Source organism: Staurois parvus, unplaced genomic scaffold (genome assembly GCF_062004578.1).
Source record: "Staurois parvus isolate SC_StPar_1 unplaced genomic scaffold, SC_StPar_1.0 ptg000519l, whole genome shotgun sequence".
Classification (NCBI taxonomy): domain Eukaryota; kingdom Metazoa; phylum Chordata; class Amphibia; order Anura; family Ranidae; genus Staurois; species Staurois parvus.
Window position 1 is genome coordinate 368,607 of NW_028318315.1, and position 120,095 is coordinate 488,701.

A 120,095-nucleotide genomic window follows, 5' to 3' on the forward strand; every position below is an offset into this window, starting at 1 on the left:
CATGGCCGGGAGATGAGGAAAACCTCCGAGGATTGTCTCACTTTGTCTCCAGACTGGAAAGTAGAAGATGAGGACATCACACAGTATAGTCCAGGAGAAAACCCGATCTCCAATGTCCATCCGGCACCACCCAGTGTAGATGGACCATCGGATTCCTCGTATCCTGAGGAACCTCAGACTGTGCGGTACCGGGCCGGCCTTCCAACAGGGAAGAGCTTCTCCTGTACTGAGTGCGGGAAGGGTTTCCGTTTCAAATCTGCTTTAGATATGCATAAAAGATCTCACACGGGTGAGAAGCCATTTTCCTGTTCAGAGTGCGGGAAATGTTTTTCACAGAAGTCACATCTTTACAGACATCAGAGATCTCACACGGGGGAAAAGCCGTATTCCTGTCCTGAGCGTGGGAAAAGTTTTGTAAATAAATTAAAGCTTGTCACACATCAAAGGTCTCACACGGGGGATAAGCCGTATTCCTGTTCAGAGTGTGGAAAATGTTTTGTACAAAAATCAGAACTTATTAAACATCAGAGATCTCACACGGGGGAGAGGCCATTTTCCTGTCATGAGTGTGGAAAATGTTTTTCAGTTGGGTCGAATCTTTACCGTCATCAGAGATTGCACACCGGTGAGAAGCCTTATTTCCATACGAAGTTCAGGAAAGGTCTTGTACAAAAATCAAAGCTTGTCAGACATCAGAGGTCTCACACAAACCAGAAGCTGTATTCCTGTAAGGAGTGCGGGAAATGTTTTTCAAGAAAGTCAATTCTTTACAATCATCAGCGATTGCACACAGGTGAGAAACTGTATTCCTGTCCTGAGTGTAGTAAATTTTTTATACAAAAATCAGAGCTGGTTACACATCATAGATCTCACATAGGGGGAAAGCAATATTCCTGTCCTAATTGTGGGAAATGTTTTTCATATCAGTCCAATCTTCACAAACATCAGAGATTGCACACAAGTGAGAATCCGTATTTCTGTTCTGAGTGCGGGAAATGTTTTATAGGAAAATCAAAACTTGTCAGACATCAACGATCTCACACGCAGGAAAAGCCGTATTCCTGTCCTGAGTGCGGGAAATGTTTTTCACAGAAGTCCAATCTTTACAGACATCAGAGATCTCACACAGGGGAAAAGCCACATTCCTGTCCTGAGTGCGGAAGATGTTTTTCAGATATGTCCAATCTTCATAATCATCAGAGATCTCACACAGGTGAGAAGCCACATTTCTGTTCTGAGTGCGGGAAATGTTTTATACGAAAAACAGAACTTGTCACACATCAGAGATCTCACACGAAGGAGAAGCCATTTTCCTGTCCTGAATGCGGGAAATGTTTTTCACAGAAGCCACATCTTTACACACATCTGAGACTGCACACGGGGGAGAAGCCGTATTCCTGTCCTGAGTGCGGGAAATGTTTTTCACAGAAGTCCCATCTTTACAAACATCAGAAATTGCACACGGGGGAGACACCACTTTTCTGTCCTGAGTGAGGGAAATGTTCCTCACTGAAGTCCTCTCTTCCAATACATCGGGGTCCCACACAACCTTCGAGGTGTATTAGTGCCTTGAGTGCGGGAAATGTCTTCTAGGTGAATGTTGCTGGACATCCCAGCTCTCATGTGGGGAAGAAGCACACCCTGATATACACCTCAGATATACTCCATGGCTGATCTTCATCATGGAAGAAACCGTTCATAAGGAGATCAGAGGTCACCAAAGATTGTGTGTTGGACATTGATAGCAGGAGAAAAATTAAAATGGAGTAATTTCCTCATTGGCTGAGTATATTTTTTGGTGTAAACTTTCACAAACACTTAGGTCTGTTTTTAAAAAAGAAAACATTCACCCAGCCCTAACCAATGTTGGTTTTTCTTATTTCATACAGTGATTTCCTATTACCATTGGCTCAATCTCTGTCCAAAATGTGGTATTTCTCTATTTTTCCTGATGGAGGTACACTATATTGCCAAAAGTATTGGTCTCCTGCCTTTCCATGCACATGGACTTTAATGGCCCCCCCAGTCTTAGTCCATAGGGTTCAATATTGAGTTGGCCCCGCCCTTTGCAGCTATAACAGCTTCAACTCTTCTGGGAAGGCCGTCCACAAGGTTTAGGAGGGTGTCTATGGGAAGGTTGGACCATTCTTCCAGAAGCACATTTGTGAGGTCAGGCACTGATGTCGGGGGAGGAGCCCTGGCTAGCAGTCTCCACTCTAATTCATCCCAAAGGTGTTCTATGGGGTTGAGGTCAGGACTCTGTGCAGGCCAGTCAAGTTCCTCCACCCCACACTGGCTCCTCCATGTCTTTATGGACCTTGCTTTGTGCACTGGTGTGCAGTCATGTTGGAACAGGAAGGGGCAATCCCCAAACTCTTCCCACAAAGTTGGGAGCATGAAATTGTCCAAAATGTCACCTTAAGAGTTCCCTTCACTGGAACTAGGGGGCCAAGCCCAACCCCTGAAAGACAACCCCACACCATAATCCCCCCTCCACCAAACTTTACACTTGGCACAATGGAATCAGGCAAGTACTGTTCTCCTGGCAACCGCCAAACCCAGACACGTCCATCGGATTGCCAGACAGAGAAGTGTGATTGGTCACTCCAGAGAACACGTCTCCTCTGCCCTAGAGTCCAGTGGCGGCGTGCATTACACCACGGCATCCAACGCTTTGCATTGCACCTGGTGATGTGAGGCTTGGAAGCAGCTGCTCGGCCATGGAAACCCATTCCATGAAGCTCTCTACGCACTGTTGTTGGGCTCATCTGAAGGCCACACCAAGTTTGGAGGTCTTTAGCTATTGACTCTGCAGACAGTTGGTGACTTCTGCGCACTGTGCGCTTCAGCATGTGCTGACCCCGCTCTGTCATGTGACGTGGCCTACCACTTGGTGGCTGAGTTGCTGTTGTTCCCAGTTGCTTCCACTTTGTTATAATCCCACTAACAGTTGAGCGTGGAATATTTAGTAGCCAGGAAATGTCACGGATGGACTTATTGCACAGGTGACAACCTATCACGGGACCACGCTTGGAGTCACTGAGCTCCTGAGAGCGACCCATTCTTTCACCAATGTTTGTAGAAGAAGTCTGCATGCCTAGGGGCTTGAGTGTATACACCTGTGGCCATGGAGGGGATTGGAACACCTGAATTTGGAGGGGTGTCCCAATACATATGGCAATATAGTGTAATATATATATATATCATAATATATATAATATAACTACCCCCTTGGGAGTTGCTAAAGTTATGGGTCCCCCTGTAGTCCTGCACAGCCAGGTAACACACATTTCCTTCCAGTCTTGCACTTCAGACAGTACATTTTATTATGGGATGCCCTAGGAACTGTAAAACTGAAGACAACTTCCTCCAACTATGTACAAGTAGTCAGAAAGGTTTTCTCTTCTCTTCTTGGAGAGCTAGCTAGCCTCTCCTTACGTAACTCCATAAACCCTAGATGAAATCTTCACCCAGGTTCCTGAAGGAATTCCTGGCCAGTGGTTCCAGAAGCTGCCACTTTAAATGAAAGCAGTCCCAGATGAGAGCTAGTTAGGTTTCCTGCCCGAATGCCCTTTCCCCTTATCCAGCCTAGGGGTGTGTGGTTACGTACTTGGTCTCTCCTGAAAGTGTGTGGGTTGGTGACTGCCTTCAGGCCTTACGCTGGGTGGCTCCTTCCCTGCTGCCCAGGCTGTCCTCTCTTAGGGGACAGCGAGACTGAAAGATCCTCCCTTCCTCTGCCTGCAGGTAGGCCCCTTTCCTGGACCCCTCCCAGGCTCCACACACACTCTCCTGCTCAGTCCATCTTCCACCCAAACTTTCCTCCTGCTGAGCAGGCTTTCTTACTCTTAAAGGCTGTCCTGACCCCATGCCAAGCCTCCTGCTTGGGGATTGGCCAGGACCACTTAAGAGTGTAGACCAGCCACTCCTTACTCTTGCCCAGGGGTGTATTTACAAGGCAAACAAGGCATTTGCCTAGGGTGGCATTTTTCAGGGGAGCAGCATCGCCCCCTGGAAGAAAGGACGGAAGAAGGGAAGCATGGGGACTAGGTGGAATCTGAGAGAGGTTGCGGGCTGCTTTATGTTGTATGGAGAGCCCGGGGATGTCTGGAACTGTGAAGGTGAGTGTCTTTCGCTCTCTTGCTTGGGGGGGTTGTTAGTGGAAGGCTCTCTCAGGTGGGGGGGTTGGCAGAGTTGTTGGTCAATGTCAGGCTCTCTCTGTGGGGGGGGAACCCAATTTTTGCGCTCCTTAGGGCAGCACAAAACCTAAGTACGCCACTGCTCTTGCCCACTAAATTCTAGAGACTTCTCCAAGTCTCTAGATCAGGGGGAAGTTCTAGAGAGCTGGTCTGCAGAGCCTCTCAGCCCTGACCAAAATTTGACCCCCTCTGACTACTGGTACTCAGCCTCTAACAGCACCAATTTTGTTATAATTTTGATCCCATTCTATCCAGGTGTATAGCCAGGTGTCAGCGGCAACCCATTCCTAGAATAATAGTGTATTCAGGGTAGCGCAGATGGTTCTCCATTGTTTTTGTATCAGTCTGCATACCTAGGTGATGATTGTATACACCTGTGGCCATGGAGGTGATTGGAACACCTGAATCACATGATTTGGAGGGCTGGCCCAATACTTTTGGCAATATAGTGTATTTCAGGAAATATATACCATAATGGCCACTAGATGGAGCTGACTATTATAGGAAATCACTATATTAACCACCTTCCGCCCGCCCTATAGTACAATGACGGGCTCAAGGTGGTTCTCTCATTCTGATAGGATGTCATATGACATCCTACCATTCTCACTGCGCATGCGCGGCTCAGGGAACACGCAGTGCGGCGATCGCTGGTGCGCTATGTCCCTCGGACACAGCGGATCACGGAAAGAGCCGAAGATGTCGGCTCAGTCATGTGATCAGCTGTGTCCAATCACAGCTGATCACATGTAAACACGGAAATGCCGGTTATCGGCATTTCTCTCCTCTCTAGCTGTCACGCTGACAGAGGAGAGCCGGTAATCGGCTTTCCGTGGAGGGGACATGTACACTGATCATCAGGGCACTGATGATCAGTGTGCCCTGATGATCAGTGTGGCCCCAGAAGTGCCACCTGTCAGTGCTCATCAGTGCCACGTGCCAGTGCCCATCAGTGCCTCATCAATGCCACATATCAGTGCATACCAGTGCACATCAATGCCACATATCAGGGCCCAGCTGAGCTGCCTTTCAATGTCACCCATCAGTGCCAGTCAGTGCCACCTATCAATGCCAATCAGTGCCAACTATCAGTGCTGCAAATCAGTGCCACCTATCAGTGCCAGTCAGTGCCGCCTATCAGTGCCAGTCAGTGCCGCCTATCAGTGCCGCCTATCAGTGCCATGTATCAGTGTCATGTATCAGTGCTGCCTTTCAGTGCCCATCAGTGATGCCTGTCAATGCCCATCAGTGCTACCTACCAGTGCCTCCTCATCAGTGCCTATTAGTGCCACCTATCAGTGTCCATCAGTGCAGCCTATCAGTGCCCATCACTGCAGCCTCATTAGCGCACATCAGTGAAGGAGAAAAATCACTTATTTACAAAATTGTATACCAAAAACTAAGAAAAAACTTTTTTTTTTTCAAAATTTTCAGTGGGTTTTGGTTTAAGAAAAAATAAAAATTCCAGAGGTGATTAAATACCACCAAAAGAAAGGTCTATCTGTGTCAAACAAATGATAAAAATGTCATATGAGTACAGTGTTGCATGACTGCGCAATTGTCATTCAAAGTGTGACAGCGCTGAAAGCTGGAAATTGGCCTGGGCAGGAAGGGGGTATAAGTGCCCTGTAGGCAGGAAGGGGGTAGAAGTGCCCTGTAGGCAGGAAGGGGGTAGAAGTGCCCTGTAGGCAGGAAGGGGGTAGAAGTGCCCTGTAGGCAGGAAGGGGGTAGAAGTGTCCTGTAGGCAGGAAGGGGGTAGAAGTGCCCTGTAGGCAGGAAGGGGGTAGAAGTGCCCTGTAGGCAGGAAGGGGGTAGAAGTGTCCTGTAGGCAGGAAAGGGGTAGAAGTGTCCTGTAGGCAGGAAGGGGGTAGAAGTGCCCTGTAGGCAGGAAGGGGGTAGAAGTGCCCTGTAGGCAGGAAGGGGGTAGAAGTGCCCTGTAGGCAGGAAGGGGGTAGAAGTGTCCTGTAGGCAGGAAGGGGGTAGAAGTGCCCTGTAGGCAGGAAAGGGGTAGAAGTATCCTGTAGGCAGGAAGGGGGTATAAGTGCCCGGTAGGCAGGAAGGGGGTAGAAGTGCCCTGTAGGCAGGAAGGGGGTAGAAGTGCCCTGTAGGCAGGAAGGGGGTAGAAGTGCCCTGTAGGCTAGCGGTTAATTACAGTTTGGCCTGAATTTATCACAACTTAGCAAATGCTTACCACACTTGAAAACAAATGTTCTATTTATCAACCCCTTATGCAGGCCATACATGCTTCGAATAATGAACAATTTTTCGTCCGAAAATCGAAAACATCGTTCGCTCGGTAATCCGATGGCGCCATCAATGATTTTGAAAATCGGCCGACCGAGTCATAAAGTTCACCCCATATGACAGGCGAAATTTCTGTTCCTTCCAGGTCACGGTTCATGCGCATATTCTTTTCGGAAAAACAATCGTACAATTTGACCATCGTTGAGTTGAAAATTGGTCATTTTTCATTAATTTTCCAACATGCCCGATCACTGAAAAGGGGATGAACCACGAAAATCAGCCGGTGCCATTGACCCACTAACAGAGCAAAAATCAGCCGATTATTCTTAGGTCTGATTTTTGGACAAAAAAAATCGGTCGGATTTCGACCCATGTATGGCTGGCCTACGTTTACTATGCCAGTCATGTTTTTGTAGCACCCTCCTAGTTAGCTAGTTGATTATTTATGTTAGAAGGGCTGAGTAGCAGCCTGGGTGATAGCATGTCAAATTTGGGTCAGGGCTGAGAGGCTCTGCAGATCAGCACTCTGATACCTCCTCCTGATCTAGAGACTTAGGGAAGTCTCTAGAATTCAGTGGGCAGGGGTGAGGAGCAGCTGGTCTGCATGCTTAAGGGATCCTGACCAGTCCCCAGGCAGGAGGCTTGGCATGGGGTTGGGACTGCCTTTAAGCATGGCTGAACCAGCTCAGTGGCAGAGAGAGTTCAAGTGGAAGATGGATTGCGAGGAAGAGAAAAGGAGCCTGGAGGGTGCCCAGTGGGAAGAGGCCTACCTGTAGACTGGACCCATGGGGGGAGGATCACTCAGACCTCACCGACCCCCATAGCAAGCACCACCTGTGAAGCCAGGGAAGGAGCCAGCCCAGCAGAAGGCCTGAAAGCAGCTACCGACCCACCAGCTCACCGGAAAAGGACTGAATGAGTAATCCTGCACCCCCTAGGCCAGACAAGGAGAAGGAGCATTTGGGTGGGAAACCTGACTCGCTGTATACCTGGGACTGTAAACCTGTACCGTAGCAGCCACTGGATCCCCTTGCTCAGGGATTCCTCCAGACAGCTGGATAAGAAGAGCATTATCAGAGGTCCTGAGTGGTACACCAGGAGAGGCTGTAAAAGCCATCCTATCAGCTAATTAGCCCCTGGATTGCTTTTTAAAGTGTCACCTATGGAGGTTTTCAAGTATTCTACTTTGTCGCCATTCCATAAGAGTGTACAATTTTAAAGTGTGACATGTTAGCTATCTATTTGCTCTGTTAACATCATTCTTTATATTTTCCAAAAAAAATGGAAAATATATATTGTGGGGGGGGGGGTTTGATTAGATTCTATTAAAGTGTATTTTTTCTGAAAAAAAATTGCATTTGAAAAACCTCTGCTTAAATACATAAAACAAATTGCAACACACACCATTTAATTCTCTAGGGCCTCTGTTTAACCACTTGCCTACCGGGCACTTCTACCCCCTCCCTGCCCAGGCCAATATTCAGCTTTCAGCGCTGTCGCACTTTGAATGACAATTGCACGGTCATGCAACACTGTACCCATATGAAATGTTTAGCAATTTCACTTAAATAGAGCTTTCTTTTGGTGGTATTTAATCACCGCTGGGTGTTTTATTTTGTGTGCTATAAACAAAAAAAAAACAAACAATTTGAAAAAAAAAGTTTTTCTTTGTTTCTATTATAAAATTTTGCAAACAATTTTCCTCCTTCACTGATGTGAGTTGATGAGGCTGCACTGATAGGCAGCACTGATGGGCACCGATAGGAGGCACTGATAGGCAGCATTGATAGGCAGCACTGATGAGCTGGCATTGATGATGTTGCACTGATAGATGGCACTGCTGGGGGCATTGATGGGCACAGGTGGGTGGCACTGATGGGTACAGGTTGACAACTCCTGGACACAGGTGGGTGGCACTCCTAGGCACTGATCATCAGTGCCCTGATAATTAGTTCTGATCCCTTCCCTGACAATTGCCGGTTCTCGGCAGTACTTTCCTCAGACTATGACAGCGGACAGAGGAAAGTACAGTCAATAACCCACAACTGTATTTACCATTGGACACAGCTGATAACGTGGTAAAAGGCCACCGTGATTGGCCGTTTACTATATGACGTGATCAGCTGTGTCCGTAGGACACAGTGATCACCGATGGTGCCGGGTGCGCGCCACTGGGGGCAAACGGGATGTGTTCTGGAATGATGTCCATGAACGTCGTCCCAGAACTAGACAACGCCGCTGTGGTCGCCTTTCCGCTACAGCGTGGTAGGGAAGAGGTTAACCATTAGCCGCCCGGCCAATGGCCGTTTGGCGGCTTCAAAAAGTGTTGCTGCATTCCGGGTGCACGCCATTTGGCGTGCTCCCGCACATGCGCAGTTTGCGCTAATGCAGAGCGGCGCAGCAGCGCGATCTGTCACCGGCCATGTACCTCGGACACGGCCGATGACAGATCCGAGTACCGGCCCCCGTTGCTGGTACCATGTGACCTGCTGTGACCAATCACAGCAGGTCACATGTCAGTTGTATACAATGGATGGCTTCATTCATGCCATCCATTGTATACTAGTGCCTAGCTGTGAATGGTCACAGCTAATCACATGCACAGGTCATGTGATTAGCTGTGACCAAATCACAGCTAAGCACAAAAAAAAAAAAAGCTGAATGAATCGATTTCATTCAGGTAAATGCTTGCTTATAGCAAAGTAATTCTTTGCTATAAGCAAATTGTGTAAAAAAAAAATAAAAATACTGATCACTTCCCCAAAGTAGTACAATGTTACTATGGTAACATTGTACTACTTTGGTCATAGTAAAATATGAAAAAAAAATCTTAAAAAAAAATAAAAAAAAATGTAATAAAAAATTAAAAATAATTAAAAAATTAAAAAAAATTAAAAAAAAAAATATATATATATTTTTTTCATACTGTCACCAGTCAGTGTCCCTGTTCACCGCCATGCCAGTTATATGATGACGCTGTACTGCACTGGTGACAGTATGTAAAAAAAAAAATAGTGAAAATTTTTTTAATTTTTTCATTTTCCGAAAAATTATGACAAAAAAAACTTCAAAAAACTCGCCATGCCTCTTATGAAGTACGTCGGACTGTCTACTCTGCAAAAAGGGGTCATTTGGGGGATATCTGTACTATTCTGACATTCTTGGACCTCAAGAAATTAGATTGGCTGTCAGTACTTCAGGATTGATCAATTTTCAGATCTATACCATAGTTTGTGAACTCTATAACTTTCCTACAAACTAAATAATACATCCTAATTTGGGTTATTTTCACCAAAGACATGTAGCAGAATACATCTCGGCCTAAATTTATGAAGAACAATTATTTATTTGTAAACTTTTATAACAGAAACAAAGAAAAATGTGTTTTTTTTTCAAAATGTTTGGTTTTTTTTTGTTAATTTAGCAAAAAATAAAAACCCCAGCGGTGATTAAATACCACCAAAGGAAAGCTCTAGTTGTGTGAAGAAAATGATAAAATTTTAGTTTGGGTACAGTGTTGTATGACCGCGCAATTGTCATTCAAAGTGTGAGAGCGCTGAAACCTGAAAAATGGCCTGGGCAGGAAGGTGTAAAATTGCCCGGTATTGAAGTGGTTAAGTACCGTGTGACAAAAAATATTGCAACACACCATTTCCTTCTCTAGGGCCTCTGTTTAAATATATATAATTTTCTAGCAAAAACATGATGACTTTTACATGTAGGAGAGAAATGTCAGGATTGGCCTGGGTGGGAAGTAGTTAATAATAATTAATAAATGAAGATATTAAATTATATGTGAGGACTTGGACTTTGTGATGTTCACAAGCTTTTGAAACTTTGTCCTTGCCTGGTCTGAACTTATTAAAGGAGTGTATGCAAGTAACTGGCACTCATATAGTCTACACTGTGGGTCAGTGAGCACATTGGGGTAAGAAGACAGCATCCCAAGAGTTAAGAGTACATCAAGTGGTTACCATGAGTTAACAGACGAGGAAGGCCTGGAGTAAAAAGAAAGAAGACCTGAACGAAGGGCCGGCGTGACGGGTTAAAGGAGGTTGGGAGAGGAGAGTCCCATTAGCTAAAGGGGGAGTCTAAATGGTTTTACGGAGGGAGCGGGTGGAGCCACAATGGGTGGTCTGACAGGGGGTCTTCAGTCTGAAGAGTGTTTTCACAAGGCAAACTTCCCTCCCACCTGCCCGTTGTTTTATGGTTTGTTTCTGGTGATGGTTGTGCCAATTGGTGCTGGGGGATGACCGGTGGGGTGCAAGGTCCTCCTTGGTTAATGTGGGCACAAGAAAGGCACTTTGTAGGAACCCCTTCTGAGGTACGGCTTCCAATTGTTCTGGTGGGGGTATCTCCAAGTCGGCTGGAGGCCTAGTTAAGCAGGACGCAGGTATTCGTTTTCTTGATGGCTATTGGGACCTTGAAAAATGTATGTCATACTGTGTTTCTGTTATTTATTAATGGTTGTAATAAAAGGCCATTTTTGGGCCATTAACTCCATTTTGTTATCAGTGTCATCACTTAGGTTAAGGATGGGGGGTAGGTATTGGTTCAGTGGGACTGGATCAAGCCATCTTTAGTCCTCTGGTTATGGAACAGTCAGTGTAATTAGCCTGTTGTGAAGGGTGTACCGGTGTCAGGTGGGATAGCCCTTGAAGAGGGGGAGATATTATCAGCACTCTCTCCAAGAGCGATGTGTTTCTCTTAGCAGCAGCATATCAGAGGTCTCCATCCTGAGCATTAGGCACGGGAGGGAAAGAGTTAGAGAAGGTTGTAGGTTGGGACGGTTTCCATTTTTTGTGTAGTTGGCTCATTTGGATGCAGGGACGCACTGGAGGCCTTTGCTGTCATTTTGGTATAGCTGGGTGTCACATGCGTCCCTGTATCTTTAACCTCTTCATGCCAGCGCCTCCCGGCCCTTTAAGGGGTTTCAGACTCCGGGAGGCGGGGTGGGGTTTTAAGGTCATGGGACTGCCGCGATTCGCGGTCACATGAAAAGGTCCCGATCACAAGGGGACATCGGGACCTTTCCGTGAGACACTGACATACGTACCGGTCATGCGCTCTCAGCACATATGTGTTTTTAAATGGTGCGCAAATATGCGGCCACTTGGATTCAAGGCCCAGCCACCGAGAGGCCCCATATTTGGTTACGGTCAGTGTCAAGGAGGGATAGGCTCCTCCAGGCACACCTGACTTCACCCTATCCATTTTTACATGTGCTCCTACTATGGAGGCTTTGGAAATTTTTGTACGTAGAGGACCCTTGCCGTGGGACTGTGGTTTATGCATGTATTTGCATGACCAGGGGACTAAATATTGCTTGATCCAGTTCCCCTCAACCAATACCTACCCCGCTTCTAACCTAAATAAGCACACAGACAACAAAAACTGGCGTTAATGGCCCAAAATGGCCTTTTATGACAACCATTAATAAATAACATTTAAACAATAAAAACACAGTATAACATACGTTTTCCAAGGTCCCAATAGGCACCAAGAAAACGAATACTTGCGTCCTGATTAATTAGGCCTAGAGCCGCAACATCACCGACTCGGAGACACCACCGCAGATACCCCCGCCAGAACAACTGAAAGGTGTACCTCAGATGGGTTCCTACAAAGTGCCCACAGTAACCAACAAGGAACTTGCACCCTGCCGGTTGTCCCCCATCACCAACTGGCACAACCACCACCAGAAACAAACAGGCAGGCGGGAGGGAAGTTTGCCTTGTGAAAACTCTCTTAAGACTGAAGACCCCCTGCCACACCCTGTCAGACCACCCCTTGTGGCTCCATCCGCTCCCTCCTTAAAACCATTTAGACTCCCCCTTAGCTAATGGGGACTCTCTTCTCCCAACCCCCTTTAACCCCTGTCATGCCGGCCCTTCTTTCTTTCTTTTTCCTACTCCGGGCCTCCCTGATGTGTGCAAACAAAACCCTCTGGTTTTTTTTTTAAAATTCTATTAGAAATGTTTCAGAAAACATACAAATTAGCAACAAAAAACAAGCTATGGCTATGGCCAGCAAGCCAAGTAGTCATCCAATTACACAACAAAAATGATAAATACAAAAGAGAGGATAAACATGCCCGTGTTGTATGGGGAACATCAGTATACTGTACATATACATTTGGGAGAAATAAGGCACCCCTCCTATCCAAAAACACATACATCCTGCAGGTTACAAAGAAACTCTCTCCACACCATTTCGATAAATAAAGGCATTGTTGTCGCATAGTTCAGGAACAGGAATTCACTGGCCAACAAGACCGCTAAGCAATGTACCATGAACAATCCAATTTAATTTTTATGTGAACCAAAGTGCAGTACTCCTCAATCTGCCACTGAAAGCAGTGAAGCAACCCAGCCACCTCTGATCTTATCAAATTTACAGAGTACCCCTCTATTAGCATAAGTGGCCTTATATAATGGACAAAACCCTCTGATTTGAACACAAACTGTTAGACAATTGGTTGTTTCGCAGGCTGGCTGGTAAGCGTTGCTAGGAAATCTTTTGTTTGTTAAAGAAGAGCACTCATGAAGTCAGTACAAGGTGCTTGGCGGGGTTCCATTCAGTTACTGGGGGTGAGGTAGCAGAGTTGCGCTGGACAGGTGGAGTGGGCATACGCTCAGCATGTCCCTTCTAGATGCAACTGTTACAGTAATGGTGTATATTGGCACTGGAACAGTGAGAGCTATCTGGAGAACAGTTTTATTGCTCAAGTGCACATGGTCTATGACCATGTCTAATGTTGGAGGTCCACCTTAGGGTTGAGTATTCCCTGAAAGTGGTCTTAGCCTTAGCCCAGGGCATTGTTGGAAATGGTACAAGTAAAGGTACCCCATCTTAAGGAGAGTGACCCTATCTAAGGTGCTTAGCATAGCCCAGAAGAACCCACTCTAGGAGTAGTCCTCTCATGTGACCCACCCTTGGCATCCAACAAGTTAATAAGGAAACATGGAGGAAGGTCCATCATCAGCTACCCCTTGCGTTATCTACATGTGAATCTGGCATAACTTCCCTCCAACTCAGGATCAACTAGTATCCCCCCATCTACTGCACAGCCAGATGTTCAGGGCAATACATCGCAAATAACCCTATGTAAGAGCCTGGGTCCGAACCTGGGCCTTCTGTGGTGAGTAGCAATGTTTCTTCTTACTGAGACACCTGGAATGCTGCACAGCTCTCTTGACAATTATTTGGATGATCCTACCTTGACCTTATTTATTATGAACCTTGAACCCCTTACTCCTCCCATGAACTTCCTGATATAAGCCATGGCCTTGCACTTCCTGTTTGCCAGATAATTGTGCTCTCCAGCCAGTATTGTGCTCCTTATTGTCTCTGTTATTATCCATATTTTGCTACCACTCGTTCTTGACCCTTGGCTTGTTCTCAACTACGTTTCTGCCTGATCCCAACCTGCGACTGCTCATTACCGACCTTGGCTTGTTCTCGACTACGCTTCTGCCTGATCCCAACCTGTGACTGCTCATTACCGACCTTGGCTTGTTCTCGACTACGCTTCAGCCTGATCCCAACCTGCGACTGCTCCTTACCGACCTTGGCTTCTTCTCGACTAGGCTTCTGCCTGATCCCAACCTGCGACTTCTCCTTACTGACCTTTGCTTGTTTACTGACCACGCTTCGGTTTAATCCTTACCTGCTTAATACGCTACTGGACCTCCGCTTGCTCACCTCCTGGTGAGGTGATCCTGAGGACTGTGACCTGGTACTAACATGCAGCAAAATCCATCTTCGCCATCAGGACCATCGGTTGGTACTTAGACTCTGCACCTCGGGTGATCCCACTCCTCCGCCACGGTGACCTGCCTGTGTCCCTATCCTGCTGGTTTCAGGTGAGCCTTTCCACTGCTATAGCAACTGGTCCAATCCATATTATAGCTGTCCATTTGAATGGAGATCAGTGGAAAAATTTAAATTATTTTTGGCTCTCACATTTAACATGGGACTTACAAAATACATAAATAAATTACAAGCTTACTGGTCCACTCATCCCATTCATCACATGCCACGTTATGTCAAGGTCACGCTATGAAATGATCATGCACTTACTCCATTTTAGCGACAATACACTACACCCAGGGGCGGACTGACCATTTGAGCACTCGGGTCAGTAGAGGGCCCCATGAAATGCCCCTGGTACCTTTTTTATAGGCCCCATGATCCCCTATTTGCCCGGGGCCCCATGAGTTGTCAGTCCGCCCCTGTCTACACCCCCCCCACACACACACACACACACACCCAAAATGAGCCTGGATATGATAAGCTTTGCAGAGTTCACCCACTTCTACATTTCCCCAGAAATTTGCTCAGTTGTATATCCATGAAAAACGCATCTGTTGACAAGTCCCTTGTTCATTTTGCTGGCATGCTGGGATTAAACAGTAAATCCCCAATAAATGGCCAGATATGGAGTGAAGGTATACAAGGTCAGTGAAAGGGCCACAGGGTATACATACGCCTTCCCTGAGAATAAAGGCAAAGACAATGGAAACATTGTCTGGGACCTTGCATTTCCACTAATCAAAAAGGGGTACCACCTCTATCTTAATAATTTTTACACAAGTCTGCCCCTTTTCCACCACCTTCACCTTCAGAAAACCTTGGCCTAAAGTACAACGTGACCCAATAAGAAAGGCTTCCCACAAAGGCTGGTGACCACAAGGCTACAAAGGGGGGGAATCAGTGAGTATGAGGAACAAAGAAGTGTTGGCCCTAAAGTGGAGGGATAAGTGAAATGTATACGACCTTTCGTCCATCCACAATGGCACCTCGGGGGAAATCCACTGAAGACACGGTCCAGTCCAAAAAAACCAGAGTGCATCCATAATTATAATCGTTTCATGGGAGGGGATAGATTTCAAACAATCAAATGTTACAGGCCTATTTAGCAACAAGAAGGTCCCACTACTGGTACAAAAAAAGTTAAATTTACCCTTTTTGTTTGGCAGTTTATAATTTGTATGTCACCTATTACATTTATATAGTAAGACCCACCCCCTTTCTCAAATTTCTAGAGGATATTGTCACTTCAGTTATTTACCAGCAAGGTCCTCCACCAGAAAATATTTGCTCTGATGCTGTGAGCAGGCTGAGAATATTCCACCCACAGATAGAAAAAAAATGTCAGGTATGTAGCAGAAAGGGAGTTAGGCAAGACACCAGTTTTCAATGTCCCCATGTCCCTCCAAACTGGGCCTATGCATAGGTGACTGCTTCCAACGTTACCACACTTCACTAAGATATGAATGATGGTATGGTGAACATATTTCTGACAGCCTGACATTTTCCCATTTCTAATGTCCTCTGTGCTGATTATTTGCCTATTGCGTTGACTGACCATGCCTCTGCTTGCCACCTGATCTGACCCTGGCCTGTTTATCGATGATACCTCTGCCTGCTTCCTGGATTGACCCTGGCCTGTTTATTGGTCATGCCTTTTGCCTGCCACCTGAACTGACCCTGGCCTGTTTATCGATGGTATGTCTGCCTGCCACCTGAACTGACCCTGGCCTGTTTATCGATGGTATGTCTGCCTGCCACCTGAACTGACCCTGGCCTGTTTATCGATGGTATGTCTGCCTACCACCTGGATTGACCCTGGCCTGTTTATCGATGGTATGTCTGCCTGCCACCTGGATTGACCCTGGCCTGTTTATCGACAACTCTCTGCCTGCCACCTGAACAGACCTCAGCCTGTTAATCAACGATGTTTTTCGCCTGCTGCGTGAACTGATCTTTGGCCCTGCCACCGTAGTAGTGGGATTCAGGATAACATAGGGGTCTCATGTATGTGAGGAACTTCAGAGTAATCTTCAGAGTGGAGAAAAACATTTTTTTTCAAATCCAGGATCAGGGTGTGGAGTTTGGAGGCGTTGAAGAGCTTACTCAACCGAGGCCCAAAGCCTGCTGCCGTCTGACCCTTCCTGTTTATTGACAATGCCTCTGCTGGCTGCCTGTACTGACCTTGACCTGTTTAAAACCATGTTACTGCCTGCTGCCTGGACCAATACATTGGCTGTGCTGACCATGTCTCTGTCTATTGCCTGTACTGACTCCGAATAGTTTATGGACCATGTTCCTTCCTGCTGCCTGTACCAATACTTTGGCTGTGCTGACCATGTCTCTGTCTATTGCCTGTACTGACTCTGGATATTTCATGGACCATGTTCCTGCCTGCTGCTTGGACCAATACTTTGGCTGTGCTGACCATGACTCTGCCTACTGCCTGTACTGACTCTGGATACTTTATGGACCATGTTCCTGCCTACTACCTGGACCAATACTTTGGCTATGCTGACCATGTCTCTGCCTACTGCCTGTACTGACTCCAAATAGTTTATGGACCATGTTCCTTCCTGCTGCCTGGACCAATACTTTGGCTGTGCTGACCATGTCTCTGCCTACTGCCTGTATTGACTCCGAATAGTTTATGGACCATGTTCCTTCCTGCTGCCTGTACCAATACTTTGGCTGTGCTGACCATGTCTCTGCCTACTGCCTGTACTGACTCTGGATATTTCATGGACCATGTTCCTGCCTGCTGCCTGGACCAATACTTTGGCTGTGCTGACCATGTCTCTGCCTACTACCTGTACTGACTCTGAATAATTTATGGACCATGTTCCTTCCTGCTGCCTGGACCAATACTTTGGCTGTGCTGACCATGTCTCTGCCTACTGCCTGTACTGACTCCGAATAGTTTATGGACCATGTTCCTTCCTGCTGCCTGGACCAATACTTTGGCTGTGCTGGCCATGTCTCTGCCTACTGCCTGTACTCTCCAAGGACTGTTTATGGACCATGTTACTGCCTGCTGCCTGGACCAATAGTTTGGCTGTGCTGACCATGTCTGTGCCTACTGCCTGTACTATCCCTGGTTTCTATGGATTCCTAAGGTTCCTCCAGAGAGTTCTATAGGTTCCTTCAGCAATCTGCATTTTCTGCCCCGCAGAATAGAAACCACTAACAGCAATGGTCTTCTTAGCTACCTGTAAGGGGGGGCATTCTTCCCACTGACCACCTATGTAAGGGATGTTCATCCCAGTGACCATCACGCTTAAGTACCGTGAGTTATGGCTATGGTAAATATTAGTGTTCTGTCTTGGCATCGGTTGTACTTGTGGCGAGAATCATTTAGACCCAGTCTGTCAGAATGTGTGCAGCAAGTTGAATGATCGCCTTAACAGATAGTTTACTCAATGAATAACAACTTCAGAGGTATTTTCCAATGCTTCTTTATACTTCAAGGTAACAAAGGTGTGAACATAAAGGTGTTTTCATAGGTAAATTTCCAGTAATGTACATAGCCTCCTCACTCTACAGCATCTTGATAACCACTAAACTAAAATGGTGTTACACCAGGAAATGAAGGTGGAAGCAACCAACTAGTCAGAAACAGCAGGGGTGTGTGGATGATACCAAATAACATTATAACATAACATGTAAATAACAACAGCTAAACAGTAAAGCTGCGTGGCAGCACACTCCCCGTCTGGTATCGAGAGATACCACTACACAATTATTTTCTTCCTTATAAAATACTATTAACATTGCATACAGTAAAATACTATCTAACCTTCTCAAATCTGCAAGTTAGCTATATTAGAGGTCTTAAGTGACTCCCTCACATAACACTGAATCAGAATTACTAGAAGCAGGCATAATTAGGACAATCTCAGTGACTGGTCTGAGAAAGGTTTTTGAGTCTCCGTCCTTAACGATCCTGACTTCCACACTTCGGACTCTTCCATCATCACTGGCAATTGCTTTTGTAATAAGTCCAACTGGCCACTGGATCCGGTGAGTTTGCTGGTCTTTTAGCAGGACTAGGTCCCCTTCCTTTAAGTTGGGCTTCTGGGTTTGCCACTTTTTACGTCCTTGGAGAAGAGTGAGGTATTCCTTCCTCCATCTGTCCCAGAAACGATCTGCAAGGTATTGAGCGTATCTCCACTGACGTTTATATACGTCCTTTTCATCGAAAATACCTTTTGGCGCTTGAATCTGTCCAATCTTCCTGCTCAATAATGTAGCTGGAGTTAAGATAGTCAGAAATTCTGGGTCTGTAGATACGGCAGTCAATGGTCTTGAGTTGATTATTGCTGCGACCTCAGCAAGGAATGTGGTGAGCACCTCATGGGTAAGGCGTGAAGAACTTACGTCAAGCAACATTGAGTCCAGTATGCGCCTTGCCATCCCAATCATGCGTTCCCATGCTCCGCCCATGTGCGAAGAGTGTGGTGGGTTGAATTTCCATACGCAGCCTTGATCACTCAAATAATTTCCAACTTGTTGTTGGTCTATCTGTAACTCTCTGCAAGCACCAATGAAATTAGTTCCACAATCTGATCTCAACAACTTCACAGGACCTCTTAGAGCAATAAATCTCCTTAGAGCGTTGATAAAACTTGAAGTGTCCATTGACTCAATCACTTCGATATGTACAGCTCTTACACTTAAACAAGTGAACATTACAGCCCATCTTTTGCTGTTGACTTCACCACCACGAGTTCTTCTGGCCATTACTATCCATGGTCCAAACACATCGATTCCAACATATGTAAAGGGTGCATCTTCACTCAGTCTGTCTGCAGGTAGGTCAGCCATCTGTTGATACTGCTGTCTACCTCTTAACTTCTGACATTTGACACAGTTATGAATAATCGTGGCTATTTGTCTTTTCACTCCAATTATCCAGAACCCTGCAACTCTGATGGCACCTTCGGTGTAGTGTCTTCCTTGATGTCTGACTCTCTCATGGTAATGCCGGATAATCAAGGTTGCCAAATGGTGGTTTCTTGGTACTATCAAAGGGTTCTGTTCTGTTCCCTTCTTAGCAGGCTTGACTTATTCAGTCGTCCCCCAACTCTAAGCATGTCTTCATTGTCGATTATTGGGTTCAGTTTGAACAGTGGGCTACCCTTTGAGACTGGTCTATTGCCTCTCAAACACTTAATCTCTTCTGCAAAGACTTCTTCTTGCACACGACGTATGATGAATAACTCTGCCTTTTCATACTCTAACGCATTGGGTGACTCCTTGCAGGTGTGCCATCCATGACAAGACAATGTCTGGTTGGACTTGCGGAAAATCTGTGCAATATGACTCAATCTTGCTATAGTCTTCACCAATCTTTTCCAAGAAGAGAAACGTTCAAAACGTCTTACCTCCAAATTTCTTCTTGAGCAAATGTTCGATATCTTCTTCTGAGTTTGTAGAAGACTGATCTGTTAAAAACTTGGGTCCTGTAAACCAAATGGTTTGCGTGAGGACAACTGCTGGCACTGACCTCGTGGCAATGTCGGCGGGATTCAAACCAGTCGGGACATAGTTCCATTGTTCAGGTCTACTGACTTTTCTTATTCGTTCTACCCTGTTAGCCACGTACACATAGAACCTTCTTACACTGTTGCATATGTAGCCAAGTACGACCTTGCTGTCAGTATAGTACTTAACCTGATCAATTTCAGTGTCCATTTCATTTTGCAGGAATTCTGCAACTTCGACAGCTAGGGTTGCTCCACACAATTCTAATCTTGGAATAGTGTGAGCCGGTTTTGGAGCTAACTTGGCTCTTCCTAGAAGAAACCCGACATGGGATCTCCCGGAGGGATCTATGATTTTGAGATAAGCCACGGCCGCTATAGCCTCGGTGGACGCATCACAAAAGATATGAATCTCTTTCCTCTGACTTCTTGAAGTTGAAGTAGGTGAATAGCAGCGTGGGATATTAAGTTCTTCCAATACTTTCAAGGAGTCTCTCCTAAGTGCAGCAAATCTGGCTAAAGCTTGTTCTCGATTGTTAGGGAGAGTAAGCCTTGGTACACGAAAGGGTAATGGAGCTACCCAACTGTTGGAGTTGTCCTTGAAGAACTCTTCATAAATAATCTTGATGAACTCCTTGTCTTCGACCGAAGGAGCAATCTTGTTGTCATCACAAGTAGTCTGGTACACTGCATCACCAAGATCCTTGTGAGAAGTGAGCTTGCAAGTAATGCCTTGGAGTACTTGATATGGAACTTCAGGACTGAAATCAAGTCTTTCCTTCACATAATAGTGCAATCGACATTTCATCGATCGATAGGTATATGATCCCTCCACATTAGTTTTGTAAGAAGCTACATCCAAGAGCTTGTGAGATCGATCTAAACAAACTTCTCCTATTATCACCCATCCAAGATCAAGTTTCTGGGCATAAGGAGCATCATCTGGACCGTTGCATAACTCTCTTATTTTATGAACTCTAGGAATGTCTCTCCCTAGAAGAATCAAGATCTTCGCATCCTTGCTAAGTGTAGGAATGCATTTAGCAATGTGGCTCAAATGAGGGTGATGATGTGCAACCTCAGGTGTGGGGATCTCTTCTCTGTTGTTCGGTAATTGATCACATTCGATTAGAGTAGGAAGAGGAAACTCTATGTTCTCATATTCTGATGCCACTATGAAGCCATGGGCTCTTCTTCCAGAAGTATTGACCCTTCCTGCGCATGTCTGCAAGGTATAGGACCAGGCCTCTCCACGAATGTTGAATAAGTCAAAGAATTCTGTACTTGCCAACGAGCGATTGCTCTGATCGTCGAGTATGGCATACATTTTTATGGCATTTTGTGGACATCCTTCAGGAAAAACCCTTACAAGACATATCTTGCTGCAAGACTTGCTATGAAGCCCTTCTCCACACACCTCTGTACATCTTGTGGTTACGGGGTCGGCATGTAGCTCGGTTCTCTCCCCGCCATCATCTGAGGTGGTCTTGGGGTTGCTGCCGGGTGAAGGTTTCCTTTTGAACAAGTCTGAATGAAGAGCGTCCACATGCTTGGCACTGTTACACAGGGAACATCTGATGGCGATCTTACAGTCTCTAGCGAAATGATCGGAGGATGCACAACACTTGAAACAGATATTATGTTCTTTGAGAAATGTCTTGCGTTCTTCAATAGGCTTGTCCTTAAATGCACGACATTTGGAGAGAGAATGTGGTGCATTATGAATGGGACACTGTTGATCAAGCTTGCTTGCCTTGGTATGTTGTAATTTAGTGTCTGTAGCCAAGACGTTGGACGTGATAGCGGTCTTCCTCACGGCAATAGGATGCCTTAAGTCCCTGAATTTACTGTTGGTGGCAATACCCTTTGAAGTAGTTGAAGGAAAGATGGTTGTATCTGGATACAGGAAGCTTGGGTCATTCTTGGTTCTTGCAATCTTCCTGATGAACTCTGCAAAATAGGAAAAGGGGGGAAAAGAAACATGGTGTTCATATTTATACTTTGATCCTACACTAGTCCACTTTCCCTGGAGATGACTAGGCAACTTTGCTACAATAGGATTTACACCCTGAGCAGTGTCTAAATAGCTAAGACCTGGCAAACTAGGATCTGACTTAGCAATTTCAAGTTCATGAAGGAGGTCACCTAACTCTCTAAGCCTATGATTGTCCTTAACAGAAATCTTAGGAAAGTCCTTTAGTCTCTGGAATAAGGCAGATTCAATGACTTCGGGGCTCCCATAGTCTTGTTCCAGACGTTCCCAGGCAGCATTGAGGCCTGCTTCAAAGTTATAAATGTAGACAGATTTAAGTCTCTTTACTTGTTCTGAAGATTGACGCCCCAACCACCTTATTAGTAAATCAAGTTCTGCTTGAGGTTCAATATCCAAGTTCTTGGTTACCACCTTAAATGTAGATCTCCAACTCCTATAGTTCTCTGGGTGATCGTCGAATCTAGACAGTCCAGTAGTAATTAACTCTCGCCAAATCATGTACTTGCTGAACTCTGCAATATCAACCCTTTCAGTTTTTACATCCACAGGTGATACTGATGGTGCACCATCTTGAATCATGGTTGGTATCTGATGTTGGCTGATAGGTGGAGAGAAAGGTATTGCAGATGGGTTCAATCCAGGTAAGGGTCTGGTGTCTGAAGATCTCTGTGCGTTTGAAGTTGTAGTTAACTGTATTACAGGAGGTATAGAGTTCACTCTGTAGTCTTCTGTTGTGCCCTTGTAATCTCTATTCACATATGTTTGTGGTGGCACATGAGCTGGATAGGTTGGTACACTTAATTTTGTGGCACGTGGTAGTTGTGGAGTGTCTCTGTTGGAAGGTGCGTCTGGTTGATCAGCTTGCTTTGACGACATGTTGCCTTCTGATTGACTTGCTGGATGATTATGGGAAGAATCTCCAACTGTAGGTGGAACTGTATCGTCGTGGTTCTGGGTTAAGACAAACTGTAGGGTCCTTTCAACAGGGTCTTGACAAGCAGCCAAGCTGGGACAATATGCTCCTTCTTCTTCTAAAAGGGCTTGTTCCAAGACGGATAATTCCGCTAAGGCTACTTCCTTTTCTCTATTTTTCTGAAGGATTTCTAGCTGGGCCTCTGATTCTGCTTGTATTCGTTTAGCTTCTGCCTTGAAGGCTGCTTCCTTGCATTTAGCTTCTGCTTCCTTGCATTTAGCTTCTGCCTTGAAGGCTGCTTCTCTTTCAGAACAGGTGGCTTGAACCTGGGCTACTGCAACCTTTTGGCGAGCTTTGAGTATTTGGTCGCTCAATGTTGACCTTACAGAGCAGGACCGCAATGACTTAGAAGATGATTTATGATATGAGCGGGCAGATCCATTTGATTTTCCTGAGTGTCTGGAAGAAGCAGATATACAGGATGTAGTTTCATGTAGTTGTGCTAATCTACCCTCTATCTGTGTCTTTGCTTCAAGATAAGTGGTATGTCTCTGCTTGTCAGTAGCAATAAAGTTCTTTAATTCTATTGAAGCTTCCTCTACATTGGAATGTGACAAAAGGGAAGAGTACTTTTCAGAAAGTCTTTTATAATTCTCAAATGCCTTCTTAACCCTTGAGAGGACAGTGTTCAATTGCTCAGAATTGTTGCTAGTTTCATTACTGGCTGTTATACAACTTAAAGTTTTCTCCCATAATGCAGTCAGGTTACTGTATGTCTCTTCCTTACTTGCATCATAAGCCTCCCTTGCCTTCAAAGATGGATGAGGGGCTCTAACAGGACGGGCAGAATGCAGCATGGTGTCTGTTTTATCTTGATTACATGCAGGTGACTCATAAGTGGGATCTCTGTCAGACATAATGACAAGTGCTGTAGTTTTAATGTCTTGTTGGAAATCTGCAGAAATCTGTAGTTACTTTTATTTGCAAGCAGGCTGAGCTGGGGAGCTGAATGTCTATTGCAATGAGGCAGCTAGAGCAGCAGCCTGGCTCACACTGGATGCTCCACTCAGTGCACAGACAAGATTACTGTTCTTCATACAGGAGAATGGTTACTCACAGTTCTGAAGCTGCAGAGATGGCTGTGTGATGGATTCTCATTGAGATTTATTGGAAATTTACTGTTCTGTCTTGGCATCGGTTGTACTTGTGGCGAGATTCATTTAGACCCAGTCTGTCAGAATGTGTGCAGCAAGTTGAATGATCGCCTTAACAGATAGTTTACTCAATGAATAACAACTTCAGAGGTATTTTCCAATGCTTCTTTATACTTCAAGGTAACAAAGGTGTGAACATAAAGGTGTTTTCATAGGTAAATTTCCAGTAATGTACATAGCCTCCTCATTCTACAGCATCTTGATAACCACTAAACTAAAATGGTGTTACACCAGGAAATGAAGGTGGAAGCAACCAACTAGTCAGAAACAGCAGGGGTGTGTGGATGATACCAAATAACATTATAACATAACATGTAAATAACAACAGCTAAACAGTAAAGCTGCGTGGCAGCACAATTAGCAGGGGTTCCCTGAGACCTGGAAAGTTATTTCAAGAGTTCCTCCATATTAAAAAAGGTTGACAAATGCTGTGCTAGATTGAAAACAGCCTAAATCCTTTGAAAGCAACATAAAAGGAAAACACCAAACAAATCATGGAGGACTCACACAGGACTCTACACAAATAGCTTAATATGAACAGCAAACGATCATTCGTAACAATCTGTCCAACATTCACATGTAATGCCGAATGCAGAGTCTTTAAAAAGTCTAATCAGTGTGTCTTCCTGGTGTGCAGATAATCAGTATGTTCTTGGTGGGAGTGGAGATGACCCATCTATAACCACTTCAGCTTCAAGTGGAAGTAAATTCCACTTTAGAACTTGTGTTATTATATGTTCACATAACATGCAGCTGGTGACGTCACTGGAACGTGCACTCTGAAGTGATGGCATATCATGCCGCACCGTCAGTGCTCCATGCCGTAGCTGAGGGCTCCACGCATGCTTGGGAGTGACGTCATCACGGCCCTGGCCTGTGAACCCAGAAGGAAGACCAGTGAAGATGGCACTGCCGGGGAGCCGTGACAGCACTTCTCTGAAGGGCTCCTTGTAAAGGTAAGTTTGTCATAAAGTATTAGTATGCGGTGCAGACTAGTACATTATGACCTAAAGCTGCAGGGGCCCTTTTTTTTTGTAGCGACGTACGCATACGTTGCTAGATTTGAGCTGTTATACCAGGATGATGCCTGCAGCTGCATTGTCCTGGTACCATATTTTAGAGCCGACTCTAAATAGTGAGCAGGAACACTACCTCCTCCCTTTAAACCCGAACACATATTAATTACAAAGGTTCTGGGGCTGATTAAAGCAGGCCATACATGGGTCGAATTCCAAATGATTTTTTGATCGAAAATCTAAAACATAGTTTATTCTGTAATCCGATGGTGCCACTAATGATTTCGAAAATCTGTTGTTTTTCATGAATTTTCCAGCATGCCCAATAAACGAAATGGGGAGGAACCACAAATATCAGCCGGTGCCATTGCCCTACTAACAGAGGTAAAATTGGACAATTATTCTTAGGTCTGATTTTCGAATGAAAAATCGTTCAAAAATCGACCCACGTATGGCCGGCCTAAGGTGGTAATTAAACTCACTTAGTGCCTTATCTGCATTAAATTAGCCCCAGAACCCGTGTCATTAATATGTGTACAGTTTTAAAGGGAGGAGGGGGAAACCCTAGGGGACGTCCCGCCTTTCACAGCTTTACCGGGTTCTCCTGATAGATCAGCCGGCATTTCCGCAGGCTAATCAAATAGGCAAACAAAGACCGGATTGTCTTTGTTCGGCTCTGTGATATAGTAACTCGAAAGTGATGACCTGACATAGTTACCTAGTTAGTCTGGCTGAAAAAGACAAATGTCCATCCAGTTCAACCATTATAAAAAAAAAAAGTTATAATCCTACACCCACAGTGGTTCCAGAGGAAGGCAAAAAAACCCAGCAAGCATGATCCAATTTGCTCCTGCAGGGAAAACAATTCCTTCCTGATCCCCCGATAGACAATCGGATATTCCCTGGATCAACTTTACCTATAAATGTTATATCCAGTTATATTCTGTGTATCTAAGAAACAATCCAGGACTTTCCTACAGCAATCCACTGAGCTGGACACAACCAACTCTTGAGGGAGTCTATTCCACATTTTCACAGCTCTCACTGTGAAGAAACCTTTCCATATTTGGAGATTAAATCTCTTTTACTCCAGATCAGGGGTGGACTGAGAACTCACGGGGCCCCGGGCAATAGGGGCTCATGGGGCCCCTGTGTCCTTGCCCAAACTCAAAAAAGCCTATGAAAAAGGTACCAGGGGCATCTCATGGGGCCCCCTACTGATGCTGGGCCCTCGGGCAGTGCCCGAATTTCCAAATGGTCAGTCCGCCCCTGCTCCAGACGTAAAGAATGCCTCCTTGTCCTCTGTGATGACCTCAGGGTGAATAGCTCTACACCGAGTTCACTATATGACCCACTGACATCACTTCTAGTTTACTTAGAAATAATTGGCGCTGTTTTTAAAAAAAATATTTATTCACATCGATCTTGGTGTGATTAAATGTTTTTAAGGGCAGAAGAGGGATTTGGAGTCTTATTGACCCCCAGAGCTCTCCATAAAGAGTACCTGTCACTGGCTATTACTTTAACAAAGGGATGTTTACATTCCTTGTGACAGCAATAAAAGGTGATTTTAAAAAATGTAAAGCAGCAGTGTAAAAATACAAAATAAATAAAAAATAATTAATAGTTAAAAAAATAAAGTGTCCTTGTCCCCACATAAACAGCAAACAAAAAGCAATCGTCCCACACATGCACGGTATCGCCGCGAACGTCAGATCATGGGCAGCAATTCTAGCATCAGACCTCCTCTGTAAATCTAAAGAGGTCACCTATAAAGGCTTTTAAAGTGCTGCCTATGCATAGTAAAATGTATGTTGTTTGTCGCCGTTGCACGGGCATGCGCAATTTTAAAGCATGGGATCTATTTACTTGGCATAACATCATCTTTTGTATATTACAAAACAATTGGGTTATGTTTTTTCTTTTTTACATTAACCACTTGCCGCCCTCCCACTGTAGAAATACGGCGGCAGGGTGGCATGGGCAGGCAAAACCACGTTTTAAAACTCGTGTTTTGTAAATAGGTAGGGGGCGCGCGCGAGGCGCGCCGCCGCCCTACCTGTCCCGCCGATCACAGCCGCGGATGTCAGTCGCCGGGTCACAGCTGGTCCTTACCGGCTATGTCCCAGCGATCGGCGGCAATCAGTGACAGAGAGCACAGCTGCAGTAGCTGTGCTTTCTGTCACTTCCCTGACAGCTCCAGGACACGCTGATCGGGACAGAAGAGTTTCTCCCAATCAGCGGTGTTCCCTGCAGTACACACCCCCACCCCCTAGTAAAACACTCCCCTCACATAGTTAACCCTTTCCCTGAATAATAAAGTTAACCCCTTCCTCCCCAGTGCCATTAGTACAGTGTCAATGTTTTTTTTTTTTGCACTGATCACTGTATTGGTGTCACTGGGGATGTCAGTGACCCCAAGTCAGTACCCCCCAGTGTCAGAATGTCCGCCGCAGTCCTGCTGTACCGCCATAAGTCGCTGATCGCCGCCATAAGTCACTGATCGCTGCCATAAGTCGCTGATCGCTACCATAATTTGCTGATCGCCGCCATTATTAGTATAAAAAACCCCTAAAAATCCCAGTATCTTTCCCGCCATTTGTAAACGCTATAACTTTCACGTAAACCAATTAATTTACACGTATTGGGTCTTTTTTTTAGCAAAGACATGTCGCAGAATGCATTTTGGCAGAAATTTATGACTAAATTTAATTTTTAAATTTTTTTTTTACTGGACATGTTTTATAGCAAAAAGTCCAAAATATTGTTTTTTTCCTCAAAATTGTCAGCTTTTTTTTATAGCGCAAAAAATAAAAACCGCACAGGTGATCAAATACCACCGAAAGAAAGCTCAATTTGTGGGGAAAAAAGGATGTAAATTTATTTATGTACCGTATTGCATGACCGCGCAATTGTCCGTTAAACTAGCGCAGCGCTGTATAGCAGAAAAAAGGCATAAATTGCAGTATCTATACCATAGTTTGTAGACGCTATAACTTCCACACAAAGCAATCAATATACACTTATTGGGATTTTTTTTACCAAAAACATGAAGCAGAATACATTTTGGCCTAAATTTATAACCAACTTTGAGTTTACTATATATTTTTTATAGCTGGAAGTAAAAAATATTGTTTTTCTTCAAAATTTTTGGCCTTTTTTGTTTATAGCGTGAAAAATAAAAAGCGCACGGGTGATCAAATACCACCGAAAGAAAGCTCTATTTGTGTGAAAAAAGGGACGTAAATTTTGTTTGGGTGCAGCATTGCATGACCGCGCAATTATCAGTTGAATTAGTGCAGCGCCGAACGGCAAAAACAGGCGTGGTCATTAAGGGGGGTAAATCCTCTGGAGGTCAAGTGGGTAAAATTAAAAAAAGGCGTATTTTTCCCCAAAAAATTACGTTTGAAAAAGCATTGCGCAAATACCATGTGACCGTGTGTTTGGGGGTTCTAAGAAATTTTCTAACAAAAAATACTGATTGTTACATTTCAATGAAAAGTGCCAGAAAAGGCCCGGTCTTCAAGTGTTGGATATATAGTACGTACACAGCACAAGGCTACATTGTTTCTCAGACCTGCAGTTCCTCTGAGCTCCACAAGGTGGGGATCTCACTTCTACCCAGACAGGAAGTCTCTATGGAAGACAGGAAGTGATGTCAGGTACAGACAGGAAGTAATCTAGAATAAAGACAGGAAGCTTCATGTGGTACGAAGTAGAGAAAAGACATTGGTGGAAGTGACAGCAGATGAGGTAATAAGATGTTATTTCCTATTTACACCCAGTAACCCCCCGTCATGTCCATCCTCTTCCTCCATAGTCACGTCCTTCCTCTTCCTCCATAGTCACGTCCGTCCTCTCCCCCCATAGTCACGTGCGTCCTCTCCCCCCATAGTCACGTCCGTCCTCTCCCCCCATAGTCACGTCCGTCCTCTTCCTCCATAGTCACGTCCGTCCTCTTCCTCCATAGTCACGTCCGTCCTCTTCCTCCATAGTCACTATGACATCACACTGACCTCATGGCTGCTCGTCCTAATTTTCCACCTTCGGGAGTCAGAGAATCCTATGACATCACACTGACCTCATTATTATTATACAGTATTTATATAGCGCCAACAGTTTGCTCAGCGCTGTACATTATAATGGGGGACAGTACATGAGACAATACAGTAACAATACAATACACGAGGGGATCGAGGGCCCTGCTCCTTGGAGCTTACAATCTAGGAGGGAGGGGATAGTGGTACAGGAGGAAATAGCTGTGGGGGATGGAGTGGTAGGAGGAGTGGAGGAGATCGGCAATTAGGTGAGGGTGGGGTAGGCTTCCCTGAAGAGATGGGTTTTCAGGGTGCGCCTAAAGGTGAGGAGGGTAGGTGACAGTCTGATGGATTGGGGTAGTGAGTTCCAGAGGATGGGGGAAGCCCTGGAGAAGTCCTGGAGACGGGCATGGGAGGACCAGGGAACTAGAGAGGAGGTCTTGAGAGTAGCGGAGAGTACGTTTTGGGTGGTAAATGGATATCAGGTCGGTGATGTAGTTTGGGGCAGTGTTATGAACAGCTTTGTACGTCAGTGTTAGTAATTTGAATTTTATGCATTGGGCAATCGGAAGCCAGTGGAGGGATTGGCAGAGGGGGGTGGTGGATACGGATAGTAAGGTGGATGAGTCTGGCTGCAGAATATCCTGATATCCATAGACTGAAGCAGGGATAGCCTGTGTTGGGGTAGGCCGGCGAGGAGGGAGTTACAGTAGTCAAGTCAGGAGATAAGGGAGTGAATGAGTTGCTTTGTGGTTTCCAAGGTTATGAACGTGCATATTTTGGAGATGTTGCGGAGGTGGAGTCTACATGAATTTGTCAGCGATTGGACCTAGGGCTGGAAAGATAGATTGGAGTCTAGAATGACCCCTCTGGCTTGCGGGGTGGGGCTGATGGTGGCGTTGTTGGTCGTGCTGGAGAAGTCGGGGGGCGCGGGCTGGGGGGAAAACTAGGAGCTCGGTTTTGAAAAGGTTTAATTTGAGGAAGTGGAGTGACATCCAATCTGATATGTCGTTCAGAAGGCTAGTGATTCAGGCAGAGACTGAAGGGGTGAGGCGAGGGGTGGAGAGATAAATTTGCATGTCATCGGCATAGATTTGTTAGTTGAAGCCGTGGTAGTGTATCATTAGGCCAAGGTGTAGATGGAGAAGAGAAGGGGCCCGAGGACAGAACCTTGAGGGACCCCAACAGAGAGGGGGAGTGAGGGGGAGGTAGCAGCATTATAGGTAACACTGAAGGAGCGTTGTGATAGATAGCAAGAGAGTCAGGAGAGAGCGCAGTCTCTGAGGCCGTGGGAGTGTAGTTTTTTGAGGAGGAGGGGGTGATCGACTGTGTTGAAAGCCGCGGAGAGGTCGAGGAGTAGGAGCACTGAGTAGTGGCCATTAGCTTTGGCGGTTAGCAGGTCGTTGGAGAGTTTAAGTAGGGCGGTTTCGGTGGAGTGTAGGGGATGGAAGCCAGATTGTAGGGGATCAAGGAGGTTGTTGTCGGTGAGGTTGGAACTCAGGCGATTATAGACAAAGCGCTCAAGGAGTTTGGATGTAAATGGCAGCAGGGAGATGGGTCTAAGGTTGTTTAGGTCGATGGGGTCCAGGGAGGGTTTTCTAAGTATGGGAGTGATGTGCGCGTGCTTCAGGAGGGGTGGTGAATGCACCAGTAGAGAGGGAGAGATTAAAGATGTGAGTGAGTGAGCATAGGATGGAGGAGGAGGGTGATCGTAGGAGTTGTGTGGGGACAGGGTCAAGGGGGCATGTGGTGAGGCGGGCTTCAGAGAAGACCTTAGTGACCTCTTCAGTGGTAACGAGGTCGAAGGAGTGGAGTGTTGAAAGGGTTTTAGTGTGAGGAATGTTGGGCGCGGTAGAGGTCTGGACAGTGCCGAGGTCGAAGGAGAGGAGTGTTGAGGGGGTTTTCGTGTGAGGGATGCTAGGTGAGGTGGAAGTCTGAGCAGTGGTGATGTCCCTACAAATTGCATCGATCTTGCTTTGGAAGTGGTTAGCAATCTTGTGGGCGGTACATGAGGTACTGGGTGGAGGTCGGGGTGGAGAGTGTAGAGAGTTAAAAGTAGAGAAGAGCCGGCGAGGATTGGAGGAGAGGGTATTGATGAGGGTTACAAAGTAGGCTTGCTTGGCAGTGTGAAGGGAGGAAGTGTAGGTGAGGAAGGTGGATTTATATCAGGTGAACACTTGTTGGGATCTGGTTTTGCGCCATAGTCGCTATAGCGCACGACTGCGTCGCTTGAGATTTTTGGTATGGTCATTCTGCCAGGGTTGAAGCGGTCGGGGTCTAATAGCTTCATGGCTCCTAGTCCTAATTTCCTTCCTCGGGAGTCAGAGAATCCTATGACATCACACTGACTTCATGGCCCCTCATCCTAATTTCCCTCCTTCAGGAGTCACAGAGCCCTATGACATCACACTGACCTCATAGCTGCTCGTCCTAAATTCCCTCCTTCGGGAGTCACAGAATCCTATGACATCACACTGACCTCGTGGCTCCTCATCCTAATTTCCCTCCTTCGGGAGTCAGAGAACCCTATGACATCACACTGACATCATTGCTCTTCGTCCTAATTTCCCTCCTTCAGGAGTTGGTTCAACCAACCTGCTCATTAAGTAGCAGGAGCCCAGCCCTGACACCTGGACACTGGATAAGTATCCTGATGTTTTTCATAAATTTTTATAAATGATTCCAGTTATACTGTATATCTACAACATAGTCTGGATAGACATGACATTTGGGTCATGTATGCATCCTCCTTTTTCCCTTGAATACTAAATCCTATGGCTCACCATGAGTTCCATGTGCAGTTCAGGTTGTCATAGGCCATGTGTGGTGTCATATTTTTGTGAAGGGATTTCCCAAGTGGGAGGACTGGAGAGCCTATTATTAGTCCTTGAGTTACCAAAGCTATTAACAGTTAACTGAGATATGGGGTCAAGCGTGTGTTGGCCCAGTGTATGTCTGCCGGTACCCATCTATAGTGCTATGTCTTGGATAAGTAAGGTTCTGAGACCTCTTGTTTCAAGGTACATATCTGGAGTACAATAGGATATCCATAGGCAGATACCTTTTTAGGCATGTTTGCCAGATTCCTAAGTTATATTCCCCATATGGGACACGCCCTGGCAGGTATCAAATATGGCTCCTGTGACCTCAGTGAAGTATAAAACCAACACTCTACCACCTCACCGGCCATATGACTGCCCTATTGAGCTACTTCCCGGGGCAGAAATTCCCTTTTGGCAGATCTTTCCATTACCTGAAATCAAGCTTGAGGCACTATGGGTTTACATTTACGAAAGTCTCGAAGGGATTAATTCGTCCTTCTCCAGCTGGGGCCGGAATTTCCTTTGTGGAAAAGGACCACTTGCTCAGGTCTTGTGTAGACTACCGGGGACTCAATATAAGTTACCATTAGGAACCGTTATGCACTCCTTGTTCCTGAATTCTTCCAAGGTTTTGTGCTGCCTGAATTTTCACGAAATTGGATCTTCAGGGTGCCTATAATCTAGTCTGAATGGGGACGAATGGAAAACAGCTTATCAAACCCGCTTCGGGGATTTCGAATACCTTGTTATGCCTCTCAGGTTATGCAATGCTCCTGCAACCTTTCAACACCTCGTAAATTACATTTTACAGGAATTCCTGGATCACTTTTTGATAGTCTACTTGGATGATATCCTTATCTTTTCTGCCACCTTGGAGCTCCACCGAGTGCATGTCAAGAAAGTCTCATCTATCCTGAGACAACATGGCTATGCAAAGGCAGAGAAATGTGAGTTCTAGAAATTATCAATTCAATTTCTGGGCCTGATCATATCCACAGATGGGATTTCTATGGATCCAGAAAAGGTAGCAGCCGTCATTAACTGAACTGCCCCCCACTGAAAAGAAGGGTATCCAGAGGTTTGTGGGCTTTGCCAATATCTACAGGAGGTTCATTAAGGACTCTTCTAAATTCATTGCTCCTATCACCCAGTTAACCTATCTGCATACTCAATTCAAGTGGTCTTGGAAAGCTCAAGTGGCTTTCAACAAATTAAAAACTCTGTTCCCCTCTGTTACAGTACTACAGCATCCAGATCCAGCTTTACCCCTTGTCCTTGAGGTTGACGCCTCGGAAATCGCTACAGGAGCAATCCTTTTGCAATGCTACAGTGGCTTAGTGGTTAGCACTTCTGCCTGGCAGTACTAGGGTCATTGGTTCTAATCCCAACCACGGCACCACCTGCCTAGAGTTTGCATGTTCTCCCTGTGCCTGTGTGGGTTTCCTCCGGGTACTCCGGTTTCCTTCCACAGTCCAAAGACATGCTGGTAGGTTGATTGGTTCCTGTCTAATTTGTCCATAGTATGTGTATGTATGAATGTGAGTGTCACGTACCTGATGGGAGACTGAATTGATGAGGTCGGCCTCACTTGTGTCACTAGTCCTGACCCTGCTGGAGTAGGAACAGAGGGAGTCTAGGACCCAGGGGAACAAGAGTGCCAGAGGTTGTTGTTTGCAGCTCTTGCTGGAGAAAACCTTGGAAGGCTGATGATCCTCTGATTTTGGCACAGTAGTAGTAGGCAGAGCAGGTTTTGTAGATTGCCAGGCATGCACCAGAGCAAGGCAGGTAGTGAGAGACAGGAGCAGTGTCATGGAATAGCAAGGGCCATCAACAGTCGGGCAGCGCGGTACAGAATCAGAAGGAAAAGCCAAGGTCAGGAGCAAAGCCAAAGTCAGGAACCAGGAGCAGGAGAGTAATCGGAGTCGGGTCAGGAACAAGCCGGGTCAGCAACAAAGGAACCGTACAGGAGCAAGCAGGACACAGGGGGAGCTGAAGACCAGTCAGCACTGAATCTGGGCAGAGGCGCACCTTAAATAGCCCGTTTGGCACCAATCTTCGCTGTGCGTGTGCACATGTGCACGGTCGCGCCTTTCTGCGCGCCTGCGCACAACCGGCAATTCTTCTGCGGGATCTCTTTCGCTCATGCACTGTCAGGGCAGGGCTGTGGAACGGACAGGTAGGCCTAGTGGCAGGGTAACGCACTGGCTGACGACAACCACCACCAACAGACTGAAGTCCCTCAGGGCGCGGAGTCTAAGTCCCAGGCTGCCCTTCACCAGGGCCCCTGATGGTGGGGATGGACTTGACGCAACCAGGGACCAGGTCGCGGCCCCCGAGACACCCCAGCTGCGGTAATGGCCGCCGCCAATGGCGTGTAGTTGGTGAGAATGACAATAGCGTAGTCAGACAAGCCGGGTCAATAACAACGGGACAAAACAGTACAGAACAGTAGACAGAGAATCACAGGTCACGGGCCGGGTTCAGCAACAGAGGGTCAGATCAAAGGGAAACGCAGAGAATGGTCTTAGTCACAAGCCGAGTCAGAATACCAGAAGAGTCACGAGCGTATACACAGAGCTGTAGCAAGACAAAGACACAAGACACAAGTGCAAAGAGCATGTGCAGATCCCAGGCTTATATGTACTCAGCCACACCCCTCTGGGGGATGGACCTCAGAGACCTGAAGGCATAAAAGATTCCCATCATGCTCAGCAGAAATCCAAGATGGATGCTAGCACATGGAGTAACATAACCTCTGGGAAAAGGTAGGACCTTGACATGCACATTCCCGATCGTGATTCTTCTTGCAGAAACTCTCTTATAGTGAGTTAGGGACCTTAGATTGTACACCCCTTGAGGGTTAGGGACTGATGTGAATGTACAATAAATATGTAAAGCGCTGCGTAAATTGATGGCGCTATATAAGTACCTGAAATAAATAAATAATGTCAGGGTCCCAAGGCTCTACTGCACCCAGTAGCTTTCTTTTTCCGGGAAAATGAGTCAACCAGAGAAGAATTATGATGTGGGGGTCCGCAAATTACTAGCCATTAAATCACCCTTGGAAGAGTGGCGTTACTTATTGGAAGGTGCTGCTCATCCCATCATGATATTTACTGATCATAAGAACTTAGAACCGCAAAAAGGTTAAAACCAGGACAAGCTCGATGGGCCTTGTTTTTCTCGAGATTTAATTTCCACCTTACTTCTCGCCCATGGTACAAGAATAGGAAAGCAGATGCCCTGTTTTGCATGTTTACAGAAACCCCTCAAACAGCTGCCCCCAGTACTATCCTGTCTTCACACAACTTTCTACTGATCCATCTTGATCTAAAGACGGCAATCAAGCAAGCCTCCCTTTCATATGCCGGGTCCGAAGATTCGTCATTGAGAAAGCATGAAGATTTCTGATGGCATAACAAAATTTTCATTCCCCAAGAGGTAAGACCGCAAATCTTTAAAATATGTCATGACCATCTTGCAAGTCATGTTGCAGTATGGAAAATTACTGAACTTCGGAGATCTTTTTGGTGGCCCAACCTGAGACAAGACTGTAAAGACTGTCAATTCCTGTGCAACTTGTCTTTTCAATAAAGGCAGCAACACCAGAACCTGCGGTTTACTAAGATCTCTACCGGTTCCCGAGCCACCTTGGAAGATGCTTTCCATGGATTTTATAGTGGACTTGCTTCCCTCTGACGGATTCACCACTATCCTGGTGGTAGTAGATAGGCTGTCCAAAATGGCCCATTTCCTGCCCATGGTGGGCACCCCTTCAGCTACAGAAACAGCACAATCATTCATCAAGGAAATTGTAAGACTGCACGGGATGCCTAATAATATAGTTTCTGACAGGGGGGTAACAATTTACTTCTAAGTTTTGGAGATCTCTGTGTAAAACCCTGGGCATCGAAGTGTGTCTATCTTCTGCATATCATCTGAAGATGACTGGGTATGTCTTCTTCCTTGTGCAACAACTCTGTCCATTCGTCTACTAACCAGTCTCCTTTCTGGGCAAACTATGGGTTTCACCCTTCCTTTTTTCCAGATGTTACCCCAGAAGCATCAGTACCTGCAGTCCAGGATAGATTGACTTTCATCCAATCTAATTATCAGATACTCCGGAGGACCATGTAAAAGGCTCAGGAGGATTGTAAGAGGCATTTTGGTAAAAGGAGGAGAGGTAGAAGATGACTGGGCATCTCTTCTTCCTTGTGCAACAACTCTGTCCATCCCTCTACTAACCAGTCTCCTTTCTGGGCAAACTATGGGTTTCACCCTTCCTTTTTTCCGGATGTTACCCCAGAAGCATCAGTACCTGCAGTCCAGGATAGATTGACTTTCATCCAATCTAATTATCGGATACTCCGGAAGACCATGTAAAAGGCTCAGGAGGATTGTAAGAGGCATTTTGGTAAAAGGAGGAGAGGTAATCCTGTATTGAAGGTGGGAAACAAGGTCTGGCTTTTCTACAGCAAACCTCAAACTTGCCAGCCCCTCACGGAAATTAGGACGCAGGTTCATTGGACTCTTTTGGAATTAAGAAATTAATCCTGTGGCCTTCGAGCTGAACTTGCCTGAGTCATATAGGATTCATCCGGTCTTCCACATCTCCTGCCATATTAAGTTCTGTTCCTGAAAGAGAAGAACCACCTCCGCCACCAGTCACAGTATGGGAAGACATTGAGTTTGAGGTGGAAGCCATTTTGGATGGATGAAAGAAGGGGAGACAAGTCCAGTACATTGTTAAATGGAAAGGGTATTCACCGGAGGATAGTTCCTGGGAACCAGCAAGTAATGTGCACGCTCCTAAACTACTTCAGCAATTTTTCAACAGGTTCCCCAAAAAACTAGCATGCCTGGGTATCCGAAGGCTGCCCCTCTGGGGAGGGGGGGATGTACTGTCAGGGAAGGAAACTAGGAAGCCCTGGTAAATGTGCTAATGCCCAATATGGCCACACTCATTTGCGCAAAAATATGCGCATAGGTGCACAGCACGCAATCGTGCATCCATGTGCGCATAGGCGCATCGGCACACTCGGGGCGTGATAATTGCTGGTGCCCAGTGGCCTTTGTAAGGACTGCAGCCACTCACAATAATTACTGGATTATCATCAGCCTTGTGTTCCTGTGTGTATTATCCTGCTGTTCCCGACCCTGTGTTTTATCCCAGCTCTGGCTTCTGACTTCGCTTCCTACTCTGCCCATCCGCCTGGATTCCCCTGTCCTCTGGAGAACCCACTCCTGTATCTTGTCCACCCATGGGTGTTGTCTCATTGGGCATCACCAGACAACAAGATCATTGGCAACCCTGTGTGTCAGGGCAGGGCTGTAGCACGGACAGGTAGGCCTAGTGGCAGGGTAACGCACTGACTGACGACAACCACCACCAACAGACCGAAGTCCCTCAGGGCGCGGAGCCTAAGTCCCAGGCTGCCCTTCACCAGGGCCCCTGATGGTGGGGATGGACTTGACGCAGCCAGGAACCAGGCCGCGGCCCCCGAGACACCCCGGCTGCGGTAATGGCCGCCGCCAATGGCGTGTAACTGGTAAGAATGACAATAGCATAGTCAGGCGGGCCAAGTCGACAACGGGACAAAACAGTACAGGACAGTAGACAGAGAATAACAGGTCACGGGCCGGGTTCAGCAACGGAAGGTCAGATCGAAGGAAAACACAGAGAATGGTCTAGTCACAAGCCGAGTCAGAAGAGTCACGAGAGTATACACAGAGCTGTAGCAAGACAAAGACACAAGACACAAGTGCAAAGAGCATGTGCAGATCACAGGCTTATATGTACTCGGCCACACCCCTCTGGGGGATGGACCTCAGAGACCTGAAGGCATAAAAGACTCCCACCATGCTCAGCAGAAATCCAAGATGGATGCCAGCACATGGAGTAACATAACCTCTGGGAAAAGGTAGGACCTTGACACTGTGCTTCTTTGAGCACTTCACCTTCTGTTATTACCCTCAAGGGTGCATTGCACTTAGCCATAAGGGGAGTTCTCTCATCACCTCCGGGCAGGTACGTGACAAGGCTTCAAAGAGATTTGGGTGGGAAGAAGCCTCTACCCCTGTGTCCAGGTCTTACCCTAGTCCCTAGCCCAGTGGTTCTCAACTCCAGTCCTCATGGACCCCCAACAGGTCATGTTTTCAGGATTTCCCTCAGATGAAACAGCTGTGGTAATTACTAAGGCAGTGAAACTGATCAAATCACCTGTGCAAAATAATGCAAATCCTGAAAACATGACCTGTTGGGGGTCCATGAGGACTGGAGTTGAGAAACACTGCCCTAGCCTAAAGTTTCTGCCTGCTGCCACCTGACCCTGACAAACCATGCCTCTACTTGCCACCTGAACTGACCACACCTCTGCCTGCTGCCTAGACCCTGCACCTTTTATAGATCATGTTCCTGCCTACTTCCTGCATGTCAGCATGCTGTCTGTACTATATGGACCATGTTCCTGCTTGCTGCCATGATCAGTCCTTTGTACTGACCATGCAATACACCAGTCCTCTGCTGATAATTGCACTACTAAAACCACAGGCAGGGGCGGTCTGACAACTCATGGGGCCCCCGGGCAATTGGGGCTCATGGGGCCCCTGTTTCCTCGCCCACACCCAAAAAATCCTATGAAAAAGCCAATTAAAGGTACCAGGGGCATTTCATGGGGCCCCCTACTGACCCTGGGCCCTCGGGCAGTGCACTAGTGTTTGAAAGGTCAGTCCACCCCTGACCACAGGTGGGTGGTTTCTTTCCAAAATGTGGTCGTTTTGTGGGTGTTTCCATTGTCCTGGTTCTCCAGGGCCTTAAAAAATGTGATAGGTATTTAGACAATTAGATGTGTAGTGTATGCCCCTAGAACGCCTGAAGGTGCTCCTTGGATGTTGGGGCCCTTTATGTGGCTAGGTTGTGGAAAAGTCTCACATGTGGTATCACCATACTAAGGAGGAGTAGCAGAATGTGTTTTGGGGTGTAATAGCAAGTATGTCTATGATGTGTGTGAGAAATTACTTGTTAATTTTACAATTTTGAGAACATTTTTTTTTCATTTTTCAAATAATTGTGGGGGAAAAAAATTACAACTTAAAAAAACTCACATTGCCTTTTACTAAATACCTTGTACTATCTATTTTCCAAAAAGGGGTCATTTGGGGGTATTTGTATTGTCCTGGCATTTTATGGCCTAAAGAAATGAGATAGGCAGTCAGTACATCAGGATTGCTCAATGATATGTACCATAGTTTGTAGATGACCGCGACAGAAAGTAACACAGACTGTGCTATCTGGCACTGTGAATGTGAGATAATAACAATAGGACACAGACACTTCTGTCACCAGACCTCAGATACACACAGAAGCTGCAATAGTAAAACTATTAGAACACAGGGACACTTGCCTAATAGCCTCTGCTTCTGGCCTGGATAAAATGCAGCAGCAGCTTCTGCATGGAAGGCTATCTTGCCCAATGTGTATGCGTCCTAGAAGCTCCCTATTATAAGATTCACATTCCTCCAATAACTAATTGGCTATGATGTTTAACAAGAAAGGTTTTTTTCTTCATTAATTTTATGAAAGGATTTACAGTAGTATTGTATGTTCTCATAACAAGCACACAGAACGGCAAGGAAAAGGTTGATATGACACTTCTGTCACCAGAGTTCTTCCTCTCCCCTCTCTCTCTCCCCCTCTCCCCCCCCCCTCTATCTCCCTCTATCTCTCCCCCTCCCTCTCTCTCCCCCTCCCTCTCTCTCCCCCTCCCTCTCTCTCCCCCCTCCCTCTCTCTCTCTCCCCTCTCTCTCCCCATCCCTCTCTCCCCTCCCTCCCTCTCTCCCATCTCTCTCTCTCCCTCTCCTCTCTCTCCCCTCTTTCTCTCCCCCCTCTCTCTCCCCTCTCTCTCCTCTCTCGCCCCTTGCCTAATAGTCTCTACTTCTGGTCTGGATAAAATACAGCAGCATCTCATGCATGAAAGATGATGAGGTCCAATGCTGTGTCTACCTTCCAGAAACTCCCTATTATAAGATGGCAGTCCTCCAATCTTGGATTCTGTCTATAACTATCACCTTGCCTTTCATTATGTCACAGTGGGTATCCAATCTTGTATTGCTGCTTCAATGTTAGCATGTATCAGCTTGGATTACTCTGCAAGCAACAGAATTTTTAAAAATACAAACATGAAAGGGAAGCGGCTCCCTAAACATTTGCCGATTCCTACTGGGGTTAGCCCAGTTAACCTTACATCCCCACCCTAATATACAAGCAATATAATACAGATCATTCTCTTTCTACAGAAAACCTGCATAGATCACATGACCACATCAATGAGGATGGAGGAGGGCCAAAGTCACATGACTGAGAGGATACTAAACCTCACCCTGGACATCATCTACCTGCTGACCGGAGAGGTGAGGAGGATTCTGAGAGGTCACATGACATCGCTCTTTTAATAAAACACAGACCTGACCGGAGAGGTGAGGAGGATTCTGGGATTCTAACATGATCATTCTATTGGTTTTCCAATACAGAGATTTCCTCCTGTGAAGTCAGGTGATCATATGACCATCACAGTGCCTCCATGTGACTCCCTAAAACCTGAGAGACACAACATGCAGAAGATTCTAGAAGTCACCAAGAAGATGATGGAGCTGCTGACAGGAGAGGTGAGCGGTGCCGGGAATTCTGGGACATTCTCCAGTAACAGACAAGGGATGTGTCTGGATGGTGACTGTATCATTGTGTGTGTCAGGTTCCTATAAGGTGTCAGGGTGTCACTGTCTATTTCTCCATGGAGGAGTGGGAGTATTTAGAAGGACACAAGGATCTCTACAAGGATGTCATGATGGACAATCAGCCGCCCCTCACATCACCGGGTAAGAGGAGACTTTATTGTAAAGGAGAGAGCAGTACGGAGGATCCACCTAGATCCCCCATCATCTGATAAACACATAGAAACAATGGATTCAGTCAGTGTGTGTGTTTCCTACAGATGGATCCAGTCATGGGAACCCACCAGAGAGATGTCCCCGTCCTCTGTATTCCCGGGATTCCACACAGGAAGGTCACACCATCCCTCACCATCATCAGGTAGATGGATCCAGTCATGGGAACCCACCAGAGAGATGTCCCCGTCCTCTGTATTCCACACAGGAAGATCACACCATCCCTCACCATCATCAGGTAGATGAGGAACAATCACTGATAGTATCATTAGGATCTGTACATTATCTGCATTGTTACCATTGATGTCATTTTTATTATATATTCAGAGCGGAGACCTGAGAGATTTCAAAGTTGAAAGTAAATCAGAAGAAGAAGAAGAGGCGTATGTGAGGGATGATCAGCAGTCTATGGAGGAGGATGGAATAACGGGGACATTTATAGAGGAGGACACTCCTACAGAGATCAGCACAGGTGGGTCATGAACACTAAATCCATTCCTCCACCCATACTGCTCACTGATTGGTCCAGAGTAGGGCGGGGACTGGGTGATATCAGCCTGTAATCCCCTGGTCACTTTCCTGAGCTGTGTTCCCCGTCCTGTATTCCTGGATTTCTCTCGGATAATCTTCCTTCTCTGTGCTGCAGACACAATTTATGTATCTAGACTGCATTTATGGAGATTCCGGGATTCACCTGTCAGCAAAATGTGGACTTTCACCATAGGTGTTGCTCAACCTGGGCCTTGGATCTTCTTCCTCATGCCCGGGTCTAGTAACATCTCTGACAGAACAATTCTCCCAGGGTTACTTGCTCACTGTGCCAGGTGGAAAGATATATGTCTTTATAGTCTCAGACCCGTCTCAGGACATGAGAAGCAGCGGTGTGGGACCACTGCAGATTATTTTATAAACTTTTAGGGGGAGATTTACTAAAACTGGTGCATACAGAATCTGGTGCAGATGTGTATAGTAACCAATCAGCTTTCAGGTTTTATTGTCAAAGCTCAATTGAACAAGCTGAAACTAGAAGCTGATTGGCTACCATGCACTAGATTAAGTGCTCCAATTTTAGCAAATCTCCCCGTTAGATTACTGCTGGCTTCTGAATACCAGTATTATTGGTCCCGCTCATTACACATCATTTATATTGCACAATATGCAGTCTTAAGCCCCGCACTTTATACTCTATGTTGTATGTAATGCTCACCCCCCCTTCCCCGAGAGTCCTCAGGAAATAAATGGATCTCCCTTACCTGTGCAACAGCTCTTGAGTAACACAGGCTGCCCCCCAGGACTAAATATTTATCTTCCCCCCAGCCACCTTCTGGACTCCCTCTCCAAGGGATTGGCTGCAGTGAGATAGATATTTACAACCCATTGGCTGACCACCTACTCTTTCTGGAAGCTTCTTCAAGATGCAGGTAGGAGATCTCATCCACCAGACATGGGGAGATCTGATCAGACACAGAAAATAGATTGCTGCTCTACTAGTATAGCAGAGCCAAAAAACGGAATTTATCCAGCCAGGGGCAGAACACCACATGTACATTGCATACTCCTGATACTATATAGTCTTAACTATAGTGTCTTGTACTAGTGTCTGAAGTTGTTACATACTCCTGACCCCTGCACTATATACTCTATGTTGTACATTACATACTCCTGACCCCTGCACTATATACTCTATGTTGTACATTACATACTCCTGACCCCTGCACTATATACTCTATGTTGTACATTACATACTCCTGACCCCTGCACTATATACTCTATGTTGTACATTACATACTCCTGACCCCTGCACTATATACTCTGTTGGACATTACATACTCCTGACCCCTGCACTATATACTCTGTTGTACATTACATACTCCTGTCCCCTGCACTATATACTCTATGTTGTACATTACATCATCCTGTCCCATGCACTATATACTCTATGTTGTACATTACATCCTCCTGACCCCTGCACTATATACTCTATGTTGTACATTACATACTCCTGACCCCTGCACTATATACTCTATGTTGTACATTACATACTCCTGACCCCTGCACTATATACTCTATATTGTACATTACATATTCCTGACCCCTGCACTATATACTCTATGTTGTACATTACATACTCCTGACCCCTGCACTATATACTCTGTTGTACATTACATATTCCTGACCCCTGCACTATATACTCTATGTTGTACATTACATACTCCTGGCCCCTGCACTATATACTCTATGTTGTACATTACATACTCCTGACCCCTGCACTATATACTCCATGTTGTACATTACATAGTCCTGACCCCTGCACTATATACTCTATGTTGTACATTACACACTCCTGACCCCTGCACTATATACTCTATGTATTGTAAGTTTATTAATTATTTTACTATATACTGTAGTTCTAATTGTTGTAGTCTGAATTTTGCTCTCTGCCCTCTACCCATTGCTGTGTACGAACACAATATGTATTCTCTTTTGTTACACCCATTTCCTCCCAGCTGGACATTTTATATCGGATGATGTGATTGGAGCACAGACTTTTACATGGTGATAATAATGTGATAACATCCTCCAACTTTGGACCCTTAAACAGAAAGTGATAATGAGGGAGGAGTCAATACCCCAATGATGGTGGTCTTCAGGATCAGTCCAGTCTTCATCTTGGTTGTTCTCCCCCATCCTCACTCTCTGACCTCTGGTGGGGCTCAGCCCTGCTGTTCTTCATGACTAAATCATGGAGTAAATAAGGAAGTGCAGTACTTCTTGTGTTGGGAAGATGGTGATGAGTGATAGAGGGGGTGGGGACCCTCGTTCTATAATCCCCTCATCACTGTCCCTCCTATAAAAGACAGTTCTGGTTGTTTCCTCACTCTCTGACTAAGGTCCATGAATAAAGAAATGACCTGGTAGGAGATCAGAGGAGCCATTTCCTAGTTCCCTTGAGGGTGGAATTGTAAGCTCCTCAGATACCAAGCTGCCTGATGTGGGCGGAGTCCTGGTTTGGGGGAACCAATCAGCTCCTGTCTAGTAATCCTCTTTGTCTTTGTATTTTAGTCCATGGCCAGGAGATGAGGAAAACCTCCGAGGATTGTCTCACTTTGTCTCCAGACTGGAAAGTAGAAGATGAGGACATCACACAGTATAGTCCAGGAGAAAACCCGGCTCCCTCCAATGTCCATCCGGCACCACCCAGTGTAGATGGACCATCGGATTCCTCGTGTCCTGAGGAACCTCAGACTGTGCGGGTCCGGGCCGGCCTTCAAAGAGGGAAGAGGTTTCCTTGTCCTGAGTGCGGAAAGGGATTCCAATTTAAATCCCAATTTAATTTGCATAAAAGATCTCACACGGGGGAGAAGCCGTATCCCTGCCTCGAGTGCGGGAAATGTTTTTCACATAAGTCCCATCTTTACAGACATCAGAGATCTCACATGAAGGAGAAGCAGTTTTCCTGCTCTGAGTGTGGGAAGTGTTTTCCAAATAAATCAAAGCTTGTCATACATCAAAGGTCTCACACGGGGGAAAAACCGTTTTCTTGTTCTGAGTGCGGGAAATCTTTTCTACGAAAATCTGAACTTGTCAGACATCAGAGATCTCACACGGGAGAGAAGCCATATTCCTGTCCTGAGTGTGGAAAACGTTTTTCAGATAAGTCCAATTTTTATCATCATTGGAGACTTCACACAGGTGAGAAACTTTATTCCTGTAATGAGTGCGGGAAATGTTATTCACAGAAGTCCAATTTTCATAACCATCAGAGATCACACACAGGTGAGAAGCCGTATTCCTGTTCTGAGTGCGGGAAATGTTTTGCGCTAAAATCAGTACTTGTTTCACATCAAAAGTCTCACACGAAGGAAAAGCCGTATTCCTGTCCTGAGTGCGGGAAATGTTTTTCACAGAAGTCCAATCTTTACAGACATCAGAGATCTCACACGGGGGAGAAGCCTTATTCCTGTCCTGAGTGCGGAAAATGTTTTTCAGAAATGTCCTATCTTCATAATCATCAGAGATTGCACACAGGTGAGAATCTGTATTCCTGTTCTGAGTGCGGGAAATGTTTTATACGAAAACCAGAACTTGTCATACATCAAAGGTCTCACACAAAGGAAAAGCCATTTTCCTGTCCTGAGTGCGGGAAATGTTTTTCACAGATATCCCATGTTTACAGACATCAGAGATCTCACACGGGGGAAAAGCCGTATTCCTGTCCTGAGTGCAGAAAATGTTTTTCAGAAATGTGCCATCTTATCAATCACCAGAGATTGCACACGGGTGAGAAGCCGTATTCCTGTTCCGAGTGCGGGAAATGTTTTGCGCAAAAATCAGTACTTATCTCGCATTACAGATCTCATTCAGGCGAAAAGCCATATCCCTGTCCTGAGTGCGGGAAATGCTTTTCACAGAAGTCCCATCTTTACAAACATCTGAGAGCTCACGCGAGGAAGAAGCAACTTGCCTGTCCCAAGTAAGAGAAATGTTCCTCACTGAAGTCCTGTCTTCCTGTACATCAGGGATCCCACACAACCCTGGAGGTGTATTAGTGCCTTTAGTGCGGGAAATGTCTTCTATATGCATGTTGCTGGACATCCCAGCTCTCATGTGGGGAAGAAGCACACCCTGATATACACCTCAGATATACTCCATGGCTGATCTTCATCATGGAAGAAACAGTTCATAAGGAGAGCAGAGGTCACAAAAGACATGGATGAAGTGTGGGACATGTTGACTGTTGATTTCGGTAGAAAAATAAAAATGTCATCACCTTTCATTGGTAAATGTGGTGTAAGCATTCACAAACTGAAGTCTATTAAATAAAAAAAAAAATCGTTAAACGAATGTGACACGCATTCGCCCAGCTGTGACAAATGTTCATTTTTTATTTCATACGATTTCTTTTGATCTTTGGCTCCATCTGTGGCCACATAGCAGTATTGCTCCATTTTTCCTGATGGAGATTGTTTTCTTCATTGTGTCCACTAGATGGCGCTGACCATCATAGGAAATCACTGTGTAAATTACAGCTAGAATTCATCACGGCTGGGCAAATGATTGTCACTTTCGTCAAAAAAACATTTTTTTTTACTTCTCGACCCCTTCGTTTTCATACTAATAATAGAGATCATTCTCATGTACTTTTGAGTGCAGCAAACCAACAATATTCATCCAGCCATTGATTTAAAAAAGAAAATACAAATGTGGCTATTAGATGGCACTAAGAAAGTAGATCCGTCTAGCAGCCAAGTGTGGTAATTTACATTTTAAACTTCAGCCCGGGGGTTAGAGGTGGCCCCTTGCCTACTTTTATGTGGCCCTTGGGGCACTATTTTTCTCCACTGATAGCGACAATGGGGCATAATCCCCCCTCTGACACCAATGAAGCGGCACAATAACTCCAAATGACGGGTCACAATTCCTCCCACTGGGGCACAATTCCTTTCAGACACCAACAATCGGGCCCAATGATGGGACTCTATTCCTCCCACTGACACCAATGAAGCGGCACAATAACTCCAAATGACGGGTCACAATTCCTTTCAGACACCAACAATCAGGCCCAATGGTGGGACTCTATTCCTCCCACTGACACCAATGAAGCGGCACAATAACTCCAAATGACGGGTCACAATTCCTTTCAGACACCAACAATCAGGCCCAATGGTGGGACTCTATTCCTCCCACTGACACCAATGAAGCGGCACAATAACTCCAAATGACGGGTCACAATTCCTCCCACTGGGGCACAATTCCTTTCAGACACCAACAATCGGCCCAATGATGGGACTCTATTCCTCCCACTGACACCAATGAAGCGGCACAATAACTCCAAATGACGGGTCACAATTCCTTTCAGACACCAACAATCAGGCCCAATGGTGGGACTCTATTCCTCCCACTGACACCAATGAAGCGGCACAATAACTCCAAATGACGGGTCACAATTCCTTTCAGACACCAACAATCAGGCCCAATGGTGGGACTCTATTCCTCCCACTGACACCAATGAAGCGGCACAATAACTCCAAATGACGGGTCACAATTCCTTTCAGACACCAACAATCAGGCCCAATGGTGGGACTCTATTCCTCCCACTGACACCAATGAAGCGGCACAATAACTCCAAATGACGGGTCACAATTCCTTTCAGACACCAACAATCAGGCCCAATGGTGGGACTCTATTCCTCCCACTGACACCAATGAAGCGGCACAATAACTCCAAATGACGGGTCACAATTCCTTTCAGACACCAACAATCGGGCCCAATGGTGGGACTCTATTCCTCCCACTGACACCAATGAAGCGGCACAATAACTCCAAATGACGGGTCACAATTCCTTTCAGACACCAACAATCAGGCCCAATGGTGGGACTCTATTCCTCCCACTGACACCAATGAAGCGGCACAATAACTCCAAATGACGGGTCACAATTCCTCCCACTGGGGCACAATTCCTTTCAGACACCAACAATCGGGCCCAATGATGGGACTCTATTCCTCCCACTGACACCAATGAAGCGGCACAATAACTCCAAATGACGGGTCACAATTCCTTTCAGACACCAACAATCAGGCCCAATGGTGGGACTCTATTCCTCCCACTGACACCAATGAAGCGGCACAATAACTCCAAATGACGGGTCACAATTCCTTTCAGACACCAACAATCAGGCCCAATGGTGGGACTCTATTCCTCCCACTGACACCAATGAAGCGGCACAATAACTCCAAATGACGGGTCACAATTCCTTTCAGACACCAACAATCAGGCCCAATGGTGGGACTCTATTCCTCCCACTGACACCAATGAAGCGGCACAATAACTCCAAATGACGGGTCACAATTCCTTTCAGACACCAACAATCAGGCCCAATGGTGGGACTCTATTCCTCCCACTGACACCAATGAAGCGGCACAATAACTCCAAATGACGGGTCACAATTCCTTTCAGACACCAACAATCAGGCCCAATGGTGGGACTCTATTCCTCCCACTGACACCAATGAAGCGGCACAATAACTCCAAATGACGGGTCACAATTCCTTTCAGACACCAACAATCGGGCCCAATGGTGAGACTATTCCTCCCACTGACACCAAAGATGGGGCATTGTTTGTTACACATAAGTCATGACCTTTTCTACTCCCAATAATACGGCCCTTCCAGGGGCGGACTGACTATTCGAGCACTCGGGCACTGCCCAAGGGCCTGGGGTCAATAGGGGTCCCAATGAAATGCCCCTGGTACCTTTTTTAAAGGCTTTTTTGAGTGTTGGAAAGGACACAGGGGCCCCATGATCCCCTATTGCCCGGGGGGCCCCATGAGTCGTCAGTCTGCCCCTGGGCCCTTCTTAAGTCTAAGGCTGGGTTCACACTGATGCGGTGCGAAATTTGCAGCGTTTTCTGTGCGAATTCCGCACGGCATCCGAATCGCACCTCGCTCATGCGAACCGATGTGGGTGTGTATGTTAACAACACCCCGAAAGCAGAGAAGAGTGCAGAATCGGGTCGCATAGGTGTGAATACTCATGCGATCTGATTCTAGTGCGGACCCAAAAAAGGATGCAGTTTTTGCGGAGTTCCTAAGGAAGGCTTAAAATCCTTCTATCCCTCTGGGAATCGGGGACAAGACAACACTACCAAGGTTCTCTAGGCTCCAGAGAATCATGCAAAAACTGGTATCTGTAGAGTACGGATATGACTACCTCTACGAACCAGTAGAGCTGATGGACAAAATTGAGGAATAGCATTAGGGCTGGTGTAACGAGCAAATCTGGAACTTTTTGAGTGTTCCGAAGCCCTACAGAAATTATATCCACCAAGCTCTGCCAAAGATTTCTGGACATCAAGAGAAGCTGAAGTCTGGGGAGATTTATTTACAGGACAGGGTGGTTATCCAGAAGGCTGGCCAGAGAGCCTAGGTGAGGGCCATTAATATTTGGGGTTCTGATGCATGGTTTAGGTACCTGACCCCGAATTTTGCACATGAAACTGGGTATAACACCTTTGACGGTAGCCACCTCCACAGCAAGCGGACTATCCTGAAAAAGAAAGAGACTGAACTGTTTCAGGGGGCAGCTTGGCTTCCAGTTAAGGATGAGCCATATGGTGCTATCACTTGGATTTAGAGGAGTATCTCCCTCACCTATCCTCAGTTGTGCTGAACATTTGTAACTTTTCAGACTGTTGCAGCAAATTTTCATGTTTTTGGGCAACGTCAGGTTTTTTTTTAATTAAAGTGGCCCTTTGAGTCTCACAAACCTAGGACCCGCATGTACAAAGAGACTCTGTCGTTATTGTCGTGACCTGGCTAACTCCTTGTTTAGGGAATTATTATAGTTAGGCAGAATGTAAAGTAGATTAGTGTTTAGTTAGGGTGCGTTAGATAGGATGTATCTGCCTTTGCTTCATTCCAAGGACCTAGAAGATGGACTATGGGGCAAGATCATTGTTTATGTAGAGCAGTGTTTCTCAACTCCAGTCCTCGTGGACCCCCGACAGGTCATGTTTTCAGGATTTCCATTATTTTGCACAGGTGATTTGATCAGTTTCACTGCCTTAGTAATTACCACAGCTGTTTCATCTGAGGGAAATCCTGAAAACATGACCTGTTGGGGGTCCATGAGGACTGGAGTTGAGAAACACTGATGTAGAATGACTTTATGGACATGTATGTTTAGTGAGAGTGCAGGGCTTGTTTCACAGGTCTTATGGCAGTTGTTAAGTAGGATTAGTGATATGGAGGGTCATCCTTGTGGGGATGATGCTTCGTCCACCAACACTGTTTTTTGTTCAGCACTTGTTTAACTGTTTATTCAACAGGGTAACTTCACTGGGAGTACCTACAATCACTAGTCCCTGAACTCAGTTTATGTACTTAAGTAAGAATAGGGTTTATAGACAGGAAAAATGTTATCTGTATATAGGTTCAATTGCATGCACAAGCCCTATTGTCAGTGAAAGCTTTACCATATGGAATGTAACATGTAATTACTGATAAGCTGTTGATTTCCCCCATTTTGTCCCTTGTAAGTGGGATACTCCTTGTGTTCATGTCCTACGGCAATAAACTTCAAAAAGATACCCCTAGACTGTTTTCTGAGCCGGTGTGAGTGAACTGTTTGCTGTGTGCCTGGCTGCCTCTGCACTGAATAGGAAATCCATTGGCCCTTTCAGGGCTACGTGCTACATAGCAGCTAAATAATTACAGTAGATCTACGGTGCCTGCCTCCTGAACTATATGGTGGTTTTAACCACTTCCAGACCGGACACTTTCCCCCCCTTCCTGTCCAGGGCAATTTTCAGCTTTTAGCGCTATCACACTTTGAATGACAATTGCGCGGTCATGCAACACTGTCCCCAAATGAATTTTTTACCATTTTTTTGAGACAGATAAAGCTTTATTTTGGTGGTATTTATTCACCGCTGGGATTTGTATTTTTTTTTTTGCTATGTAAATGAAAATGTCCAAACATTTTGAAAAAAAGTGTTTTTTTTATACAATTTTGCAAATAAATAATATTTCATCATACATCTTAGCCAAAATTCCGTTATCTTTTTAGTAAAAAAAAAAAATCCAAATTAGTTTATAACCAAAAATTATAATTTTTAAACATTTTTTTTAATATTTTTTTTATTTTTTTATATTATTTTTATTTTATTTTATTTTTTTTACATACTGTCACCCTAGCAGTACAGTGTCACCATGGTGACACTGTACTACTTGTGGGGGGTGATGAAGATTTTTTTTTTTTTTTACACTGATTGCTTTTACACCCATATAGGATGTAAAAGCAATCATTTCTCTTTCTCTCTGTCTGCATTCTTGCACTCATTGAGAAGTACTGTGTGAGCTGTGATTGGTCACAGCTTGTCACATTGTACAAGCCTGTTGTGAATAGCCTTGTACCATGTGACCTCTGTGATCATTCATAGATTTCACATGTAGTAAGCAATGATGTCAGAAGTGACATCTTGCTTACTACTTTGCATGTGATCACTGATTGGCCAATCAGTGATCACATGATCGGGACCTCGTACAGGGGTCCTGTCCGACGATCGGTGTTTAACTGTGTCCGGAGGACACAGCGGGCACCGGATCGCGGTGCTGCGCGCTCCCAGGGAGCGCGCACAAGCAGGGTGCGGGGAGGCCGTTTATAAACGGCCACCCAACCCTGCAGTGCCACCGTCCGGCCGTTTATATGCGATGGCCGGACGGGAAGTGGTTAACCAGGGTGGATTTGATTTAAATCAAACGATTTAAATCACTAGTCAGTAAGGCTTGATGTAAATCCTAGTTTTCTACATAAAGACTAATTCTTGCTGGTATAACTTTAATATACAAGTAGATGAAGATTTTTAGAATAACAACTTTTCATATTAGTTTTTTTATCCCCAGTTTAATAGGTTAATCATTCATATTTGGACAACTTTTCTGCTGTACTAAGGAAGGAGAAAAATAATCATTACCTTAATAATAACAATTTAAATAGATTTATTCAACTGAAACAATAACATTCCAGCAGATATGATTGGCTTAAACATCCATGTTTGGTAACTAATTTGGCTAAACAAAATATATATATTTGAAGAAACTTAGACTGTCAGCCCCTTCCTCCTCACACTGTCAGCCCCTCCCTCCTCACACTGTCAGCCCCTTCCTCCTCACACTGTCAGCCCCTTCCTCCTCACACTTAGTTTCACTTTCTTCTTGTGCAGATCTATTCCACTCCAAACAATCAGAAAAATATTGTTTCTATTCTATTCACTGAACTTCTTGAAACTTCGCAGTGAAGGGGTTGATTCTGTATTCATAGGTTTGTAGAAGTCAGGATGAAGATCTTTTTCTGAACTCTGTTCATGTTATAACATTTTTGCTGAGAAGAAGAGGCATGTGATCTCCGCTGAGTCAAATTCAGTTTTGAGAACTGCAAAAGTAAACCGAACATCTGTGATAATATCTTGTAGGCAGAGAAACTGCCCAATAATCTGACAAAAACCTCTGGAAGAGCCTGACATTGTGAATGGATTCATGGAATTTATTTACCAAAAAAATTAAACATATGCAGCCTTATTCTACATAATTACAAAACTAATCATTATTTCATGATGGAATAACCTTTGGATGGTAATATATTTTCCTCAAAAAGGATTTTATTTAAAAAAAATCAGATTTAAATCAAAACAATCCGATTTTTTTGATTTTTTTTTTTTTAAAAATCATTGATTTTTATCCACCCTGGTTTTAACTAATCTTTGGGCTCAAAATCTGCATTTTAACACGTGTTTAAAAAATTGGAAAAAACAGCTCTGGCAGTGAGAGAGTTGGTGTGAACTAGATGGAACCACTCTCCTGCAGTCACACTGTAAACATTAGGGCGCCTCCTAGCTATGTTATTACCAGGCTGCAGCTAGGAGGCGCTCTAATGTGTACAGTGTGACTGCAGGAGAGTGGTTCCATCTAGTTCACACCAACTCTCTCACTGCCAGAGCTGCTTTTTACAATTTTTTACACACATGTTAAAATGCAGATTTTGAGCCCAAAGACTAGTTAAAACCGCCAAACATATATTTTCTGGCAATAGAGGCCCTGGAGAATAAAATGGCGGTCGTGTTTTTAGAGTGTTCCTTGTACACAAATTTCACCTTAACATCTGTTTTTTACTTTATACCTTTTCACCATTTTCTCAACAACTTGGTATCAAGGTGCTTTGCCCAGGGCACCCCACATGTTGAAGGCCCCTTGCCTGAAATAGTTTAGGAGGAAGGTACCACATGCACTTCCCCCCCTTCCTTTCCTGGGTCCACCCTGGTCCCGGAGCTGTCATCAGCTAAACAAAGGAAGAGATGGGATAGTGGTGACATTATTGCCCAAGTATGTTCAGTGACTAGATCTGGGCATTGATTTCAACGTCATCTTCTCCCCGTTGCTTACATGGTAGGTTTTCCTGGTGACATCAGTGGCCCCTTGGGACATGGCTGGACAAGCACCTACTGCTTCATCAGAAATTAGTGCCAGCTAAAACCTGTTGTCAGGAATCTAGGAATGACCAGAAAGGTGTGGACTGACACAGGGAAACGCCGGCTTCAGGTATAGTATAATAATACAGTTTATTATTAGCCACCCAGATATATATATATATATATATATATATACACGCACAGTGAACAAACTAACCTTCCACTAATCTTAGTAGGTGCAGGAACACAGGCGTAGTCAGGGCTGGAGAGGTGGAATGGTCAGGCCGGCCGTAGGGTTCTGTAACGACTGCCTGGTGGTACCTCTAGCGGTCCTCAGGACAGGATTCCCCAGGGCGCGGAGTCTAAGTCCCAGTCTGTTTATTCACCAGGGCCCCTGATGGTGGGGATGGACTTGGAGCAGACAGGAACCAGGTCGCGGCCCCTGAGTACACCTGCTAGTGGTAGAGGGATCCGCCAGAGGTATGTGCAGGTAGAAAGCCTGATGTGAAGAGGCAGAAGGTGTGAGCAGGGACGGCTGGATCCGTGCAGGATGGATGGATGGCAGAGTAGTTAGCGTGGTCAGACGGGCCAGGTCAGCAACGTGCGGGCAGCAAGGTACCAAAGGAGCAGGCAGAGAATGGTCAGGGTCACAAGCTGGGTTCAGTAACTCACGGGCAGCGCGGTACAGGGGATCAGGCAGAAGGATGGTCAGGCAAGCCAGGGGTTCAACAGGAGACGGTCAGCAGAGGTCAGGATCAAGCAGGGTCAGCAACGAAGCAGGGACACAGGATACCAGGTACAGGGGCTCATGGGGAAACATACACCAAGGCCCTGGTCACAGGCCTGGTCATTCCTTAAATACACCTTCTGCAATCAGCCCCAGGTTTGGCTGATTGCAGGAGTGAGCTTCTGGCTGCTGAGAGCACCCGCTGGTCAGCCCTGGTACTGCAGCCCACACGGCAGGTGAGTCCCACCACCAGTGCTGAGTCCATTCCTGACAGTACCCCCCCCTCAAGGAGCGGCCTCAGGACGCTCCAAACAGTCCTTAGTGGGCCAAATGTTCCACCGCCCGGGTCAGGTAACTGGCTGAATATCCTACTGCCGGAGTAAACCGGCTGGCTGGGTTTCCTGCTGGTAGACTTCTCTTTGTGTAGGAGAAACCAAGAAGGCAGGTCACTGGACACAGGATTTCCAGGAGCAGGCTGGGAATCAGTTATTGGCCAGTTTAGCTGGACATCAGGGGCTGGCATGTCGGGCTGCGCAGCAAGCAGAGGCACGTCAGCGGGCACCAAGTCATCTGGCACGACAGCGGGCACAGAGTCACCGGGCACTGAGCCATCTAGCAGAACCGCGGGCACAGAGTCACCTGGCAAGTCAGCGGGCACCGAGTCACCGGGCATGTCAGTGGGCACCGAACCATCTAGCAGAACCGCGGGTACCGGGTCACCAAGCTCGACAGCGGGCACCGAGTTAACTGGCACGACAGCGGGCACCGAGTCACCCGGTATGTCAGCGGGCACCGAGCCATCTAGCAGAACCGTGGGTACCGGGTCACCAAGCTCGACAGCGGGCACCGAGTCAACTGGCATGACAGCGGGCACCGAGTCATCAGGCATCGGGTCATGTGGCTCAACAGCGGGCATTGGGTCCTCAGGCATCAGGTCATCTGGCTCGACAGCGGGCACCGAGTCAACTGGCACGACAGCGGGCACCGAATCATCAGGCATCAAGTCATCCGGCTCAACAGCGGGCACCGAGTCAACTGGCGCGACAGTGGGCACCGAGTCAACTGGCACCGAGTCAACTGGCACGACAGTGGGCACCGAGTCAACTGACACCGAGTCAACTGGCACGACAGCAGGCACCGAGTCATGAGGCATCAAGTCATCCGGCTCAACAGCGGGCACCGAGTCAACTGGCACGACAGTGGGCACCGAGTCAACTGGTACGACAGTGGGCACCAAGTCAACTGGCACGACAGCGGGCACCGAATCATCAGGCATCAAGTCATCTGGCTCGACAGCGGGCACCGAGTCAACTGGCACGACAGCGGGCACAGAGTCAACTGGCATCGGGTCATGTGGCTCAACAGCGGGCACTGGGTCCTCAGGCTGAACCACGGAAGGCGGGTTCTCAGACGGCAGGCTGACCGGTTTGGATACTGGCAGGATGGTACAGCGAGTGGGAGCAGGGGACTGACATGTGGTAGATAGCAGGGTATACTGGGCTGTCACTGGGGGTGCTGTCAGGAATGCAGGAAGAGAGCTTTGAACAGAGGAATGATGAGAAGCAGGACTGGTTTGTTGCAAGCTGACTGAGGCTAGCTGTAACAAGTCTGACCATGTCTGCAGTATGGGTTGGACAACGCTCAGTTTACACAAGGCCTGTCTGGTCAAAGACTGCACTGCGTTTATACACTTCATTAGCACATGTGGTGAACATGCTGAATAATGCTCCAAGAAGCAATCCGGATCATCCTCCAACAACCATACCAGTGATACTATTTGACTCGCCCTGACTGGAGGAAGAAAGTCATCCCTGCTTCCAGGGGTACTAGATGAAGCCAACTCAATACAAGCCTGAATCAATGTTTGTACCTCAGAGAGCTCTAGGTCCTGACCTACTAGGGAATGAGCGACCCGTATGCACTCTAGCAGCTGATCCCGGGTATACTCCCGCAGAGTCTGATAGGCATATTCTCTGTCATCAAAGACTAGCATAGACAAATACACAACCTCCTCAGGATGCATCCTTCACAACAAGTCAAGATGGCTTCACTGTGCAGCCACTTCTGGTCAGGAAAGGCCTTGGTGTGATGTCAGGAATCTAGAAATGACCAGAAAGGTGTGGACTGACACAGGGAAACGCCGGCTTCAGGTATAGTATAATAATACAGTTTATTATTAGCCACCCAGATATATATATATATATATATATATATATATATATATATATATATATATATATATATATAAACGCACAGTGAACAAACTAACCTTCCACTAATCTTAGTAGGTGCAGGAACACAGGCGTAGTCAGGGCTGGAGAGGTGGAATGGTCAGGCCGGCCGTAGGGTTCTGTAACGACTGCCTGGTGGTACCTCTAGCGGTCCTCAGGGCAGGATTCCCCAGGGCGCGGAGTCTAAGTCCCAGTCCGTTTATTCACCAGGGCCCCTGATGGTGGGGATGGACTTGGAGCAGACAGGAACCAGGTCGCGGCCCCTGAGTACACCTGCTAGTGGTAGAGGGATCCGCCAGAGGTATGTGCAGGTAGAAAGCCTGATGTGAAGAGGCAGAAGGTGTGAGCAGGGACAGCTGGATCCGTGCAGGATGGATGGATGGCAGAGTAGTTAGCGTGGTCAGACGGGCCAGGTCAGCAACGTGCGGGCAGCAAGGTACCAAAGGAGCAGGCAGAGAATGGTCAGGGTCACAAGCTGGGTTCAGTAACTCACGGGCAGCGCGGTACAGGGGATCAGGCAGAAGGATGGTCAGGCAAGCCAGGGGTTCAACAGGAGACGGTCAGCAGAGGTCAGGATCAAGTAGGGTCAGCAACGAAGCAGGAACACAGGATACCAGGTACAGGGGCTCATGGGGAAACATACACCAAGGCCCTGATCACAGGCCTGGTCATTCCTTAAATACACCTTCTGCAATCAGCCCCAGGTTTGGCTGATTGCAGGAGTGAGCTTCTGGCTGCTGAGAGCACCCGCTGGTCAGCCCTGGTACTGCAGCCCACACGGCAGGTGAGTCCCACCACCAGTGCTGAGTCCATTCCTGACACCTGTTCTCTATATAAGTGGTAGTAATATAGCTTCTATGTATTTCATAACTGGTATAGCCCTTCCATCAGCACCATGTCTCGGTAAGGACAGATAAAAAAAAAAAAAGTAAAAGGAAAAAATGGGACTTTTAAGGTGCTAGACATACTGTTAGGGATCCGGGTATGACCAGAAATGTGTGGACTGACACAGGGAAACACAGGCTCCAGGTATAGTATAAACAATACAATTTATTAATGACTAAACAATACATAAACGCAGTGCAAGACTAAACATAAACACAGTGCAACCAAACCTCCAACAGATAACAATAAGAACAATACTAAACGTAGTCGGGCAGGCCGGGTCGGTAGCAAACGGGCAGGCAAGGTACAAGGAGCAGGCGGAAGCATAGTCAGGAATAGCCGAGGTCAGGACAGGCAGAGTTCATGCAGAGTCAGGATTAAAGCAGAATCAGGATCAGGCAGGAAGCAGACAGGATGCAGGTACAGGGGCTCATGGGAAACATACACCAAGGTCCTGATCACAGGCCTGGCCATTCCTTAAATACACCTGCTGTAATCAGCCTCAGGTGATGGCTCATTGCAGGAGTGAGCCTCTGGTTGCTGAGAGCACCCGCTGGCCAGCCCTAGTACTGCAGCCCACAAGGCAGGTGAGTCCCACCACCACTGGCAAGTCCATTCCTGACACATATCCTCAGGAACAAATACTCAGATACACGTACGTGTGTGTGTGTGTACATTTCATTACATCAAGTAAGATCTAATACCACAAATAAATGAACACTCCCTTCAAAACCATATGATGATCACGACAATCCTTCCAGTACAGTGAACCCCAATACATCTTCTTTAGGGGTACAAACATATGACAATAGGTCCTACAGTTAAAAAACTTAATGGATTTTAGGAAGGTGATGCAATGGTAAATCCCAGCACACGTTTCACCGGGTAGGCTTGTTCAGAGGTTCAAAAGAAGGGGAAATGCCATACTGATGATTTTTCTTATCTCTAGACCAACCTCAAGGAGGAGAAACATTTAGTACATACAAGTGAGGTGCAAACCAGAAACAGCCGAGCAAGGGCATATGCAAAAAAAAAAAAAAATCAAGGAACAGCCCAGTGTAGAGGGAGAGAGGTGTGATGTTGACAATCCTCAACTACTCATCTCACATAGATGATAGAAGGTAGAAAATCCAGCAAATATAGCAGGAAAGATGGTTGAAATATAAAGTTGGCCTCCAATGACTTTACCCTAAAGGATCATAGAAGTGGTTGGGTTGTCAGCAGTTGGAACCATGGACACGCATCTGCATTTGTCCTCCCCTCCAGAAATTTGTCCTCCCCTCCAGGGAGCAGGTGTAAGGATTGCCATGATCATCATATGATTTTAAGGGAGGGTTCATTTAGATCTGTGTTTTTATACCTTACATTATGTAATAAAAGTTTGAAAATATTTACAGTATATGTACAGTATGTGTCTCTGAGTATTTTTCCTGAGGGTATTTCTAGCACCTTAAAAGTCCCATTTATTCCTTTACTTTTTTGAATCCATAGCTTCTAAGTATTATTATTATTATACAGTATTTATAAAGCGCCGATAGTTCGCTCAGCGCTGTACATTACAAAGGGGGACAGAACATGTGACAGAACAATACCAATACAATGCAAAACATGAGGGGATTGAGGGCCCTGCTCTTTCGAGCTTACAATCTAGAAGGTACGGGATAGTGGTACAGGAGGAGATAGATGTGGGGGATGGAGTGGTAGGAAGAGTGGAGGAGGTCGGTCAAGTTAGCAGGGGGTGGGGTAGGCTTCCCTGAAGAGATGGGTTTTCAGGGTGCGCCTAAAGGAGAGGAGAGTAGGTGATAATCTGATGGGTTGGGGAAGGGAGTTCCAGAGGATGGGTGACACCCTGGAGAGTATGGTGCTTAGATCTTGTAAACAGGAGGGTGGCACAGCTACTGCTTGATTCAAACGATCAACGTATTCGTAAACTGTAAATCTGAACCTGGAGCTTCTCCCTAGTTGTCAGTGTAGTGGTCTCTTACATTAATGACCAATAGGAGAAGGATCCCCTTATATCAGTGGTCAGTGTAGTGGTCTCTTACATTAATGACCAATAGGAGAAGGACCCCCTTATATCAGTTGTCAGTGTAGTGGTCTCTTATGTTGGTGACCAATGGGAGAAGGATCCCCTTATATCAGTGGTCAGTGTAGTGGTCCCTTACATTGGTGACCAATGGGAGAAGGACCCCCTTATATCAGTTGTCAGTGTAGTGGTCTCTTATGTTGGTGACCAATGGGAGAAGGATCCCCTTATATCAGTGGTCAGTGTAGTAGTCCCTTACATTGGTGACCAATGGGAGAAGGATCTCCTTATGTCAGTGGTCAGTGTAATGGTCCCTTACATTGGTGACCGATGGGAGAAGGATCTCCTTATGTCAGTGGTCAGTGTAGTGGTCCCTTACATTGGTGACCGATGGGAGAAGGACCCCCTTATATCAGTGGTCAGTGTAGTGGTCTCTAAAGTTGGTGAACAATGGGAGAAGGACCCCCTTATATCAGTGGTCAGTGTAGTGGTCTCTTACATTGGTGACCGATGGGAGAAGGACCCCCTTATATCAGTGGTCAGTGTAGTGGTCCCTTACATTGGTGACCGATGGGAGAAGGACCCCCTTATATCAGTGGTCAGTGTAGTGGTCTCTAAAGTTGGTGAACAATGGGAGAAGGACCCCCTTATATCAGTGGTCAGTGTAGTGGTCCCTTACATTGTTGACCAATGGGAGAAGGATCTCCTTATGTCAGTGGTCAGTGTAGTGGTCTCTTACGTTGGTGAACAATAGTAGAAGGACCTCTTATATCAGAGATTAGTGTAGCGGTCCCTTACATTGGTGGCCAATGGGAGAAGGATCCCCTTACATCAGTGGTCAGTGTAGTGGTCCCTTACATTGGTGGCCAATGGGAGAAGGACCCCCTTATATCAGTGGTCAGTGTAGTGGTCCCTTACATTGGTGACCAATGGGAGAAGGACCCCCTTATATCAGTGGTCAGTGTAGTGGTCCCTTACATTGGTGACAAATGGGAGAAGGACCCCCTTATATCAGTGGTCAGTGTAGTGTTCCCCTACATTGGTGACCAATGGGAGAAGGACCCCCTTATGTCAGTGGTCAAAGATTCTACTCACATATCAGTGCTGCCACATTTTGTCTTCCCCACAGCCTGCTAACAAACTGTAACATCACACTGGATATTCCCAGCAGCAAGATCAATTGTAAAAGATCTGTGAAAATGTCCAAAACCGCTGAAGGATGGCGAGGCAGATAATAAAATAACTAAACCATTTGATGAATCTGCTGAAGACTTTCCTTGACTGGTCTGAGAGAGTCTCAGTCTAGCCAGACAAAATACTGCCTACATGCTGATGATGCCTGAAGGCTGCACCATAAGCAGGGTCCCATATGGGCCTTGGACTGTACTATACATGAGGCCTGATGTGGCCATTGGGTTGCACAATAAGTGCAGCCCAATGTGGACATTGATCTTCCCAATAAACAGGGTCCAATGTGGTCATTGGGCTGCACAACAAGCAGGGTCCAATGTGGCCCCTGGGCTGCACAACAAGCAGGGTCCAATGTGGCCCTTGAGCTGCTCAACAAGCGGGATCCAATGTGTCCCCTGGGCTGCACAACAAGTGGGGTCCAATGTGGCCATTGGGCTGCACAACAAGCATGGTCCCATGTGGCCCTGAACCTTCTCCTCACTAGCTCTTAAGACCAAGTCAGTGATTCTCCTCCCAAGTACTACCAGGTGACAGAAGGCAGGGGCACTTCCAATTTTCAAATTCAATCTGATCCTACTGTCAATTGCTCGAGCAATTAGGAGGACTGTAAATGGTTAAAAAGTCTGGGACGCTGCAAGCCCAACCTTTCTCAACCACGTTGCTATAGATTCCTAGGGTTCCTCCAGAGGTTGCTTGGGGTTCCTGAAAGTTTCTGCCTCTCAGATAAGAAACCACTGACTGCTGCTCTTGGCTATCTGAAAGTGGGGCATTCATCCCACCGATCACCAATGTAAGGAACATTCGTCCCAGTGACCGTCACACTAATGTACTGTTAACTATGAATGTAGTAATTATTAGTAGGGGTTCCCCGACACTGGAAAGTTATTTCAAGAGTTCCTCCAGATTGAAAAGGTTGACTAAGGCTGTGCTAGCCTGAACCAGCCTAAATCCTCCAAAGGTAACAAAAGGAGAACATCAAACAAATCATGGAGGACTCTACACAAATGGCTCAATATAAACAGCTGCAGATCATCCATAACAATCTGTCCAACATTCACATGTAACGCCGGCTGTAGTCTTCAAGAAGTCAAATCGGTGTGTCCTCCTGGCGTGCGGCTAATCGGTGTGTCCTCCTGGCGTGCGGCTAATCGGCGTGTCCTCCTGGCGTGCGGCTAATCGGCGTGTCCTCCTGGCGTGCGGCTAATTGGCGTGTCCTCCTGGCGTGCGGCTAATCGGTGTGTTCTCCTAGCGTGCGGCTAATCGGTGTGTTCTTGGTGGGAGTGGAGGTGACCCCTCTATAAGGATCTACAGTCCATACACACACAGCACAAGGCCGGGGTCACACTATCAGACGCTTCTCAGGGCTGCAGTTCCTCTGAGCTCCACTAGGTGGTGATCTTACTTCTACCCAGACAGGAAGTCTCTATGGATTCCAGACAGGAAGTGATGTTGGGTACAGACATGAAGTGATGACAGGTATAAATAGGAAGTTCCAAGTGAAAGGTGAGGCGGGAGGAAGTAGAGAGGAGACGTTGGTGGAAGAGGCAGCAGAGGAGGTAATAAGATGTTATTTCCTATTTACACCCAGTAACCCCCCGTCATGTCCGTCCTCTTCCCCCACGGTCACGTCCGTCCTCTTCCCCCACGGTCACGTCCGTCCTCTTCCCCCACGGTCACGTCCGTCCTCTTCCCCCACGGTCACGTCCGTCCTCTTCCCCCACGGTCACGTCCGTCCTCTTCCCCCGCGGTCACGTCCGTCCTCTTCCTCCGCGGTCACGTCCGTCCTCTTCCCCCACGGTCACGTCCGTCCTCTTCCCCCACGGTCACGTCCGTCCTCTTCCCCCACGGTCACGTCCGTCCTCTTCCTCCATAGTCACTGTGACATCTTTTATCTCCAGCAGATGATGATACACACATATATAGTGTGGGAACCCAGATTAACCCCTTCAGGGGCACAACATTCCCCCACTTCCGGGGCCGGAACATTCTCCTCATTGTGGAGATGGGTCACCTTTCCCACCAATCACCTCGCCTCATCAGTTTACACCAGCCTTTCTCAAACGGTGCCTTGGCAAAATGTCTAAAAATTGTCCAAAACTTGTATAGAAGCCAGAGGGTGGAACAAGCCGGCCTTTTAGTTACACAAAGCCACAGGTCTTCATTGTGCACCATTATGACCTTCTGGGCCGCTGGCATACTGACAACCAATGACATCATCTGTTTATAAGGAGGATGTCAGCTGCCTGCACAGCATCCTAGTTTGACCCTCCCCCCTCCATCAGTACTGGGGTCACATCAGCTCAGTAATGGAGAAAAACTGAGGGAGGAGAGAAACATGGGAGTACTAGTCAGTACCAGTGTACAAAAGTGTATTTTCTTTGGTAGAATAAATTCTCTCTAATGTTGGGGGTCCTACATGTGTGGATGTCGCTGCGTTATATAAAACTGTTAGAATAGTTTTTCACATTTTAGAATGGGGTACCTCAGGACTGTCCATTGTTTTAAAGGGTGCCGTGAGTGAAAAGAGGTTGAGAAACACTGGTCTATACTAATGGATTATACGTCTTTTATTAGTGGCGGGGGATGGGGGGGTTTATTTTGGAGATATTTGAATTTGTATGTCTTTTATAAAACAGAAAGAAGAAAGAAAAAATTTAATTTGGAGTCACAGACAATGACCTCACAGCTCCTCCTAGTGTCCCTCCATCCAGAGTCTGAGAATCCTATGACATCACAATGACCTCAACTTCTAATGTCCCTCCTTCAGGAGTCAGAGAATCCTATGACATCACACTGACCTCACAGCTCCTCCTCCCAATGTCCCTCCAGCCAGAGTCAGAATCCTATGACCTCACAGCTCCTCCTGAAAATGTCCCTCCATCCAGAGTCAGAGAATCCTATGACATCACACTGACCTCACAGCTCCTCCTCCTCCTAATGTCCCTCCAGCCAGTCATAGAATTCTATGACATCACACTGACCTCACGGCTCCTCCTCCCAATGTTCCTCCATCCAGAGTCAGAGAATCCTATGACATCACACTGACCTCACAGCTCCTCCTCCTAATGTCCCTCCATCCAGAGTCAGAGAATCCTATGACATCACACTGACCTCACAGCTCCTCATCCTAATGTCCCTCCATCTAGAGTCAGAGAATCCTATGACATCACACTGACCTCACAGCTCCTCCTCCTCCTAATGTCCTTCCAGCCAGTTAGAGAATCCTATGACATCACACTGACCTCACAGCTCCTTCTCCCAATGTCCTTCCAACCAGAGTCAGAGAATCCAATGACCTCACACTGACCTCACAGCTCCTCCTCCCCAATGTCCCTCCAACCAGAGTCAGAGAATCCAATGACATCACACTGACCTCACAGCTCCTTCTCCCAATGTCCCTCCAACCAGAGTCAGAGAATCCAATGACATCACACTGACCTCACAGCTCCTCTTCCGAATGTCCCTCCATTATCTAGCCATCAGAACACTTACAGCTGTATGGACAATGAACCTCTTTAAGTCCAACAGTCCTGGTGGAATTTCGTACATACAGCCATGCAACTAGACCTGTAACTACCTATGGGCCATCTGATGCCTTACCTGGCTGTACCTTAAGCTGCTTACTAAGCCCTGAGCTACAGCTAGCTAGAGGATCCCTTTGCTGGAGGGACAGCAGTTAACCAAGGTAACAGAAGCTTCACAAACTCCATTTTCAAGCCTGACTCCAGGAAACATAAAAATTATACCTTGCAGTGGGGCTGTACCCTGCTTGCTTGTTTAGTCTACAGGAGAGGAAAAGAGCTTTTACTTACCTGGTCCCCTGGCAAATGATGCTCCAGTAGTTGACTGTTCCTTGGTGTCATCCCCTCCATTGCAGGGCTATGGACCCTGTATTGGTGTTGATGGCATCAGGACCCTGGGCCATCAGAGCATGGGGAAGGAGAACCTATGGGGAGTGGTCTAGCAGCACAGACGATTGAGTAAATAGATCTTACCTATGGATGGTTTGTTGCTCTTCAAGGAGGACCTGGGCAACTGGATATGTATCCTCCTGTTTTCCTTCTTCCATTAAAACTGATTCCAGTTATATATCTTCAACATGGTCTAGATTAGGGGTCTGCAACCTTTAAGACATAAAGAGCCACTTGGACCCGTTTCCGAGAGGGAAAAAAAGACTGGGAGCCGCAAAACCATTGCAACATTTAAAACAAATCCGACACTGCATATATTGCAAAAAGCGCTCTGGTCATGAAGGGGGTTTAAGGGCCCAGTAAGCAAAGGGTTAATAAGGGCCACAGTGTATCATCATAATCACAATCATAGCCTTAGGTCAGTGGCGGGCAACCTTTTTTTTCAACTGAGCCAAATCTCGCCAAAACCACGACTGAAATTTATTTTGAGAGCCACATTTTTAAAACTGAAAATACATCCCCCATATAGTAATTCATCCCCCATATAGTAATTCATCCCCCCTATAGTAATTCATCCCCCAAATTAATTCATCCCCCATATTAAGTCCCCAAGTCCCCCCTGTGTCAATTCACTTACCTTTGCTCCGCGCGTTCTCGCGCCGTTCCGGTGTAGCATGGAAATCTGTCTCCTATGAGGATCTGTCCCCCTCGACGTATCTGCGCATGTGCCAGTTTCAGGCATTAGCAGCCGATCGGCGATCTCCGGCACATGCGCAGATACGTAGAGGGGGACAGATCCTCATAGGAGACAGATTTTCATGCTACACCGGTCTTCAGGGCGGACTGTGAGAGGAGCCTAGCTCCGCGGGCCGGATTAAAAGGTCCGCCGGGCCGTAGTTTGCCCATTGCTGCCCTATTGCCTGTCACCTGGTGGGCAGTGTGCTCCGGAGCCGCAGCCAAGGTGAAAAAGAGCCGCATGCGGCTCTGGAGCCGCGGGTTGCAGACACCCGGTCTAGATGGACTCAGTTTGAAGTACTTTCTGGACGTTCTGTTCCCTTTATGCCTTGACTACTAAATTCTATGGCTCACCATAAGCTCCATGTGTAGTTAAAGTTGTTGTCATAGATCATGTGTGGTATTTTTGTGAGGGGATTTGCCCAGGAGGACTCACGTGTTTCATAGTTACATAGTTAATCTGGCTGAAAAAAGACAAAAGTCCATCCAGTTCAACTATAAAGAAAAAAAAGTTATAATCCTACACCCACAATTGATCCAGAAGAAGGCATAAAACCCAGCAAATCATGATCCAATTTGCTCCTGCAGGGGAAAAAAATTCCTTCCTGATCCCCTGAGAGGCAATCGGATATTCCCTGGATCAACTTTACCTATAAATGTTATATTCTGTGTATCTAGGAAAGAATCCAGGACTTTCCTACAGCAATCCACTGAGCTGGCCAGAGCAAACTCTTGAGGGAGTCTATTCCACATTCTCACAGCTCTCACTGTAAAGAAACCTTTCCGTGTTTACAGATTAAATTTCTTTTACTCCAGATGTAAAGAGTGCCCCCTTGTCCTCTGTTATGACCTCAGGGGGAATAACTCTACACCGAGTTCACTATATGAACCACTGATGTCTTTATACATGGAGATCATATCCCCCCTTATGTATTATACATGGAGATCATATCCCCCCCTTATGTATTATACATGGAGATCATATCCCCCCTTATGTATTATACATGGAGATCATATCCCCCTTATGTATTATACATGGAGATCATATCCCCCTTATGTATTATACATGGAGATCATATCCCCCTTATGTATTATACATGGAGATCATATCCCCCCTTATGTATTATACATGGAGATCATATCCCCCTTATGTATTATACATGGAGATCATATCCCCCTTATGTATTATACATGGAGATCATATCCCCCCTTATGTATTATACATGGAGATCATATCCCCCCTTATGTATTATACATGGAGATCATATCCCCCCTTATGTATTATACATGGTGATCATATCCCCCCTTATGTATTATACATGGTGATCATATCCCCCCTTATGTATTATACATGGTGATCATATCCCCATTATGTATTATACATGGAGATCATATCCCCCCTTATGTATTATACATGGCGATCATATCCCCCCTTATGTAATATACATGGCGATCATATCCCCCCTTATGTATTATACATGGAGATCATATCCCCCCCTTATGTATTATACATGGAGATCATATCCCCCCTTATGTATTATACATGGAGATCATATCCCCCTTATGTATTATACATGGAGATAATATCCCTCCCTTATGTATTATACATGGAGATCATATCCCCCCCTTATGTATTATACATGGAGATCATATCCCCCCTTATGTATTTATACATGGAGATCATATCCCCCCTTATGTATTATACATGGTGATCATATCCCCCCTTATGTATTATACATGGTGATCATATCCCCCCTTATGTATTATACATGATGATCATATCCCCCCTTATGTATTATACATGGAGATCATATCCCCCCTTATGTATTATACATGGAGATCATATCCCCCCTTATGTATTATACATGGAGATCATGTCCCCCTTTGTGTATTATAAATGGAGATACCTATCTTTTGCCCTCCCTCTCTCTCTCTTGCCCTCCCCCTCTCTTCCCCCCCTCCTCTCTCCCCCCCCTCTCTCTCCCCCCTCTCTCGCCCTCCCCCCCCTCTCTCTCGCCCTCCCCCCCCTCTCTCTCGCCCTCCCCCCCTCTCTCTCGCCCTCCCCCACACCTACGATTACAGCAGGTAAGGAGGGAGGGGAGATGAGGGTCAGGCTAGATGGGAGCCTGATGTGGGTTGTTTTTTTTGTTTTTTTGTCCTGCTTTCCTATATTTTAGGTCAAGGCCACAGTCAAGACGTAGGAGGTCACGGTGATTAAAAGGAAGTGTCTGTTTTGTAGGAATCCCCTGAGAGATTTACGGCTAAAACTGCTTTGTAAAGCCTGTGTGGCAGATTCAGTAAAAGAGGAATCTTCACAGACATGCAGTGACATGTTTGCTTCTGTCAAAAAGGAATTGTCGGAGATTCTGGAGTCAGTCCGATCTTTGTTAGATAAACTGACGAAGCTTCATCCGGCTTTGCAACAGAGCATCTTATCCAGTCCTCTGCCATCAACTTCAGGCCAAAAGGAAATCAGCGACCCAGAAGAAGAGAGAGAGCATCTTTCCATCCCTCAGAGATTCGGAGGAAGAGAACGGTGAGGAGCAGGTTGCAAGTTCGTCCAGATATAAACTATTCGGAGGAGGTGGATGACCTGCTGAAAGCAATATATATGACCCTGGAAATTCAGGAGGAGAAAGTCCAGCTGTCAGTTCACGATAAAATGTACCAGGGCCTAGGACAAGCTAAACATAGAGTTTTCCCGGCCCATCAAGTATTATCAGACTCGGTAAAGAAGGAATGGAAGGATCCAGAAAGGGGCCCTTTCTTTTCCAAAACCCTAAGAAGAAGGTTTCCCTTCGAGGAAGACGAGTTACTTGTATGGAATAAGAAACCGAGGTTGGATGCGGCCTTTTAGCAAGTTTCGAGGTACACTGACTTGGCTTTTGAGGATATGGTCATCCTGAAGGATGCAATGGATAAGAGGACGGACTCGCTCCTTAAAGTGTGGGACTCTTCCCTGACCAACCTCAAGCCGGCTATGGCCTCCACAGTGGCAAGAAATTTGGAGTGCTGGTAAGAACAGCTGAGGGATCATGTTGAGCCAGGGACCTCCAAGAGAGAGCTTTTGGAGTCGTTCCCTGTCCTTCTAAAGGATTTAAAGTATATGGCTGATGCATCGGCAGAGTCTATTACAATGACAGCCGGGTCTTAAGCGTTGGTCAACTCAGGAAGGAGAGCCATCTGTCTCAAGACCTGGTCGGGGGACTCGGCCTCTAAGGTGAAGTTATGCGGGATCCCCTTTTTGGGGGACCTGCTCTTCAGCCCAGATCTGGAATCGTTGCTGGATAGAATGGTGTATAAGAAAAAAGCTTTCCTGTCAAAAAATAAGAAACAGCCGGTCAGAAAGAATTTTTGTCCTTTTTCACAAACCCAAAGAAATAATGAGCAGACCCAGAAAATAAATTGGAGTTTTCAGAAAAACAGAGGTAAAGGGGGAGTACTCTTCAGACCCCCAGAGCGTCCTACCAAGAGCCAATGTCATTTCTCTCCCAGTGGGAGGGAGGCTTCGGGCCTTCTTCTCACAGTGGGAAAAAAACAACATCAAGTGCCTTTGTCAAAAATAACGTGGCCCAGGGGTACTGCATGGAGTTCTCCCAGAAACCACCGACCAGTTTTGTGTGACCAGTCTCCCAAGGAGTCAGGAGATGGCCTCAGCAATGACATCCCTTTTGAAGGAACTGAGGCAGCAGGAAGTCATCATTCAGGTGCCAAGGGAACAAGAAGGTCGGGGGTTCTACTTGCACATCTTTTTAGTCCAAAAGCCCTCGGAAGCTCCGTTTAATTTTGAATCTAAAATTAGTGAACAAGTCCATTCGGTTCAAGCACTTCCACATGGATACAATTTTTCAGTGAGGAAGCTGCTATCCCCGGGATGCTTTATGGTGACTATTGACCTGCGGGACACTTACCTACATATACCGATAGCACAGTCTTCTCAGAAATTCCTGTGACTGGCAGTCAATCTGGGATCGTCCATCTTGCACCTGCAGTTCAAGGCACTACCCTTTGGTCTGTCATCTTCTCCAAGGGTGTTCACTAAGGTCATGGCAGAAGCACTAGAGCCTCTAAGGTTGAGGGGGATTTCGGTGGTGCCATAATTAGAGAACCTACTTGTGTTTACGGAAACCAGGACGCAGCTGCTGTTAAATCTTCAGACGACTCCGGCTTTTCTGAGAAGCTTGGGATGGCTGTTAGATCTGGAAAAGCCCAACTTGATTCCGGCCCAGAGGGTAAGGTTCTTGGGATATACCATAGATTCCGTATAACAGAGGACATTCCTTCCAGCGGAGAAAATAGAAAGGATTCACTCTGCCCCGAGGCAGGTTCAATGCAACCTGTTGGTGTCGGTCCGAGTGGCCATATCGGCTCTGGGACTGCTTAACGCCTCCATCCCAGCAGTTCAATGGGCCAAATTCCATTCCCGCCCTCTCCAGAGGAACATCCTGCGAAAGTGGACATATCAAGATACGCTGGACATCCCTATAAGGATCGCTCAAAAGATGAAGTGAGCGCTTTGGTGGTGGCGAGATCCGACCAACTTAGGGAGGGGTCTGCCATGGTCCTTTCCGAAAGCCGAACACCTAATGACAGATGCGAGTGCATGGGGGTGTGGTGTCCACTTCAGAGATCAGTTGGCACAGGGCTCATGGTCCAAAACGGAGGCCAGGAAGTCCTCAAACTGAAGAGAATTGAAAGCCATCTAGCTGGGTCTTCTTTCCTTTCAGCAGTCGGTGAAGGGGCAGCACATTCAGGTCCTATCAGACAATACAACAGCGGTGGCTTACATTTCAAGATGGGGGCACAAGGAACAGGGGACTCCTGGAGTTGGCACTAGAGATCCTGTCTTGGGCGGAAAAGAATTTGGGCTCCTTGTCAGCCATTCACTTAAAGGGCCTGCAGAATCGGCTGGCAGATTTCTTGAGCAGAAGAAAGGTAGAGTCCGAGTGTGGATTGAATCAAGAAGTGTTCCAGCTGATCACGGAAGTTTGGGGTGTTCCTCAGGTCGGCCTGTTTGCAAGACACCTAAACACAAAGACACCGGTGTGCTTCTCCTTTCACAGGGAAGACCAGGCAATGGGCCTGGATGCATAAGCTCATCCCTGGAATTACCCTTTGTCCTAAGCGTTCCCTCCATTTCAGCTCATTCCTCTAGTACTTTGAAAGTTCAACCAGGAAATAAATCTAATTCTGATAGCACCCTACTGGCCAAAGAGGTCTTGGTTCTTGACGCTTCTGAACCTATCCTCCAGTCCCCCCTGGAAACTGCTGATCAGAAAAGATCTACTAGTTCAGGGGCCAGTTCTGCATCCGGAAGTGGAGTGATTCAACCTAACAGCATGGTTCTTGAGGAAGAACTCCTAAGGAGAAAGGGGTTATCGGACAAGCTTGTTGCCACCTTACTCTCAAGCAGGAAAAAAGTAACTAGAGCGATATATCTGAACTTATGGAAAAGGTATAATTCCTGGTGTTCAGAGAAGGGTTTCCAGGCGAGTCGTGACAGTCCTGGAATTTCTCCATGAAAGAATGGTGAAGAGGCTAGCTGCAAGCACCCTTAAATCTCAAGTAGCAGCTTTATCTGCATTCCTGGAGAGAAGGTTATCCCAGGAGGCGCTAGTTATTAGGACTTTTTTTTTAATGCTTTGGCCAGGACCAGGCCAGTTTTAGTTAAAGTTTTTCCCAAATGGGATTTGTCTTAATTTTACAGGGCCCACAAAGAAAGCATTTGAGCCCCTAGAGGAAGCAGCTTCAATGCAAAATGTAGTTCTAAAAACATTTTCCTAATTGCCATTATGTCAGCTCGAAGGACAAGTCGGTTCCAGGCGCTCTCGATTTCTGAACCTTTTCTAGTTATTTTTCCGGACCAGGTGGTCCTTAAAACGGATCCGGGCTTTCTTCCGAAAATCTCCTCCTCTCATCGTACACAGGAAATAGTATTGCCTACCTTCTGTACAGCTCCAGCTAATCCGGGGGAAGAGGCATTCCATATGCTGTATATGAGAAGATGTCTGTTGAGATTTTTGGGGGTGTTGAAGGAGTTTTAGAAAGTCAATTTACTTATTCATACTCTTTATGGGTAACGGTAAAGGGGAGAGAGCCTTCAAGAGTACTCTGGGCAGATGGCTTAGACAGGCCATCAAAGAACCTTACGGGGCCTTAAACAAAGTCCCTCTGGAAGGGGTTGCAGCACACTTTACAAGATCGGTGGTGGCCTCTTGGGCTGAAAGGGCTGGTGCATCTCCGGAACAGATTTGCAAAGCAACTATGTGGTCCAGTTTTTCCACATTTATATGCCATCATTGAGTGTCTTTGTTGGCTACGGCAGACCAGTCTTTCGGCAGGAAGGTCTTGCAAGTCCCACCCTGGGGTTAGTTACTTGGTTATCTTCTCCAGGTGCTGTCCTGAAAGGCAAAGGAAGAAAACCTTAGTTGGACTTACCAGTGACGGTATTTTTAGGAGTCTTTCAGGACAGTAGCATCTAACCTCCCTTTTTTTTCTCTCTAACTTTTATGTCTGTAATTCTATGGTTGGCATGGTGTTTGTTTTGGTTTTCCAGCATATTAGAGGGTACTTGGATATAACTGAGGGCATGGTGGAAGAGGCAGACTTTTAATTGCGGCGTTTCCTGTGATTATGGGTAGAGCTGCGCTCTCTCCAGGTGCTGTCCTCAAAGGCTCCTAGAAATACAGTCACCGGTAAGTCTAACTAAGGTTTTTTTTTTTTATGTTGGTTAAAAGTGGTTCGTGATTATTCTTGTATGAGAGGAAGTCCTGTGAGTCTATTAAGTAGATTTTATCTTTTTGGCGTTTTATCTTTTCTATGTCCCCTAGAACTTAACTAGCAAACCTCACTTGCAGTGAGGGTACAGTCCCACTGCAAAGGATACTTTTTAAGTTTCCAAAAGTTGGGCTTTAACCCCTCGCCTATCAGGCACTTTCACCCCCTTCCTGCCCAGGTCAATTTTCAGCGCTGTCGCACTTTGAATGATAATTGCGCGGTCATGCAACATTGTGCCCATATGATATTTTTATAATTCTTTTCACACAAATAGAGCTTTCTTTTGGTGGTATTTACTCGCCGCTGGGTGTTTTATTTTTTGCGCTATAAACAACAAAATTGCAATAAAATTAAATAAAGTTTTTCTTTGTTTCTATTCTAAAATTTTGCAAACCGGTAATTTTTCTCCATCACTGATGTACGTTGATGAGGCTGCACTGATAGGCAGCACTAATGGTCACTGATGAGGTGGCATGGATAGGCAGCACTGATGGACACTGATAGACGGCATTGATGATGCTGCACTGATAATGCAGCACTGCTGGGTGGCATTGCTGGGTAGCACTGATAGGTGGCACTGCAGGGCAGAGGTGGGTGGCACTGATCATCAGCGCACTGATCATCAGTGCCCTGATGACCAGTGCCGATCCCATAGCTGACAATTGCCGGTTATCAGCAGTACTTCACAGCGTGAGGAAAGTACAGCCAATAACCAGCAACTGTATTTACCTGATGATCTGCTTTGTCATTGGACACGGCTGATCATGTAGTAAAAGGCCACTGTGATTGGCTGTTTACTATACCGTAGGACACAGCGATCACTGGCGGCACCGGGTACACGCCACTGGGGGCGTGTTCTGGAATGATGTCCATGAACATTGTCCCAGGATTTCTCAACCACGCTGTAGCCATGCTTCGGTTATAGCGTGGTTGGGAACTGGTTAATAAAGAAATTAACCTAATATATTGCAAGGTGACCAATACATACAGTAGCACAAACCTAGCTATCTGCCACTGTGCACGTGTGATAATATCAACAGGATAGAGACACTTCTGTTATCAGACTTCAGATCCACACAGAAACTGCAATAGTAAAACTATTAGAACACAGGGACACTTGTCTAATAGTCTCTGCTTCTGGTCTGGGTGTAATACAGCAGCATCTCCTGCATGAAAGGTCATGAGAGCCAATTCTGTGTCTACCTCCAAAAAACTCCCTAGTATAAGATCTCTCTTCTCCAATCGGATTCTACCACCTCACCTTTCGTTATGTCACAGTGGGTATTCTATCTTGTAGTGTGGCTTTGATGTTAGTGTGTATAATAGCTTGGATGACTCTGTAAGCAACAGCTTTTTAAAAATATAAACACTAAAGGGAAGTCGCTCCCTACACATGTGCTAATTCCTACTGGGGGCAGCTCACCTATTATTGCCTTACATCCCCATCCTAATATTGTACAACCAATACAATCCAGATAACTCTCTTTATACAGAAAACCTGCATAGATCACATCAATGAGGATGGAGGAGGACTGGAGTCACATGCCTGAGAGGATACTAAACCTCACCCTGGAGATCATCTACCTGCTGACCGGAGAGGTGAGGAGGATTCTGGGAGGTCACATGACATCATTCTTATCTCTATTAATAAAACACAGACCTGACCGGAGAGGTGAGGAGGATTCTGGGGGGTCACATGACATCACTCTCATCTCTATTAACCACTTGCCTACCAGGCACTTATACCCCCTTCCTTACCAGGCCAATTTTCAGCTTTCAGCGCTGCCGCACTTTGATTGACAATTGCGCGGTCATGCAACATTGTACCCATATGAAATTTTGATCATTTTTTTCTCACAAATAGAGCTTTCTTTTGGTGGTATTTAATCGCCACTGGGCACTTTACTTTTTGCGCTATAAATTAAAAAAAGTGCAAAAAATTTGAAAGAAAAAAAAAGTTTATTTGTTTCTTTTATAAAATTTTTCAAACAGGTATTTTTTCTCCTTCACTGATTTACATTGATGAGGCGGCACTGATGGGCACTGATAGGCGGCACTGATGGGCACTGATAGGCAGCACTAAAGGGCACTGATAGGCAGTACTAATGAGGTGGCACGGATAGGCGGCACTGATAGACAGCACTAATTAGGGGTCACGGATAGGCGGCACTGATATGCAGCACTGATAGGCGGCACTGATAGGTGACACTGATGATGGGTACTGATGGACGGCACTGACTGGCATCACTTCTGGGCACTGACTGGCGGCACTGACTGGCACAACCCCTGGGCACTGACTGGTGGCACTGACTGGCAGCACTGCTGGGCAGCACTGGTGGGTGGGCACAGGTGGGCAGCACTGGTGGGTGGGCACAGGTGGGTGGCACTGGTGGGCACAGGTGGGTGGCACTGGTGGGCACAGGTGGGTGGCACTGGTGGGCACAGGTGGGTGGGCACAGGTGGGTGGCACTGCTGGGCACAGGTAGGTGGCACTTCTGGGCACAGGTAGGTGGCACTGCAGAGTGGCACAGGTGGGGGCACTGCTGGGCACAGGTGGGGGCACTGCTGGGCACAGGTGGGGGCACTGCTGGGAACGGGTGGGCGGGGCTAGTGGGCGCACTGCTGGGCGGAACTTGCGGGTGTCACTGCTGTGCACCGATCATCAGGGCACTGATCATCAGTGCCCTGATGATCGGTGCCGATCCCCGCTCTGACAACTGCCGGTTCTCGGCAGTACTTTCCTCACGATCTGACAGCGTGAGGAAAGTGCAGCCGAGAACCGGCACTTGCATTTCCCTGTGATCAGCGTGTCATTGGACACCGCTGATCACGTGGTAAAAGGCCGGTGGGATCGGCCTTTCACCACATCACGTGATCAGCTGTGTCCGTAGGACACAGCGATCACGGAGATCGCCTGGGGCGCGCAGGAGAGCGCGTTCTGGGAGGACGTCATATGACGTCCACTCAGAACTGGCCGGCCGCGGTGAAGCCGTCATTCGGCTATGCGCGGTCGGCAAGAGGTTAATAAAACACAGACCTGACTGTAGAGGTGAGGAGGATTCTGGGAGGTCACATGACATCACTCTTATCGCTATTAATAAAACACAGACCTGACCGGGGAGGTGAGGAGGATTCTGGGATTCTAACATGATAATTCTATTGGTTTTGCAATACAGAGATTTCCTCTTCAGTCAGGTGATCATATGACCATCACAGTGGCTCCATGTGACTCCCTAAAGCCTGACAGACACAACATGCAGAAGATTCTAGAAGTCACCAAGAAGATGATGGAGCTGCTGACAGGAGAGGTGAGCGGTGCCGGGAATTCTGGGACATTCTCCAGTAACAGACAAGGGATGTGTCTGGATGGTGACTGTATCATTGTGTGTGTCAGGTTCCTATAAGGTGTCAGGGTGTCACTGTCTATTTCTCCATGGAGGAGTGGGAGTATTTAGAAGGACACAAGGATCTCTACAAGGACGTCATGATGGACAATCAGCCGCCCCTCACATCACCGGGTAAGAGGAGACTTTATTGTAAAGGAGAGAGCAGTACGGAGGATCCACCTAGATCCCCCATCATCTGATAAACACATAGAAACAATGGATTCAGTCAGTGTGTGTGTTTCCTACAGATGGATCCAGTCATGGGAACCCACCAGAGAGATGTCCCCGTCCTCTGTATTCCCGGGATTCCACACAGGAAGGTCACACCATCCCTCACCATCATCAGGTAGATGGATCCAGTCATGGGAACCCACCAGAGAGATGTCCCCGTCCTCTGTATTCCCGGGATTCCACACAGGAAGGTCACACCATCCCTCACCATCATCAGGTAGATGGATCCAGTCATGGGAACCCACCAGAGAGATGTCCCCGTCCTCTGTATTCCCGGGATTCCACACAGGAAGGTCACACCATCCCTCACCATCATCAGGTAGGTGAAGAAAAATCACTGATAGTATCATTAGGATCTGTACATTATCTGCATTGTTACCATTTACAGTATGCAATTCTTATTATATATTCAGTTTGGAGACCTGATCGATGTAAAAGTTGAGGTTAAGTCAGAAGAAGAAGAGGCGTATGTGAGGGATGATCAGCAGTCTATGGAGGAGGATGGAATAACGGGGACATTTATAGAGGAGGACACTCCTACAGAGATCAGCACAGGTGGGTCATAAACACTAAATCCATTCCTCCACCCATACTGCTCACTGATTGGTCCAGAGTAGGGCGGGGACTGGGTGATATCAGCCTGTAATCCCCTGGTCACTTTCCTGAGCTGTGTTCCCCGTCCTGTATTCCTGGATTTCTCTCGGATAATCTTCCTTCTCTGTGCTGCAGACACAATTTATGTATCTAGACTGGATTTATGGAGGTTCTGGGGTTCAGCTGGCAGCAAAATGTTGACTTTTACCATAGGTGTTGCTCGACTTGCGTTGCACCTGGGCTTTGGATCTTCCTCATGCCCGGGTCTAGCAAAATCTCTGACAGAACAATTCTCCCAGGGTTACTTGTTCTGTTTTCTGCTGGCTGTGCCGGGATATGTCTGTATAGTCACTGAGAGCAGTCTCAGGAGATGGTTCGCAGTGGTGTGGGACCTCTTCAGCTTGTCTCAGTTAACCACTTCAATACCGGGCACTTTTACCCCCTTCCTACCCAGACCAGGTTTCAGCTATCAACACTCTCACACTTTAAAAACAAAAAATAGTGCAGCGCTAACAACCTATACTAAAATACAAATGACATAAATGGAAATATCACATATAGAATGCACAATAAATATTCAGTGTTAGGTGCTCATGAAATGAATACTATGTGCAGCAGTCCATAAATGCCAATGATGGTGAAAAATCACAGCAAAACTCCGTGAGAGGATCACAGTGCCACTCCGTGTGCGGTCAATCCACAGATGGCCAAGATGGCCCCTCACCTCCCTGATGCGATCCACTGGGCCAAACAGCTATGTAGGTGACCTTATACACCCAATGAGGTATCATCAAAGGATGGAACGTATGGATAGATCCCTCCAATATCTCCTAGTTACTCGATTCCACAAAACCGTTTAAGATACCATTAAAAACAAAGAAGATCCTCCATAGTGTAATCCAGTTTTAATAATAACATGAATATAAATAAAATGCCCACTCACATGTAAAATGACAAAGATCAGCTTTTTCCCATATCATGGGTGTGTTTCCATGGTTCTCATGCTAAGAAATGCATGCAGCTCCACTTGCTCCACAATCCCTCCAGAAATGGCGCAGACGCCGGAAATAACGTCACCGCGCCACCGGAAATGATGTCAGTGCGTACCTTAACGCGTTTACGTCGCGATCCACGTGACTTCCTCAGAGTGAAAATTTTCAGCTATGTAGGGTGTATAAGGTCACCTACATAGCTGTTTGGCCCAGTGGGTCGCATCAGGGAGGTGAGGAGCCATCTGTGGATTGACCGCACACTGAGTGGCACTGTGATCACCTCACGGAGTTTTGCTGTGATTTTTCACCATCATTGGCATTTGTGGACTGCTGCACATAGTATTCATTTCATGAGCACCTAACACTGAATATTTATTGTGCATTCTATATGTGATATTTCCATTTATCTCATTTGTATTTTAGTATAGGTTGTTAGCGCTGCACTATTTTTTGTATTTTTATGTTCTTTCCTTGTGGTTGAGGCGAGTGTGTGCTGCTTATTAATAGGTGTTCCATTGAGCGCAGGAGTTTTTTTCATTATCACTCTCACACTTTAAATGACAATTGCGCAGTCATGCAACGTTGTACCCAAACTACATTTTTATAATTTTGTTCACATGACAAGAGCTTTCTTTTGGTGGTTTTTAATCACCACTGGGTTTTTAATTCGTTCTTGGATACACAGAATATAACTGGATATAACATTTATAGGTAAAATTGTTCCAGGGAATATCCGATCGCCTCTCAGGGGATCAGGAAGGAATTTTTTTCCCCTGCAGGAGAAAATTGGATCGTGCTTTGCTGGGTTATTTGCCTTCCTCTGGATCAACTGTGGGTGTAGGATTATAACTTTTTTTTTTTTTTTTTTTTTTATGGTTGAACTGGATGGACTTTGGTCTTTTTTCAGCCAGACTAACTATGTAACTATATTTATTAACCACTTGCCAGCCGCGCTATACCCAAATGATGGATACAGCACGGTTGTCCAGTTCTGGGAGGGCGTCATATTAAGTCCTTCCAGAACGTGCCCTTCCGCATGCCCCCAGGGGCACGCACCCAACTATCTCCTTGGTCGCTGTCTCCTATGGACACAGCTGATCATGGGATGTGCTAAAAGGCCAATCACAGCAGTCTTTTACCTCGTGATCAGCTGTGTCCAATGACGCAGCATATCACCGGTAAATGCAGTTGCCGGCTATTGGCTTCACTTTCCTCACACTGTCACAGCGTGAGGAAAGTACTGCCGATAACCGGCAATTGTCAGAGGATGGATCGGCACTGATGATCAGTGCCCAGCGGTGCCGCCCACCTGTGCCTAGTAGTGCCACCCAGCAGTGGAATCAATGCCATCCATCAATGCCGCATATCAGTGCAGCATCATCAGCGCTGCCTATCAATGCTGCCTATCCATGCCACCTCATCAGTGCCACCTGCAAGTGCCTATCAGTGCTGCCTCTCAGTGCAGCCTCATCAACGCACATCAGTGAAGTATAAAAATTACCTGTTTTGCTAAATTTTATAATAGAAACAAAGAAACATTTTTTGTTTTCAAATTTTTTGCTCTTTTTTTTGTTATAATGCAAAAAATAAAACCCCCAGCGGTGATTAAATACCACCAAAAGAAAGCTCTATTTGTGTGAAAAAAATTATAAAAATGTCATATGGGTACAGTGTTGCATGACTGGACAATTGTCATTCAAAGTGCGACAGCGCTGAAAGCTGAAAATTGGCCTGGGCAGGAAGGGGGTATAAGTGCCCGGTAGGGTTAAGAGAAATGGCGAGTTGTTTGAAGTTGTAACTTTTTGTCGTAATTTTTTGGAAAATGTAGAAATTAAAATCTTCTTCACAAATTTTTTTTTCTTTTTTAACATACTTTCCCCAGTTCAGTACAGCGGGGTGGCGGTGATCAGGGACAATAACTGGTGACAGGTGTCTGAGGTACACAGCCGGTGACAAATCTCACCGGGAAAGATGTCCTGTGATGCCCAACTGGATCGACAAGAGGCCCACATGGCCATCATTTTGCTCTTGGCCAGGCAGGAAGAGGTGAAGTAAACATTTAGGGGGATATTTACTAAAGCTGATGCATACAGAATATAATGTAGCTGTGCAGAGTAACCAATCAGCTTCCAGGTTTTATTGACAAAATTTAATTAAACAAGCTGAAGATAGAAGCTGATTGGTTACTAGGCACAACTGAACCAGATTCTAAGAGCTCCAGTTTTAGTAATTCACCCCTTTGGACTACTGGTTACTGAATACCAATTCTATTGGTCCTGATCATTACACTATATAATCTATATTGCACAATATGCAGTCTTACGCCCTGCACTTTATACTCTATATACTATGTTGTGCATAGCGCTCACACCCCCAGAGGATGCGGGAAATAAATGGGTCTCCCTTACCTGTTCAGAGGCTGCCAGTCCAGGTACCATGGTAGTGTCCTCCAGCTAATGTCTTTGATTCCAGGTTCTATCAGTCACTCAATGAAGCATATGGTGAGGCCTGACAGCAACAGTTCTTGAGTAACTCGGGCTGCCTCCCAGGACAGAGGCCCCAGGACTGAACAGCCCTGCCAGACATTTATCTTCTCCCCAGCCACCTTCTGGGATCCCCCTCCCAGGGATTGGCTGCAATGGGATAAATATTCATAACACAGTGGTTGACCATTCTATTCTGTTTCTGGAAGCTTCTTCCAGAGGCAAGCAGGACCAACCAACCACCAGACATGGGGAGATCTGACCAGACATAGAAAATAGATTTCTGCTCCATGACAGCAGAGCCAAAAACTAAATTTATCCAGCCTAGGGCAGGGCACTACCTGTGCATTGCATACTATTGATACTATATAGTCTGAACTATAGTGTCTTGTACAATAAATTATATGTTACATACTCCTGACCCTTGCACTATACTGTATATTTTATATTTCACATTGCATACTCCTGAACCCTACACTATATATTCTATGTTGTACATTACATGCTCCTGACCTCTGCACTATATACGCTATGTTGCACATTATATGCTCCTGACCCCTGCACTATTTACTCTGTGTTGTACATTACATCCTCCTGACCTCTGTACTATATACTCTATGTTGTACATTACATACTCCTGAACCCTACACTATACAGTATACTCTGTTGTACTTTACATGCTCCTGACCCCTGCACTATATATTGTATGTTGCACATTACATGCTCCTGACCCCTAAACTATATACTCTATATTGTATATTACATACTCCTGAACCCTACACTATATACTCTATGTTGTACATTACATCCTCCTGACCCCTGCACTATATACTTTTATATTGTATATTACATACTCCTGAACCCTACACTATATACTCTATGTTGTACATTACATACTCCTGACCTCTGCACTATATACTTTATATTGCACATTACATGCTCCTGAACATTACACTATATACTGTATGTTGTACATTACATACTCCTGACCTCTGCACTTTATACTTTATATTGCACATTACATACTCCTGAACATTACACTTTATACATAATTCTGATACTATATAGTTCTAACTGTTGTAGCCTATACAATATGTTGTACATTCCATAGTCCTGACTTCTACTCTCATACTCTATTCACTGCTATATATAAACATTGTGACAGAACACCTGTCACCCCATTTGGGGATTCCATCAGAGAACTACTTCCTCGCCGCTGGGGAGATGAGCTGGTTGCTTCATCTCCTTGACTCTTGGACTCCCGTTGTGGAGTGAGGATGACTTCCTGCAGTCACTACACTGCTGCTGGGAAGGGAGGACGACCACCTCCTCTCCTGGACTGTGAAGCTGCCGCTGGGGAGATGAGCCGGTTGCTCCATCTCCTGTACCCTCATCCGGCTACTGGGACAACATTTCTCTGGTACTGTCTCCCTGGTGCATGGATCCTTGCTGGTAAGGGAAAACTGTTTCCTCTGCTCTGGCTGACTGCTGTGGAGGGAGGATGACCACCTCTTCTCCCGCACTGTGGATCTGCCCCTGGGGAGGGAGGATGGCCCCCTTCTCTCCCTGGACCCCTGGAACTGCTGTGGGTGTGGGGCAGTGGTCTTGGTCCCTCTGTACTGCTGCCAGCACTTCTGCTGGGACTGTGTATGGGCAGTACTCTGCTTCGCTGCCAGTGCTTCAGCTGGGGTTAGGAGTTCCACTGTATCGGCCTGCTGCTGGGGAGAAGGGCTGCCCGCTCTGGCTTCCTGGAGTTCCAGAAGTGCTGTTGGTGCTGGACAGAGGCCAGTGGCGCTCTGCCCTGATGCCAGCTCTTCCGCTTGGAAAAAAATGAAAATTCAGTGGCCTTGCCCAAATCCTCCAGGGCCACCAATTGTTGTAGGCAGGGGTCAGCAGTGCCTTGCCTTGATGCCAGCTCTTCTGCTGAAAGCTCACTGGGTTGTTCCTCCTCAGCAGAAAAGTCTATTAAACTGCCAGTGTCTGGAGCTGGTGGCTGAGGATATATTCACGATCTCCTGTCCCTGGAACGCAGGAGATGTTACCGGTGCTGGGCAGAGGCTTGCAGATCTCTGCCCTGATGCCAACACTTCTTTTGGAAGCTCAATAAATGTTACATCCTCCAATGAAAAGTCAATCAAATCCATGCTTTCTGGGATCTGTGGCTGGGGAGTGAGGGCAGCTTCCTTCTCTCCCGGGTCCTGGAATTGGCACTGGGGAGATGAGCTGGCTGCTCCACCTCCCATACCCTCATCTGGCTATTGGGCTGACGCATTCCCCCATCTAAGCTCGTCCTGTGCAGAAAAAGGTTCTTCAAGGTGAGTCAACACTTGTTGCATCCGCCATAAGAGCTCCGCTTCTATAGTTGCAGATGGAGGTGCGCAAAGCACACTGTTACTTTGCCCCATTGCCGACACTTCCCGATAGTCCCAGGCAAAGGGAGTCCATCCCTGCTGCTGAGCAGCGTCTAGCAACCATCTGTAGGTGATCTCCATCTCCCATTCCTGAACAGCTAGAAACTCCAAATCTTCCCGTGCCCAGTGTACTTCAAAGATGTCCAACTTCTGGTCTTTGTAATCCATGATTTCCTCCAAACGCCCCTCCAGATCGCTCCCAAAGTCAGGGTCTTGTAATAGCTTCCAGTACAACAGCCCATAGCCAAAGCCTTCCTTTGGGCTGTCATCACCTGTCCAAGGGCACACTTGGGCTACATACCAGCGGAGGCCTCTGTAGCTCTCTTCCAGTCACATCTCAGCCTGCTTAACTCAGCTGCCCACTTCACTTGTGAGGATTTTCCCCCCAATAACCGCACCCGCACTTCATACTGCAACCAGTACCTTTCTTGGGTGGAGGAGAGCATTTTTCCCTGGTGGCACTGCTCTTTAGCACTTCCTTCCAGAGTTGCTGGCAGACGAATCACACCATCCCAACAGGACCTGCTCTGGTACTGGTCCTCAAATTCCTCTTCCATGGTGGCTGGTATCTGTTCCTCTCCACCTCTGCTAACCGGACCTCAGATCCCGGTGGTGGTTTGGATGTCCCAGACGTCAGAAAGCATCCCTCCACCTCCACCAAATGTGACGGACCACCTATCACCCTGATTGGGTGATATCTGCATCCTCAGGCTTGAGTGATGGTGGTCATCTTCCCTCCCCAGCAGCAGTTCCACAGTCTGGGAGAGGAGGTGGTTGTCCTTCCCCCTCCCGGTGATGGTTTGGATGTCCCAGACTTCAGGAAGAATCCCACCACCTCCACCAAATGTGACGGACCACCTATCACCCCAATTGGGTGAGATCTGCATCCTCAGGCTGGAGAGATGGTGGTCATCCTCCCTCACCAGCAGCAGTTCCATAGTCCGGGAGAGGAGGTGGTTGTCCTTCCCCCTCCCAGTGGTGGTTTGGATGTCCCAGACATAAGGAAGCATCCCACCGCCTCCACCAAATGTGACGGACCACCTATCACCCTCATGGGGTGAGATCTGCATCCTCAGGCTGGAGAGATGGTGGTCATCCTCCCTCCCCAGCAGCAGTTCCATTGTCCAGGAGAGGAGGTGGTTGTCCTGCCCCCTCCCGGTGGTGGTTTGGATGTCCCAGACTTAAGGAAGCATCCCACTACCTCCACCAAATGTGACGGACCACCTATCACCCTCATGGGGTGAGATCTGCATCCTCAGGCTGGAGAGATGGTGGTCATCCTCCCTCCCCATCAGCAGTTCCACAGTCCAGGAGAGGAGGGGGTTGTCCTTCCCCCTGATGGTGGTTTGGATGTCCCAAATTTCAGGAAGCATCCCACCGCCTCCACCAAATGTGACGGACCACCTATCACCCCAATTGGGTGAGATCTGCATCCTCAGGCTGGAGAGATGGTGGTCATCCTCCCTCCCCAGCAGCAGTTCCATAGTCCAGGAGAGGAGGTGTTTGTCTGTTCAATAAAGCAGTTTCAGTTTTGCATCTAAGCTGGTGTCCTCTAGTCTTGAGTGCAGTGCCCGGCTATAATACCTTGGTCCTGTGTCCCAGCGGCGAGGAAGCAGTTCTCTGATGAAATCACAGGTAGTCCATCACAAACATAATATCTATTGTCTTTTGTTACACACATTTTCTACCAGCTGGACATTGTGTATCTGATGATGTGATTGGAGCACAAACTTTTACATGGTGATAATAATGTGATAACATCCTCCAACTTTGGACCCTTAAACAGAAAGTGATAATGAGGGAGGAGTCAATACCCCAATGATGGTGGTCTTCAGGATCACTCCAGTCTTCATCTTGGTTGTTCTCCCCCATCCTCACTCTCTGACCTCTGGTGGGGCTCAGCCCCGCTGTTCTTCATGACTGAATCATGGAGTAAATAAGGAAGTGCAGTACTTCTTGTGTTGGGAAGATGGCGATGAGTGATAGAGGGGGTGGGGACCCTCGTCCTATAATCCCCTCATCAATGTCCCTCCTATAAAAGACAGTTCTGGTTGTTTCCTCACTCTCTGACTAAGGTCCATGAATAAAGAAATGACCTGGTAGGAAATCAGAGGAGCCATTTCCTAGTTCCCTTGAGGGTGGAATTGTAAGCTCCTCAGAGACCAAGCTGCCTGATGTGGGCGGAGTCATGGTTTGGGGGAACCAATCAGCTCCTGTGTAGTAATCCTCTTTGTCTTTGTATTTTAGTCCATGGCCGGGAGATGAGGAAAACCTCCGAGGATTGTCTCACTTTGTCTCCAGACTGGAAAGTAGAAGATGAGGACATCACACAGTATAGTCCAGGAGAAAACCCGGCTCCCTCCAATGTCCATCCGGCACCACCCAGTGTAGATGGACCATCGGATTCCTCGTATCCTGAGGAACCTCAGACTGTGCGGAACCGGGCCGGCCTGCCAACAGAGAAGAGGTTCTCCTGTACTGAGTGTGGGAAGGGTTTCCGTTTTAAATCCCATCTTACTGTACATAAAAGATCTCACACAGGTGAGAAGCCGTATCCCTGCCTTGAGTGCGGGAAATGTTTTTCACATACATCCCATCTTTACAGACATGAGAGATCTCACATGAAGGAGAAGCAGTTTTCCTGTCCTGAGTGCGGGAAATGTTTTCCAAATAAATCAAAGCTTGTCAAACATCAGAGATCTCATACGGGGGAGAAGCCGTTTTCCTGTTCTGAGTGCGGGAAATCTTTTCTACATAAATATGAACTTGTCAAACATCAGAGGTCTCACACGGGGGAGAAGCCATTTTCCTGTCCTGAGTGTGGAAAATGTTTTTCAGATAAGTCCAATTTTTATCATCATTGGAGACTGCACACAGGTGAGAAACTTTATTCCTGTAATGAGTGCGGGAAATGTTTTTCACAGAAGTCCAATTTTCATAATCATCGGAGATTGCACACAGGTGAGAGGCCGTATTCCTGTACTGAGTGTGGGAAATGTTTTGCACAAAAATCAGTACTTGTCTCACATCAAAAGTCTCACACGGAGGAAAAGCCGTATTCCTGTCCTGAGTGCGGGAAATGTTTTTCACAGAAGTCCAATCTTTACAGACATCAGAGATCTCACATGGGGGAAAAGCCCTATTCCTGCCCTGAGTGCGGAAAATGTTTTTCAGAAATGTCCTATCTTATTAATCATCAGAGATTGCACACAGGTGAGAATCTGTATTCCTGTTCTGAGTGCGGGAAATGTTTTATACGAAAAGCAGAACTTATCATACATCAAAGGTCTCACACAAAGGAAAAACCATATTCCTGTCCTGAGTGCGGGAAATGTTTTTCACAGATATCCCATGTTTACAGACATCAGAGATCTCACACGGGGGAAAAGCCGTATTCCTGTTCTGAGTGCAAAAAATGTTTTTCAGAAATGTGCCATCTTCTCAATCATCAGAGATTGCACACGGGTGAGAAGCCGTATTCCTGTTCCGAGTGCGGGAAATGTTTTAGACAAAAATCAATACTTGTGACACATCAGAGATCTCACTCGGGGGAGAAGCCGTATTCCTGCCCTGAGTGCGGGAAATGTTTTTCAGTGAAGTCCAATCTTTCCAAACATCAGAGAGCTCATGCCGGGAAGAAACCACTTTCCTGTACTGAGTGAAGGATTTTTTAACTTTTCATAAGATCAGAGGTCACCAAAGACATGGATGAAGTGTGGGACCGGGTTGGCCATTGATAGCAGGAGAAGAATAAAAATGGAGTCATCACCTTTCATTGGTAAATGTTGTGATGTAAGCTTTGACAAACACTTAGCTATTAAAAGTTAAAAGAATGTGACATGCATTCGCCCAGCTGTGACAAATGTTGGTCTTTCTTATTTCATATGATTTCTTCTGATCTTTGGCTCCATCTGTGGCCATAAAGTGGTATTGCTATAATTTTACTGATGGGAGTTTTTGTCAGGAATAATACCTCATTGTGGCCACTAGATGGAGCTGACATCATAGGAAATCACTGTGTAAATTACAGCTAGAATTCATCACAGCTGGGCAAATGCGTGTCCCATTGGTCAACGAAAAAAACAAACAAACCTACTTATCAATCCCTTACTTTACTATGTCAGACGTGGTATACTAACCCCTTGTCCTCCAGAGGATTCCCCCCCCCCCCCTTCCTGACCAGGCCATCTTTTGCGTGACAGCGCTGCATTACTTTAGCTGACAATTTCGCGGTCGTACAACGCTGCACCCAAATGAAATTTGTGTCCTTTTTGTTTATTTTCCCTGCAAATTGATCTTTCTTTCGGCGGTATTTGATTGCCTGTGCATTTAACTTTTTTTGCGCTATGAAAAAAAAAGACCAACAATTTTGAAAAACAAAACAATATTTTTGACTTTTTGCGATGAAACGTGTCCAATAAAAAAAATCTAATTTCGTCATAAATTTAGGCCAAAATGTATTCTGCGACATGCTGAAAAGAAAAAAATCCCAATCCGTGTAAATGAATTGGTTAACGTGAAAGTTATAGCAACTACAAATGGCGGTATATATACTGTGATTTTTTTTTTAATTTTTACTAGTAATGGCGGCGATCAGCGACTTATAGCGGGACTGCGGCGGGCATTCTGACACTGGAGGGGGACTGACTTGGTGTCACTGACATCCCTGGTGACACCAATACAGTGATCAGTGCTAATAAAAAGCACGGATACTGTACTAATGGCACTGGGCAGGAAGGGGTTAACATCTGGGGTGATCAAAGGGTTAACTGTGTGCTGTGGGCTTCACTGTAAGCACACTGCTATGCAAAGCTGTGCATAGCAGTGTGCAGGAGCTAACAGGGGAGAGAATTGCACAGTGATCAGTGCTAATAAAAAGCACTGATACTGTACTAATGGCACTGGGCAGGAAGGGGTTAACATCTGGGGCGATCAAAGGGTTAACTGTGTGCTGTGGGCTTCACTGTAAGCACACTGCTATGCAAAGCTGTGCATAGCAGTGTGCAGGAGCTGACGGGAGAGAATTGCACAGTGATCAGCGCTAATAAAAAGCACTGATACTGTACTAATGACACTGGGCAGGAAGGGGTTAACATCTGGGGTGATCAAAGGGTTAACTGTGTGCTGTGGGCTTCACTGTAAGCTTTGCATAGCAGTGTGCATGAGCTGACAGGACAGAACTGCATGGTTTACAAAAATTTCTCTCCCTCCATCTGTAATCCTCCTCAATCACCGGGTGTCGGCGAGTAATCATTGGCCAGGACCTGGTGATTGACAGCCGAGGCCATGAACAGCAGTGCGGGTAGGGTTTGCGCGTGCCCCCTGCCCGGAAATGCAAAATCACAAATATATACGTGATTTTGCGCACCCGTGCCGCCCTGTAGCAGTATTACTGCTATAGGGCGGACGGGAAACGGTTAATAACTGAGATCATACTCCTGTACTTATGAATATAGCAAACAATAAAGGACACAATTTAATGAAGCCAACCATCGATTTAAAAAAGAAAATACTAAATGTGGCTATTGGATGACACGAAGTATCCTAAAAATTAGACATTTATTTGAAGACCGGAATTATGTAGCCGGAGCACCCTCCTAGTTGGGTATCTAGGGAAATGTAGTTTTCGGCTCACTCTGTAGTCAGAGGAGTTGGACTGTCTGCTGTGGCTCCAAAAGCTGTGGGATTGATCGATTCCCCCTCCTAGGTCTGTTGAGAAACTTCCAGTTCTTGCGGTGAGAAGGTACAAATCCTCAGCTTGAATATTTACTACCCTGTTCCTAATCCCTGGGGAGGTGTGCCCAGTTGGTGGTCAGAGAGGGGGATAAGTAGACTGAAACCTGGGAAGAGGAGTTAGTTGGTTCCTGGTCCTACCTACCTGCAGGGGCGTATTTACCACTAGGCAAACAAGGCATTTTTCAAGGGGTGGTGCTGCCCCTCAGAAGAAGGGACAGGCATGGCATGGGACCAGGTGAAATCCTAGAGAGGCTGCAGGCTGCTTGACGGTGCATGCGGAGCCTGAGTCTCATTTTGAAGGAAGGCCAGAACTGTGAAGGTGCGTGTAAGTGCCTCTCTCTTGCTGTGAGGGAGGGTGTAACAGCAGATGCTAACATTTTAGGGGTGTTGTTTGTGGATGTATGGGGGGTGGTGGTAGGTTCTCTCGGGCAGGGGAGGAGGTGGTGCCTGGTCCTATCTACCTGAGGATGGACTGCTAGTGTTTCAGGGGAGTTGCTTGTGGATGTACGGGGGGGGGGGGGGGTGGTAGTGGCAGGTTCTCTCAGGCGGAGAAGGAGGTGGTGCCTGGTCCTATCTACCTAAGGATGGACCGCTAATGTTTTGGGGGAGTTGCTTGCGGATGTATGGGGGGAAGTGGTAGTGGTAGGTTCTCTGCAGGTGTGGGAGGAGGTGGTGCCTGGCCCTATCTACCAGAGGATGGACAGCTAACATTTTGGGGGAGTTTCTTGCGGATGTATGGGGGGGTGGTGGTAGTGGCAGGTTCTCTCGGGCCAGGGAGGAGGTGGTGCCTGGTCCCATCTACTTGAGGATGGACTAATAATGTTTTGGGGGAGTTGCTTGCGGATGTATGAGGGGGTTGTAGTGTCAGGTTCTCTCGGGTGGGGTAGGAGGTGGTGCCTGGTCCTATCTACCTGATGATGGACTGATAACATTTTGGGAGAGTTTCTTGCGGATGTATGAGGGGGTGGTAGTGGCAGGTTCTCTCAGGCATGGGAGGAGGTGGTGCCTGGTCCTATCTACCTGAGGATGGACTGCTAATGTTTTGGGGGAGTTGTACGGGGGGGTGGTAGTGGCAGGTTCTCTTGGGTGGGGGAGGAGGTGGTGCCTGGTTCCTATCTACCTGAGGATGGACTGCTAACGTTTCAGGGGAGTTGCTTGTGGATGTATGGAGGGGGTGGTAGTGGCAGGTTCTCTTGGGCATGGGAGGTGGTGATGCCTGGTCCTATCTATTTGAAGATTGACTGCTAACATTTTGGGGAAGTTGCTTGCGGATGTATGAGGGGGAGTGGTAGTGGCAGGTTCTCTTGGGCATGGGAGGTGGTGATGCCTGGTCCTATCTATTTGAAGATTGACTGCTAACATTTTGGGGAAGTTGCTTGCGGATGTATGAGGGGGAGTGGTAGTGGCAGGTTCTCTCGGGTGTGGGAGGAGGTGGTGCCTGGTCCTAGCTACCTGAGGATAGACTGCTAACTTTTCAGGGGAGTTGCTTGCCCCTGGAACCATCCATGATTGGCTGCTGGACTATGGATAGAACCCTTCTAATTCTGGATCTTTCTCCTAACTGGCCTGTGAGTAGAGCTTGATTACTCATCTGCAGACTCCATGGTCCCCAGCTATGGATAGTGACTGTTCCAGTTGTCCCAAAATTGTAGTTCTCAGCTGCAAGAGTGTTGGGCTGCCCTGTTCTACTTAAACTGTGCTATAAACCCTTTGTGTTCATGGTCTACGGCTGTGAACAGAGTGACTGCACTGCAGCTGCAGAGAAGTGTCCTCAGTGTTTTGGAGTATCTTGTTCCTCATTGTTCTCCTCCTTCTTCTGTTTACGTTCTACAGCAATCAACCTCAAAAAGACATCCCCTGAACTGTTTTCTGAGGCGGTGTGAGTAAACTGTGTGCTGTATGCCTGCCTCTGCACTGAATTGGAAAGAACTTGGAGAGATCCAACGGCCTCTTTTGGGGGGGCTCGTAAATCCATGATTTCTTAGAGTGCATGTGGTCATTAGCAACCATCAGTGGACCTGAAGCTGGAATACTATGGGGATTGTCTGTTATATGTCCATGCAAAGAGAAGGAGTTGGGCTTGCTTCATTGCTCTGAAATTACTTCTAATGCTGAGGAAACGACTGAGGCATTTTGCGCTGGAAAGCATGGAGTTAATCCATGCAGCAGATGTGGAGAGAGCTTCTGGTACCAGAAAGACTGGGAGGAGAGGCGGAGCTGTATGTGTACGTCCGATAAGTGGTGTGCAGAACAGAGGTGCATGTGGATGTGACCACACCAAGATGGTGCACACGTTTTGGTTTTTTGGAAGTTGGGTGGAGATGGTGCCCAGAACAGATATGTTGGTGGGGCATGTGGATCAATTAACCGAGTGGCTGGAGCTGATGGTGGACACAAGATTGTGGCTTGTCCAGAGGCTGCTTCCTGCTTGGGAATGTGGATGGAGCTGAGCGGCTGTGTTTAGTATGTGCCAATTGTAAAAGAACAATGGTGCTGGTGAGAGCGTGGCTTCGCTGTGGACACTGTACTGAACTACTATGTGGAGGTTCTGTAGCATTTTCAGCTGGCTGGAATGCCCTATGGTGCAGTGAGCATCTCAAGCACTCTGCAGCAGGAGAAGGCTGATTGGACCTCAGGGCCGAGACTGAAGTCTGAGAGCTAAACCTCCAACCATGGGAGAGGAGCCATCAGGAGGGAGCTGGATGCTTTCATATAAAACAAGGTGGAGCACACACTGGAGAAGACAGCAACAGTGGTCATCCCAGTAGCCTGTATAGAAGAGTAGGCAGAAGATGTCAAGGGGCCAGGTGAGTCTGCTAGGGAGGAGGGGGAGTCAGAGTCAGGCCCTGGGTCCCCAAAGATCCCACCAAAGAAGTTGGTGACAATGTGACTGGAAATTGTCCAGAGTCTTAAACAGAGTGGTCCTGGGTGGGTGACAAGGAAGTAGAAGCTACAGGGCCTACTCTGGCTTATGACCATCAGGAAACAGGACAGTCCACCAGTACTTGGTGCTAAGGGGCTGCATCTAGAGCAAGTGTACTGAGAATGGGAGGCTAAAGCATTCCCAAACCCACACTCCCACACAGGCTTTAGCTGAAGATGAAGTTTTTGCTTAGTTCCTACGGAAGGCCTAAAATCCTTATATCCCTCTTGGACAGGACAAGACAAAGCTACCAAGGTTCTCTAGGTTCCAGAAAGTTTGCAAAAATGGGTAGTTCTAGAGTATGGATACAACTACCTCTACATGCCAAAGGAGCTGATGGATGAGATTGAGGAATAGCGTCAGGGCTGGTGTAATGAGCAAATCTGGAACTTTGAGTGTTCTCAAGCCCTACAGAAACAATTGAGTACTGCCCGTGATACTTTTTTTTATTTGCACTAACATACAATTTTGAGGACAAGCTTTCGGGGTATGTCCCCTTCTTCAAGGTCCGAGCAGTACTATTACAATGTTTTAGCAGAATGTTAGAAGATGAAGAAGGGGACATACCCCGAAAGCTTGTCCTCAAAATTGTATGTTAGTGCAAATAAAAAAAAGTATGACAGACAGTACTCAATTGTTTCTGTCGCAAGCGCACTAATACGGCTACAATCACCTCAAGCCCTACAGAAATTCTAGCACCACCAAGTTCTGGAAGAAGACTTCTAGCCATCAAGAGTAGCAGGAGCCTGGGGAGATTTACTTACAAGGACAGGGTGGTTATCCAGAAAGCTGGCCAGAGAGCCCAGGTGAGGGCGGATAATATTTTGGATCCTGATGGATGCATGATTCAAATACCTGACCCCAAATGTTACACATGAAGCTGGGTATAACACTTTTGGTGGTAGCCTCCCTCACAGCAAGGTGGTCGTCTTGAAAAAGAAAGACTGAACGTAATAGTTCAGTCTCTTTCTTTTTCAAGACGACCACCTTGGATATGAGGGAGGCTACCACCAAAAGTGTTATACCCAGCTTCATGTGTAATGTAAGGCAGGGGGCAATTTGGCGTCCAGTCAAGGATGAGCCACATAGTGCTAACACTTGGATTTGGAGGAGGAGTATCTTCCTCACCTATCCACAGTCATGCTGAACATTGGTATCTTTTCTGACAGTTGTAGGAAATGTTTGATTCTCAGCAACATCAGCTTTTTTTTGATATATTTGTTCTGTGTGAATAGGGCAAAAATGAATGCTCTTCTATTTCCTCAACAAGTCAATTTATTCATGAAAACAGAGTGATTCGGGAAAATACCTTTTTTTTTTCAACTTTGGGCCCTTTTGGACTTTGAGTTTCAGAAAACCAGGACCAGCCTGTACAAAGAGACTCCATGTCGTTATTGTTGTGACCTGGCTAACTCCTTGGTTAGGGAGGTATTGCTGTCAGGCAGAATGTAAAGTATATACGTGTTTAGCTAGGGTTAGTTTGTATGTATCTCTCTTTGCTTCATTCCAGGGACCTGGAAGATTGACTAATGCAGGCCATAGATGGGTCGAAAATTGGCCGATTTTTCTTTTAAAAAACGAAAAATCGGTCGTTCAAGCGGCCGACGTTACCAGCAACGGTAAAAAAAAAAATCGGCCGATTTTCATCCCGTCTACAGCCGGCAAAAAGTGTCCCTGCAGAGAGCTCTGCTATTTCTTTGACAGTTCCTTGACATTTATAGCGGTTGCAACAATGTATCTATTTGTATCCATTTAGGATACAGATGTTTTTATTCGGAAACAAATAGATACATTGTTGCAGCAGCTATAAATGTCAAGGAACTGTCAAAGAAATAGCGGAGCTCTCTGCAGAAACACTTTTTGTCGGACTGGAATTCCTCCTCTTTTTCATCCTCCTTCTTCTTCCTCTTCTTCTTCATCCTCTTCTTCCTCTTCTTCTTCATCCTCTTCTTCCTCTTCTTCTTCATCCTCTTCTTCCTCTTCTTCTTCATCCTCTTCTTCCTCTTCTTCTTCATCCTCTTCTTCCTCTTCTTCTTCATCCTCTTCTTCCTCTTCTTCTTCATCCTCTTCTTCCTCTTCTTCTTCATCCTCTTCTTCCTCTTCTTCTTCTTCCTCTTCTTCTTCTTCATCCTCTTCTTCTTCTTCATCTTGCTCTTCTTCTTTTTCTTCTTCATCTAGCTCTTCTTCTTTTTCTTCTTCATCCTCTTTTTGGCTTCCTCTTGTAGGTCACTGCTCATGCGCAGATTTTTTTATCGGTAAAAAAATCGGCCGATTTGCCCATCATTGCCGCGAAAATCGTCCGCTCTGCAAAATCGGCTGATTTTTTTTCCAACTTTACCGATAAAAAAAATCTGCCAAAATACCGAAAAACGGCCGAAAAATTAGCCCACTAACGATCCGAAAATCGGCCGATTTTTATTTTCGGCCGAAAAATCGGCCGATTTTCGATCCATCTATGGCCTGCATTAGGGGCAAGGTCATTGTTTGTGTAGAATGACTTCCTTGACAAGCCCCTTTAGTTAAAGTGCAGTATTTGTTTCACGGGTCTTATGGTACTAAGTAGGATTACTGATACAGAGATGGAGGGTCACTCTTGCGGAGATGATGCTTCATCAACTGGCAATGTGTTTTGTTGAACACTTACAATCAAGATTCGCTGTACTGAGTTTATGTACTTAAGTAAGAATAGGGTTTATAGACAGGAAAAAAAAATGTATGTGAATTGCCTGTGTGTATATGTTCAATTGCATGCGCAAGCTCTATTGTTAGTGAACGCTTTACCATATGGAATGTAATTACTGTTAATCTCCCCCTTTTTGTCCCTTGTGAATGGGATACTCCCTCTGTTCAAGTTCTGCAGCAATAAACCTCAACAAGACATCCCCCAGACTGTTTTCTGAACCGGTGTGAGTGAACCTTTTTCTAGAACGAAAAAACATTTGTTTAGTTTCATTTCGGATAAATTTGTTATGTTACTAATTTCATTTCATGGATTTGTTTCAGGAATTCGTTTTAGTTTCATTTATTCATTTTTTTTTTTTTTTTAACAAATTCAAAATTTTCACAACGATTTGAATTCAGATCAGTCGAAAATTTATTGACAAATCCGTACTTTGCGTGAAGAACAGCTGGTTGTTGAGAAGGGGGCCAGGAAGCTATCCGCCACGTCCTTGACAACCGATAACTCATCATTTGGTAGTGGGTTTCTCCTCTAACAGCTAAATGTAAACAAAAAAATGGCAGCAAAAAAAAAACAAAACAGCGTGAGGTCCCCCCCATCTATACCAAGCTCTTTTGGGGCTGGTATGGATTTTAAGGGGAACCCCACACCAAAATTAAAAAAAAAAAAAAAAGAAGAATGGGGTCCCCTACATACCAGACCCTTATCCAAGCATATAGGTCAGCAGGTGAGGAAGGGGGGGGGCAAGCAAGCGTTCCCCTTCTAAATCATACCAGAACACATGTTCTCAACATGGGGGGGGCTTTGGGGTAGAGGGGGCTCCCCCACAAGCAATTAAAAGAGGTATAGGGTCCCCTACATACCAGACCCTTATCCAAGCATAAAGGTCAGCAGGTGAGGAAGGGGGGGCGAGCAAGTCTGCCCCTTCTAAATCATGGCAGGACATATGTCCTTAACATGGGGCGGCTTTGGGGTAGAGGGGGCTCCCCCACAAGCAATTAAAAGAGGTATAGGGTCCCCTACATACCAGACCCTTATCCAAGCATAAAGGTCAGCAGGTGAGGAAGGGGGGGGCGAGCAAGCATGCCCCTTCTAAATCATGGCAGGACATATGTCCTTAACATGGGGCGGCTTTGGGGTAGAGGGGGCTCCCCCACAAGCACCATTTCCCCATGTTGATGGGGACAAGGGTCTCTTCCTCACAACCCTGGGCTGTGGTTGTGGGGGTCTGCGGGCAGGGGGGCTTATCAGAATCTGAAAGTCCTCTTTTAACAAGTGGGAGAAACCAATTGACAGCTGAGACATCAGTTGTTAAGGACGCAGCAGCCAGCTTCCCGGCCCGCTCCTTAACAACCGGCTATTCTTCACGCAGAATTCAAATCAATCAATAAAATGTTTGTTAGAAAACAATTAGTTTGGTAGCCCAGTCCAGCCTTGTGTAGGTCTTCATTCTTGGCCCTGACATCCTTGGACAGCTCTTTGGTCTTTGCCATGGTGGAGAGTTTGGAATCTGATTGTTTGATTGCTCCTGTGGACAGGTGTCTTTTATACAGGTAACAAAATGAGATTAGCAGCACTCCCTTTAAGAGACAGCTTCTAATCTCAGCTTGTTACCTGTATGAAAGACACCTGGGAGCCAGAAATCCTGCTGAATGATAGGGGATCAAATACTTATTTCCCTCATGAACATGCAGATCAGTCATCATTTGTTAGACATGCATTTCTGCTGAATTGTTTGTTACTATTCTGTCTCTGTGTTACAATACACCGAACATTCGATTTTTAGACTGATCATTTCTTTGTGAGCGGGCAAACATTCAACATCAGCAGGGGAGCAAATACTTATTTCCTTCACTGTATATCAGTGTAATGGTCCCTTACATTGGTGACCAATGGGAGAAGGACCCCCTTATATCAGTGGTCAGTGTAGTGGTCCCTTACATTGATGACCAATGGGAGAAGGACCCCTTATATCAGTGGTCAGTGTAGTGGTCCCTTATATTGATGCCCAATGGGAGAAGGACCCCTTATATCAGTGGTCAGTGTAGTGGTCCCTTACATTGATGACCAATGGGAGAAGGACCCCTTATATCAGTGGTCAGTGTAGTGGTCCCTTACATTGGTGACCAATGGGAGAAGGACCTCCTTATGTCAGTGTAGTGGTCCCTTATATTGATGCCCAATGGGAGAAGGACCCCCTTATATCAGTGGTCAGTGTAGTGGTCCCTTATATTGATGCCCAATGGGAGAAGGACCCCCTTATATCAGTGGTCAGTGTAGTGGTCCCTTATATTGATGCCCAATGGGAGAAGGACCCCTTATATCAGTGGTCAGTGTAGTGGTCCCTTACATTGATGACCAATGGGAGGAGGACCCCTTATATCAGTGGTCAGTGTAGTGGTCCCTTATATTGATGCCCAATGGGAGGAGGACCCCTTATATCAGTGGTCAGTGTAGTGGTCCCTTATATTGATGCCCAATGGGAGGAGGACCCCTTATATCAGTGGTCAGTGTAGTGGTCCCTTATATTGATGCCCAATGGGAGGAGGACCCCTTATATCAGTGGTCAGTGTAGTGGTCCCTTATATTGATGCCCAATGGGAGGAGGACCCCTTATATCAGTGGTCAGTGTAGTGGTCCCTTACATTGATGATCAATTGGAGATGGATCTGCTTATATTAGTGATCAGTGGCCATAGGTTCTATTCACAGATCAGTTCTTACACATTCATTGTCCCTACAGCCTGATAATAAACTGTACCATCATCACATTGGATATTTCCAGCAGCAAGATCAATTAAAAAAGGTCTGTGAAAACACCCAGGAGAAGACAAAAGAGAAAGGACAGCAAGGAAATCAATAAAAAAAAGAAACTGTTTGATGAATCTCTTGAAGACTTTTCTTCACTGGCCTAAGAAAGGCCCTAGACTGGCAAAACACTGCCTCCATGCTGCTAATGCCTTGGAGCTGCACAATAGGTGAGGCCCCATGTGGACCTTGGGCTGCACAATAAACAGCAACCAATGTGGCCCTTGGGCTGCATAACTAGTGAGGTCCCAGATGGCTCTTGAGCTGCACAATAAAGCCCCTTTCACACTGGGCAGACCTGTCAGCAGATCAGCTTGCTCAGCGGCGGCTATCCCTGCTGAGCAAGCGGATGGCAGGTCCGTGTCTGCTCTGCTGCCCTCTATGGGCGATTGGATGGAAACGGACCGCCTTTCCATTTCCATCCCATCTGATCCGACGGACAGAAAGGGAATGAATCCCCATCCGTTTGTTTTTAGGAGATCAGATTGGATGTCAGTGGGTGTAAATGAACATATGTTCATTTACACCCACCGCTCCATAGAGGAGTATAGAGATTCCAATCGGGTCCACCTGAAAAATGGGCAGATAGACCCGATCGGATGTGAAAAGGGCTTAAGTGGGGTCACGTGACCATTGGGTTGCACAATAAGCATGATCCCATAGCCCTTGGGCTGTACATCGAGCCTGAACCTTCTCCTCACTAGCTCTTAAGACCAACTCAATGATTCTCCTTCCAAAATACTATAAGACAGCAGCACTTCCAATTTCCAAATGAAATCAGATCCTACTAAAATGTCGAATCCTCAAGCAATTAGGAAGGCTTATAAATAGTTAACAAGTCTGGAAGCTGCAAGTCCAGCCTTTCTCAACCAAAGTTCCATGGAATCCTAGGGTTCCTCCAAATATTGCTAGGGGTTCCTTCAACAATAGGTCATTTCTGCCTCAGACAAGAGATCACTGACAACAATGGTCCTCTTAGCTATCTGTAAAGGGGGGTATTTTTCACACTGACCAACAATGTAAGGAACATTCATCCCAGTGACCACTAGTGATGGGCTGAATACCCCCTTGTTCGGTTCGCAGTCGAACATCGGAAGTCACACAATGTGAACTTTGACCGCAAACAGTATATGGAGCGGTATCTTCCTGCATCTGAGTATGTGGTAGGATCCCGCTCAGTTACTACAATCCGGCATGAGTTGTATGATGAAGTCATGCGGTATTTTAGTAGTGAGACATTCATTCAGGTTTCAGCTGTCAGTGGGGTTCCCCGGTAACAGCTGAATGGAAAAAGAATTGGAATTGCCCCACAATTAAAAATATTTTTTTAAAAATGATGTGAGGTCCCCCTGAGTCTAGTATGGATTTTGAGGGGAACCCCCACGCCGGAAAAAAAAAAAAAAAAAAAGTGGTGTGGGGTTCCTCCCCAAAATCCATACCAGACCCCTATCCAAGTGTGCAACCCAGCAAGTCAGGAAAGGGGAGGGGATGAGCAAGCGCACCCCCCCCCACTTCCTGAACTATACCAGGCCATGTGCTTTGGTACTCCCCCCCCCCCCAAAAGCACCTTGTCCTCATGTTGAGGATAAGGGAATCTTCCCCACAACCCTGCGCTGTGGTTCTTGGGGTCTGTGGGCGGGGGGATTTATTGGAATCTGGAAGCTCCTTTAACAAGGGGGCATAGAGATCCAGCACCCACCATGCCTCTTATGAAATACGTCAGACTGTCTACTTTGCATCTCTACTGTTCTGACATTTTTGGGCCTCAAGAAATTAGATTGGCTGTCAGTACATCAGGATTGATCAATTTACAGATATATCCCATAGTTTGTAAACTCTATAACTTTCCTACAGACTAAATAAATACTTATCTGGGTTATATTCACCAAAGAAATGTAGTACAATACATCTCGGCCTAAATTGATGAAGAACAATTATTTATTTGCAAACTTTTATAACAGAAGTAAAGAAAAAAGTGGGGGTTTTTTTCAACATTTTTGTCTTTTTTTTGATAATTTAGCACAAAATAAAACCCCAGCGGTGATTAAATACCACCAAAAGAAATCTCTTGTTGTGTGAACAAAATGATAAAAAAAATATTAGTTTGGGTACAGTGTTGCATGACCGCGCAATTGTCATTCAAAGTGTGAGAGCGCTGAAACCTGAAAATTGGCCTGGGCAGGAAGGGGGTAAAAGTGCCCGGTATTGAAGTGGTTAAATACTGTCATGATGGCACAAGGGTGCGGGGTTCACATCATCCTATGCTGTGACTGGCCAAAGAATTGATCCTGACCTGTGTGTGTGAACGGAACTTAGGTTCAACTCAAACATGAAGCTCAACACTACTGACCACCAATGTAAGGACTGTTTACCCCACTGACCACCAATGAAAGGAATGTTCACCCCACTGACCACCAATGTAAGGAATGTTCACCCTACTGACCACCAATGTAAGGACTGTTTACCCCACTGACCACCAATGTAAGGAATGTTCACCCCACTGACCACCAATGAAAGGAATGTTCACCCCACTGACCACCAATGAAAGGAATGTTCACCCCACTGACCACCAATGTAAGGACTGTTTACCCCACTGACCACCAATGAAAGGAATGTTCACCCCACTGACCACCAATGAAAGGAATGTTCACCCCACTGACCACCAATGTAAGGAATGTTCACCCTACTGACCACCAATGTAAGGAATGTTCACCCCACTGACCACCAATGAAAGGAATGTTCACCCCACTGACCACCAATGTAAGGAATGTTCACCCCACTGACCACCAATGTAAGGAATGTTCACCCCAATTTTTCTTTATTAAAAGTCTTAAAATCAATAAACATAAAATATACAGAATATACATAAATAATTATATACATGTTTACACAAAAATGAAAATAAATATAGCAAAATCTGCTGTCAGACAAATGCAAACCTTTCAGAAATGAACATGTCATTACTGGGGGAAATAAATGTTACAACACACATCACTACACCAGACATCAAACCTGAGATGTAAAGAAACAACCCCGCCCCCATTATGCATGCAGCCCTTTTTCAAAAAGAAGATTGTAACCAACAAAAACTAAAGGAGTGAAAAGAACAGCATAAAAAAAGAGCCCCTCACCCAGCGAAGGACAGTTCACCAAAGGCAGGTCTGATATTCCTCCACGCCCTTATCCAGACCGCCCGAGACTCCAGGCGCTGAAACCTGACAATTGGCCTGGGCAGGAAGGGGGTAAAAGTGCCTGGTATTGAAGTGGTTAAATACTGTCATGATGTCACAAGGGTTGCGGGGTTCACCCTGCCTCCTTGTGACATCCTGTACTGTGTTTGGCCAAAGAATTGATCCTGACCTGTGTGTGCGAATGGAACTTAGGTTCAACTCAAACATGAAGCCCAAAACTACTGACCACCAATATAAGGACTGTTCACAACACTGCCCTTCTCAAGACCCCGAATCTTCCCAACCTCACCCAGAATATCGTGCACCACCACAACAGGGAGGACTTTCTTCCGCAGAGTAGTCTGATACCATGCATTCCATGTGACATAATGAACAACTATACTAACTAAATATACTAAAAAAGTGTATCCAAATCAAAGTCCCAGCGAGCTGGGAATGCCCCATACACCTACTCTGCATAACTCGTGATAGAGAAAGGGGATGCCCAGAACCCTCCCCACCCTTGTATACACCTCTATTAAAGGGACACTGGAGCATAAAGTGGTCCATAGACTCCACTTTACCAACACACTCTGCTCTAGGATAATCCCGATCATCCACAGGGCGGTGTTTCAGGTTCCAATAATTTATATACATATTTACACAAAAATTAAAATAAATATAGCAAAATCTGTCAGACAAATGCAAACCTTTCAGAAATGAACATGTCATTACTGGGGGAAATAAATGTTACTACAACACACATCACTACACCAGAAATCAAACCTGAGAGGTAAAGAAACAACCCACCCCCATTATGCATGCAGCCCTTTTTCAAAAAGAAGATCTTAACCAACAAAAACTAAGGGAGTGAAAAGAACAGCATAAAAAAAGAGCCCCTCACCCAGCGATGGACAGTTCATCAAAAGGCAGGTCTGATATTCCTCCACGCCCTTATCCAGACCGCCCGAGACTCCAGGTGCTGAAACCTGACAATTGGCCTGGGCAGGAAGGGGGTAAAAGTGCCCGGTATGGAAGTGGTTAAATACTGTCATGATGTCACAAGGGTGCGGGGTTCACATCATCCTATGCTGTGATTGGCCAAAGAATTGAATGAAAAGAACAGCATAAAAAAAGAGCCCCTCACCCAGCAATGGACACTTCACCAAAGGCAGGTCTGATATTCCTCCACGCCCTTATCCAGACCGCCCGAGGCTCCAGGCGCTGAAACCTGACAATTGGCTGGGCAGGAAGGGGGTAAAAGTGCCTGGTATTGAAGTGGTTAAATACTGTCATGATGTCACAAGGGTTGCGGGGTTCACCCTGCCTCCTTGTGACATCCTGTGCTGTGTTTGGCCAAAGAATTGATCCTGACCTGTGTGTGCGAACGGAACTTAGGTTCAACTCAAACATGAAGCCCAACACTACTGACCACCAATGTAAGGACTGTTCACCCCACTGCCCTTCTCAAGACCCTGAATCTTCCCAACCTCACCCAGAATATCGTGCACCACAACAGGGAAGACTTTCTTCCAAAGAGTAATCTGACACCGTGCATTCCATGTGAAGTAACGAACAACTATACTAACTAAAAAAAGTGTATCCAAATCAAAGTCCCAGCAAGCTGGGAATTCCCCGTACACCCACTCTGCATAACTCGTGATAGAGAAAGGGGATGCCCAGAATCCTCCCCACCCTTGTATACACCTCTGTTAAAGGGACACTGGAGCAGAAACTGGTCCATAGACTCCACTTTACCAACACACTCTGCTCTAGGATAATCCCGATCATCCACAGGGCGGTGTTTCAGGTTCCCTCTCACATAGAGCCTTCCATGGAAAGCGAGCTAGGCTTGATCCCTAAAATTCAAAGGGATTCTCTCTCCAAGTTAATTAAACGCAGTCCCTCCCTCATTACGGAGCCTGGTCAATCCTTTAAAGCCAGTGACACACTGAAAGCAGAAGCCAAAATCCTCAACCCCCAGAAGCTTCCTGGGAAGGGACCTGATATCCTCCACTGTCACCTGCCACTGCCGAAGTATTTTCAGACATGGGGCAACATAAGCTGGGAGCTTGCCATGTCGGACTCTCAAAATTTTCACTGGCCCACCATCTTCCCAACAATGCAAAAAAGGCTTAAACCAAAATTGAAAAATACCCACCCATCCTGGCGGGGTCTCTGTTAACATATTACCAAGATTGTACTTTAAAAAGAGCAAAGAAAAGACCATTCCTAGGCCACCCTCCCACCTGGACAGGTAACTTACATTGCGTTTGATCAGGTTCAGCCTATTTCCCCATAGCAGGTGGAAAAAACAGCTGTAGACCCTTGCATAGAGAGATACCGACAAGATACAGACGAAGCTGACATATAAAAAGATCGGGATCAGGTAAGTTTTGATCAAGTCAACCCTCTCCCTCAAGGAAAGCCTCCATCTCTTCCAGCTTGCTACTTTGGCATTGGCATCTACCAACCTGCTTTCCCAATTTCGATGACCATAGTCACCAGGACAAAATTTGATGCCCAAAACTTTAATTTCCTGCTGGGGCTCCAGGAAGGCATCCGGAAGATCAAAGCTTTCACCCTTCTCACCCATCCAGAAAACTTCACTCTTTTCATGGTTAACTTTAGAGCCAGAAGCCTCCGTGTACTGCTCTATCACAGAGACCACCTCCTGCGCCTCCTCAGTCCCAGAGATAACAGACACATCATTAGCATAAGCCACGACCTTCAAAGGTGGTGCACCAGCAATGCCCAGAGGCACCCCATACAATGATGAGCCCTCTAGCCTTCTTACAAAAGGGGTCAATTGTGAAAGCATATAGCAGAGGGCTCAAAGGACATCCCTGGTGCACACCAGAGCTGACCTCAAAAGGCCGTCCAACCCAACCATTAACAAGTGGGAAGCTCTCAGCCCCTCTATATGTCTTCAACCAATCTATAAGCTTTTACCAAGCAGCAACCACAGATATTCATGATTCACTCAATCAAAAACTTTTGCCTGATCCAATGCCAGCGAGTACTTTCTCCATCCAGCAGCCCTGCATCAGTCCAAAGCCTCCCGGATAGCCAAAACTGCTGAAAAGGTACTTCTACCTTGGACCGAACAGTGCTGATGGCTGGACAACAAATCGGCTGCTACTGACGACAAGCGCCAAAAAAGAATTTTTGCCAAGATCTTTCTATCAACATTGAGAAGACTGATGGGGCGCCAGTTCTCAATCATTGAGGGGTCTTTACCTTTTGACAGAAGAATCACAGCGGATTGCCTCATTGAGGGAGGGAGCGAACCCTCTTCTAGACAGCTGTTAACCACTTGACCTCCTGAGGATTTACCCCCCTTAATGACCAGGCCTCTTTTTGCTACTCGGCGCTGCACTAATTCAACTGATAATTGCGCGGTCATGCAATGCTGCACCCAAACGAAATTTACGTCCTTTTTTTCACACAAATAGAGCTTTCTTTCGGTGGTATTTGATCATCTGTGCGCTTTTTATTTTTCACGCTATAAACAAAAAAAGGCCAAAAACTTTGAAGAAAAACTATATTTTTTACTTTCAGCTATAAAAAATATATAGTAAACTCAAAGTTGGTTATAAATTTAGGCCAAAATGTATTCTGCTCCATGTTTTTGGTAAAAAAAAGTCCCAATAAGTGTCTATTGATTGCTTTGTGTGAAAGTTATAGCGTCTACAACCTATGGTATAGATACTGCAATTTACGCCATTTTTCTGCTATACAGCGCTGCGCTAGTTTAATGGACAATTGCGCGGTCATGCAATATGGTACATAAATTAAATTTACATCCTTTTTTTTGCACAAATTTCAGCTTTCTTTCGGTGGTATTTGATCGCCTGTGCAGTTTTTATTTTTTGCGCTATAAAAAAAAGGCTGACAATTTTGAGGAAAAAAAACACTATTTTGGACTTTTTGCTATAAAACATGTCCAGTAAAAAAAAAAATTAAAAATCAAATTTAGTCATAAATTTCTGCCAAAATGCATTCTGCGACATGTCTTTGCTAAAAAAAAAAACCCAATACGTGTAAATTAATTGGTTTACGTGAAAGTTACAGCGTTTACAAATGGCGGGAAAGATACTGGGATTTTTAGTTTTTTTTTATACTAATAATGGCGGCGATCATCGACTTATGGCGGCAATCAGTGACTTATGGTGGGACTGCGGCGGACATTCTAACACTGGGGGGTACTGACTTGGGGTCACTGACATCTCCAGTGACACCAATACAGTGATCAGTGCAAAAAAAAAAAACACTGACACTGTACTAATGGCACTGGGGAGGAAGAGGTTAAGTTTATTATTCAAGGAAAGGTTTATCTGTGTGAGGGGAGTGTCTTACTAGGGGGCGGGGTGAGTACTGCAGGGAACACCGCTGATCGGGAGAGAGAAACTGTTCTGTCCCGATCAGCGTGTTCTGGAGCTGTCAGGGAACTGACAGAAAGCACAGCTACTGCAGCTGTGCTCTCAGCGATTGTCGCCGATCGCCGGGTCACAGCCGGTAACGACCGGCTGTGACCCGGCGACTGACATCCGTGGCTGTGATCGGCGGGACAGGTAGGGCGCCCCCTTCCTGTTTTAAAGACACACGTTTAAAAACGTGCTTTTGCCCAGCCGTGCCACCCTGCCACCGTATTTCTACAATGGCTGGGCGGCATGTGGTTAAAGACCTCTGCTAAAAAGAGAGCCAGAATGGACGTAAAACACTTGTAAAATTCAGCCCCTGTGTCCTTGCCCAAACTCAAAAAAGCCTATGAACAAGGTACCAGGGGCATCTCATGGGGCCCCCTACTGACCCTGGGCCCTCGGGCAGTGCCCGAGTTTACAAATGGTCAGTCCACCCCTGGCACTGAGCAAACCGTTTGGCGCTATATAAACACTGTATAATAATAATAAATAAAGTAATTAGCAAGGGTTCCACGAGAGCTGGAAAGGTATTTTAAGGTTCCTCCAGGAAAAGGTTGCCAAAAGCTGTGCTAGGCTGAAACCATCCTAAATCGTCCAAAGGCAACATAAAAGGAGAACATCAAAGAAATCATGGAGGACTCACACAGGACTCTACACAAATAGATCAATATAAACAGCAGATCATCCATAACAATCTGTCCAACATTCACATGTAATGCCGGCTGCAGAGTCTTCAAGAAGTCTAATCTGTCCCCCTTGGTGGGAGTGGAGGTGACCCCTCTATAAGGATCTACAGTCCATACACACCCAGCACAAGGCCGGGGTCACACTACCAGACGCTTCTCGGGGCTGTAGTTCCTCTGAGCTCCACAAGGTGGGGATCTCACTTCTACCCAGACAGGAAGTCTCTGTGGATGACAGGAAGTGATGTCAGGTATAAATAGGAAGTGATGTCAGGCACAGAAGTTCCATGTGGTGCAAAGTATAGAGGAGACGGTGGTGGAAGTGGCAGCAGAGGAGGTAATAAGATGTTATTTCCCATTTACACCCAGTAACCCCCCCGTCATGTCCGTCCTCTTCCTCCATAGTCACTGTGACGTCTTCTATCCACATTATTATTCATCGTACTATATATGTAGTCATAGGCAGGGGCGGACTGACCATTTGGAAACTTGGGCACTGCCCAAGGTCAGTAGGGGGCCCCATGAGATACCCCTGGTACCTTTTTCACAGGCTTTTTTGAGTTTGGGCAAGGACACAGGGGCCCCATGATCCCCTATTGCCCGGGGGCCCCATGAGTTGTCAGTCCGCCCCTGGTCATAGGGACACTATGGGGCAGAGGTTGAAAGTGGCTGAGTCTTAAGACTTGGTGTCACTGTTTATTATGCTCCTTTAAACTGTAATTCTATTATGCAGGATCTGGACGTTCCTTGATCCTCATTCCCACCACTGAGGGGAAGCTTCTATAGATGCCAGCAAACAGCAATAAAAACTTGTGAGGTGGTCAACGGTTTTGGGGCCTCAAGCATTGTAGTGTGGCTTCAATCGTATTGTGTATTATAGCTTTGGTACCTCTGCAAGTAACAACTTTTAAAAATACAAACACTGGAGGGGAGCAGATCCCTACACATGTGCCAATTCCTTTAGGGGGCCACTCACCTGTTATTGCCCTAAATCCCTATGCTAATATTGTACAATCAATACAGTCCCGATCATTCTCTGTCTACAGAGATCACATGACACATCAATGAGGATGGAGGCGGACTGGAGTCACATGACTGAGAGGATACTAAACCTCACTCTGGAGATCATCTACCTGCTGACCGGACAGGTGAGGAGGATTCTGGGAGGTCACATGACATCACTCTCATCTCTTAATAAAACACAGACCTGACCGGAGAGGTGAGGAGGATTCTGGGAGGTCACATGACATCACTCTCATCTCTGTTAATAAAACACAGACCTGACCGGAGAGGTGAGGAGGATTCTGGGAGGTCACATGACATCACTCATCTCTGATAATAAAACACAGACCTGACCGGAGAGGTGAGGAGGATTCTGGGAGGTCACATGACATCACTCTCATCTCTGTTAATAAAACACAGACCTGACCGGAGAGGTGAGGAGGATTCTGGGAGGTCACATGACATCACTCTCATCTCTGTTAATAAAACACAGACCTGACCGGAGAGGTGAGGAGGATTCTGGGAGGTCACATGACATCACTCTTATCTCTATTAATAAAACACAGACCTGACCGGAGAGGTGAGGAGGATTCTGGGATTCTAACATGATATTCCTATTGGTTCCTCAATACAGAGATTTCCTCCTGTGAAGTCAGCTGATCATATGACCATCACAGTGCCTCCATGTGACTCCCTAAACCCTGAGAGACACAACATGCAGAAGATTCTAGAAGTCACCAAGAAGATGATGGAGCTGCTGACAGGAGAGGTGAGCGGTGCCGGGAATTCTGGGACATTCTCCAGTAACAGACAAGGGATGTGTCTGGATGGTGACTGTATCATTGTGTGTGTCAGGTTCCTATAAGGTGTCAGGGTGTCACTGTCTATTTCTCCATGGAGGAGTGGGAGTATTTAGAAGGACACAAGGATCTCTACAAGGACGTCATGATGGACAATCAGCCGCCCCTCACATCACCGGGTAAGAGGAGACTTTATTGTAAAGGAGAGAGCAGTACGGAGGATCCACCTAGATCCCCCATCATCTGATAAACACATAGAAACAATGGATTCAGTCAGTGTGTGTGTTTCCTACAGATGGATCCAGTCATGGGAACCCACCAGAGAGATGTCCCCATCCTCTGTATTCCCGGGATTCCACACAGGAAGGTCACACCATCCCTCACCATCATCAGGTAGATGGATCCAGTCATGAGAACCCACCAGAGAGATGTCCCCGTCCTCTGTATTCCCGGGATTCCACACAGGAAGATCACACCATCCCTCACCATCATCAGGTAGGTGAGGAACAATCACTGATAGTATCATTAGGATCTGTACATTATCTGCATTCTTTCCACTGATGTCATTTTTTATTATATATTCAGAGTGGAAACCTGAGAGATTGTAAAGTTGATGTTAAAGAAGAGATAAAAGAGGAGGATGATGATGATGAGGTGATGAAGGAGTCAGAGCTTCTAAAAGAACACAAAGATCTGTACCAGGACACCATGGTGGAGTCATCCAGCTACAGGAACCCACCAGAGAGATGTCCCCGTCCTCTGTATTCCCGGGATTCCACACAGGAAGGTCACACCATTGATTTTAAAGTTGAGGTTAAATCAGAAGAAGAAGAAGCGTATGTGAGGGATGATCAGCAGTCTATGGAGGAGGATGGAATAACGGGGACATTTATAGAGGAGGACACTCCTACAGAGATCAGCACAGGTGGGTCATACATTCTTCTATCCATACTGGGTAGGTCAGTACCCTGGTCACTTTCCTAAGCTTTATTCCTCATCATGTATTTCCCTCAAATAATCTTCCTTCTCTGTGCTGCAGACACTTTATGTATCTAGACTGGATTTGTGGAGATTCTGGGGTCCATCTATCAGGAAAGTATTGATTTTAATTTTCTGCGTCCATTGCTCACCCTAGGCACAGGGGACGTGGTGGGTCTTCTTCCCCATGCCCGGTCTAGCTAGATCTCTGACAGATCAATTCTCCCAGGGTTACTCTGTAGTCTGCTGGCTGTGCCGGGTGGAGGGATATGTCTGTATAGTCTCAGACCCAAGTCACTGAGTGCAGTCTCAGGAGATGGGAGGCAGCGGTGTGGGACCTCTGCAACTTGTCTACAGTAAAGCAAACATTTGGACTACTGATGATTACTGAATACAAATATTACAAGTCCTGACCATTACACTGTATGGTTTATATTGCACATCATGTAGTCTTCAGTCCTGCACTCTGTACTCTAGATCAGGGGTGTCAAACTCATTTTCATTGTGGGACACATCAGCATTATGGTTGCCCTCAAAGGGTCAGTTGTATCTGTAAGACTAGATGTCCAGAGCACCCCATCCCCCTTATATCAGATGTTCGTGAGCCCCCCTTACATCAAAGTGCACCCCTTTTAAGTTGTGCTAGTGCTGGAAAGAACCAGTAGGCAGAACAGGGAAGCAGAAAGTACAGATCTAGAGTACAGGTGTCAAACTGGTGGCCCTCCAGCTGTTGCCAAACTACAAGTCCCATGAGGCATTGCAAGATTGACCATTACAAGCATGACTCCCAAAGGCAGAGGCATGATGGGACTTGTAGTTTTGCAACAGCTGGAGGGCCTCCAGTATGACACCCTTGGTCTGCTAAATGCTGAGATGAGGGGGCGCTGCAGTCGCATAGAGATGCACAGGATCTGTAGTTCTGGCCACTGCTGAGATAGGGGGAGAGATGAGCCTCTCTGTGGCTGCAGTATCTGGCAGAGGAGTTCTGTCCTCCTTTCTGCTGTCCACTGCTTCAGCCCCACCCCGCAGCACAAATGCTGCTACAGTGCTGCAGCTGTGTGCAAAAGCACGTTTGTGTGTAACCGGATCAATCCCTGTTTTTGGTAGAAATGATATTTCTACATAGCAAATAATTTCCTATCAGGTGTAGTAGAGTAATAGAAATCCAACAGACCCAACAGTCATGACATGCATGCTGCTGATTCTGTATAATTGAATCACTCATTGAAAGGGGCATGTTCAAAATAATAGCAGTGTGGAGTTCTATTAGTGAGGTCATTCATTCTTTGAAAAACAGGTGGCAATTATTGCCCTTATTTAAGGAAGGAAGGCAGCAAATGTTGTACATGCTGGTTACAGTGCATTTCTCTCTGAAATTCTGAGGAAAATGGGTGGTTCCAGACATTGTTCAGAAGAACAGCGTACCTTGATTAAAAAGTTGATTGGAGAGAGGAAAACATATAAAGTGCAGAAAATGATCGGCTGCTCAGCTAAAATGATCGCAAATGCTTTAAAATGGCAACCAAAACCTGAAAGACGTGGAAGAAAGCGAAAAACTACCATTGGAATGGATAGAAGAATAGCCAACATGGGGCGGACTCCGCCAACAATCAGCTCCAGGAAGATGAAAGAAGGTGTGACGTTCCCTGTGAGGACTGTTACAATTAGAAGACGCCTATGTGAAGCCAAGCTATCTGCAAGAAGTCCCCGCAAAGTCCCACTGTTGGGAAAAAGACATGTGCTGAAGAGGTTACAATCTGCCAAAGAGCACATTGACCGGCCTAAAGAGAAATGACGCAACATTTTGTGGACTGATGAAAGTATAGATTGTTCTTTTTGGGTCTAGTGGGCGGAGACAGTTTGTCAGACGACCCCCAAACACTGAATTCAAGCCACAGTACACTGTGAAGACAGTGAAGCATGGTGGTGCAAGCATCATGATATGGGGGTGTTTCTCATACTACGGTGTTGGGCCTATTTATCACATACCAGGGATCATGGATCAGTTTGAATACATCAGAATACTTGAAGAGGTCATGCTGCCTTATGCTGAAGAGGAAATGCCCTTGAAATGGGTGTTCCAACAAGACAACGACCCCAAACACACCAGTAAACGTGCAACATCTTGGTTCCAGACCAACAAGATGGACGTTATGGAGTGGCCAGCCCAATCCCCGGATCTTCATCCAATAGAAAACTTGTGGGGTGACATCAAAAATGCAGTTTCTGAGGCAAAACCAAGAAATAGAGAAGAACTGTGGAATGTCGTCCAATCATCCTGGGCTGGAATACCTGATCACAGGGGCCAGAAGTTGGGTGACTCCATACAACACAGATGTACAGCAGTTCTCAGAAACAGTGCGACTACAACCAAATATTCATGAAGTCATTCAAAGGAAAGCAAAATCTTCAAACATTTCTCAGTTTATATAGTGAATGTTTGAGTTTGTAAAGAAGAATACAAACACTGCGATTTTTTTGAACCGTCTAATATTCACTTTTCTTCAATTTTTTTTAGAGGAACAACACAAATTTGATGTATTTTTTCTTCATGTTTTGATTTGGAATAGAATGTGTCGTGTTCCCAATGCATTTGTGTGGATGGAAATAAAAGCTATTAGAAGGATTTTCAGCTTCATTCACTTTTTTCAACACACTGCTATTATTTTGAACACAACTGTATATATGTGATTTTTTTTTTTTTTTTTTTTTTGCATTTCCGGGTAGGAAATGCAAATGTTACACATGTTATCTCCTTACTGCCCAGTGCCATTAGTACAGTGTCAGTGCTTTTTATTAGCACTGATCACTGTATTGGTGTCACTGGGGATGTCAGTGACACAGTCAGTTCCCCCCCAGTGTCAGAATGCCCGCTGCCGACTCACTAGAAGTCGCTGATCGCTGACATTACTAGTAAAACTGAAAAGGGGGGGGAAATACCCCAGTATATATACCGCCATTTGTAGATGCTATAACTTTAACGTAAACCAATTAATTTACACGTATTGGGATTTTGTTTTTAGCAAAGACATGGAGCAGAATACATTTTGATCTAAATTTGATTTTTTTTTTTTTTTTTTTTTTTTTTTACTGGACATGTTTAATAGCAAAAACTAAAAAAATATATTTTTTTTCCTCAAAATTGTCTTTTTTTTTGTCCTAGCGCAAAAGATAAAAACCGCACAGGCGATCAAATACCACTGAAAAGACATAAATTTAATTTGGGTGCAGCGTTGCATGACCGCGCAATTGTCCGTTAAAGTAACACAGCGCTTTGATGCAAAAAATTACCTGGTCGGGAAGGGGGTTAAATCCTCTTGAGGAAAGGAGTTAAACAAGGTGGGGGCCAAGCTGAGGAGGATGTCACAGCTGAAGGAGAAGTGAGAGGGCCACATGAAAGGGCCTCGAGGGCCAGATTTGGCCCGCAGCCCTTGTGTTTTGACACATGTGCTTTATGGTAGGTAGTGCCCACCCTTGGAAGGGCTGCTGGAAATAAATGGGTGCCCCTTACCTATGCAGGGGCTGTCAGCTCCAATACCAGGGCTGTGTCCTCCAGCAAATGCATTTAATTCCACGATCTATCAGACCCTCACCCAAGCACATGCTGAGGCCTGACAGCAACAACTCTTGAGTAACAGAGGCTGCCTCCCAGGACAGAGGCCCCGGGACTGAGAGGGATCAGAACAGCCCTCCCAAACATTTATCTTCTCCCCACCCACCTTCTGGGATTCCCCCTTTCAGAGATTGGCTGACCTGTTATCTCCCTCCTAGGAGATAAATATTCATAACCCATTGGCTGACCTGTGGATGTGGGCGGAGTCCTGGTTTGGGGGAACCAATCAGCTCCTGTCTAGTAATCCTCTTTGTCTTTGTATTTTAGTCCATGGCCGGGAGATGAGGAAAACCTCCGAGGATTGTCTCACTTTGTCTCCAGACTGGAAAGTAGAAGATGAGGACATCACACAGTATAGTCCAGGAGAAAACCCGGCTCCCTCCAATGTCCATCCGGCACCACCCAGTGTAGATGGACCATCGGATTCCTCGTATCCTGAGGAACCTCAGACTGTGCGGGACCGGGCCGGCCTGCCAACAGGGAAGAGATTCTCCTGTACTGAGTGCGGGAAATGTTTCCGATTTAAATCTGGTCTTAATATGCATGAAAGATCTCACACAGGAGAGAAGCCATATTCTTGTCCTGAGTGCGGGAAATGTTTTTCTCTTAAGTCCAATCTTCACAAACATCAGATTACTCACACGGGGGAAAAGCCATATTCCTGTCCTGAGTGTAGGAAAGGTTTTGTACATAAATCACAACTTTTCACCCATCGGAGATCTCACACGGGGGAGAAGCCGTATACCTGTACTGAGTGCGGGAAATGTTTTTCACAAAAGAACAATCTTAGAACACATCAGCGCCTGCACATGGGGCAGAAGCCGTTTTCCTGTCCTGAGTGTGGCAGATACTTTGTAAAAAAATCTGTACTTGTCCTGCATCAGAGATCCCACACGGGGGAGAAGCCGTATTCCTGTCCCGAGTGCGGGAAATGTTTTTCAGACAAGTCTGTTCTTAACAAACATCAGAGATTGCACACAGATGAGAAGCCGTATTCCTGTTCTGTTTGTGGAAAAGATTTTAAACAAAAATCAGATCTTGTCACACATCAGCGATCTCACACGGGGGAAAAGCCATATTCCTGCCCTGAGTGCGGGAAATGTTTTGCACAGAAGTCTCATCTTTACACACATCAGAGATTGCACACGGGGGAAAAGCCGTATTCCTGTCTTATGTGCGGGAAATGCTTTTCAGACAAGTCTCATTTTAACAAACATCAGAGAGTACACACAAATGAGAAGCCATATCTCTGTTCTGAGTGCGGGAAAAGTTTTAAACAAAAATCAGAACTTGTCACACATCAGAGGTACCACACAGGGGAGAAACCGTATTCCTGTTCTGATTGTGGGAAACGTTTTAAACAAAGATCAGAACTTGTCTCACACCAAAGGACTCACACGGGAGAGAAGCCGTATTCCTGTCTTGAGTGCGGGAAATGTTTTTCACGGAAAACAAATCTTAACACACATCAGAGATTGCACACGGGCGAGAAGCCGCATTCCTGTCTTATGTGTGGGAAATGCTTTTCAGACAAGTCTGATTTTAACAAACACCAGAGAGTGCACATGGGGGAGAAGCCGTATTTCTGTTCTGAGTGCGGAGAAAGTTTTAAACAAAAATCAGAACTTGTCGCACATCAGAGCTCCCACATAGGGGAAAAAGCTGTATTCCTGTTCTGAGTGCGGGAATTGTTTTTCAGTGAAGTCCAATCTTTACAGACATCAGAAGTCTCACACGGGGAGAAGCCCCTTTCCTGTCCTGAGTGAGGGAAATGTTCTTCACTGAAGTCCTGTCTTCCTGTACATCAGGGATCCCACACAACCCTGGAGGTGTATTAGTGCCTTGAGTGCGGGAAATGTCTTCTAGATGAATGTTGCTGGATATCCCAGCTCTCATGTGGGGAAGAAGCACACCCTGATATACACCTCAGATATACTCCATGGCTGATCTTCATCATGGAAGAAACAGTTCATAAGGAGATCAGAGGTCACCAAAGACATGGATGAAGAGCTGTTGTCCATTTTTAGAAATAAAAAAAAATAAAAATGGATTTATTATCTTTCACTGGTATTTAATTAAACACATCTGACCAGCATTCACCCAGCCATGACAAATGTTGGTCCTTTTCCTATGACCATTGGCTCCATCTGTATCCACAATGCCGTATTCATCTTTTTCCTGATAGGGGGTATTTCTGGAACAATACTCCATTTTGGCCATTAGCTAGAGCTGACTATTATAGGAAATCACAGTGTTAACTAAAAAACTTCCCGAATTTATCACAATTGGTCAAAAGCCTGACCAACAAATTGTCTATATATTGACTCTTTAGTTTGCCATGCTGGATAGCTTAGCAAGTTGAGACTCTATCACTTCCTCCTGGTTCTGGAGGACCATGGAACCCTCCAGAAGCCAGTGGGTGGAGGCGGTGGAGACCTAATCTGCATGTTTATGGAGGTCTAACCAATGCCAGGTTTGGAGGCCCTGGTAGACTCCTTAGTTTACCATGTCAGACATGGTTTATTTGTTTTTGTTTTTTTTCTTACCTGCAGTCACACTGAAGAAATGTGCATGCACTTGCACCATATAAATTGCTATACAATTTTCTGTGAATAGACCTCTAAATGTCAGGCGACATTTATTCAACCACTTGCTGCCCGTAGGACATCTTATAGTATTTCTATGGTTTCAGTGTGTATACTGGGAAGATGCCTGTCCCTGCAGGCATCATCCCAGTGTAGTACCCTCTAGGGTGCTAATAGGGTAGTGTAGGTACATTTATTGTGTATGACTCATGGTAACTGTGTGAGTCTGTAATAAGGTCGGCTTACTTCAGGTCAGGTTGGATAGCTTAACAAGTTGGGTCTATATCACTTCCACCTGGTTCTAGAGGACCATGGAACCTTCCAGAAGCCAGTGGGTAGAAGAGGTGGAGACCTAATCTGCATGTTTATGATTGTATATTTTGTACCCTGAGCGCGACTGATTGGGGGGAATGTTCTGGCCCTGAAGGGGTTAATCTGGGTTCCCATACTATATATGTGTGTGTCATCATGTGCTGGAGATAAAAGATGTCACAGTGACTATGGAGGAAGAGGACGTGCCAAACCAATGCCAGGTTTGGAGGCCCTGGTAGAGAGGTGAGACCAACCCATAAATAGTTGGGAAGATGGGGAGCTGAGGAGACTATCGGTGGCCAGGGAATGGTTAATGAGCTTTAGTATGGACATTACACAGGCGGTAATGAGCTTTAGTATGGGTGGTAGACAGGCAGTAATGAGATTTAGTATGGGTGTTAGACAGAAGGTTATGAGCATTAGACAGGCGGTAATGAGCTTTAGTACTGGTGTTGGACACACGGTAATGAGCTTTAGTATGAGCATTAGACAGGCGGTAATGAGCTTTAGTATGGGCGTTAGACAGGCGGTAAAGAGCGTTAGGCGGTAATGAGCTTTAGTATGGGCAATAGACAGGCGGTAATGAGCTTTAGTATGGGTAATAGACAGGCGATAATGAGCTTTAGTATGGTCCTTAGACAGGCGTTGATAAGCTTTAGTATGGGCGTTAGACAGATGGTAATGAGCTTTAGTATGGGCGTTAGGCGGTAATGATCTTTAGTATGGGCATTAGACAGGCGGTAATGAGCTTTAGTATGGACGTTAGACAGGCAGTAATAAGTTTTAATATGGGTGTTAGGCGGCAATGAGCTTTAGTATGGGCGTTAGGCGGTAATGAGCTTTAGTATGGACGTTAGGCGGCAATGAGCTTTAGTATGGACGTTAGACAGGCGGTATTGAGCTTTAGTATGGGTGTTAGGCGGTAATGAGCTTTAGTATGGGCGGTAGACAGGCGGTAAAGAGCTTTAGTATGGGCGGTAGACAGGCGGTAAAGAGCTTTAGTATGGGCGGTAGACAGGCGGTAAAGAGCTTTAGTACGGGCGGTAGACAGGCGGTAAAGAGCTTTAGTACGGGCGGTAGACAGGCGGTAAAGAGCTTTAGTACGGGCGGTAGACAGGCGGTAAAGAGCTTTAGTACGGGCGGTAGACAGGCAGTAAAGAGCTTTAGTACGGGCGTTAGACAGGCAGTAATGAGCTTTAGTACGGGCGGTAGACAGGCGGTAAAGAGCTTTAGTATGGGCGGTAGACAGGCGGTAAAGAGCTTTAGTATGGGCGGTAGACAGGCGGTAAAGAGCTTTAGTACGGGCGGTAGACAGGCGGTAAAGAGCTTTAGTACGGGCGTTAGACAGGCAATAATGAGCTTTAGTATGGACGTTAGGCGATAATTAGCTTTAGTATGGGCATTAGACAGGCGGTAAAGAGCGTTAGATGGTAATGAGCTTTAGTACGGGCATTAGACAGACGGTAATGAGCTTTAGTACGGGCATTAGACAGACGGTAATGAGCTTTAGTACGGGCGTTAGTCAGTAATGAGCTTTAGTACGGGAGTTAGGCGGTAATGAGCTTTAGTATGAGCATTAGACAGACGGTAACGAGCTTTAGTACGAGCGTTAGACAGGCAGTAATGAGCGTTAGTACGGACGTTAGGCAGTAATGAGCTTCGGTATGGGCATTAGACAGGCGGTAATGAGCTTTAGTATGGGCGTTAGACAATCGGTAATGAGATTTAGTATGGGCGTTAGCTGTAGTATGGGTGTTAGGCAGTAATGAGCTTTAGTATGAGCATTAGACAGGCAGTAATGAGCTTTCGTACGGCCGTTAAACAGGTGGTAATGAGCTTTAGTAGGGGCGGTAGACAGGCGGTAATGAGCTTTAGTAGGGGTGGTAGACAGGCGGTAATGAGCTTTAGTACAGGCATTAGATAGGCGGTAATGAGCTTAAGTACGGGCATTAGACAGGCGGTAATGAGCTTTAGTACGGGCGGTAGACAGATGGTAATGAGCTTTAGTACGGGCAATAGACAGGCGTGTAACGGACATGTAAAATTTATTGTAACCGACATGTAAGATTTGAGTGGAAATATGGTATCATAGCCATAACAGGTAGATTAGATTAGGCCAGGCCCTTTCATTGCAAATGTGTGTTCAGGAACAAACACTCATTCCATTAAGGATGTATATGGAGGGAAATGAATAGAAGGTACAAACAAATGGTCTAGGATACAGATGTGTATGTATACACAATTACTCCATAGGCCTTACAGACTCAATCATCATTTAGCATCAATTAGCGTTAATTAGCCTAAAGCCCCGTCTCCTGGAGGTGACACCTTTGTGTTAATGAGATTATCACCTGCTGGGAAAACCTGTTTAGGAATTTGTTATAGGAGAGAGGAGGGCCAGGTTTATGTATTCATCAAAGAAGCATGTTTAATCTCTTATAAAAGCTGAAATATTAGTTAGAGAGATATGAACAAGCTTCCTTTGTGCAGGCCATTCTGTACGCTACATTTGCATATAAGAATCATATTTGTGGCTTGGGGAGGAAGCCAGGGAAATGCATGGAATGGTTAGATGACGCAGGGGTGCGACATTCGGATGGTGTTTGGTACTGTCGCGATCAGGCTGACGCGCTGGTGTCAGAAATCCAATCCCCGACTTGGTGTTCAGGCCAGTCTCAGCCCAATTGAACTTGGGCAGGTCCAGACACAGTACCTCTTGTGGGCAGGTCAGGACCACCTCCCCCAGAGTCAATTGGCAGAAGACTAATGTACCGTCCATGTCCAAATCGCAATAAATTGAACGCACGAACATTTGGACATTGGTGATCCGTACGGAGCTGGTTCGATCGACCAATGTATTGCTAAGTTTCTGGCTTGCTCCAGCCGCAGGGTAAAGTGTTATTCTGTCTTTTTATTCCCTTTTATTTTATAGTAATTAGTCATTTGTGTGTCTTCTTATATCTTTTGTATTTGTGTAACTTTTTATCTTTTGTACATATTTTATGCACTGCCCACTTTGGGAAATGAAATCTTAAAATTAATTAGTGAACTTCTGTGTATTTAAGCATGTGCTCATATCTTCGGAGAGACTAGATCGGAGAGATTAGATTGGGTTAGATTGTATTGTATTTTAGTGCCTTTAAAACACTCGGTTAAGCTCATTGCCAATCTGTATGCAACTGCACTGTGAGTGGGCAGATTGCACGCAGATTGCAAAGGTAACAGATCTGCCAGACGGAGATCTGTGTGTGTGTGGTGTCTCAACAGACCGTTCTGTGGATAAACTGTTGGGTGGTGGCAGGCTACCTTTGTGGTGCGTCTGGTGTGGGGGTATGTGGACAGTGGAAGGGTTATCAACACCGGGGTTCAAGCTAGGATAGCTGAAGAGACCTTAGAAGGGTGTGTGATTACTAAGCTGGTCCTCAACTCTAATCAGGGCACCAGTTTGTATGTAAGATCGTATCTGCCAGTGTGTGGTCAACCAGCTGGATTGGAGTGGAGTCTCCATCCGGTGGTGGCCAGAGGTAGTGCGGGCTGTGAAAAGGTATCACGGCTGATCTTATATACGAATTGAGATATTGACGTGTAAATCCCTTTATTATCCCCTCTTTACCACCCTGTCGCGGCCACACGCGTGCATCACGGTTAGCTAGTCGCTGTGGGCGTGGCGTGTGGTGGACACGTGACAGGGTGATCTTTGACGGATCCTTGACAAGGCGGTAATGAGCTTTAGTATGGGTGGTAGACAGATGGTAATGAGCTTTAGTATGGGCGTTAGACAGGCGGTAATGAGCTTTAGTATGGGTGGTAGACAGATGGTAATGAGCTTTAGTATGGGCGTTAGACAGGCGGTAATGAGCTTTAGTATGGGTGGTAGACAGATGGTAATGAGCTTTAGTACGGGTGGTAGACAGGTGGTAATGAGCTTTAGTACAGGCGTTAGAAAGGCGGTAATGAGCTTTAGTACGGGTGGTAGACAGGCGGTAATGAGTTTTAGTACGGGCGTTAGAAAGGCGGTAATGAGCTTTAGTACGGGTGGTAGACAGGCGGTAATGAGCTTTAGTACGGATGGTAGACAGGCGGTAATGAGCTTTAGTACAGGCGGTAATGAGCTTTAGTACAGGCGGTAATGAGCTTTAGTACGGGCGTAAGGCGGTAATGAGCTTTCGTACAGGCGGTAATGAGCTTTAGTACGGGCGTTAGAAAGGCGGTAATGAGCTTTAGTACGGGCGTTAGAAAGGCGGTAATGAGCTTTAGTACGGGTGGTAGACAGGCGGTAATGAGCTTTAGTACGGATGGTAGACAGGCGGTAATGAGCTTTAGTACAGGCGGTAATGAGCTTTAGTACAGGCGGTAATGAGCTTTAGTACGGGCGTAAGGCGGTAATGAGCTTTCGTACAGGCGGTAATGAGCTTTAGTACGGGCGTTAGAAAGGCGGTAATGAGCTTTAGTACGGGCGTTAGAAAGGCGGTAATGAGCTTTAGTATGGACGTTAGACAGGTGGTAATGAGCTTTCGTACAGGCGGTAATGAGCTTTAGTACGGGCGTTAGAAAGGCGGTAATGAGCTTTAGTACGGGCGTTAGAAAGGCGGTAATGAGCTTTAGTATGGACGTTAGACAGGTGGTAATGAGCTTTAGTAGGGGCGTTAGACAGGCGGTAATGAGCTTTCGTACGGGCATTAGACAGGCGGTAATGAGCTTTCGTGCGGGTGGTAGACAGGCGGTAATGAGCTTTAGTACGGGTGGTAGACAGGCGGTAATGAGCTTTAGTACAGGCGGTAATGAGCTTTAGTACGGGCGTAAGGCGGTAATGAGCTTTCGTACAGGCGGTAATGAGCTTTAGTACGGGCGTTAGAAAGGCGGTAATGAGCTTTAGTATGGACGTTAGACAGGAGGTAATGAGCTTTAGTAGGGGCATTAGACAGGCGGTAATGAGCTTTCGTACGGGCGTTAGACAGGCGGTAATGAGCTTTAGTACGGGTGGTAGACAGGCGGTAATGAGCTTTAGTACGGGCGGTAGACAGGTGGTAATGAGCTTTAGTATGGGCGTTAGACAAACGGTAATGAGCTTTAGTACGGGCGGTAGACAGGCGGTAATGAGCTTTAGTACAGGCGTTAGGCGCTAATGAGCTTTAGTACGGGCGGTAATGAGCTTTAGTACGGGCGGTAGACAGGCGGTAATGAGCTTTAGTACGGGCGGTAATGAGCTTTAGTACGGGCGGTAGACAGGCGGTAATGAGCTTTAGTACAGGCGGTAGACAGGCGGTAATGAGCTTTAGTACGGGTGGTAGACAGGCGGTAATGAGCTTTAGTACGGGCGGTAGACAGGTGGTAATGAGCTTTAGTATGGGCGTTAGACAAACGGTAATGAGCTTTAGTACGGGCGGTAGACAGGCGGTAATGAGCTTTAGTACGGGCGTTAGAAAGGCGGTAATGAGCTTTAGTACAGGCGGTAGACAGGCGGTAATGAGCTTTAGTACAGGCGGTAGACAGGCGGTAATGAGCTTTAGTACAGGCGGTAATGAGCTTTAGTACAGGCGTTAGGCGCTAATGAGCTTTAGTACGGGCGGTAGACAGGCGGTAATGAGCTTTAGTACAGGCGGTAGACAGGCGGTAATGAGCTTTAGTACAGGCGGTAGACAGGCGGTAATGAGCTTTAGTACGGGCATTATACGTTAATGAGTTTTAGTACAGACTGTCTTTTTACAAGCATTAAAAACACTCTCCAGATGCCCTATGTGCAGTTTTCAAGCATTTTAAAAGTATTTGACAAGCATTAAAACCACACCACAAACTAAATAAACTGTAATGTCATTAACGTCACGCAACCGCACCGCAAACGTCTGCCAGTGCGTTCGAGGAGCATTACCATAGACTTTTATGGGAGGCTTGAAAGGTCTGAATGTGGAATGGTTGTTGGTGTCAGACGGGCTGGTCTGAGTATTTCAAAAACTGCTGATCTGGAATTTTCATGCAGAACCATCTCTAGGGTTTACAGAGAATGGTCCAAAAAAGAGAAAATATCCAGTGAGTGGCAGTTGTGAGGATGAAAATGCCCTGTTGAGGTCAGAGGAGAATGGACAGACTGGGTTAAGATAATATAAAGGCAACAGTAACTCAAATAACCACTCGTTAAAGAAGAACAGAGGCTACAATTCGCACAGGCTCACCAAAATTGGACAAAAAAAGATTGGAAAAACATTGCCTGGTCTGATGAGTCTGGATTTCAGCTAGGGTTGCCACCTCATCCCTTTAAAAGCAAACACATATTAACTACACAGGTTCTGGGGTTGATTAAGGTGGTAATTAAGCTCACAGAGTACCTTCTCTGCATTACATTAGCCTCAGCACCTGTGTAATTAATATGTGCTCAGTTTTAAAGGGATGAGGTGGCAACTCTAATTTTAGCTGAGACCTTCAGATGGTAGGGTCAGAACTGGGTGTAAACAACATGAAAGCATGGATCCATCCTGCCTTGTACCAACGGTTCAGGACGGCAGTGGTGGTGTCATGGTGGGGGGAGGGAATTTATTTTGGTATTAGCAGGGTGGACCTAATAAAGTGGCCAGAATTGGTCATAAACAAGGTGGACCTAATAAAGTGGTCAGAATTGGGAGTAAACAACATGAAAACTTGGATCCATCCTGCCTTGTTCCAATGGTTCAGGCTGACAGTGGTGGTGTCATGGTGGGGGGAGGATATTTTCTTGGCATTAGCAAGGTGGACCTAATAAAGTGACCAGAATTGGGTGTAAACAAGGTGGACCTAATAAAGTGGTAAAAATTGGGTGTAAACAACATGAAAGCATGTATTCATCCTGCCTTTGTACCAACGGTTCAGGCTGGCGGTGGTGGTGTCATGGTGGGGGGGGAGGGAATATTTTCCTGGTATTAGCAGGGTGGACCTAATAAAGTGGTCAGAATTTGGCGTAAACAACATGAAAGCATGGATCCATCCTGCCTTGTACCAATGGTTCAGGCTGACGGTGGAGGTGTCATGGTGGTGGGGGGGATATTTTCTTGGCATTAGCAAGGTGGACTTAATAAAGTGGCCAGAATTATGTGTAAACAAGGTGGACCTAATAAAGTGGCCAGAATTGGGTGTAAACAAGGTGGACCTAATAAAGTGGTCAGAATTGGGCGTAAAGAACATGAAAGCATGGA

General features: G+C 46.1%; 3 protein-coding genes, 1 long non-coding RNA gene and 2 pseudogenes across 5 annotated transcripts in view; 5 read left to right on the plus strand and 1 right to left on the minus strand.

The window, feature by feature from the left end:
• The window catches only part of LOC149451792 (uncharacterized), a 15,894-nt gene extending 14,116 nt beyond the window's left edge, over positions 1-1,778 (plus strand). Inside the window, exon 5 of the mRNA XM_089690133.1 lies at positions 1-1,778. This exon is cut by the window's left edge and continues 2 nt beyond it. Coding sequence (XP_089546259.1) covers positions 1-1,494 — 1,494 coding nt within the window. The 3' untranslated portion in view covers positions 1,495-1,778.
• A 15,913-nt stretch (positions 1,779-17,691) lies between these two features.
• LOC149451793 (uncharacterized) lies at positions 17,692-24,015 on the minus strand. The gene has a single exon (XM_089690138.1). It carries the CDS (start codon positions 23,556-23,558, stop codon positions 19,623-19,625), a length of 3,936 nt encoding a protein of 1,311 aa, XP_089546264.1. The 5' UTR covers positions 23,559-24,015; the 3' UTR covers positions 17,692-19,622.
• A 19,610-nt stretch (positions 24,016-43,625) lies between these two features.
• LOC149451794 (uncharacterized) lies at positions 43,626-87,427 on the plus strand. The gene is given in 2 exon segments (XM_089690166.1): positions 43,626-45,214; positions 83,682-87,427. Coding segments are annotated over 2 exon segments (2,751 nt in total). The 5' UTR covers positions 43,626-43,663; the 3' UTR covers positions 84,882-87,427.
• On the plus strand, positions 61,166-74,426 carry LOC149451795 (uncharacterized). Its single transcript, XR_016314984.1, has 3 exons — positions 61,166-61,255; positions 72,616-72,721; positions 74,299-74,426. It is a non-coding gene; the product is annotated as an uncharacterized LOC149451795 (long non-coding RNA).
• LOC149451796 (uncharacterized) lies at positions 66,535-68,856 on the plus strand (annotated as a pseudogene).
• A 16,498-nt stretch (positions 87,428-103,925) lies between the features above and the next one.
• Positions 103,926-112,094, plus strand: LOC149451797 (uncharacterized; annotated as a pseudogene). Its single transcript, XR_016314980.1, has 5 exons — positions 103,926-103,979; positions 104,689-104,790; positions 105,279-105,416; positions 105,506-105,616; positions 110,194-112,094. The product of XR_016314980.1 is annotated as an uncharacterized LOC149451797 (transcript).
• Positions 112,095-120,095: the final 8,001 nt, after the last annotated feature.

What these genes read in the sequence shown, in the direction of transcription:
- LOC149451793 (XM_089690138.1), bottom strand. Translation starts at nt 23,558, where the DNA reads ATGTCTGACAGAGATCCCACTTATGAGTCACCTGCATGTAATCAAGAT.